This window comes from Buteo buteo, chromosome Z (genome assembly GCF_964188355.1).
Source record: "Buteo buteo chromosome Z, bButBut1.hap1.1, whole genome shotgun sequence".
NCBI lineage: Eukaryota > Metazoa > Chordata > Aves > Accipitriformes > Accipitridae > Buteo > Buteo buteo.
Window position 1 is genome coordinate 65309433 of NC_134204.1, and position 144179 is coordinate 65453611.

Sequence of the window (144179 nt, forward strand, 5' to 3'; positions counted from 1 at the left end):
CAGTAGCTTTCCCGAGGATTTGCCAGGGGCAACCGCGGAAGACTTGAACGGCCCCGAGGAGCACGGGCGAACGGGAGCGCGGCGTGGCAGCTGGCGCGGCAGTTCGGGCGGGCAGGATGCTGCCTTCCTCTTCCTCTTCCTCTTCCTCTTCCTCTTCCTCTTCCTCTTCCCCTTCCCCTTCCCCTTCCTCTTCCTCCTCTTCCCGGCTGGAGAAGGCCGCTCAAGCGGTGGGCGTGAGACCCAGGTAGAGTTGCCGCTCGGGGGAAAGCCGTTGTCGGGAAAAACGCGGCGACGCAGGCAGAGCTCCCGTGCGAACGTGCAGCTGTCCGGGTCTCTGGCTGCAGGGAGTGCCTGCGTCTGTCACCAACGATGGCGGTCGGCGGGGACGCCTCTTGGGTGAGGTGTGACCGGGTGAACCATCTGCTCAGCCGGGTGGCGGAGCTGAAGGAGGCAGCGGGAAGGTTGAGGAGTATCAGGGAGCGCGAGAGGGAGAGAGATTGGTGGGCCCACGCCCTACCAACCGTCCCTGGGGCAGAGGCAGCAGACGGCGGCTCCGCAAGAAGCGGAGGGCCCCCGGGCAGGAGGGGACCTGAGAGCTGGAGGGGGACGGATACAGGTCCCTGCTCGGGGAGGCAGGCGAATCCCCTCCCGGTCTCCCTCACCTTCCCAGTTGCCCCCTACGCAACAGGTATGGGGCTCTGGCACTTGCGGACCAGGCCCGTCAGGATCAGGCCGTAGAGGAAGGCCTACCTAGGGAGGTGCCTAGGCCCGGTCGGGCAGCCCCGCGCATCCTCACCACCTCCGAAAAAAGAAAAGGGAGGGTAATGGTCGTAGGCGACTCCCTTCTGAGGGGGACGGAGGGCCCAACAGGCAGACCTGACCCATCCCACAGGGAAGTCTGCTGCCTCCCTGGGGCCCGGGTAAAAGACATTACCGGGAAGCTCCCGGGTCTGGTTCGGGCCTCTGATGATTACCCGTTGCTGGTGGTGCAGGTTGGCAGCGATGAGACTGCGGAGAGAAATCCAAAGGGACTTCAGGGCACTGGGACGATTAGTGGAAGCATCGGGAGCACAGGTAGTGTTTTCCTCAATCCCTTCAGTGGCAGGGAGATACACTGAAAGGAACAGGAAAACACACCTGGTTAATACGTGGCTCAGAGGCTGGTGCCATCGGTGGAATTGGGGGTTTTTTGATCATGGGGAGGTTTACACAGCACGGGGCTTGCTAGCGACGGATGGTGTCCAGCTGTCTCAAAGGGGTAAGAGGATCCTTGCTCGTGAGACGGCAGGGCTCATAGAAAGGGCTTTAAACTAGGTTTGAAGGGGGTAAGGGATAAAACTAGGTGCACCAGAGGTGAGCCTGGGGGCAGCGTGCCAATGTTGGCGGTGGATTCGATAGCCCAGCTCAAATGCATCTATGCCAGGGCACACAGCACGGGCCATAAAGAGGAGGAGCTGGAAGCCATTGTGCAGCAGGGTAGATACGACTTAGTCGCCATCACAGAAACATGGTGGGACCACTCCCATGACTGGAGTGCTGCAATGGATGGCTACAAGCTCTTCAGAAGGTATAGGCAAGGTAGAAGCGGTGGTGGGGTGGCTCTCTATGTTAGGGAATGTTTTGCCTGTACAGAGCTACACGATTCTGATGACAAGGTGGAGTGCTTATGGGTGAGGATGAGGGAAAGCCAATAAGGCAGATATTGTGCTGGGAGTCTGTTATAGACCGCCCGACCAGGTTGAGGAGACGGATGAATCATTCTACAAGCAGCTGGCAGTAGTCTCAGAATCGTGTGCCCTTGTCCTCGTGGGGGACTTCAACTTTCCAGACATCTGCTGGAAATACAATGCAGCAGTGAGTGAACAATCTAGGAGGTTCCTGGAGTGTGTGGAAGATAACGTCCTGACACAGCTGGTGGGTGAGCCAACCAGGGGAGGAGCCTTGCTAGATCTGTTGTTTACGAACAGGGAAGGACTGGTGGGAGGCGTGATGGTTGGAGGCCGTCTTGGGCTTAGCGACCAGGAAATGATAGAATTTTCAATTCTTGGTGAGGCAAGGAAGGTGGTCAGCAAAACCACCACTATGGACTTCCGGAGGGCAAACTTTGGCCTCTTCGAGGCACTGGTTGAGAGAGTCCCTTGGGAGATGGTCCTGAAGGGCAAAGGGGTCCAGGAGGGATGGGCATTCTTTAAGAAGGAAATCTTAATGGCTCAGGACCAGGCTATTCCCATGTGCCGCAAGTTGAACTGCCAAGGAAAACGACCGGCCTGGCTGAACGGGGAGCTTTCCTGAGCTAGGACTCAAGAAAAAAAGGAGAGTTTGTCATCTCTGGAGGAAAGGGCGGGCAACTTGGGAGGAGTACAGGGATCTTGTTAGATCATACAGAGAGAAAATTAGAAAGGCAAAAGCTCAGCTAGAACTAAATCTGGCCGCTATGGTAAGGGACAACGAAAAATGTTTTTACAAATATGTTAACAGCAAAAAGAATCCCAAGGAGAATATCTTTCCTTTAATGGATACAAAAGGGAACGTAGCAACCAGTGATGAGGAAAAGGCCGAGGTACTTAATGCCTTCTTTGCCTCAGTCTTTAACAGTGAGTCCAGTTATCCCCAGGGTACTACACCCCTTGAGCTGGAAGGTAAGGATGAAGAGCATAACATACCCCCCTTAATCCAGGAGGAAATAGTTAGGGACCTACTATGCCATCTGGACACTCACAAATCTATGGGACCTGATAGGATCCATCCAAGAGTAGTGAGGGAACAGGCAGAGGTCCTTGCCAAGCCACTCTCTATCATCTATCAGCGTTCCGGGTCAACGGAGGAGGTCCCAGAGGACTGGAGGCTTGCCAATGTGACACCCATTTACGAGACGGGTCGGAGGGAGGATCCGGGGAACTACAGGCCTGTCAGCCTGACCTCGGTACCGGGGAAGATCATGGAATGGTTTGTCTTGAGAGCACTCGCATGGCAAGTCCAGGATAAGAAGGGGATCAGGCCCCGTCAGCATGGGTTTACGAAAGGCAGGTCCTGCTTGACCAACCTGATCTCCTTCTATGACCAGGTGACCCATGAGGGAAAGGCTGTGGATGTTATCTGCCTTGACTTCAGCAAGGCCTTTTACACTGTCTCTCATGGCATACTCCTTGAGAAGCTGGCGTCTCATGGCCTGGACAAGTGTACTCTTCACTGGGTGAAAAACTGGCTGGATGGCCGAGCCCAGAGGGTTGTGGTGAATGGGGTGAAATCCAGTTGGCGGCGGGTCACAAGTGGTGTTCCCCAGGGCTCGGTGTTGTGCCCCATTCTGTTTAATAACTTTACCGATGATTTGGATGAGGGGTTTGAGTGCACCCTCAGCAAGTTTGCAGACGACGCCAAGCTGGGAGGCAGGGTCGATCTGCTGGAGGGTAGGGAGGCTCTACAGAGGGATCTGGCCAGGCTGGATGGATGGGCTGAGGCCAGTCGTATGAAGCTCAACAAGGCCAAGTGCCGGGTCCTGCACTTGGGTCACGGCAACCCCACGCAGCGCTACAGGCTTGGAGAAGAGTGGCTGGAAAGCTGCCCGGCAGAGAAAGACCTGGGGGTGCTGGTCAACAGCCGGCTGAATATGAGCCAGCAGTGTGCCCAGGTGGCCAAGAAGGCCAACGTCATCCTGGCCTGCATCAGCAATAGTGTGGCCAGCAGGAGCAGGGCAGTGATCGCCCCCCTGTACTCGGCACTGGTGAGGCCGCACCTCGAGTGCTGTGTTCAGTTTTGGGCCCCTCACTACAAGAAGGACATTGAGGTGCTGGAACGTGTTCAGGGGAGGGCAACCAAGTTGGTGAGGGGCCTGGAGCACAAGTCTTACGAGGAGCGGCTGAGGGAACTGGGGCTGTTTAGCCTAGAAAAGAGGAGGCTGAGGGGAGACCTTATGGCTCTCTACAACTCCCTGAAAGGGGGTTGTAGTGAGGTGGGTGCTGGTCTCTTCTGTCAGGTGGCTGGAGATAGGACGAGAGGAAATGGCCTCAAGCTGAGGCCAGGGAGATTTAGGTTAGATATTAGGAAAACTTTTTTTACTGAGAGGGTGGTCAAACATTGGAATGGGCTGCCCAGGGAAGTGGTTGAGTCACCATCCCTGGAGATATTCAAAAAGCGAGTGGACAGGATACTTCAGGACATGGTGTCCTGGTTTCAGCTGGGATGGAGCTAACTGTCTTCCTAGTAGCTGGTACAGTGCTGTGTTTTGAGTTCAGTATGTGAAGAATGTTGATAACACTGACGTTTTCAGTTGTTGGTCAGTAGTGTTTGGTCTCAAGTCAAGGATTTTTCAGCTTCTCATGCCCAGCCAGCAAGAAAGTTGGAGGGGCACAAGAAGTTGGCACAGGACACAGCCAGGGCAGCTGACCCAAACTGGCCAACAGTATATTCCATACCATGTGATGTCACATCTACTATAGGACCTGGGGAGTGGGGGCGGGGAATCGCCGCTCGGGGACTAACTGGGTGTTGGTCGGCACGTGGTGAGCAATTGCCCTGCACATCATTTGTACATTCCAATCCTTTTATTACTACTGTTGTCATTTTATTAGTGTTATCATTATTAGTTTCTTCTTTTCTGTTCTATTAAACCGTTCTTATCTCAACCCGCAAGTTTTACCTTTTTTTTTCCCAATTTTCTCCCCCATCCCACTGGATGGGGGGGAGTGAGTGAGTGGCTGTGCGGTGCTTAGCTGCTGGCTGGGGTTAAACCACAACACATGGTTTAGTGGGCATGGCTGATGGTTGGACGCAATGATCTTGAAGGTCTTTTCCAACCTAAATGATTCTCTGTTTCTCTACCTCCCAGGTACAGTGCATGGAGGAGCAGAGGATACTGCTGCTGTCGTTGTTTCCAGGTCTGAGAAAAGAGCAGGAAATCCAGTAACTGCACCAAAGCAGAGCTGATATGGGTGTGATGGAGCAAAAGAGTGGCAGAATTTAATAAACAGGCAGGAAAAGATAAATTTTTGAGAGAAACACTTTCTGGTAGTGTTTGAGCCTCCCATTTCTCCCTTACATATGTCTTATGGGAGACAGAAGGCAGGAGGAATAAAAGGGTTAAGAACAAGGACTAAGCCTGTCAAACCAGGCAGGCTAGCTAAAACAAATGGATCCTTTCATGCCAAGTTGGATTTGCCCAGTGCAATGTTTATAGTTGGGCAATAAAGACACAAAAAGCCTTATTATTTTGCCAAGGAGCTAGAAATATCCTTCAGGCCAAGTCAAAGCCGCTTCTTTCTAATTTGAGACTCCAGCACAAACTGAAGCTCTCTCTCACACAGATGCACGGTTTGTTTTTCTGAACCTCAAAATAAGCTTTCAGAAAGTTGTTACTGAATAGGAGCCGAGCCAAAGACCACGCACCATCTCAGTCTTTCCCTGATGGCAAGCACCTCAGGAAGTGCCAGCCAGCTCTGCATTCATGTGCTGATGCGGCGCCAAGAATATTCTTCGGCCCGAGTCCTTTTCAAGTGCTTCCTCAGCCACCCTTCTGTCTCTACAGTGTCGGTTTTACTCGGATTCAAGCAATAAACAAACCTGGCATTTATACCTTTGAACAACATACTTGAGGATGGCAGCCAAATCAGAAAGTTGAGAGAATTCAGCAGAATACTGCACTTGGTTTCCATACTGCTGCTTTCCCAGGAGCATCAGCCCTTCTCGCCTAAAGTAACCAGATACATATATTGACTCTGTGGCTGATTTAACCACACTAGCACAGCTCACAGGACATCACTGTGAATACAGCCTCCAGCACTCACAGGTGCACACACAGCAGGCCTGAAGGCAGCAACCATCAGAAGCTGGAACTTAAAACATCCTGAAAGGAGCAGTGTCAACAAAGGTAAACACTGAATTTTCAAACAGATGCAGATTTAAGCAGTGGCACCCATTTTCAGAATTGCAGAGCAAGGTACATCCATCCAACTGACCTTAGCTCTCTCAGCTGGGCTGCTCTGGTTGGAGAGCTAAGCATCATCTGCTTCCTCCATTAAGGAATGAGTAGGTTCCCTTAAAAATCCCCAACAGCCAAGTTCCTTCTGGACACACATTTTCCTCCCCAGCCTGGAGAGGGAGCCTCAGGCAGCCAAGTTCCTAACATCAGCATCATAAGTAAAAGCCTACGTGGCAGTTAGTCCAAACTAGCCTCTTTATTCCTCCTAAAATGAGAGGTACGGGTATATGAGCGGACTTGAGAACCAAAAGCAGTGCTTTCTCCCTGCAAGTCACCTGCTGTCATTTATTCTAAGAAATACTATTTCAACCGGGGTAGTTCAGAGCTGGGATGTAATAATGTGAATGACCAAGCTACTGTATTTTCAGCTTTTATTAAAAAGAAAAAAGACATCACATTTACATTTCAGAATATTTTCAAACAAGGCCTTTTTGTTAAAGCTTTAGATATCTTGAAAGTGTCTACATGATTCACACCTGCATGGAGCTTTGCAAATCACACAGTACTCACCAAACAGCTATATTGCACAAAGATCCACACAATACCACACCATTCTTAGCTTAGTCTACATTGTAAAGTGCTGTTTCACAGGAAGAAACTTGTTCTGGAAAAATAAGTATCTGGATAGGCAAGTACTGCTGAACTGTATTTCTGAAAGGCGACAGTTCCATTGCAGTGGAAAAAATCTGACAGTGTTTTCAGTGCCTCTGACTGTGTTATTTAATAAGCTGGAGTAAGCACCATAGGGTACTGTAATGAATCCATCCTAAATATTCAAGTAACACCAAAAGCCAAATCATTTAAACTCGGAATGAGATAAATACAAACAGACATATCAAAAGGTAGATTAGATAAATGTTTAAGGTAGTGTCAGTCTCTGTCCAGTCGAATAAGTAATTGCATAGCAGAGCACATCTCAAACGAATGTAAGGTAAAGCTATAGTAGAAAAAAACCCCTAAATTTTTAATTTCTCACTTCTATGTTCTCAAATCAGTAAAATTTAATCTTTTTTTTTTAAATAAATGAGTCTGAGAGACTCTCTTCATTCTAAGATAGACTGTTCAGTTTATTAATATTTCCATGAAGTAATGAAAGGCCAAAGCCTGGTGATATTGGTCCAGATCCTTATAAAGAATCCAAACGTGGAACTGTGGAGTGCTAACCATGACAAAAACCTCTAACTTAGACCCATTTCTGAAACAGAGGAATCAAAAATGATACATTTGTCTGTGGAAGGAGATTTGGTCTAGCAAAAACAAAACCCAGAAAGTTCAACCCTGTAATCTATAGCTTTAAGCCATTACCAGGTTTGGTAGATGAACGGACAAATGGTGATTATACAATGGGAGAAATCACAGCTACTGAAGAGAGAATCCCATCTCCTGGGTTTATCTGACTACAGGGCTCACACACACAAGAACATGAGTCATCTACTCAACAGAGTGTACTAACATGTAAAAGTTTTCAGTGCTTCACTAGCTAATCATGATTTAGTAAATGACTCAGGGAAAAAAAGTGGAAGGAACAATAAATTTTAACAGCAGAAAGAGATTTGCTGCATCCCACTACAACTTAAGTTGCCCCAAGATCTGGAAAAGCAAGCAAAAAAATGATTACATTTGTGTTACCTATGAAGCTACCCAGGAACATTCAGCTCTAGCAGTGACTGAAGAGCTGCAGGAGGCCCTCAGGACTAAGTGACTAAGTAAACAAGCAGATGACATTCAACATTAACATGCAAAATAACACACAAGGTGGAGAAACCCTGTATGTTCACAACTTGTTTACAACTAACCATCAGGACTGTGTGGAAAACACTGCAGAAGAAACTTTGTAATGTTACCTTAACATTTGGTATCAACCAAAAAGGCAAATATGGTTTTAGAATTATGGAAAAAAGGAAAACCCAGAATTTTGTCATCCTTCACAGCAACAGAGTGTCTGTATGGAGGGCTCCTTCAGTCAGCCTCAGAAGGCAAGAGGGGGAAGGAGGGCAGCAGGATGCTCACCAGTACAGAATGGCTTCCCTCCAGCAAGAGGAAACATGAAGGGGAGGGCATAATGGGACAGAAAGGCTATGATAACCGTCTATTACAAAAAGAAATGGCCCAAAGAATAATTAGCGAGGGACAATGTGCCATTTCTCCTGCAGGATAAAGTTTCAGAAGATATCCACTCCTTCACACCTGCCACCTGGGACATCAAAGTGTTTCTCACACAAGCACACAATAAAGGCGTGGAACATACTTCCGTACAGCCTTACTGAGGCAGGAATATTTGCAGGTGAGGCCCAGACAAGAAGCTGCCCTTGCTGGGCCTTTCTAGCCCCAGAAGGGCTGTGAAGCACACCTTGGCGCAGATGACATTTCTGCCAATTACCATTTCTGCCAATTTCTTCTGACAGCGGCCACCAGACAGAGGCTTAGGAGAGAGGACACTGTGAGGGATGGACTCCAGGTCAGATCAGTACGACAGTTCAGACAGCAACGCACACAAAGGTTTTGCATTATGACCTACATTCATTAAAGTGTATTGTGATTTTCAGGTCCCGTTTCATAGTTCTACAGCTGTATACATGTACTTAGTAAGCATACTTCACACACATTCATCAAAATGCAACACTATCCCCAAATTAGAAAGCATATCCCCAAATTAGAAAGCACCAAGTATGTATTAGAAACATCCTTCACTTTAGATCCTTATTTTTCCACAACACAAGTTAACAGTGCAAGTACCCAAGTGTTTTTTTATGTAGATTTCTATAAACAGATGCAGTCCACCTCCGTGCCCAGTAAGATCATGTAACAGATCCTCCTGGAAGATACACTGAAACATATGGAAGACAGGGAGGTGATCAGAGACAGCCAACATGGGTTCACGAAGGGCAAATTGTGCCCGACTCAGTTAGTGGCCTTCTGTGATGGAGTGACTGCATCAACGGGCAAGGGAAGAGCTACAGATGTCATATACCTGGACTTCTGTAAGGCCTTTGATAAGATCCCCCACAACATTCTTACCTCTAAATTTGAGAGAGATGGGTTTGGTGCATGGACTGTTCAATGGAAAAGGAACTGGCTGGATGGCCATGTCCAAAGAGTTACAGTCAACAGCTCTATGCCCAAGTGGAAACCAGTAATGAGTGGTGTCCCTCAGGGGTCTGTACTGGCACTAGTATTATTTAGTATCTTCATTAACAACACAGTGGGATCCAGTACACCCTCAAGTTTGCAGATGACACCAAACTGAGCAGTCCACTTGCTAGAGGGAAGGGCTGCCATCCAGAGGGACCCTGACAGGTTTGAGGAATGGGCCCATATGAACCTCATGAGGTTCACTGAGGCCACATGCAAAGTCCTGCACTTGGGTCTGGGCAGTCCCCAGTGTCAGTACAGGCTGGGGGATGGAGAGCAGCCCTGCAGAGAAGGACTTGTGGATCCTGGTGGATGAAAAATTGGACATGAATCAGCAATGTGCTGAGAACCTAAACGTTCAGCTGCAGTTCTGATTTCTCCCTGCTTTACACTGTATTTTTGCAAATGTTACTTTGATCTGAAAGGCCCAGCCTCTGCTGCTCAGGGGTTAACTGGAAAACATTTGACCCTTCAGAGGTATTCAGGCAGATTTCTTAAAAGGAGAACAGCAATCACGTGCTATCAGCTTTGACTTCATTCAATGGAAAACTGACTATGTAGATTTAAGTTACATAAAAGGCAGATTTCTACCCCTGAAGAGTAATTTTGGTTGCTAGTCAAACTTCTTCCCTGCTTCCCCCTGGGAAGAAAGTCTGCAGATAACAGCATTGCACAGATCACAAGAAAGGCAGGAGAGTTCCTGGAAGAACATTTCCCACTGGTGTGGGAAGTGTCTGGACTGTTTGTTAAAAAAAAGCACGGCCTAGAGGCTTGTGAGCAACATGTAGGTAGAATGTAATTAATCAGGACTGAAAACTAAGGTAGAATTCTTCTGCTTTCATTTTCCATCTCAGAACAGCAATGGGAAGAGATTACTGCACTAGATGTCATCGTGGTACTCCCCATACCTTGCTGTGACCGCTTCCTCAAGATGAACCGCTGCGCCACCCATTAAGGCAAATGCTGGGTACATCATGCCAGAGCAGTCCACCTTGGATTCATAAAGGCATTTCATACGACCTGCGTCGTAAAACCCCACCTTGCCTTTGTCACAGTCAAGGCAGATGCCCAAGCACGACGGCAGGGGGAGGATTCTGCTTGCTGGATCCTTGGGGGAAGCAGGTGTCATGGGGATAAAGAACTTCTTCATGCCTAAAGTGACCAGTGTGACAGGCTGTGATGAGTCAAAGAAGGCATCTTCAGTCCCGCTGTCATGACCACTGTCTTGCTCGTATCTAGAACAGAAAAACAACCATTTGCTTTTGTCATATTCTGAAGCGTGATCAGTGACATGAACTGGAGAAAACATTTTTGTATGATAGATAACACCACGCTATCAACCACAAAAACTTGTGGGGTAAAAATATAGCTAAGCCAGGAGGGAAGATGAATTTAGTAGGTGGAGAACAGTTACTTGGGCCACCTCAAACAATTAATAACAGCTAAACACTACTACTGAGGACGAGGCCACAGAAGGCTTTACTAAGGAGTGGATGTATCTAAATGTACTCATGCTAGGCAATCATTAATGAACCCACAGGTAACTTAGTTAACTTGAGAAGTAATTTAGCAAATATGACTAATCATTACAGACAACATATGTTTAACTTTATTTACGTAATCTTAAACAGCACCAGTAAATACATTTAACGTTACTGTTGTCCTCTGAGTTTTCCATGACACTGCTGTATTACATTGTCTTCAAAAGTAAAGCCGTGGTTTAAGGTTTTGGTTGGGGGTTTTTTGTTTGTTTGTTTGTTTTTTAAAAGTGCTCTGCCTGGAGGCTTCCGTGAACCCCTGTTCCCCAGCTGGTTAGTGGGGAAAGTTTGTAGCTAGGTTTGTTCAGTTTACATGCTTTTCCCCCTACTCCTGTCCCCAGATGAAGACAGAGCTGAGAAGCACGCATTCTTCTGTGCGGACAATCCCTAGCTAGGTGTGCAGGTTTGGGGTGTTTGGGGGCAAGTTGGATGTGTGTCAGCTAAAGTTTTCCAGATATTTGTGTGGATAAGGAAAAAGAAATCAGGAAATCAGGATCTAATTTCTCACTTTGCAAAAAGGCTCCATCTGACTTTCAGCAGCTCAAGGCATTTGCATTTTTACACTTTCACTATGTTATACAGGAGGAAGCCAATACATTTGTTAGATTCCTGAAAAAGTTAGGAGTTCCCAGGAGATAGCCTCCCAGCCTGCAGTTCCTGCACACATCCAGGCTTACTACAACTGTAATTGAGAGCTGGAGATCTTTTTGCTGGTTTGTCCACTGTACTCTGGCTTGTGCTCAGTAGCACTCCAGTACTGTAAGCAAGCGTATAGCCTGGGATAAGCCAGTGACTTGAGTCCACCATGATGCAAACTACAGCAAAGTTACACAGATATGCACAGTGAACATTGTACCTCTGAATGGCTGCCAAACCTCGTATGCTAAGGGAATTAAGGCAGAGTCTTACTATTGATGATTAAGCATTGCTTCAATCTTGCAACTGACGGCTTTTTTTTACGTTCTTGCTTTACATCCCTATAGATGTATCTTGACATTTCTTTCCCAAAGATTTCGTTCCCAAAAAGAAAGAAAATAGGACTCTGGATAATTAGAATTTCTTTCTACTAGTAGTGGGGGGTGAACAGGACAAGCTGCTTACACCATACCCTTCAAGCACTTTCCACTGGTTAGGTTCTCCTTGCGTACTAACTGAGACCAGACTCACCCTTAATTTATTTTTTAAAAAGCCATCTCCTTATATAAAACATGTATTACGCAAGAGTCTGGAATTTACCTTGGGCTGGTCACATCATGGGTATTATGGAACAATTTCTGTATCTTGCTGCTAGAAACAACTCCCACTTTCACCAGGTAGGAATAGGCTTCCACATGAAAAGCCCAGAAGTGCTTCCCTTTGGCAATCCCAGTGTCACCAATGATGTAATCCAGGGTTGTGTAGCATCCGACTTGCATGTGCTCAGATCCCAGCAGTAGAGGAAATCCAGCCCTGCTTTCCACAGAGGTTCTTCTTGGGTTCAGCAGGAGATGTTCGCTGTTGTACCCACATTTGTCATCAAAAAGAAAACTGAAAACTGAAAAACAGTATCCCCAAAAATTTCCTCTTAGTTAAGTATTTGACCTTCTGTGCTTATAAACTACATTTTAAGTCACACGGGTGTTAGAATTTCTCACTTTTAAAGGCTACCAGGAATGTCATGCAAGTCTCAGTATGCTACCCATTTAACCTGTTTCTTAACAGTGTTTCTCAACATTTATGCAACCAGTAACAGCACAGTAGAAGTCCGGGAGCTACTGGAAACCACCTACAGCTCTGAACACTGACAGACATGGATTCAGCACCTGGTCGACATAAGAAAATCCAATACCTGGAGCTGGAGGCGTATGCAAAATAACTTCTCGGCTCCAAGGGCTACAGATGGACCCTTTATATCCTCGAACTCTAAAGGCATAGCTGCTGTTGTCATCAAGATCAGATATTACTTTGCTCTTGCTGCAAACTTTGATCTCCTGCCACGTTGCACTCTCCTCTTCTCTATTAAGCTTATGATACTCAAGAACATAGGTATCAGCTGAGTCTGTCTTCCCAGGGCATTCCCAACTGATCAGAGCTTTGTTGTAGACTCTGCTCTGCTCTTCATTGATTTCTGGTGTTTCTAGACCTGGAATGCCAGAGATTCAGGAGAAAAAAACCTCAAATTCAGATATATGTCGTTTCAGAGTTAACAATACAAGCCCCTTCTTGAGTGGCTATAGCACCGCGTGTGTGCGAGTGAAATCTGACTTGCCTAGTTGAAGAGTGCATACAAGGATGGTTCTGTTCATACACTTAAATAAATCCCCTGTTTTCTGTTTTTACTTTGAAATTTGTATTACTTATTTCTGCTGGCAGCTAAAAAAAAACATATAAAAATTATTCTTTTCTGTCATACAACAAAAAGCTTCTCGGAAGACCTAGTATTATTTAATTACGATATTTTGAAAGCCAGTGTAAACTGGTACTGAATGCAATGGCATCTTAGCTTCTTTATCAAAGCTGAAGTTAGCCTTGTACCAGGCAATGCCTTGTGGATCGCGGAGACAGAAGGGACAACACAAGTCACAACACCGAGTTCTGCAACTACAGCCCTGCATAAGTTTTGCCTCTTTCCAGAGAAGCCCTTAAAACCGTAACTCGAGAAAGACCTGATGCTCTCGCTATTTACCATTGGAATGGAAGGCCAAGTCACCAAGGATGTCTTCTTGCTTGGCTATGTCCACCACAAAGTCTTCAAAAGTAGTTTCAGCTGCTGGCCTGAAGTTCTTCAGAGATTCAGTAGCTGTTTGGATTCTGAAAGCACAGAAGCAGAAGTATGGCAGAAGAGAGAAAAGGGAATTCACATGTCTGCATTCCTTAAGGTAAAAATGCTAGGGTTTGCTTTAAAAAAAGTTCTGTTTTCATGTACTCACTGATGCCTCCCAGAAATTTCTGCCTCTCTAGACAGAATTCAAATGCAAAATTTAAAGGTTTTCTGTAGCTCAGTGTAAATATAAGGAACAGGTAATTGTTCAGCTGGCAAAGCATTGTAACAGTTTGGGGCATTATGTTCAAAAGAACAAAACAGGTGTGAAGCACTAACAGAGAACAACCATTAAGATCAAAGAGTTTAAAGCCAGAAGAGACCTGTTAGATTAACTTGCAAATACCCAATACAATCTCTGAGCAAAGGAATGTGTCAGTGAGCTGAATGGGCTACCCTTCCACTGCAGTCCTACTGAACAAGGCTAGGCGTTGTCGCAGGACAGAGCCCCTCCTGTGTGCTGTTCCTTAACGCACACTGTCATGTAGTAATTTCTACTGCATGGTACCACGACCATCTCCTGAGCATCTGCAATACAAGGTACTGCATTCAATACTTTGCTAGCAGGTGTCAAAAGAGTATGACTGACCAGACATCCTGGAACAGTGCCTGTACCTCAAACAGAAGATAATTAAGATACCTGACATGAAGTTGTTTTGCTGTTTGAACAAAGAAAGATGGATCAGTTTCTTTAAGCACTTCTTGAGCATATCCTACAAGGCCATTATTTTCCAGGAGCCCTTGATATTCTTCCGCTTGCGTCTGCAATTTTTCCAGCCTTAAATTCTTAGAGGCTTCAATTGCCTTAAGAGCTGCAGATTTCTTCTCTTCCAGGACATGAGATAATTTCTCAAAACTCCGAGATGCTTCTTCTTTAGCTCTTTCACTGTTGCACTAGGAGGGAACAAAAGACATTTTAGACAGAGCCCGCAGCACTGTGACTGTGTACAGAAACACACCTAAGGTTGCTGAAGGTATCATAGCAATCTAGTCATCCATTTGACAGACAAGACTAATGAGCTTTGTTATGCTCTTCAGCACTGAAAATGGAATCAGCACTGCACCCAAGCTAGTGAGCATTTACTATCTTAACACAGAGAACGAGGACCAGGAAAGTACTCCTCTGATTATGTCTTGAATTATGCACAGCATTTGTCTGAACAGCTCATCGAAAAGCACTGTAAAAGCAGGTCAGTCTCTGAAATCTTCATGCCCAAGAGCTAGGTGCTCTTCCACCTTCCCCAATCACCCTCAACTGGGTGTCCAGCCCAGTTGCTCACATATGCCCTCAGAACTGTAGTGCCACCTCTGCCCAGTGCCCTGGATAAAAGGAACTACGAAGTACGAAGACAACTCTATCAAGATAAAGGCAAGTGCCAGAACTCCTGCAATTTCTGCCACTGCGTTTTTCAGCTTGTATGTGAGCTCCCAGCTCTGGCTCCTCTGCAGGGAGATTTTGCCCTTAATTCTGACTTTACTGCAACATCCTCAAGGCAAACAGACAGTGTAAATTGTGCAGCACCATTAATACACAAGAGCTGTCAGTCTAACCCACCTCTCTTTGGTTAAGGTATCAAATAAGCTTTATTTCAATTAAACTTACAGCAGCACCCAAAACTTAACTTCCCCCTGTATCTGTATGTTGCCCAAATTTCCCATGCTGTCAGGACTAGGTCTTACCGTGTGTGATTCAGGACTAACACAAACTGTTCAGAAATTGTTTCACTGGCTAACTGAAAAAACCCAAAGGATTTGAAACACTTCACTAAAAACAGTTCAAGTCCCTGCTGTGTCCCTGCAAGGGCCATCCCCAGACAACCCACAAGCCACTCTTACCTCTGTTTCTTTCAGCAGCAGATCCAGCTGTGTGATGTGAGCTTTCACCTGGCTCTCCTTACTGATGAGGTACTCGATATCTTTTGAAAGCTTCTCCTGTTAAAAAAAACCAGCAAACTGGCAGAGTAAGGGTATCCCACCCAAACTGACCACCAGCGCAGGCAGAACATCCCACTCGTGCTCGGTTTATCTAGTGAAAAGGACAGCAGCCTGCCACCAGTCACGAGCAGCAACCCTGCGGAGAATTGCTCGGTGACCTCTGATGACTGCACAGGAATATGAGGCCACTGCTGTGAGCAGGACTGGGGGCACAGCCTCTAAGGACAAGAGGTAACAGCCTCAGCTGGCTCATTCTTCCCCAGCCACAGGAGTCACCCTCTCTTAGGCTGGGAACACGAGGCTTCAGGACACTACTAAAACTTACAGAAAAGCCTTGTTAGTTATTAACTCATTTGTAATAAGATTTGCTAGAAAAAATAGTGTTTCGAAGCATGAACTTGGGAGTGTCTCTGCACTCCCTTAGCTGCAAGAGGTAACAGTTGTACAGGAAAAGCCTTGCAAACAGTCAAGGAGGCCAAAGAGCACCAGGCTGGCTGGTTTGGTCTTCTTTTTTTTTTTTTTTCCCCCTGTGAGCAAGAAAGGAAGAAAAGGAAGAAGCGGAGGTAGCAGGAAATCATTCTTTAATAACAAAGCAACGTTTGCAAGTCTTCCCTGTTGTACTGTGCTTAGGGAATTAACAGCTATGCAACTTCAGAATTATACAAGGTCCCAACAGATACTTCAGATGCAAATTTTTCAGGAGGGCTTCTAAAGCATCAGCTAACCCAAGCCACAAGGACATTTATCTTAAAAAAGCTAGACTGTAAAGTATTAACTGCTTAAACCTTCGACATTGCTCAGTACTGCTGTACAGTCGGCTAAAATAAGGTGAAAGCACTTTTAAGGGGTTATGTTTCAAGCCTCATAGAAAATACAGTTTAGTTTCTCAGAGGTGCACTATGTCACACTAATATATACATTAACAGACGTTGCCCAACAGCATGCCTCATGACTAGTTCAGTGTCCTCTAAACACATGTCCTGGCTTCCTGCCAGAAGGAGTTTGCCCTTACACCAGAAGCTCAGTACTCTTCCCCTTCTTAAGGCCAGGTCCAACAGTATTTACTTTTACCTTAAGGGTTTTGTAGGCAGTGCTCATGGTTGTTACTCTATGGTTTGCATGACATCCACCCAGTTTACAAAGATGACAAACAGGCCTTCTGCAGAGTTCACAGTACATGTTTACCCTCTCCATTTCATGTTCTGGACACATCAAAATCTGAAAAAAAAAGAGCAGAGCGAATGCAGGGGTACTTCCAAAAACTGAGGGGCTCAACAAGCCATCAAACCACTCACTCATCCCATAGCAGTGTCTGATGTCATTAGTGAATTTTTTATATTCAGTTTATCTTCCACCTTTTATATGTGGCCATGCCAGTGACAGCCAGCAGATGAACACACTGTTTCACAAGGTTTACAGTCAGTAAACCTGTGGCAATGTCTGTGTACACATCATGTAGCCTCTATATTGCAATCAACCCTGTGGCTAATCCCTGAAGTTGTTTGCATGCCTCAGACTCCCTACACTCCTGTTCAGACCTGTAAATGCAACATACAACACACCCACCCTGTCAAATTTAACCGTGTCCGTGCCAGCATCTCTTGAAACAGCTATGAAGTGTTTCTTAAAGCAAGAGTTGCCATAATATGGTAATGATTTAAGTTTAAGCTAGACTCTGATCAGCCACATAACTATTGCTCTTGGAGCAACAAACGAAATGCAGCCACCACCACCACCAGTCACAGTCATTTTAAAGACAAAAGGCTCCAGTGTTTCAATTTTTCTGTCTGACTCCAATTACGAGTTGTTCATGCTGAACGCTAATTCCAGTATCAGCTTAAACACCATTGCAAAACATACACACACACATAGGGCTGTGCAGGCAGACATCTCCAAACACTGCGGTCATGCTCTTAGTCTGTAGAAGGAATTTTTCCACAGCAGTGCATAGTCACACCTAACAGAAACCCTGTATAAGCCAGAATTACAGCCTGCAAGCTGGAGACAGAAGAGGGTAGCAGATTACCTTGTCTAGTTCTCTCAAAATTCAAGAACAATCAGCCCAGTGTGTGCTTTTCCCATCCCCACCACACACGTTACAAAGTGCTTTCCAGCCTGGTTGTAAATTAAAGTGATGACTGGGAACATTGTTCAGGTGACCAGCAAATACTCCATGCATTCAGCTCAGGTCTTAACAATGCAGTGCAATGAAAATAATGCACTTTTCTTTCTTTATATTACGCTCAAACAGTCCTCAAAAAAGTCTCTATAAGAGCACAGTAAAGTTCAGTTGAACCACTTCTCCCCCTTTTGCTCTGCTTCAATAGAATACAACTCCTGACTTTTAAACCCAAATTCAGTCTGCATGTAGTATAACAACATGGTACCTTTATGACTACACAAGGATCACAAGATGCCTTTGGTGGTTTTAAGTAGCAACATTGCAGCAGTGAGGGTTTAGGTACCATAGAAGCAAAGTTTTTAAGGAGCTGTGCAGCATTTTAGATCAAGAGCTGGAAGACAGCATGCAAACTTTTACCTTACCCATTTATCCAATGAAGGGACATTTCACAACGACAGCTGTGTGCTAGTGCATTTTAAAGCACACCAAGCTCATGCTTGTTCTTAACTACAATGAATGTGTTAGACTCAAGAAAAACGGCACTAAGTGGACTTCTAGAAGTTCACTATCTGCCAGCTCGCTGACTTCTGAGGCTCTGATTTCTCCAGCCTCAGAAAGAAAGTACACCACCAGTCAAGAAGTTTCTTACGCATTGCCCATTAAATCAGATCTACTTAATTTAATCAAAATTAATCAGGACTCTTTGAACACCAGCGTTTCCAATACTTGTGGGACCTCCAGCAAGGTCACTGGCCACAGACACTGCCATGTTCTGCGCTACACTTAGCAGGAGAAACAAAGGTAACGGAACTTGCAATCACTCTGTTTTGTCTAAGTGCAGCAGCAGCAGCAGTATATAAAGTAGAAAACGTGCCATTATGTTTTTCTCTTCTGCTCTAGCTAAAAAAATAACAGGGTGTAATAACAACAGAGACCTGAACTCCACCTTTTGCTATTGCTAGATGCAAGGAAGAAGAGGAAGAAGATGCTTTGTGATGGATCCAGTTCAGACACAAAACATCCAAAGGCAACCTGCCTTAAGGGGACAGGGGGGAGGCCAGTTGTTTTGGGTTTTTTAAGTTTCCGCACACAGGCATTCTCCTTAACCTGACTTTCAGAGAAAAGCACTCCCATTCTAGATGTTCAAGATCATTAAGTGTTCCAAAAAAAGAAAAAATAAAGACCCAAATCACAAATAACACAATCCATTCCCCAAAGTAAAAAAATCCTTATTTTTAGAGTCCCCTTCAAATATGTTCTCAATGTCCTCTTGAACAACAACCACTTCATCACCAACAAAAACAAAAGCTTATGGTTCACTCAATAAATAACAGCAATAATCAGTAAAGCAATAACGGTCCAACCCAAATTCTGTGCCCAAACGGCACAACCCAAATTCTGTAAGATACGGTATCCTTACCTTGGGTCTGAAGTTGGTGGTTGGTCCTACATATTCATGCTGGGCTTTCACAGTTCCCCAAGGATGGTGTATTTTGAAACATTCATTGCAATAGCTTGCACTGCAGTCCATGCAGCTCTTTGTGGACTCTTGAGGTGGAGGTTTGCAGAAATCGCACATAATAGCAATGGCTGCCCTGGCTGCCTGTCTGTACCTTTCCACAATGGTTTCCAGAATAAAATTGCGAAATAAGCCATTGATGCCACGTTCTCCAAGATCAATATCCCGCTGGCAACCCGGACAAGGAAACAGACTCGATCGAGGAGTCAGTGAATTGCGTTTTCTGCCTGTGTAGACACCAAATCCTGATTTAGGAGGAGCATAAACAGAAGAGGTTTAGATTTTAAAGGGAGAAGCACCGGAATTTATGAACCAATTCCGAACTATTGTAGCACATCGTCCAAACCAGTACAATACCAATTCATATGCAGTCTGCCAAGCCAAAGAGAATACATTTGCCACCACAAGGCAGTGTAATGTCTGAGTCCAGGGGACATTGCAAACTACTGCTCTAAAACTTAAATCTATGTTAAGACGAATTTAGCTGTTCCAATCCTATCTGCTTCATCTAGTTTTGGATGCACTCAAGCTGCAGCCTTTCAAACCACTAAACACAAACCCTTCCAGAAACCAGCTGGTTTTAGGCTAACTGGGTGCCCATATAGAGAGCAACAGCTTCGTAACATATTGAAGTGAAAGATGCTTATTTCCACTGTGAGACTAGCTATTCCCAGACAAATATAGCCAACTCTGAGCTCCCTCAAGTTTGCTTTGGCTGAGTTGAGCTTATCTGGCTCATCCCAAGAGGCATCATCTAAAAATAAAGAGGAAAACAAAAGAACTAGATATTACCTGTATGAAATCCCAGACAAATCATTTAGTCAAAATACGCAGAGGCTGACTTGGCCCTTGCTGAATGGCCTTGTTAAAGGAGGGCTGCTAAGTAAGCCCCGCGCACCAAAGGCGATGCCGAGATGGTTATGCCTGAGAGATTCTTCTACCTTCAACTGGGGAATCATAGAATGGTTTGGGCTGGAAGGGACCTTGAAGGTCCTCTAGTTCCAACCCCCCCGCCATGGGCAGGGACACCTTCCACTAGACCAGCTTGCCCAAAGCCCCATCCAACCTGGCCTTGAACACTTCCAGGGATGGGGCATCCACAGCCTCTCTGGGCAACCCGTTCCAGTGCCTCACCACCCTCACAGTCAAGAACTTCTTCCTTACATCCAATCTAAATCTACCCTCTTTCAGTTTAAAGCCATTACCCCTTGTCCTATCGCTACATGTCCTTGTAAAAAGTCCCTCTTGGGCTTTCTTGTAGGCGCCCTTTAGGTACTGGAAGGCTGCTGTAAGGTCTCCCTGGAGCCTTCTCTTCTCCAGGCTGAACAACCCCAACTCTCTCAGCTTGCCTCCATAGGAGAGGTTCCCCAGCCCTCTGATCATCTTCATGGCCCTCCTCTGGAATCACAGATCTGCATGGTTACACAGGGTACGTCTATCTCTTTTCATTTCAAAAGGAGACAGCAGAGAAACTGCACTCCTACCAAACAGCTACGCACAAATTTCCCCTCCTCTCCAAAATAAAGGGATCAAAGGCTCAGGTAAAGCCACAAGCCTAAGAAGCCTGCTCAAGGGGATGGCTCACGCAGACCCAAAAGCTACTTACAAGGGTAACGTTCTTGAGGCTATCAAACAGGGAGTGCATCCCCGTGTCTCACTCATGAACCCACAGGACACAACTATCAAAAAGAGCCCTTTATGTATTTCTGAAGCAGGGCAAGCCAGTGTTTAGGCTTAACATGTATCCTCTCAGCTTCTCCTTACAAAGAAAAAAAAAACATTCTTTGTAGCTGGGGCGTGGTTTTAAGATCCCTTTGAGAGGACTGCACGCTGGTATAACTAACACATTTGTAAATGGAGGTACGACTTAAAGTTGAATTCTTAGTGTTGAAATAGGTTCTTCTTCAGAAGGGGACATTTGTTCTCATCTGTATTTAGTCTGTATTTAGATCTTCCCATCAGAAATGTCAAGGCTTCATTTCTTTTTGAAGTGTCCTTTGCTGCTATCTAAAAGACACTTGCCTTGTGCTGCTCTCCTGTGGCTGCTTCACCCAACAATCCAAAACCTCCCTTCCCATCACGGCCTTTCCAGTCTCTTCAAAAAACCCGAACCAACACTCCCACAAGGAACCAGTTCCTTTAAAAATCTTTGACATGTGTCCCATGGTAGTTATGCACGACTGCCAGCTAAGAACCCACAGAAAGAGCATGAGTAAGTGTGTACAAGGTGGCAGTCTCAAATTCAGCTGGTCTCATGCCTTTCTGTAGGTTCTGAGCAGAACAACTAGACTGCATTTACAGAACAGTATGGGTGACAAAAGCCACTGTACAGAACTCTCTGGCCCAGGGAAGCACAGATTAGGGTTTTTTTATTTTTTTTAGTACTTACTTGAAGTGAATTAATTACTCAAACTGTATGTCCTGCAGTACCTGCAACTTGGCATACACTGTGCAACACACACACATGCAATGCACAGCCACAGCAGTGAAACACAAACTGTATTTGCAATGTATGCTCCAAGCTAGCACTGCACACAGGAACACAGAGAGATCTTCTACACAGACTTCTACAATGGCCTGAACAAAAAGATGATTTTGCATGCAGTACCATGCAGTCAACAGCTACAGAAAGGCATCTGGAGTACTGACATTTGCTAAAACTAAGAAAATAATGATACAGTGTACAGGGACTGCCTACAAGCAGTACGCTGTAGCAGAGAGCAAGCAATGACAAAGCAACATAGTAAGAGGAAAAACCATGGTGCAGTGGTCAAGTTTAAAAATACTATCTGAAATTCGTATCCAGTAGCATGCTTTTGAAGTCTGGCCCAAGCGGCTCAAACGTGGAAGGGGTGTTTGTTTAACTCAAAGGCGAGTTCAGCTGCATCCCAATGGAGGCCTTTCATTCTGCCCGTGGTGGACTGACACAAGACCGTCATCACGAGCCATGCTCTCGAAGACTGGTGACACTCTGCTTATGGAAAGCAATCCAGTATCAAGGAAGTCCTGTGCACCTTCAGATGTCTCACCCCTTTTCTTTGACAGCATTCTAAGAGCCTAGGGTTGGTTCTTTTCCCCTATTTTAAACCCTGAAAGTTTACTTGCTAAACTTCTTGGCATGCTCTGCCACTTCAACATTTAAAGTATGGAAACATCCTCTTTTTGCCTGGCGAGTGTTGAAATATTAACATGCAGTAAGAATTAGTCTGCTTTCTGCTCATAGGATTTCTACGCTTGTATTTTAAAAAGCAAGCACTGATGAAGTGCTAAATTACTTCAAGACTACCTTTCCTATCGGCCTTCTGTCCAGCTTGCTAAAACTGAACTCTGCTTATATACCAAAAAACCCCCCAATCCACAAAAAATCAGAGCAGCAAAACCCATGGATTTTGTAGTCATATTAGACGTGCGGCTCAGAGATTAGGTCCTCCCCATATTCTCTTTTACACTTTGTCAATCTGATTTACAACAAACAAGTATGTATTTTGCGAAATATTAGGAATCATCACAAGAGATTTTCCACTGGGGTTTGTAAACAGACTGCTCCACTTGCAATGAATAGCTCAATGCTTAACTAAAAAATTAGCACAAAAATTAGCACAACATATGCTAATGCTCAGACTCCAAACTCACAAATATTAGGATATAGATTGCAAAGACTCAAGTCAAAGAGCTATCTTAAGTGTGTCTTTCAAAGGCAATGTTTAAATGTCCTCTTCCCAAGGAGAGGTACCAACACTTAAAATGTTGAAAAGCCCAACCTGCAGCTGATGGTTTGCAAAGGGCTAAGACATCTTAAAGATAAAATTGTGTTTTCCAAGTAAACAGTGTCACCAGAATTCTATGGTTATGGAAGACATGGAAGTTAAATGTGTGAGAGCTTAAAGAATAAAGATTTTAAAAGTCAACTGGATTCTCATAAAAAATTTTTAAAAAAATGTAAATGTATATTGCTACCCCCAACCCCTGACTCGGTTAATGCTTTTGAACAAATTTTTAGGAAGAAAGAAAAGAAAAAAAATGTGAGAGAAGTCAGTAGCTGCAAAATGTCATTTTCAGATACTTTAATCTTCCCCAAATCAAGGGTGCTTTCTGCAAAAAAAGCAGATAAGGACAGCTTTCCAAGAGCTCTGCTAGTGTCCTACGGTATCTTTGGTTTATGACACTTTCAGTCTTCAACTGAGCCAATTTAAACTTCCCCTTCTGATTAGCTGCTTTGTCCTCCACTGAGTGTGAAATTCAGATTTGTGTTTAGCTTAGTTCGTGTCTTTCTTGAAGGACACAGTATTTCTATGGATTGTTCATGTACCTGTCAATACTACGGCAAGATGGAGGTTTGGGCTTTTTTTTTTTCCTGTTTGTGACAAAGCATCACATTAAAAAAAAGGAAGTATTTATGTTAACAAGCCCACACAGTGGCTGAGATGCTCAGACTAGCTCAGTTGGAAATCAGATGTACTTAAAACAAAGAGACACTGGCTATCCTTCAACCCGACTGTGTCACTAAGCACACCAAACATTACAAGTGTATCAATTTGAAATATTTAGTTTTCCTCGCATATTGATGTGCTGTGCTTAATGGCCAGATCCAGAACTACCTACTCAGATTAACATGGTGTAAACTTCAACCTGCTTCTTTATCAAATTAAGCAAGCTCAGATAAAATGAAGAACCAGTATGACCTTCCATTTAAAACTGACTGCCGAGCACGACCTCTCAATGTTACAAAGAACAGTCTAATAATTACACTTCACTACCAATAAGACAGCAGTTTTACTGAAACTTGAGCATGTAAACTCTTAAAAATTAAAAAGTGTGGGGCGGGGGGGGGGGGGAACGGGACTGTTGGGTTTTTGCTTCAAAGGGAAGAGAGAACGTGCATTTTTGTACCCATCAATGTATATTCAGTCATGCATACAGACAAGAAAAAAAAAAAATACAATCCAACCCTTAACTGAATTCCAGTCCAGTTGACCTTTAAGTCAGTGTTAAACAGAATGAAAAGCTTTCCTTATAGAAGTCCTCTGCTGTACCTTTGCTCACTGCAAAAGCCATTTTGTGGACTTGACCACTGACAAAAGCTATATGCTAACCAACAATATTTCACTTGAGATCTAAATGCTAGACTATCTCTAGCCAATACAAGAAGTGAAGCATTTCTACCTCTCCACCCAAAAGACCTCCTCTGTGAGGCTGCAAACAATGAACAGAAAGCTGTTTAGAAATCAAAAAATGAGATATACCATTGGTTTACGAAATGATACTTTTCAAACGAAAACATCAACTGTTTTCTCTCCTGTGGCTGTTACACTACTGCAGGGCTGAAAGGCAAGAACGTTTAATTTCCTAGCATGTGAAACAACTGTAGTATTTAAGCAGAACAGAAAAAAGGACAAAGAAGAGATTGGGGGGGCCGGGGAGCGCATGGAGAGATATTTGAAACATTCAGTTTCTGCATTATCAGTCAGTGCTGCGCAAGTGTCAACACAACCACATTACATGCTTTACTCTAATTACACCAACATTGTAATTGCAGTAACATTACAGAAGATGGATTAGCAATAAGAAATATCCTTTATTTTCATTTTATATGCAACATTATCTTTTAATCGAAACTTATTTTATATAAAACATAAACAGTGGGGGTTTTTTAAACCAACACATTAGGTTTTCAGAAGCACACGCACTCCGTTTCAATTGAAAAATAAAGAGTTCTACCAGTTCCGGCCTTTTTACATTAAGATAAATTGTATCTGTAAATTGCAAGCTGCGTGTGCACAACAAATACGGAACACGGAGCAGTTCCTTCTGGCATCTCAAGAACTTAAATGCCAAAATCATTTTAAATAGATGATACTCCTTATGGAGATAGCAGGGATTCCTTAAGTGAAACAAAAAGAAAAAACCCACAGCGGGAGGAAGGTGTCGTATACATTTTCAAATATAACAATAATGTCTTGACAGTGACGTGCCCTCCATAAGCTTACCAGAAATTCTAGTGGTTTTTTGTTACACATATGAGGCCCCACTGTGGATGTTTTCTTGTATGTTTTCTCTCTTATGGAGCTGTTTTATTACAAATTCCCCTACGGATCACGAAATGAATTAAGAAAGGCAGTGCACAGCACGGGTACGTCAGATGCAAGACGAGAATTGTACAAATGCAAGCTGCAAGCGGGTTGAACATTACTGGTACCAAACATCTGAGAGCAAATCTCACACCCTACATAGCAATGGAGCTATAATGCCTGTAACATTAAAAACAAAGACAGTACAACCTGAATGTCCAAATGTGTCCTTTAAAGCTCCCATTTCCATATGCTTTTCATTTTGCAAATCTGAACTGTCTGAGAAGATAATTTTCCTGTGATGTGCATCTGCCCAACACTCTTTGGGGGGAAGGGGGGAAAGCCCATTATTTCCAAGTCTCAACCCTCTCTTGCTACTCATCAAACAGGTATGAAGTCTTTAGGAAAGCATTCATCTCCCTCTACTAGCAGGTCAGATGAGGAGATAACACACGTAACTTCCCATCGGTCTGCTGGGATGGTGGCGGACTACGGTGGCTTTAAAGATTACAACCCCTGCCACAACTTGTGTGCGGGTATGGGGGGTATGGGGGGGGCAGCGGGGGCAGGAGTGGCAGGAATGGGTCGGTCTTGCCCTCTCATTAAGGGCATAACAAGCAGTAATGCTGAGCCTTGCAAGAAGAGCAGCCAACAGCTATGGCAGCACTGCGAACTCAACTCCGCACATTTAGTAGTAATTAAACGTCAGGTTCCCAAGGGAGCTCTGCCTCCTCAGCGCACCGGGCAGACTGTGCCGCAGCACCGCGTGCGGGCCGAGCCATGCTACGTCGCTATTTCTACTGCCCGACGGGGAGGAAGCTGGAGGGCAGCTTTCGATGAGAGAGGAAGGATTTACCTCCTCGCTTACGCTGCTGAAGGCAGCGTGGGGGGGGCAGCTCCCCGCGTGAAGCCTGTCTGATACTCCCACGCTTCACCAGCCCCAGTTCTCACAGGGAGGTGGGGTCACCCGCGGTGCATCCACCGCTCCCGGGGAACCCAGCCTGGTGCTCCAAGGTCCGCCTTGTAAAAACGTAAATCGGACAGCTGCAGCAGAAACCGGTGACCGCTTCGGTCCGTGCGCACGATGCCGTCCCAGAACATTACGCTCGCTGGGGAAAAAAGGGAATAGACTCGGATTTGGGAGAAGGCAGTCACCCACGGGCTCTCTTCATTCAAACTGAACACTGCAGTCAGAGAGGGCTCAGAAAGCAGCTGAAATGTACGCAGAGCTAAACAGTGACTGTGGGGCTGTGCACCCCGCGTCTAGAAAATAGGACCGTAATGAAGATAACCAGCCACTTGGTTTGGGGATTCCCCCAAACCATGTAAGCCTCAACCAGCCAAGCTATAGCAAACACAGCACTCACTCACCAAACTGATCTGAAAGAGCACCAGTACTAGCAACTCGGGAGCTGTTTAAAAGAAGCGGGTGAAATGAAACATTTGAACTTTGAAAACTGGGAAGGGGAGGATGAATGTTAGTAACATATGAAATGCAAGATACAGCTTTAGGGTTTGTCTTGTGGGTGACTCTTCCAGAGCACTGTGGAGCGTGGCTTTAAAGTGGATAATTATGTCAGAAGGAAGCCTAAAAGCCAAGCCAAGGTTTCTTTCAAGAAGTACAGCATGCACAAAGTACTTGTGATGTATCTGCGTGAAAGCGGATCGACTCATCCGTGGATTACGCAGACAGCTGTAAGAATCTTTCTAGTGTGATGGCACAAAGAGCGTGAGCAGTCCTGCAGCTCCGCGCTCCTGAAAGCTTCGAGCAGAGCACACTGAAAGAGACTGTTGGTGCAGTCGTCTTTCTTACGGTCATCTGTCCTCCAATTCTGCAACCATGCAATGATCATCATCCATGGAAAATGACTTATTGGAAGCACAATGGAATGGGTAGGACAAAGCCGTGATCTGCAAAGTCTGCAGAGGCTCAGAAGGAAGTTGGAACTACTGAATTTAGGCTGGCCGAAACCTGAGAGAACCACCTCAACAGTACTTCTGACAGGCAATGAAACTGCTGAAATCTACATCTGGACGCTATGGAACACGATGCCATTGCATCTCGCTGTAACTGGAATAAACAAACACAATGGTTACACAGATTTACAGGATGCCACAAAGACAAGTCTATTATCTATGAAATACAGTGCACTCTCCTTAAAAATATTGCCATTGTTCTTGCCACAGAACGAACAAGACTTGCGCTATCCCCTTTAAGGACGTCAGGAGTACGGGGAAGACATTTTACCAACACAGACACCATTCAGCTCAAATCAGTCTAATGGATAAAATCCATCAGGAAAACACGCAAAAATTCCGGTACATACCTGATCTACTAATCCTGTCAATTCTGTCCATGCTAGAAGAAGAGATTTTAATTCGAGGGCTACTCTGATTAGAGGATTCAGAGCCTCCATCAGCAAAAGCGTCCTCCAACGCAAAGAGTATTTCTTTCACACATTTGTGACAGACGTTGTGCTGGCAAGGAAGGATCAGCGGATGGGTAAACAATTCCTTGCACGCCGGGCAGATGAGCTCTCTTTCGATCCCCTTAATGGTAACCTTCGTGACAGAAAGAGGGAGAAACCAGTGTAAGCGCAGAAAACGTGAGCCAGCAAGACTCGGGGCACAGCTGCATGTCGTCTGCATGCCACCAAAGCCCAGCTCTGTGGAATAACCGCTGCGCAGTTTTAGATGGTCTGAAGCACTCCTCTGGTCGACGCTGCAAACGAGTCTCAATTAACATTTCTGAAGGCGCCGACAACGCTCGTTTCGACGGAAACGAACGCTGCCACTAGGCAAACTCAGTGCACCTTCAGGTCATGTCTGCATTGCAGGGGAGGAAAGGAGAGGAGGGGAGCAGTCTGAATTCCACTCGAGGACCTAGGGAGGGGAAAGCAACCGTACTTCCCAACAAAAGGAGTCCACACGTGGAACTCGGCTTGCTCGCTGGCTTTTCCGGGGGGGGACGGGGGACGGGGAGAAAAAAAAGAGCTTAGGTGTCAGGCTGGTTACACGGCAGGCTTTCCCGCCGCGGAATTCACACTTGGGGACTGCAGCTGCCTCGGCTTCACCAGGCTGACAGTTCGAGTCGGGACCATCCTTCTTCTTCCCTTCTCTATTTCTCTGCCGCACAAAGAGCCGCCCGTGGATCTGCGCGGCTCCTCCGTAATTCCAGGACCCCACCGCCACCTGGCACCGCGCTCCCGGGCCGGCGTACCTGCCGGGAAAGCCGGCGGCAACCGAGCCCCGGCTTCGAAGCATCAAGTTGCGGGCGGGGGCGCCGGCCGCCCGCTCGCCCCGCTCGCCCCCCCCGCGTCCTCGCCGTTCGGCCCGCCACGGACTCGCGCCGGCTTTACTCTCGCCCCTGCGGGAGCGCCTCCCCGGCGCGCCCCCGGCCCCCGGCCCGAGCCCTCCGGGCGAGCCCAGCGCCGCGGGGCTGCCGCCGGCGCCGCTCCCACCCAGCCGGGCAGGGACCGGGCAGGGACCGGGCAGGGACCGGGCCGCCGCCGCCGCCGCCGCGCACCGAGGGGCGGCGGCGAGCGCCCCCGCCGCGGCACGAGGCGACCGACCCCGACCCGGCGGCCGCGTCCCCCGGCTCCTCACCGCGCTCTCCAGCCGATCGCCCTCCATCCCCGCGGCGGCGGCTGCCGGCCCGGCGGGGCGCCGTCAGCTCGGGCGGGAGGCGTCCCGCCGAGGGGCGGGGGGCGGGGGGGAGTGCCGGCCGCCGGGCGGGGCCAGCGGCGGCGCCCAGCGCACAATGGCGCGCGGGCGTGGCACCGGGCACCGGGCAACGGCGTGGCGCGGCGCGGGGGCGGCCCCGCCCGCCGCGGCCGCGCGGCCGGCAGGGGGCAGCGCGGTGCCGGTCCCGCCGGGGGCGGGGCCCGAGGGGCGGGGCCCGAGGGCGGGGGGCGCACGAGCGGCTTCTACGTGAACGCGGGGGTCCCCTTCGCCAGGCGGCACCCGAAGTGCCGCCCATCCCAGCGGCGGGGAGCGGCCAGCGCCTTCCCCGCTCGAGACCCCGCCGCCGGGGTACCGGCGTGCGTCGCCCCCGGGGAGAGGAGCGGCGCGGGGCGCGGGAAAGCGAGCGGGGCCGGCGCGTTCCGGAGGCGGCGCGGGCACGCACCGGGCGGCCGTCGCGGCAGCTGGGGCGGAGCGGGGGGCGTCACGGCGGCCCGCACCTCCTGCCCTCCCCGCGCAGCGCGGGGAAGAGGGGCCGCGAACGCCCCGTCGACCGCCGGCCGGAACGGACGAAAACATTCTGCATCTCCAGCCGCTTCTGCGGGTTTCGGCGAGGGCGCGGACGCCACCGCTGCGGACGCGCGCCGTAGCGTTAGGCTAAGGGGGGAAGCGGGTGGTCGGGAAACTGGGAGCGAGAGCCTGCGGTGTCCTTGCGTGACACGATGAAGGAGGCCGAGGGAACAGAAGCGGGGGAGCCTGGACGATCCCGTGAACGAGGGAGTGCTGTCGGTTTGGCAAACCCTGCGGTCGACCTCCTGGCCTACCCGAAAGACTCGCACCGGGACAAGAAGTTCCTTTTCCCCTCAGAGTTGCCCTCCCCGTGAGTCAATAAAACAAACGCGCTTGACGGGTCTCATTTGGGCTTTGGTCACAGTAGTGACCCCCACTAGTCACACCTGGGCTTCAGCGGCCTGGACGTGAAATGTGGATGGAAAAGTACGCTCGGGAATCGGGAGGACAGCGGGGAGGGTTTTGCACATCCGGCATCCAAAAAACCTCCTAGAGAACACACGTAAAGATGTTATTTCACGTTCACTTTAGAAACCACCCTCAGAAAGACACAGGCTACTCTGCTTGAAACGACTCCAGTAATGTCGGTAATGCACAGAATGCATATTCAAACTGAAACACGTCACTTGACTGGGGGGGGCGGGGAAGGGGGGGGAGCAGGGGATGGGGGGATGGGTTGGGAAGGACTTTTCTCAGCCTTCCAACTGTGTTTTGAGTAATGATTTGCAAGCATCGCAGTAACTATATTATCCCGTAACCACCTGGACTATCCCCAAATTTCCTGATGTTACAGGCAGGCCTTAAAGGACGTAGCTCTTACTAAGCCCCTGTTTACATTAGCACGCTACCCATCGCTGACACTGGATGCGGTTGATTTGGTGCCAAATAAACGATCAGCTGCGGAACAAAACAAAGCCCCTTGGGCTCTGCTGCCGCCTTTGAAACGGCATGAAGAAATTTCGTCTTTGGGGCACAGCAAGGCAAACTAGTCTGCACGTCACGCCAGAGGTGCAGGTGCCAGCAGAGGAGGGTGTTGCTAGCGTGGACAAACCTGGAGCACGCATTTTCCTCCTGGCCTCCCACAGCCTTCAGGCAGACCACAGTGCCAACTACTGTCACCACTGGGACTTGCGGCTGACTCTTTGAGCAATCCTTTAATAGATCGTTAAGGTATTAGCTTGTTTGTGTGCCTGTTTGCTCCGGCTTCAGGGTACTTCAGAGCGGGATTTGAATTACCACCTCCCCCTCCACCGCATTCCGGTGGTAGACGGATGAAAAGGTCCTTGAAGGCCTCCAAAGGGCAAAACTCCCCCTTCTGCACTCACACCTTTTCACTAGCCGTCTGATCCTCCCCCCAGCCTAGGACTGCTGCCGCGGCAGTGCCAAAATTCGCATTAGCTTTAAGGTACTGGGAGGAAACAACACCAGTTAGGAATCACTGGTACTTTAAAAAGGTAAGAGCACGAACCGCTGTCAGAAAAGACTCCTGTTGGCAGCCTCTGCAGAAGGGGTTAGTAAGACCAGCGTGGCCCCAGAAGTCGGAGCTACCCTTCTGCTTTGTTTCCACCACACGACTGGACACCTGTTCTGCTAAGGAGGGACTCACTCCTTTTACATGGAGTACTACCTGGAAAGTGTCAAGATAGTACAACACATCCCTCATAATTTGCTCCTGCCCCCTCAGCAGGCAGCGTCTGACCAGGCGTTGCTGGCATGCCTTGCATTCCCAAGACAGGAGCACAAAACAGAAACTGGGGGGGGACGGGGACGGGGACAGGACCGTCATCCTGTTTTCCCTCCTACCTCAGGTTAAATGTGCTTGTTAATTTAATCACTGATACGCAGCAGTCTCCCGAGCGCTCATTTGCATTAACTGTCAGTACAGTTCAAAGGAAGGATGCGGCACTGGTTTTCAACAAGCCATAGAAATCCTACACTTGTTACACAATGCAGTTGGGGTCCTACTGCGTGAAGCAACACAGCCCTGCCCCAAAGCGCTCGGGAGGTTCTGGCAACACCTCCCCTGCCTTCAGTAGTCCAGTCCTCAGACCAAAGCTTTCCTAGACATTTTTTTCCACGCTGCTTTTGCAACCGTGGCTCGACCCGGAGCCAGTTCCCTGTTGGTCTGCACCCATCTGACTGAACTGCTGCTACCTGCCTTGCACTAGGCTTGCATCAGAGCAGAGCCAGTGTGTCCACAGTGGAGATAACACGGGATGAATAGTGAGATTTGTTCCTGAGCTAAGATGACTGTCTTGTGGACCGAATTACCAGGGAGACACTTTTCTCCCTGTGCAATGGAAGTACTTTCTGCCAGGATGGATGCTGTGGCGTTTTAGCCCGCATCTCACTCTCTGTAAATTGTCAGCAATGCGATGTGCTTCTCTATGTAAAAAGTTGAACCTTGAAGATGACTCTTTTCCCCAGGATTTTCTCAGTCATGCAGGCTGAAAGGTAAAGTGTTCGCGCAGCAACAAGGCAGGAATTTATGCTGCCTGAGAGAAATGTGCCTGTTTTAGCTCAGGAATACAGGCTTATCTTTGTCGTCTTGATGGTTACCCTTCAACTGTGTCACCCTGAACAGCCAGCAAGGTCCTATAGACCTTGGATTTTTCAACATGAAAATAGCGATGACTTGAGGACCTCTTGTCATAAAACAAAAATATCAATCCCTAATCCTTTGACTCTAGTTTTTTATCTGCTCTGCAGAGATGTGCTGCAGGCCTATAACCCTCATGGCTGGATGGGTTTCCTAACGGATCCCATGACCTGATCGGCTGGACCGAACAAGTTTGGAAGGTCACGCGAGCCACTGCTATGCACAGAGCACTGAGCCAATAAAGACTACGCTCATCGAACTGCCAGAATATTGGGCTTGCCGTCAGCTTTGGGTAGCATCTGTAGCTAGCACATCTCAAAGTGTGCTAAGTCGGCTCAGTATATCTTTACTTTTTCACTTACTGCCACGGGTACAGTACTCTGCTTCATGCCCAGGACACCTGGAAAGCAGCAGTTGCAGGGGATCCAAAGAGCAGCTACAGACAGCAGTCCACACAGAGGACTCTGCAGTTTCCCTCCACATCGTAATCACTTGCCAAGCAAATGAAAGAATTATAATGAAAAAGCTTCCCCAAAATACATGGCGTTCAAGTCAAAATACCCCCCAGCTCTGAACTAGGAATCGTACCTGTAAACGAATCATTGCTGTTTAGCAGAAAGGAAACGTTATTTTTGAAAAGGATTTGGAATATAAAAGGTTTACATTTTAAAAAAATAAAATCAAATTTACAGGAAGCCCAGCCACAGGCTCAGTTTCTGACACCATAAAGATGTGGCATGAAAAATACGAACAATACACACGTAGCGCATAGGGAACTCGTATTCTGTCCTGCTGCCTTCTCTCCTTCACTTCAGATTGTAGCTACCCCTGTCACCGAGGGCAAGGCTGGCAGCTCGTCCTTTCCATGTCATATCCCACTGTCCTGGTTTCTTGTAGGTGCTTCAGAGAACCCACTACTGGAGCGATGAGGACATGGCTAAGCTGTGGAAACACACCTTTGCCACACAGGCTGACTAACTCCTCGAAGTAACTCAGATTAAAAGCTGTGAAGACAGGCAAATTGGATTTTAACTCCTCTTAGCTGCTAGATTTCAAACTCAGACTCCTCTGCAGTACTTAACTGAAGCTGTCACCTGAATTTGAACTCCAAGTTTTCTTTACATGCTCTTTTAACCCAGGTCACCTTTTTGTTCAAATACCCCTCATAATATAGACATAACCTGGCACATTTCTGGATACTCAGTAAATGGAAGAAAATTGCTGTTAAAAGAGCTATTCTCCTCATAGGACTCAAACAAGCACTTCCCTACGCATAAGCAAGAAATACGTAAAGCCTTATCTTCTGAAAGATGAGGAGGAGAACTCCAGTTCAGCTGAGTCAGGTAGCCCAGAGCCACCCGCCCGCCCCCGCAGCCACTAGTAAACCTTGCTGTATTCCCTCTCTTGAGTTCCTCATGTGATTTGGTTTTTGTACCCCTGTGCAGCTCCATGTCTTGCTCTAACCTGGAGAAAAGCTGAAATGCTACCACGAGAGGATTGTACATCAGCCACTATATGAAACCAGGCAGAAGGGAGGGACAGAAATCAGTGTCACCTGCAAGGTCCAGGTGGAGGGCATGCAGAATCTGAAATGCCCTTGAAATTATTTTTACACATTTCTCACGTTCACATCATATGGGCTTAGGGCTTGATTTTAGTTGTATCTATTTCTCTAAATGCTTTTTCTGGAGAAATGTTTTTAAAGCTGTTCCCTATGAATCACAAACTGTCAGTTTCTGCAAAGCATGCGGAGGGTAGGAATTGGTGGTAAAACAAAGCAAATGAGTGAGGGAAAAACAGAGAGGGCAAGGGGTTTGATTAAAAAATGGAGCATGCCAAGATCCTTATTTCAGTGAAGTCAACAGCTAGTGCACAAGGACAGTGTCAGTGTTGCTAGCCTCGCTCTGAAACTCACATTGGTTTTTATCGGTTTATTGATTTTACTCCACTTACAGGATAATGCCCAAAAATGGTTCTACAAAACGGATGGCAACTGTTGGTATCAGTTACCCCCATCGGACACAAATATTCCTTTACAGCATCTAAAAATTCTTTGACGTTAATACTACAAGAGAAGCAGATGCGTTCCAATGAAGAAAACACACATCTACGCAAGTAAGATGATGTTGAACGGAGTGAGGGTGAATAACTGTAGGGGCGTTCGTGTGTTTGACTTCTGCAAAAGGAAACCTGCAGACAGTGAAGAAGAGAGAGGAAAAAAAGAAGCCTGAAACCATTTCTGGAATACTGCGTCATATTGAGACAGTTGAGCGTCCCTCCTTGCTGTGATCTGAACTGGGATTTCAGAGTCCTGAAAGAAGGTCATACAATCTCTTTCTGCCTCAGTGCCTCTGCTACAAAGTGCAGTTAATTGTTAATCTATCTCACAGGGGCGTTTTGGAGTGCTCAGATGCTGCTGTGACGTTTGCGACAGGTGCCTCGGAGGCCCAGAATATCTCACAGAGTATCGTAGTGAGCCTAAACAGATGTTGTGGATATACAGATTACACAAGGACTCTCTTATTGGGGCTAAAAGTGTTACACGCATCTTTCTGTTCCAGGTACATGTGCAAGTTGCGTGTGTGAAACAGAGGCACAGAGGAATAATTAGTACAGATCATTAAAAGAGATAACAGGTTTTTGAAGTGACGTTCCCCCAGGGAAAAGCGATATACAATGATTTGCCCTGTTTGAGAAGCCTGACAGAGGCTGCAGGCTAAGTCGAAAACCAGCACGAGTGCCGACAGAGGTCACAGCGCCATGGGGCCTACGAGCTGACGTATCGTACCTGTCGGGGACCTTACGCAGCGAGAGGTGAGCGTAATGTACAGTTATCGCAGTTGTGGTCCTCTAGGAGTTCTTTGCTCAGCGAAAGCCTGATGCTTAGCCGCTAATTCAGAGCAGGTTAACACTCTCAGGCTTTGCTGCAAAAGCTTTACTGGTAAGGGAGAACGGGAAAGGGGAAGCTGGAGTGCTGGGACCTCTAAGCAGTTAATATCCTGCCCAGAAGCAAATACAGTTTACCATGCAGAACTGTCCTTTTGCTGGCATGATTTATGTCACCTGAGAAGGCTGCTTAATTATCCCAGCAGAATACCTCCAAGCTGCTGGACAGCATCAATAAATTACAAAAGGGCTGTAATCTAAAACCCCGGTCCAGAGGTAAGGAAATGCAAGAGGAAGATGTGGAGAGCGAGAGGTCTCGCAGCTGGCCCTTGGGGAGCCTCAAGCAGTGACCGCCACTACGGAAAGCGTTTGAAGGTCACACGACGGCTACTGCTCCTCTTCAGGTACATCAGCTGTCTCTGAGGATGGGGCTCGGCAATCCTCCATGTATAAACACCAGCGCCGTTTGTAATAAACATGCGTATTTCACGCTACTGTGCTAACTGGGCTCTCTAACGAACTGTAGGCTCTTGCAGAGGGTGTCCGATTCAAGCGGCCAGCACAGACTCATTCACTGTGAGATACGGAGCAGGCGCAGCACCCCTTAAAGGGAAGTCGCAGGCAAAAGGAGTTTCTTGCCCGAAACCCTCTGTGATTTTGTGTATTGCATAAAATGGGCAGGAATAAGGCTGGGCCACCCGAATTCTCCTTTGGAGCCCCAAGCCTGGTTACTCCCGGGCAAGAAGCCACAGAACATCACGCGGGAAGCTCCTCTCTCATCTGCTCTGAGGTTTCATCCACGACTTTTGGAAGAGGCAGTGGGGGGGAGGAAGGAGGAGGAAGGGTGGGCGCAAAAGACGGCGTGTGCAGGCAGCCTCTGGAGATGAGCTGGAAGGCCTTCAGGATGCGTTCAGGACAAACCGCCTTTCCAATAACACCCCTGTTTGCCACGCTTTTTTAAGTTTAAAGGTACCGTGACTGCAGCACCTTTTTCCAAACCCACCGCAGCAGAGTCTCTGGGGGGAGGGCGGAAGAAGCGCTCCCCGGTTTTTATACCTATCGGCAGCTCACAAGTACAAGCGCTTGGGTTCCCCCCTCCTTTTCCTACGGAACGCACGTGCTCGTTTCCCTCCCAACATGCGCCAACCCTGAGCCACTTCCCGGGGCGACGCTTTTCACGCCAGCGTCGCCCGCAGCCAGTCCGGCCGTGCAGGGGTGACAGACGAAGCACCCCTACACGGGAGGTGGGGGGCTGCACGGGCGCGGCCCGCGTTAGCCCGGCAGCTCCACAGCGGCGCAGGAGAAGCTGTCCCGCACCGAGCAGAAGGCTGCGGGACCGGCAGGCGCCTCGCTGTGCCGGGCTGAGCGACGCTTGGCACGTCAGCGGTTCTGAGCTTCCTCACCCGCCAGCCGCGGAGTATCGGGCGAGCCCCCAAAGTGCGTCAGCTCTAGAGACGAGCCAAGTTCCTTCCCCGCCGCCCTCCCCCCCCCAGAAGACCCGAACCCCCGACAACCCCTTGCGGAGGGAACGGACTCTCCCCTCCAGGCGCCCGCCGGCCCAGCGGCACGCCGCTCCGGCGCTGGGGGTGCCTGCCCGCACCCCTCCGGCGGCCCGTGGGTGCCTGCCCGCACCGACACCGGCGGCCCGGGGGTGCCTGCCCGCACCCCACCGGCGTCCCCGGGGGTGCCTGCCCGCACCCCTCCGGCGTCCCCGGGGGTGCCTGCCCGCACCCCACCGGCGTCCCCGGGGGTGCCTGCCCGCACGCCCACCGGCGGCCCGGGGGTGCCTGCCCGCACGCCCACCGGCGTCCCCGGGGGTGCCTGCCCGCACCCCACCGGCGGCCCGGGGGTGCCTGCCCGCACCCCACCGGCGGCCCGGGGGTGCCTGCCCGCACGCCCACCGGCGTCCCCGGGGGTGCCTGCCCGCACCCCACCGGCGGCCCGGGGGTGCCTGCCCGCACCCCCTCCGGCGGCCCGGGGGTGCCTGCCCGCACGCCCACCAGCGTCCCGGGGGTGCCTGCCCGCACCCCTCCGGCGTCTGGGGGTGCCTGCCCGCACCCCCACCGACACGCCGCCGCCGGGGACCCCCGGCAGTCCCGCCGTCCCCGCACACGGGCGGCTCCGCGGCCGCGCCGCTCCCACCTTGTCGCGCTTCAGCAGGTCCAAGATGTAGCCGAAGCGGCTGCTCTCGGCGCCCACCGCCATGGCCCCGCGCCCCACGCGGGTCAGCCGCGCCCCGGCAGAACGAAAGGAAAGGAAAAAAGCCGGCCGCCCCGGCAGAAGGCAGGCAGGCCGCCCCGCCGCTCCCCCCCTCCCTCCCTCCGCCCTCCGCCCCCCGCCGCGCCGCGCGTCCCCGGCCTCCCCCCCCGCGGCGCTCGCCGCGGGTGGGGCGGGGAGCCGTGGCGGCGCGAGAGATGCTCTCCGCGCCGCCGCTCCCCCCGCCGCGGCGGAGGATGCTCCCGGGAGCCAGGGCGCCGGCGGGAAGCTCTCCCCCCGCCGCGGCGGGGGCGGGCGGCGGGGCGCGCCGAGGGGCCCGGAGGCACCCCCGCTGCTGCGGTGCTGCGGGCCGCGTCGCGGCGGGCGAGGCCGGACCGGCGTGCGGTCTCGCCACGCCTGAGCGCTGCCGGGGGAGCCGCTCTCGGTCGCCGCTGCGCCCGTGGCGCGGGGCCGGCGCCACCGCCGTGCCGTGCCTGCCCGCCCGGGGCAGCGCCCGCGGGGGGCACGGCTCTTTTCGAAGAGGCTCGAAAGCGCGGCTTAACGCGGGACGCGGGACGCAGCGCAGCGCGGTGCCCGTGCCCCCTGCTCGCCCACCCGCTCCTCTTGAACGCCGCGCTTTTGTTCGGGGCAAAGCGGGCCGCACCGCACCTGCGGGCAGAGCGCCCGCGGGCGCAGCGCTCGCAGCCGCCTGTACGACCCGTCTGGTGCGTTCGCCCTCGGCGGTGGCGTGCCTCTGCCCGGGGTGGCTCCAGCAGGAAGAAAGCTCCCGCGCAGCCGCTTTTCTGCATCCCGGGCCTCCAGACGAGATGGGTGCAACGCGCCCGGGCGCAGCTGCGGCAGAGGAACTGCTCGCAGCAACTCAGGTACCCTGCAGGCCGTGGGGAAGGCGATCCTCAGGGCCGGCACCGGGCAAGGGGGCCGGCTACCGGGAGAGGCTCTGCGAGACGCCGCCCAGACGCGGAGAGCGAGGGGCCCCCGCGGGACAGCTGGGGAACGGTGTTTGAGGTGTGGCGGACGTCGCACCCCGGCTGCCTGCCCGGCTCCGCTCCGCGCCGCTGCGATAGCTCGCTGCTGGCGGAGGCACCGCGGGCCACTGCAGTCAGCAGCTGGCTCGTTTCTCCCTCCTCTGGTCTCAAACTGCCCCAAACCCGGCGGTCCCAGCCGCCCCCGAGACCTGAGGGAGAGGGACGCGCGAATGGCCAGTCCGCTGCTCTCTCAGCAGCTCTCTCCCAACCCGAGAGGTGGAAGGGGACAAGCCACCCTTACGCCGTGGCTGTCGGGTAGCCCGTGGAGCACATCACCCCTCCGTGGTGAAAGCATACCGAAGGGTGTTCTGTAACAGTATAGCGTATCTCTTCGGAGGCTGTCTTTCCCAGGCGTATTGGTACGGCAGTAGTGGTATCCCAGACTCTCTCTACAGGTTACTCGCTGAAACAATACACCCTTTCTTTCTCAGGAAAGAGGGATTCATGAATAGCTACCAGACTTTTCTGCTACTAGATACTGTACAATTATATATATCAGATGACTCATTAACCAAAGAGCCCGTTATTGGCATACAGACAGGCTTTCAGCGTCCCACGTATTGCTTTTGTGCGAACAGCCCGGGAATAAACGATGGGCAGCGGCGCAGGGAGCAGTCGGCTGTCGTCGCCCGCGCAGCTGAGAGGTCCTCGGTACGCCGTTTAACTCGACGCGAGATACCTTGCTTCTCTGATCTAATTCCGGCTCACCAAACGGCACTCATGTAGGAAGTTTTCGCTCCCGTAATTTCTTTGGGTCAGCCTTGAGCGCCGTCAGGGAGCCGGGCTGGCCGAGGCTGGGACAAGGGGCTGCCTGAAGGAGTGCCTCGCCTCTCTCAGGCTGCTCCAGTCCCGTAGTCACCTGCAGGACACCGTGCTGGCCGTGGCCTCAGCAGCAGCGGCACTCCCGCAGCAAGGAAGGTTTGGTGCTTGGCCAGCGCCAAGCACCAAACGTACCTTTGACCTGAATGCACAGGAATGACAGGCTGTGTGGAAAGCCGAGGGACTTGCAACCCTTTCTGCTCCCTCGTGCAAGAAGACGACATGCAGCAGTTTAGTCCCCTGGAACCCTTTCAGCTGGAGGTATGTCTGCACCTGAGTGTCACGGCAGCTTTGTTACGTTAGTGTTAAACGACCCCCAACAACCATCTCCCAAAGCCTGTGAGACAAGGGTCTCCCCTGGTGCACGCACCGCCTGGCTGCTCTGAGTCGGCGCTTTTGTCTTGCGTTCTCTGGCCATGAATCGCACCGGTATTTTGAACTATGTGCTCTGAATTTCTGGCTGCTCTCTCATGATTTTTTTGCTGCACCAGTGTGATTAAGTCGTGTCCGTGTCCCGTCCCCCGTCCCCGCCCCCCATTCTGCTACACACTGTGGGTTATGGCCAGCCTGGGCTGAAATTCAAGGACTTGGGACAGAAAGGATGATTCCTGGTTCCGCTCCCTTCACCTCCTCATGTCCTGCTTCCATACATTGATCAGCACCCCAGTCCCAGCTGAGTTGTGCTGTCCTCCAGAGCAGGGGAGCGCTGTGGTTCTCATTAGAGTGCTCCGTGAACGTAAAGAGATGTAAATGTAGCTCAAGTCGTGATGTCAGCCAGGGCAAGAAGAATTATGGGAGAAGACGGAAGAAGCTGATAGTTCTCTCATGCTCTTTTCCTGGAGCAGTTTAGCTGTTAGCTCTGTTAGCACTCCAGGTTCGGGTGGCTGCCAGTGATAGGCAAGCAGGAGGATGCTACAAACCACTTTTGCGTTGATTTCACAGCTTTGGCGATGGCATCCTCCCAAGTGGCTCTTGCTGGAATGGTCCTGGCCCCTGTATGACAGCGCTCTCTGCCATCAGCCCTGCAGAAGACTGTATTTCTGCAGAGTCCTGCAAGCCTAGGCAGAGCCTTGTGGAAGGTTCAGGGTCACCAACACGAGCTGTCTCCATAGGTCCAGACTAGTTAGGAATTTGGGACTATTCTCTGTAGCAGATATCAATTCCTGTAGCCATTCTGGGCGCTCCCATTTACCCCCCCCTCAGATGGAAGACAGTTTGTGCTAGTCTCTGTCCTGAGTGGCTGCAGGCTGACAGGGGAATGTGCACTTGGAAGGCCAGAGACAGATGGAGAAGCTTCGTGTTGCAGCTGGTGGCCCAGGGACTTTCACCCCTCTTAGTAACTGGTCGCTGTGTTTTATGCAACCTTTACTGCGGTAGGCTGTACGTCAGAAATAGCCGGGAGCTCCTCACCTGTTCCACCTAAATCGCAGACGTGCAATTGCTTTTCACGCTTTTCCTCCTTTTGTTTCATCTCTCAGGTTGGTTCCTTTCTGTGGAACCAGGATGTCTGAAAATTAATTCAAACCTTCCGTTGACTGGAACTTAGCGATCTCAGAGCATGTCATATTATGGTAAAATGAATCAGCAGAAGGATTTTATTTGCTTCCTATCACTTAAACGTGAAGTGGGTCTCCAAAAAAAGCAAGGATCCCAGGCCAGATTATCAACTGATGTAAACTCATTTGTATAATTTTATACCAGTGGAAAAACTCTGGCCCTGTATTGCAGTCCTGAAGTGTCATGCAGCACAGGGATCTGTCTTGGCACATTGGTATAGAAATTAAAATAGAAAGGAAGTTTGTGTTTCCCGACCTGTGAATTAAGTTGATTCTCCCAGGACAGCAGCGACAACTCTAGATTTTCTGGTTGATCTCCTTCTCCGTCTTAGTTTCTACTTCTGAACGAAATCTGAGCAGTGAAGCCTGCTCAGATGCTCTTTTCTTTCCGCTCCCCTAGGATGGTGAGGTATTTTCCCATTTCCACTACACAGCGACTCCACTCAAACATGCACCCTTGGCAGCCGTCTAGTGTCCTGAGGGGAGGTCTTCTCCCACCTGTACACCACGCTTGAACTTGTTGGCCATCATTGCCTGGGGAGATCTAGTTAAAACATGTTTGAAACCAGTTGCAGGTGGCAGTAGGGGAAGGGCTAACACAAATAATTGAGTACAGAGGACAGAAGGAGTGCTTCCATTTCATAGTATGCATGGGGGAAACAGATCTGTGTAGAGGTACTTCCATCTCGGGGGACTCTGATGGCGCTGCCAATTGCAATGCCAGAGCAATGGAGATGCGAGAAAGATGACGTTACAGGTGGTGGAAAACTGTGCCAGTATTCAGTATGAACTACTTCAGTGTTAAATTGTACATTTGAAATAATGAAAAAAACCACCACTTAAATGCATTTCCAACTGTGCCTGCCTCGGGTAAGGATTGTGACCTGCTTTTATTCTCTCAACAGTGTTCAGAGGCTTGCATCCAGCTTGAGCAATACTAAAGAGAATTTGTGTAAATAGTTTATGAATTTTATATAAACTGCTTCCTCCCACAGGGAGTGATGTAGATGGGAACTGTCACTAGCAGAAAAAAAAATTTAAAAAACTGCCATGAAACAGATGAGACCTTCTGATGGCTGGAAAAGTTTTACAAGCAGGACAAATGAGACCAAAGTGTATTTCAAACCTCACAGTACCTGCATGCAGACCTAAACCTCTCCCTGCAATAAACCCCATCCCCTCTAGTTCTTTTAGGCACCACGGGGGGATTCCTCCCCCACCCCCCATTCCTACCTGTGCTGCTCTAGGGAAGAAAAAGGAGCACAACTATCTAGTCTCTTGGTGAGTGGTCAGGGATCCGCCTGCTTCTGCGTCTCTTCAACATTCAGTTGAGGTCCCATCAAGGCCACTTCAAGCAGACAAACTCCTGCACCTTCTCCCTGATAGCCATGTTAATAAATCCCACCCAGGACTCAGATTTAGCCTGTGATTCCCTGGGATGCCCAGCTCTCTCTCTGTGATGCATCTGCCAATTCGCATCTTCATTTCCTGTTGGAGAATTTGATTTTTCTCTCCTCAATGAGTCTAGCCTTCCTTAGTGATCAAATTTTTACTTTCCAGCACCACAGACTGAAACAGGGTTTTACTTATTTTTCTATACTTTGTTCTAACAGATACTGGCAAAACCAAGGAGGTCACGAAACCGATAACACTAAATATGGCAAACAAACAGCAACAATCAACACGAGAAACTGAAGCAGTTCTGCTGCTGCTCTGTGGCTAAGTCAACATCATCCATTGCTAACGGCCAGAAGAAACAGTCCTGCCCTTAGCCCGTACCTCTCATTTCCCTTACTTCTGGCTGTAGGTCCTCCGGCAAAGGCAAATGTACTAAAGTTAAAAGGTGAGTTTCAAATCCACGATATTTTGGAGCCAGACTTTTTGTTCTGCTGTGCTCAGACCTTTCTGACACTGGAGATGCCTACCTCCAGGCTTTTTGTCTTGCTCCCACTTAAAGACCTCCATCCAAATACCGTAAACATGTTCCTTCAGTACTCGTGAGGCATAAACAAACCAAATAAAGTACAGAGCGAAAACTGCATCTGTACTATGTGAAAAACTACCGTTATATTTCTTCCTAGCCTGTCCCATGTGACACTAGCATAATACCACATGCCCCTGGGAACAAGCTCATTTAAGAAATGTGGGTTAAGTACGTAGACTACTATTAATATTTGATGTACTGAGTATGTTATTAGATATTTATAAGGAATCAGCTAAAGTACGTAATGATGCATACCACAAGTATATAGCGTAATTGCCATTTTTTGCTACAACTACACTTAATCAAGTTTGACAATATAAAGAGAATTCTGGATATCTAGAGTTTTAACAAATTTTAATTGAGAAAACACAGCAGGCTTGAGTCCGTTAATTTACTGATTCTATTCATTTGCTTAAAAGAATGTGTCTAATGAGGAAATCAGAGACATGCAAATCAGGGAAAGATAAGGGAAAGATGAGCGCTGCCGAGATCTGCATGCGACTGCGGCAACCTATGTTTTAGTGATTGTGTGTGTTTTCCAGAAGGGGCAGTTCTGTAACAGTGAAGGCTCTGAAGAAGGCGGCTTGGACACGAAAGCTTTTCAGACTCGTCTGGCCTTCAGAGAGAGTATCATGCCCCTCTACAAAGCATGTCCAGTTTATGCCTTCAAGGTTTCAATGCGTCAGCTGGGGTCCTGTGCTTTTGTTTCAGCTTAACTACCCCAGGATGAGGTTTGAGTTCACTTTCCCTTTTCAAAACGGCATGCCCTGTGTTCCTGCAATTAAATTCTTCCGCTGCGTTTACCCATGGGTTAATACAGTCTTTAATCCCCACTGAAAGTGGATTAAGGTCCCTGCGTATTGAATTTGCATAGAGCGAGGCCGGTGCAGACCCCGCTGTGGCCCAGTGCTGACCCTCCCGGCGTCCGCACTGCACCAGAACGAGCCTGCACCTTTACCTGGGTGTCCTCCGGGCGTCCGAGGCTCTGCAGACCCTTAACACCAACAACATGCTTTTAACACCAGTAGCCAGCTGGGATCAGCACTTAGGCAGATGTCCGCGCTGCTGGAGCACCTGCCTACAGCGCAGCGAGAACACTGTCACAGCCAGCCTCGGCCAGCAGCACCGCACCGATGGGGGTCCTGCATCTCCTTCCCCCCCTGAAGGCTGAAAAAGCGCTGGTGACCCCTCAGAGAACCACTGGCTTGAACAAAGTTGGCTTATGCGCATGAAGGGACGTGCAGCGCAGAGCAAAAGGCCAAAATTGTCACTTAGGGGAGTTTGTCCGAAGTCACGACAAAGCAGATTGCTCCTTGTAGCGTGGACAAAAAGCCGAGGGTGAAGCACTGTGACACTCCTGCTCCCTGGATCTCGGGCAGCAACTTGTCCTGGATGTGAGACGGATGCCAAGGCTGGCCAGCACTCTTTGGGGCCAAAAGCCCCAAATCACGATTCCCCGTGTGTGTCGTGGGGCAGGACGAGCCGAGCAGCGCAAGGCGCAGGGCCAGCCACAGGGTGTAGCGTAAGAGAGCTGCAGCCCCGAGTGCTCGGCTGTTGCTTTGGAAGGTGTCCCTGTCCCATACACCCTGCAGTGCCGAGGGAGCTAGTACAAACCTTGCTGCGTGAACTCGGTTGCTTTTCTCACACGGGTGATATGCAGAAGCACGGTCCCTGATGATGGGAGACTGGGCCCCACCATGGGCAGACAAGCACTTACGTGCTATTCTGGAGTGTCTAGAGAAGGAAGTTTCCCTGGTTTTCCATGCAAGTTTCTTTTCATTCCTTTGACTCCTGCAGGCCTCCTGGCGACTTCAGCAGTTCTCAGCATACTTAAAAAGGCATCCCTGATGCAGCAACCTGAGTGGAACAGATTTCCCTCCGATTCGGCTATCATGCACTCACTTCACGAGGGCACGCTCGCTTTGCCCTGCTGGGAAGGAAGGGAAAGTCAAATGCATGTTGGTCTGCCAAGGGTGGCTCCTCCCAGCATCCTCCCCAAATAACTTGCCAGCCAAGGATTTCAAACTGGCTGAAGACAAGAAAAATCCTTCTCCTACTAGCTAGGAGCATTGCATTATTTATTACCTTTTTACTGTTTTCATATAGAGCTGGGGTGGGTGAAATAAACTATGTTGGCAGAAGGACACTTTAGCCTGGTTTGGTTTTATTTTTTTTATTTCTTTTTTTGCCATTAGTTTAAAGCAATCAAGAATAATCTGTTCCTGACTGACACCAGTAGATGAGCAGAAGTGCGTAGGCTTGAGCCACCTCAGCCCGCAAGACAAAGAGCCTCCGAAGTATCCGAATCTTCCTTTGCCAGTGTTTGCAATGTACAGACCTTCACTGGAGTGACTGACGTCGGAGCGTTTGTTTTTGAAGGACAAAAACCCCAAACTTCCTTTATGTTCCTGTTCACTCCAAATCTGGCTAGCATCAAAAAGCACCAGAAGGCTCAGCTTGTTCTGATGGCAAGAGTTGTCCGTGGGTAGCTGGAGTCGGCTGGGCAGCCAGTAAGAGGGCGGGAGGGGGATCCCATCCAGACTGGCTATCAGATCAACAGCTGCTGCAGACTTTAATTTCCTTTTATAGAAGGGAGATCGTGGGAACTGTTGCTCTTCATAGCCTGCGGAGTCTTCGGCGGAAAATACTGCCCTCCCTGGGGACCAGACGCTACGTAACATCTCAAATGCGGGTCCGCGTGTTTCCTCAGGTTTCTGCTGCAGCCAAAAGCAGTGTGCTTGCCTTCGCTTCGTACAGGGACCTGCGAAGCCTCCCTCTTCTGTGGCTCCTGGACCATGACCTGGAGTCACAGGAGGTGAGAAAGCCTGCAGCAGTTCCGAGGGGTTACAGGCGGGTGGTAAAGGAGATGCAGAGTTAGGGCCACGCAGGAGCAGGAGAAGCAACGTGCTAGGAGCCTACCTGCTGCTATGCATGGGGCCCCGCAGGGCAGAGCGCAGGCTCTGGTGCCTGCCTGGGTCCTGTGCCGAGCGCTACTGAGCACCGGAGCGTGCCCATTACGGGGCTGGGGAACAGCTTTCCCAGCGATAGCTGCCATTCCCCACTCATCCTCAGAGTCGGGAACACCCCTCCGCGGGGAGGGCTGTGCATCTCAGGCAGAGCGGAGAACACGTGCCTCCGCTCTTCCCTTGTATCTGCGTCTAATAAAAACGAGGATAAGCCCGGGGTGGCAGAGGGGAAGGGGACAGGACTTGGCCTATGGCCAGGGAAGCTCACCTTGTTAACGCGGTTTACACCTTTTCTTTAGATACCCACCATCGCAGTCCTCACTCGTACCAGCAGCAGCTCATTTTGCAGAACGTTGCCTGGGACTGGAGTTTATTTACAGTGAAAACAAGTGTCAAGGCATGGAGCCTGCTGGTAGGAGCATTTTGCATGGTCTGCATAGGAAGCTATCTATAGCAACCGGGAAGCCACAGAGGGCACATGTCATCACCACTCCACAGGACGCACTCTGTCTGGCCATATACAGGGAGTTATATATAGAGCCGTATACAAAAAGAATATAGAAGAGCCCCATGGCTGTGTTGGAAAGCCTCATCCAGACAGATCTCTAGCAGAATCCTGTGCTTGACCCCACCAGAGGGCTGCGTACTTCAGAGGCTATTTCAGAAGGATGCTGGGCAGCCAGCACCACCCCAGGACAGCTGACCTGCAAAGTATGAGCGTACAGACCAGAGTGCAAATATGCCCAATCCTTCTAAGATTTCTGATTTCCTCTGAAGTATCTTTGTGCTATATATAGAAACACACCCCACCCCCCCCCATTCCATCTATGTACCTTGCAGATCAGCACTACCTTAAACAGTTCCACCAGCAAAACTCTCCTTAATTTAAGAATTTACTGGGGGGGAGGGGGGGGGGAAGGGGGGAATTACAAAAATTACAGCATTAAAGTAGAACTAAAGAACTGTAAAAAATAGCCCAGGAGGGTCCTTAAGACCTTAAGAGTCCACCAAACTGCCCCAAGGCGGGATCAGCTGTCCTTATGTCATTCACAAAAGTTGTTAGTGTAACCCGCTATGAAAGAGCACCCCTGACGAAAGCTCCTTGGGCAGTAGGTTTACACAGATGCCTTTCGGCACGGTGCTTCTCCAAAATGAGTCTGAAGTTAAAGGAGGCTTTAATGGTATAATAAGCAGTACGAAGGTTGGGTCCGAGGTTAAAATGTAATTTTGTAAAGTGAGCCTATTTTAGTAAGGAATGGTCATAATTTAAAGAAGGTTGCTAAATGAAGACTCCCGGGCAGCATAACAACAGCAAACAAATATAGCTCTGTGCTTAGGGAAACCTTTGGATTAGCCAAAGGCAGCATACAACTTCAACAGCAGTCCTGCATATTTAGCTCTCCAGGCAGCATAAACACCACTCTCGTCCCACAAGCGCTCAGGAAGGGTGACAAACAACAGGAAGCTGCACCTTGCCTTCTATTCTGTCATTTTCACATCAAATTGTCCTTCTGCAGACTTCCCATAAAAGGGTAAGGTGGGATTCTCCCTCCCAGGGTGAGGCAGAGCCTCTGTCCCACGTGCTGTAGCAAAGGGGACATTGGGAGAGATCTGGATGGAAACCCAGGGATGGTTCTTGCAGAAATAGCTTCGTGAAGGTCTCCGTGCTCTCTCAGACTGCGAGCATGCAAGGTGGTTGGTTTAACCGGTGCACAGGGTCCTCCTGGTCCTTGTACCAGAGCCTGGTCATCATCACTGTTAGGAGTTAACACGGAAGCCACCTTCACATGCATACATGACTAAAACTGTAAAAACACAGGCTTCCACATGTGTATCTCCCTGCTTTCATTTGTGAGTTTAACATAAACAACCTCATCTGTCAAGTTGAAAGCTCTTTCCTTAACACAAACATTTCCCCTCCCATGCGCATTTTGAAATTCTTGAAGTGAGAGGTTGCAGATTGTTCTCACACAGGTTTTTCTCTTCCTTCGTGAACTTCCCCTTTTTATTGAGAGGCAGGACTGTTTCCTTCCTCGGGATCCTGCTTGTTCTCCAGTGATAATGGCCACTTCTGTCCAGTCCCATTCCCAAGTACAGAGCCCGTACCTACAGATGAACATTTTAAAGGACGTCCTTGCAATGCAGTTATCAAAGCACTTTGCCAGTGCCTCCAAACCACAGCAGTGGCGTAGGGGTTTGCTGCCTTTGGTGGGTTCAGCTTGAAAACCTTTGGAGGTTATAATTTTCTGTGCCCTTGAGAAGATGGGTGTGTGAGCAATTCTTCACCCAGAACATCTGACTGGCTTGGCAAAAACACCCACCCCACAAGAGCTACAGCTCACAAGGAATAACAGAGTCTTCCCTGCTTCCCAAAGCAACACTTCATTGATTTTCATTAAATTCAGAAACTACTCAGGAAAATAGAGACCGGGAAGACAAAAGCTTTAAATTGGTGGGCTGGAAGTGTAAATCTGTGACATACTGTAACCACTCGGTGCAGTAATTTAATAATCATTTAGTATAAAGATGATGAGACTTTCTTCTCTTTCACCCAGTGCTTGTCTAAAGTGAGGAAAACTTTTAAAATAGTCTCTACTTGCAATAGCAAAACGAGAGCTTTTCAGAACAACCACAGTATCTAACACCAACCTAAACAGATGAATATTGTCATTTGACTGATGAATTCTGGAGAAGTTTCACATTTTAGTTGCAGCAATAGGTTCTGCTTACCTGGGGGTCTCTCTCCTCACATTCCGACGTGTCTTCTACCTCTGCAGGGGCACCAACAGCGGGGTTCTTCCAAGGAGATGGGCTGTCCAAGAAGGTTCCGACTTTGGAATCATTGTTCCTTCCCTTCTACACAAGATAACCCCAAAATGAAGGGCAGAGGACTTGCTACAAAGGTGAAATGCATTTTTCTGGGAACACTATTGTTTCTACAGGGTATTTAATTTTTGATACTGGCTTCCATGGAGAACTGCATATATGATGTAACTTCTTCAGCTCCTCTCAGGTTATCTTTTACTTTGTTACAGGGCATTAGAGCATGGATCAAGGTAGACTTACTATGTGCTTCAGCATACGTGCTCCAACACCCAATTTACTTGTTAGTTTTTTTCACAGCTGATGACTGTTCCATTGAGAAAAAAATTTCTCAAGGGGAAAAGTTCATAAATACAAACATATTTAGCAACAGTCTTCCAAAATGGTGTTACCATATCTGGCAGCAGCTACGTAGAAATCAAGTTGCTGTGAAAGCCCTAATGACAAGGGTTAAAACCTCAGTCCTCAGATCCCATTGAAAGGACACATTTAACTTCCTGTGTTCAACAAGCCAGTTCAAAGCTGTTTTTCCGGAAGATGAGGTAGAACCACAGACACAGTTTGTGAGCCCTTCAGGTAAGATAGGGGCAACCCAGCTGGCATATATTTGTCAGCCTGAGCCAACATCAGCAAGCTTTGAGTGCTGCTGAGGATTACATAAGGCATTAATTTTATAAATATATTCTTGATAAACAGGAAGAATGGGGAAGCGGGTCTATTGTACAGGTAAGGATGGGTAGCTACAATTACATCTCATCTTCATTGTAACTTTGCCATGTTCCAAAATCCCACCCCACTCTACCACGAGTCAACTTGCAGCCACCATCTGATGTCATGGACAAGCAAATACTGTGCTATTTTGAACAACTTTTACACCAAGTTTGGTGTTTTTTTTTTTAGTAGACTCTCAGCTAGGTAGATCCTCATGACCTGAGTCTTCTGCTCAGGGAAGCTACCTCAGCCTTTGCTGACCAACATCCCATTAAGCTCCTCCAGAAAAATGGACTCCCACAAAACTGCTGTAGTGTGCCCCCAGCCTGGTAGATCCTCTCTTTTAGGTATCTCTACTATTTGTTTTTATTTGCAGCTGATTTCAGGTCATCTCAGGACACGGGGAATAAAACAAATTCCCAAGCTCTATCTTCCTCACTTCACTCTCTCAGGTTGCTTGACTCAGTACCTCCCTCCTGCTCTTGCTCCCTGATCTATGCACTTACCCATGGCAGCTCAAATCCTTTCCACCGATTTGGTTCCACACTCTTACTCCACATTCCCTTCCCTTTTCTTCTCTTCTCTCCACCCTCTGTATCTCCCAGTTTTAATATTCTCTTACTCTGCACCAGTCCTACTCAAGCACCTCATTCACCCGTCCCAATACTAGCCCTACAGTCCTGTTGGTTACACCGCTCCAGATTTCGTAGTTCTTCCAGCTACGTAGCCTCTCCTCCCGCAAGGAAAGTGTCTACTGGGACATGCCTAGATCACACGTCTTACTTCCAAGCCCTGCCCCATGCTCTTCTGCTTTTCAAAGCAGACCACCACCACTGGTGATGCTCTCAATGCTGCCATGGAAATTAATCTGCTTACAGAAATAAAAACCATTTCTTTAAGTAGGAAGGCTGCTACAGGTTTGGACACTGGGATTGTTCTGTTAGCCTGCAGGTGCCCGTTGGATCTCTCCAACATGTCTAATAGGGGTACAACTCCTCTAGCCTTTTCACTTGCACTGCATTGCAAAATCAGAACCATGGTTATTCCTGAAGCTCTTTCTGCTGACTGAAAGGGTCTATATCCTTTTTGCTTGGGCTTAGCGGTGTCAAACAGTGTGCTTAATCCGGCTTGAGAGGTCTTCAGTTATCTGTGTTTGGGTGTCCTTTAGAAAAAAAAAAGTGCCTTAATGACTGGCAAGTAGAAAGACATCCTGGTGTCTACTGTATGCCTGAAATGCACAAACTGACCTGCCACAAACACAACAGCTGCAAAATTACATGCTTTGATTCTGAGCAGCATTTCAAGCATACGAAGTAAGGCACCACTGCTAAATAAGCTGAGAATGTTCATCATCTCTCTAACAGTAAACCATTGCCACTACTTTAAGCCCAATGTTTCATTCTTTACACAGAATGGTTAAGGAACTCCATAAGAGGGAAATACGTATAAAATAATAATCAGAGTGCAGTTGTACACTTTTAATGTATTGCAAAGGCTTGACTTTGGAAACAGGTTCTAATGCTGCTCTGCACACAACCACTCCTCCAAAAGACTGTGTTCAATATCTCTTACTGTCATACCTCAATCCACCACACTCTCATTGCATTCACACAAGGACAACATTTCAAATGAACACTCTTTGGCTAACGATCCACGGCATCTGTGTAGAAGCTACTCGAAGAATTATGAAATCCATTTAGTAAGGCCACACGACTTTAGAAGTCCAGTATACTGAATAAAATAATTTTATTTTTTTTTTTTAACAAAGTTTATGGAATCTGAAAGTAGACGATAAAAGGTAACCTTTAACCGAGACTTAAAATGGGAGATTCTCTACCAAAAATATGTCAAACATTAAGGTCATAAAGAACTCCAAGGTTCTGTGCTATACTGTACGATATGTAAACAGATTTTGAAAATACTTCCCCATTATATATTTTGACACAGTATGCACAAATTTAAAAAAATAAAATAAAAATGAAGTTTAAATGCCTCAAGGGATTTCTCAGAAGTAAAGCCATTTGAAGAGCCACTTACAGTCTGCGGTGACAAATTTCTATATAATCAAAATATTTCCTTTTTTCACAATGCAGAATAACCTGCTGAAGGCAACTCCCTATCAAAGTGATGCCACCAACACAGATCTGATTGTATGACTCCAGCACTTAAAAGAGCACATTGGTTATACATGGCTTTTAACCTTGGGCTACAATTATGCTACCAGAACTACATTCAAGTCTAAATCAGTCATGTAGAGACGTGTGTGTTGTCTGAACACTGTTTAGAGTCCTTGTTTTCCAGATCTGATGAAGGTGGTGAAGGCGCTCTGTGGTTCTTGTGCTTACATTCAGGGCGGGATGAACTTGGCAAATACCAGGTTCTCCAATTAACGACAAACCACAGATCCCAAAGTAGGCATGTAAAGCATCTGAAAGAAGGAAAGGAAAGGAAAAAGAAAATTAGCTCAGGCTGTAAGAGTCAAGTGTTCCTGGATTAACACCTCTGAATAATTACAGCCAAGGAAAACAAACAAACAGGAGCTACATTTTAAACTTGAGTTTTGACAGAAGAAATTGATTTCTACCCAAAGCCACCAGCATGAACTGATAGTCTGCAATCTCTAACACTAGAGTCCAGTTTTCTTGAGTGCTCAGGCCAAACAGCAAGAGAATTTGAGCATCTGGAGATAATTTCTGTCCACAAAGCCAATTTTTTTTTCCCCGAACATGAACGTTTTTTTGCCGACTATTTCATGAACAGCTGACTACTGAAATACCAAAATCAGTGCCAATAGCTGCCAAACAGTAAGATTTAGAAGTATGAAAAGGAGTCATACTCAAAGAGGAGTCCCTCAAATTCCTGGGAGAATACACTAAGGGTAAGAATTCATGAGGTGGCTTGATCAGTCGTAACAGATGACTGCCACAAAAAAGGGATGCTCCTATTCCTCTGTCCCACGCTGCTCCTGCTGCCTACCTTACGCCAGCTTGCCTACCTTACAGCTCGCTGAACACCCTCCATGACGTAAAGCAATTGAAAAAAGATGGAAGAAAATTAACCCAAGCAGGAGAAAATGGACAGTTTTCTGACATTTTAGTGAATTAAACTGGTCTGCAGGTTTTGATATACACCAAAGCTAATGCAAAAAGGAGAAAGGAGGACGTACAGCTGTACTTGGGAAAGCTGGGAGGAAGAGAAGTGAGCGTGCCTCCTCTGGGCAGCAGCAAGCCACTAGATTGGATTATCTGCCTGTGAAATCACAGGCTGAAGATGGAAAGAGGATGTGAACTTAAATGTGCCCCTTACAAATTCTCAACACTTAGGCATCTTTTGGAGGTGTCAGTAAATTCATATCTGACTAAAATGGTATTACAAGAAGGTATCTGGATAGAGAGGCTCTGAAAAAAGGCTTCTGCTTATCAGCATTAACATGCAGACAAAAGCATGCTCAGCAGATACAGCCCCTCCTGACCTTGCAGAAAGTACATCAGACAAGGACACCTCAACTTCAGGACATAAGAGTATATTAACCCCTGTGGACAGCTGCACTGATACGCACTAAAAACAACATACAAACCTAGTTACCTGTATATGGCTATTTGCTGGGTTTAACCACAAAGTTCAGCAGTTGTGCAAAACCCTGCTAACTTAATACTCAAGTTAGTTCTAGCCAAAATACATATATGTAGCCTGTGTAGTCCTGTTTCAAGCTATGAAATACACCAGGTTTTCAAGGTCAAAAAAATAGGTCCAAACATTTTGTTTCTTAAGTGACTCACAAATACAGAATGCAGCATGCAACCTCACAACTGCTCGGCTGCTGTCTTAAAAACTGGAACAAAGTAAGGTGTACTTACACTTCTATGAGAGCAAATGTCACTTCAGTGTTTTACATGTAGTAATTGCGCACGCTCATTTTCACCCTCTCTTTTATGTTAAACCTTTCGATCTGTATGTACTTCCAATTCTTTTATATTGTGTATAATTTAAAGATAACAAACGAGATACATCAGAGTCGTGGCACAACCTCCTGGGGCATGCAGCAGTACATCTAGTAATTTCAAATAGAAGTTTATTTATATCTAGTCATGACTTATGCACAAGTCTGAAAAAACCCAAATGGCTTAGGTATGTGTTGTAGCAAAGTGTTGTGGATTAACCCTGGTAGGCAGCTAAGCACCACGCAGCTGTTCACTCACTTCCCCCCTCCACCCCCAGTGGGAGAAGAGGAAAGGAAGAGTAGAAGTGAGAAAACCCGTAGGCCGAGATAACGACAGCTTGCGGGGAAAGCAAAAGCCACGAGTGCAAGCAAAACAAAGCAAGGAATTTGTTCACTATGTCCCATCGGCAGGCAGGTGCTCAGCTGCTTCCCAGAAAGCAGGGCTTCATCACCTCTAACAGTTACTCGGGAAGACACTGTGACTCCAAACGCCCCCCCCGCCTCCTCCTCCCAGCTTCTACTGCTGAGCAAAATGCGGTGTGGTATGGGGTACCCCTGTGGTCAGCGGGGTTCAGCTGTCCCGGCTGTGCCCAGTCTCAGCTTCTGGCGCACCCTCCTCTGCTCACTAGCAGGGCAGCGTGAGAAACAGAAAAAGCTCTGACACTGTGTAAGTGCTGCTCCACAACAGCTAAAACATCGGCGTGTCATGAACGCTGCTTTGGTCACAAATCCAAAACACAGCACCATACGGGCTCCTAGGAAGAAAATTAACTCCAGTAAACCACATTAATGTGGTTTAATGCTTTCAACAAGTAACATTAACACCGGGTAGCAGATCTAACTGCTTAACATGAAAGACTTAGAAAAAAAATACGTATCAGTTATTTGTAAACAAAGAACAGAACAAATAGAGCAGGTGTTCACTTCTGTTTTGAAGTATGACTCTCCTTAAGCCAGTGTCCATGCCTGCTTCATAGAACAGTAATACTACTACAATGATATTCAGAAGATATTTCAGATGAAAGCCTTTCCTATATTTGACAACCTGCCAATCACTATGAACAAAACAAGTCATGTCCTGATTCACTTTGTGAGGCTCATGTTTTCAGAGGATTACTAGCATTTAAGAGTCTTTTGACTTTTTAGATTTATTTTCAAAGGCAAGAAAGTCTTCTAAGCTCACTGCTCAATAAGCATGCTGGTCCAAACACTATTTTAAATCAAGAAAAAGTGTTAAATAATGCTACTGGCCTCCAGGCCAAGACTGTATTGATGTCTGTTAGCATGGGAATATCAGTGCTACAAAATAATATTTCCCTGAATCATCAGTTGTGAAAAGTAACTTGCAACTTTGGAAGTCCATGTAATACATATATTATCACAAGCTGTTGACTGTTTTCTGCAATTTCTTCCAGACTTCTTCCTAGAAACATTATTGAACTGCAAAGACAGGTTGACTATCCAAATTTAAACAGAGCTTTTATAAAGTAGGAGCTACAGAAGTTCAAATTCTGAATCTATCTTAGAAATCACCTTTGAAAAAATGCATGTTCTTACTTTGCACACTTTCCCTGGAATATTTTGTCACATCTGTGTTTTGCAACAAAGCCAAAGACAGCTTGCCTTTCAGATACTATACTGAGCTTGTAGGAAGCTCAGCTGTGTATGTATGACAATAAAATCACAGTTCCACAGAAACAATATTTGCAATGCTGCATTTATAGTCACTCTTCACACCAGAACTGCATTGACTTTTTACTCTGTCCTTCAAAACACACTTATGTCACCATCTGCCTGAGGAAAGAATAGTGCAATAAGCCCACCTATCACAACAAAACAAGAGACAGCAAAAGCTTGCTTTATAGGAAACAGTAGTGTGCAGGCTGTAAGAACACACAAATCAAAGGCAAACAGCTTTATTATTAGTCTTGACTTTCTCAAATCTTATCTCAAACAATCACAGCTATGCTAAAAGACAGGTTAAGGAACTTTGCACATTGCTGTGTTTTAAACAGATTTTTTAATCCCTAGCTCACTACGTAAATGGTTCATCAAGATAAATAGAAATATTTCCTCCAAGTGATACTGACTGATCTATATAACAGAAGAGTAAATACAGGTAAAGTTCTCAGGAATCCTAAGCTTATTTTCAGGGGAGTGGGGGAAGCAAATCTATCACAAGCACTGTGTTTTCAGTGTGAGTTTACCTTGAAAAATTATCAACTGTTGTTGAGAACGATGAAAGGATGAAATATCAGCACACAGATTCTGAACAGACTCATCCTTTATTACGTCAGTTTACAGACCGTTTATCTGCCCCGTACAAACTGTCACTAGGCAACACTACTGGCACAAGGTTTGTTTTCACAGTTTGCAATACCTTCATTGAACTCTAGCATCTTTTAAAATTATTTCAAATTAAAAGACTTTAGCATCTTTTCAAGTTTTTCTCTACTTCAAATTAGGCACTTCCAAAAGGACAGTAATTTACTTTCAGATATACTACGTATAATTGCTATGTGCAACTACAATCTGTAAACCGTAATATGTGACTACGTAAGTTTCGACTTTTTACATACATCAGTGACATCTGAATAAGCTTAAGGATTCTTTTATTAAGAAAACAAATGTTTTGAAATACTTTACTCAGAGGATTTACAAAGATACCCACTGCACAATATTCCCTTTAACTAGAACAGTTAAACACATACGGAGAGGCTTGCCCAGCTCTAAATAGACAGCGATACTCTTTTAGCAATAGTCTAAACAACAACAGCTCATTTGCTCTGTGACTGAGCAGGGAAAAACTACACCTCTCTCTTTCCACTTAAATAATGAAAATCTCATTATATTTTAAGCTGGTTTTTTTCCATTTTTTGAAGGAGACTGAGGAGAAAACTTCCTTTACACCTCTTGGATGTCTGACTGCTGGAATGTATTTTTAGCTTAGAACACACCCACCATGATTTTGACAAGTAAATTTACCTGGATGGCTATCTGGCCACTTGGCAAATCCACCAACAAGACGATCTTGAGTTGACAGGATGTAATTTCGGTTTTTCTCAAAATTTGTATATTCGAATATATTCAAGAGCTGAAAAGAAATAAATTACACCATTACAGCAACATACTAAATCTTAGTATATTTTTAATACTAAATAGGCACTATCTTTTATGATATAAGCAGTCACAGCAGAGATAGCACTAATCTGGTAAACCTCCATATCCTGCATTTTTTCAAGATGAAAGGCCTTTATAGTGATCTGTGCATATTCATATGCTTGTGCCAGATATGTAACTCTTTCAAGCAAAAAGATATGATGCTTAAAGAAATCAAAACAAGTCAGTAACTATCCTGTAGCTGTTCCATACACTACCTTCAATGTTGCTCCCACCCAAAAGGAATAGCAAGTGTCTACAGGTTTGTTGGGTCGTCCATGGTAGCCATTCTGTTGCCTCATTATACACCATCTTCTTATTCTGTTCAGTTCTTTTTCTGAAAAAACTTCCTCCAGTTTACCCATCAAACATAGCGATGCAATACCACAAAATGTAGAGCCACCTGTGAAGAGAGAGTTTTTGCAATGTTTTGATACCCAGATTTTCACTGAAGCCTGTATGACCTCACTCAGAACTTTAACTAGGTTAGTAACAACTAAATCAATGGATTTTTAGCAGTACAAAAGTGTTAATTTTAAGCCCAAAATCCAAATAAATAAAAACACTTCAGTTCATGTATGTCAAAGGGGAAAAAAACTTCAACCCAACTCTTGCACAGATAAACCTGAATTTGTTTTCTTAAAGCTGGATTGCCTCTCAATGCTGCGCAATTTACATTACACAGCAGTCCAGAAATAAGTAAACTGCAATGCAACAGAAAACATTTCTTCATATGTAACTTAAAAAAGAAAGCTATTGGGATACCAGCCATCAGACTGAAGCAAAGATGCCAAAGCCAGTCTCAGACTCAATCCCCCAGAGGATATAAAGACACAGAAGTGTCTGATGAGCAGAGCGCCAAAAAAAAAATTTAAGGAAAAAAAAAAAAAAGATGTGGTTAATACTATGAAAAGACTGCTGGACTCTCATGGTTGTAATAGATACAGATTATTACAAAATTCTAAGCAATTTTTTGTTGTCAAGGAAACTACACTATAAATTTTAAATTAGAAGAGAAACTCATGTTCTTTGTGTACTATGGCCAACACTTTTTAAAGACCATCAAAACTCATTCTGAGTTTATTACCTGATATGATAAAATTACAGCCTGGGAAAGACCGTGAGCAAGCTGTTGATGCAAGACTTGCGGCCCAAAGTTCCTTACACTATCCCAGTGCCAGAAGACCTCAGTAACTCTAAGGTTATTTTCATTCTGATGCTGAAGCGCAGGAGAGGAAGGATACTGAAGTAATGCTATCTGCTATCACTAGCATTCTACAGTAGCTTAGTTAACTAATTTTTTAAATACGTAGGGGTATAATTTAAGTTTTTCAACTTTATCCATCCTGCAGGAAGAAAACAGATGGAATCCTATCAAAGCTCAACACTAAGGATAAAGCTAGCAAACATTTGATAGAGTTAGTCTCAGTCACATAGAAGTCAATAGTTTCTCTGTCACAAGCAGACCAGACTTCATGGCACAGAAACATCTTGCTTAAAAATATTAGTCTCGGAAATTCCCATCTTCACAACTACAGTTTACAAAAATTAACTGCTGCTTCAAGATTTGAGCCCCTCGTGGATGCTGTAGTCTATCAGAGGAAATGTTTCTAGGTTTTACTAATAGCTGCTGAAACTGGAGATTATCAGGTGCGCTGCACAAAATCTCTTGCAGATAAATCCAGAGTAGCAATGGTACACATGGAAAAAGTTTGCTCTGTCAGCAAGAGATGAGAACTACAGGCAACACCTTTCAACAAAACATTCATGAGGTAAGATTAATGGAGTTGTTATATTAACAGCCCATCTGGTCTGATATTAAGCTGGAACTAAGGGAAGACGACAGATGATATTCTGAGGCACGTTTTGGATTTGCTCCTCATCATCCTACTTCCTTAAAATTAGAAAAGATGGAAAGGCATGACATACCCTGCATCTCTTACAGCATTTGCAATCCCAGTCTTTACAACAGACGTAGACCATTTTAACACTTACCATGAGATTCCAGTCCAGCTCCCTGTGCCAGGCCATTATCATAAGACTGAAGAAAAAAGCCCATAAACCAGTTACTTTAGAACCACATCACTTTCACAGACATTGCAATTTCTCAGTTTGCTAGCAAAATTATCATCAGCCCATAACCACCATTTAACCTGATTAAATTCTGAACCTACACCTCAAACACAGGTCTTGGCACAAAACACTTAACAAATCAGCCTTGTTTCAATGCAGGCAGCTTTTATGACTTTAATGGAGTGCATTTTAGTTGTTACCTACGTTAAAAGTCTGAAAATGGGTAAACATGTCTTTGCCAAAAAGGGAAAACGTGTGATGCAGATAACCATTAAAGAAAAAAAACAACCAAACCCAATTTTTCTGTCTTTCTAAAAAGAGAAAACGGATATGTAATTCCAAACAAAATTAAATGGATAAAATGATCTGTCTCTAACCCAAAAGCCGGTTAACGTACAAAAAGGCAAAACGCAAGGTACTACTGTGTGTGTAATACTCAAGTACAAGAAATGCTTTAGTAAGGAGCAAGAACATCAGGCTTTAAAAAAACATGAAGATGGGGTGGGGGCTGACGGAAACCAGAAGCAAAAACATAATAAAGCATACTATTGGACTAAACCTGCCCTATAAAATATTACTGTTAAAAAAATACCTTAGAAATGCTGAAAAATCACTTTGTTAAGTGAAAGAAAAAGGAGAAACTTGAGTCTGATGAACAAAGCACCAAGCATACTATAGTACAGGTCTGTTAAGAGCAATCCAGGACCAGATGATGCTGTATATGTAGGAATAACAATCTTTCTTCCCTAAAAATTCATTAAATCATTTTGCATCAGAAACAAGAGATCACAGTAAGTTATACGTAAAATGGAAAATGTTTATTTTACAAGAGTTCATAGAATACTTAATAAATTATCACTGGACAAATACCATACTGTTTAGTAGGAACAAAAATGAAGTTTAACTTTTGAAGTGAAATTGCACAGGTCCTATGTCTTCTATATTAACTGCTCAATTAATGATTGGTTCAATATCTGATCAGACAGAAAGCAATTTTAACTCCCCCTCCTGGGGTGCTGACTATGAACTTCTCATGCTTTCTCCAAAACATTTAACAGTGGCTAGTAGATAAAGGACACCTTGACAGACCACTAATGACTCCTATAGTCCTAACCAAAGAATGGCTACAGGAGCTAGCGTATCTTTAGGAACAACCTAAGGATTATTTTGTACATCTGTTTTTAAAGCTGACATTGAGAAGAAAAAAAGAAATAGAAGCAGACACAGAAGTGTGCTGGCTTTGGCTGGGATAGTTAATTCTCTTCATAGTAGCTGCTATGGGGCTACGTTTTGGGTTTGTGCTGAGAACAGTGTTGGTAACCCAGGGCTGTTGTCGTTACTGCTGAGCAGTGCTCACACAGAGTCCAGGTCTTTTCTGCTTCTCCCCCCACCCCACCAGCGAGCAGGCTGGGGGGGCACAAGAAGTTGGGAGGGGACACGGCCGGGACAGCTGACCCCAAATGACCACAGGGATATCCCACACCATATGGTGTCATGCTCAGCAAATAGAGCTGGGGAAAGAAGAAGGAAGTGGGGGACGTTCGGAATGATGGCGTTTGTCTTCCCAAGTAACTGTTATGCGTGATGGAGCCCTGCTGTCCTGGAGATGGCTGAACACCTGCCTGCCGGTGGGAAGTGGTGAATGAATTCCTTGTTTTGCTTTGCTTGTGTGCGTGGCTTTTGCTTTACCTATTAAACTTTGTCTTTATGTCAGCCCACGAGTTTCCTCACTTCTACCCTTCCGATTCTCTCCCCCATCCCAGCCACGGGGAGTGAGGGAGCAGCTGTGTGGTGCTTAGCTGCTGGCTGGCATTAAACCACAACAAGAAGCTATATTAAAACTATATTGCTCAGTTTTTGAGTTGTTGCTGCAGGCTGAGGCAACGAAAAAGACTATCATCTGATACATACACTTCAAGCTGCAGCTTGACCTTCTGAAGTTTGAACCAGTCAATTTTAAGTAACACCTAGGAACATCTGAAAGTTAAAACATACAGTGTAAACTCTTCGCACTGCCTTTTGAGAACGCAATGCAAAAGTGCTACCACACACCACAGACCCATTAATTGCTAAGCAAAGGCAAGATGATTCGCACAGCTATGCTGGCAAAGCTAATTAACTCTGCAAACAGTAATTGTAAAAGGAGATGGTTTGCTTATGTATGACAAAGTAATTAGCTCTGGAAAAAAGCTGTTAAGCGTGCATCCCAGACAGTGTAATATGTTGAGCTGTACAATTAGCTTGAAATTTTAATAGACAATAGTTGACCTTTGGCTTACTGGTACCTATTTATTTACAGACAGCAGCTGCTCTTTGGGGACTTGTATGCATTAAAGAACTAAGGAAATACTTTTGTTTCTTTGTCCTTTTGAAAAGACCCAGGAAATTATATATATGCAAAAGAGGCTCTAGGTTACTGCAACATGAAAACTGCATAATTAAATACTATCCTCAGGAAATGTGTAAATCCAGTGGAATACAATCTTTGCTTCACAGTCTAAAAGTTTTACAACCAGCTTAATTACATCAACAGACTCATATACCTGCATTTCAGGAGGACTCTACTATACTAGAAGTAGCAGATGCTATACTTAAAGCTTCTTTCGATAACTCTGCTTAAAAACCAAACCGGCAGTAAACCAAGCAATGTTGCAAAACCCAGTATTTTAGAGTCTGTGGAAGTCACTAAAAATTTCTGCATCTTAGTGTCTGTTGTTTTGATTAGTGATATATCTGTCTTTTGAATGTGAAAGCCAAAAATCAACCCATGCTGATAAAAACTGTGTGATTAGAACCTGACTATTTTACTGACAATAAAACTGATGCACAATTATTTGTGACTGGTATTGTATAAACACTTTCCAGTCAGATGATAACAAGAGGGCTATCTATTCTGTACGAAGATTCAATTCTTTTTAATATAGTTACTTTTCCGAATAAAGCAACAGCCTTGTTTCATATTCCAATCTTCTGTTGTTCTTGACATGCCTAACTACACAAACCTCCTCCCTCCTTCAGCTGTATTGAACTACGTCACAATTCTTATATTGCATGACTAAAGAGACAAATTCCAAAGAATAAGCTAAAATAATCCAGAAATTTATTACAAAGATTACAGTGTATTACCAGTCACTTTACTCTCCATCCAGATTAGCTGCACTGCACATGTATGCCAATTTGAGTAACTGAAAAAAGTTCGCTAACTATCACTTGTTTCATCTATGTGCAAATGACATATGATGGTACGACAAAACCACACCTTTGTCACACCAGTGTACTACTGACCAATGCAACCTCTTTTGTTTTATAATTAATGGAAGTACCAGAACGAAGTAACATTATACTAAAACAGGAATAAGCATTTGCAAAAAAGTCAGTAACAATATTCACTGTATAGTTGGTTACACAAGGACTAAGAGACGAAATAATCTCAAATAGAATTTACTTTGAATTGTAATATATATATAGGTTATTTTTAGCCCCACCTACAAAATCTTAACAGGAGATATCAAGCTAACATTCTTGGATACCACATTTCACATTCATTGTATTTATTTAAGAAACATGCTTTAAGAAATACTTGGTTCATGCGATAGGTAATTGAACTGGAATACATCTCAAGGAGGGTTGTGGAAAGAGATGAATGAGAGGAAGGAACAGCCACCACTGTGAAATGATTTTCACAAAGGTCTACTCCCCGAATGTTTGAGATTTCTTCAGAAACATCTTCAGCTCTACGATGTGACCAAGCAGGGTGTAAAGTTTTTGTGTATTTGCCTAGAAGTGCCAGACACTTTGGAACCGAGTTAGTGCATTGAAATACTGGTCTGACCAAGCAATGCACACTCGGAAAACCCAGACAAAACTAGTGTGCATGTGCATACCAACTCTGCAGTGAATTAACAATATACCAATGCTTTTAAAAAAGAAGTCCTACTGAACACAGTGTGTAGTCAATCTAACAATTCACAGTAAACCTGGACAAAAATACAGCATCTCTTGCTATATGTTAGCACATGCTAAGACAACTGCTTACAGGATCTCTTTAAGTTACTCTCTGAGCTAGCCGGGAAAAGACACAGTCTTTGTGATAAGCTGGACTTTGACCATGCCCAGACTCCAGCTTTATTTCACTGGTCAACTGAAGTATTACTACAAGCCCTTGTTCTGTTCAGGCTTCAATTTTTTTATTTTTTTTTTAAGAAATGGCGTCAATTTTCCCAGTAGGAACATAACAATTGGAATTTGCTGGTACAAGGATTAATACTAAGGCTCTAGAAGCAAACTATAAATCTGGTTCAAGATCACTGTAGACAGTAAATCTCCAGTGCCACTTCAAAGCTCCAAACTTCCAAAACGTCTCCATTTGCCTGCTCTACCAATGGCCTCATATGATGCTCTCTAGTTCTTGTCTTAGAAATAAATAATTGCTCCCTGCTCACTTCATCTTTTCCGTGCTACTTACTACTTTTCATACCTCTGTCACACTCCACTTAGTCATCTCATTTCCAGAACGAAGACTCCTAGTATATCAAATGGTCCATTTACAGAAGCTGGTTCATACCTCTGACAATTAACTCAACTTTCTTTGTACCCTTTCACTTCCATCATACACTTGGGACCAAAACTGCACTAAGTGTACAAAATGCTAACTAACAGTTGATGTGATGTATAGAACAACACGATAAGGATTTTGCTCTCTGGTTTAGTTCTCTATTCTTTCTTAATATTTGATTCTCCTATTGTATCTCTGCTAAGCTATCCGATTACAGGCTAATCTCAGCAAACACAAAGGTCCAGCAAGCGTCAGAGGATGAAGAACCCTCCTGACCTAATCAGTCAAAAGCAAGCACCCTGCGTTGGCTGCTCCCTCAGACTGTAAAAGGAGAACAGAAAAATCACTGTCCCCAGTTGAAACCCACCGAGAGGATTCAGCAGAGGGAAAAGGGATAGAAGGTGATAGTAGAGCATGAACAGACTGCTGGTCCGTATGCTTGTATGACTGAGCCCTGCCCTTGATCACCTCGGTTGGTCCAAGACTATGGTAGTGTGCCAGAAAGCTTCTTGTGATGTACAGTAAGAAATGCTTACACATCTAACTACTGCCTTAAAAAATAAAAACCAATTTGGTCTGAAGCAGGAGATTAAGTCTTTTTTAGACTTAAGAGTTTCTCCCTCAAATTTTACAATCTCACTGCTGGCAGCAACTACTAAAACATAGTGGTTTACAACAGAAGCTGTATGTAATCATAAATTTGGCTCTTTTTTGTGGACTGAGTTTACTATGTATGTCTACTCACATTCAGGGAACTGTAGTTTTCAAGCTTACTCAGCTTCTTTGAAAAGCACTATTTTAATCTTGGAAAATGAAACTCAATTGAACTAATGAAACATCATGAAAAAAAGCTGAAAACTCTTTTGCTACAACCAAATATGAAGACAGCTTGCACAGACACAGAAAAAAATGTGTATATACTAATATTTTCCTTCATTCCAAATATCTAATAAATAACAAAGTACATGACTGGAAACAGTTATTAAGCTTGAACTGACGTTAGTAATTAGTTTTTCCTTTGATTTCTTATATCGTTTAATAAGCAGGACTACAGCTCATTGAAATGTGAGAATTTTATGGATGCAGTGATTTATGCACTTTTTCTAAGTTATAGGAACATCAGGCCCCAGTTTTCAAAAACTTGCTTTCGATTTTAAATTGAGTTTTAAAGAAAAAAGATCAGATTTAATTTGCAGTGAACAAACACACCAAATAAAATTTTCTTGCTAGTGCGCACACATTACAATGAAAATACAAATGCAAAAAAAAAAAAGAAAGTAGTTTTGGACAGAGATTTTTAGTCATAGTTAAGAAATAAAGCTAGTAACTTTAAAATGTAGTAAGAAATAACACTTTGTGAATACTCACCATACTTCTTCTAATATAGTCTATCGCTTTTTTCATATCCATGCCTGACCAGTTATCGAGCATGTAGCAGATGCAGGAAGCACAGTACACAAACCTCATATCATTCTCACTTCCTTCGAGCACTGCACAGAAACTGAAAGAAACGTTTCTGTCATTATACACTATATAGCCAGTTATATCAGAAAATATGAAAAGCAGTTTAAGAAATTGTGTAATTTTTCCTTTAAAAATTAGTTACTTTTATTTACAGTATTCACATAAATATAACCCAAAGCTATGCTAGATTTTCTTTTTAGAAGATGTGATTCTAATTAAGGCAAGCAAAACAAATAGAACTATTAACATTTAGAGGCCTGGGAGACTTTATTTTCAGCAATGCAATGGCACTGGTCTTTACTCATTCAAAGATGCTAATGCTTACAGTCTTTCACCTATCACAGTATACACTGATGTATGCGTTACCATTTTAACATTTACTGTTTTGGACAGAATTCTTTGCCTTCCTAGAAATCTTAACAGCTCCCAAGGCTTCCTTTCCTGACTGCACCTTCAGGATCAGTTTCCCATGTATGTACAAATTTAATTATTATTACTACCATTTCCAATACAAATGGTGAAAATGACCTTCAATCCAGTTTTTGATTTATTATGGCTACAATCTCTCCAAACTCTATGAACATTTTAAAGTTGTTGTATCCGGGTTATCTAGTACAATCCTGTGCTCTCTCGGAAGCCCTTAAAATGAAGATGGATGCTGTAATTTGGATGCTTCTATCAGCAATAGTGTGGCCAGCAGGAGCAGGGCAGTGATCGTCGCCCTGTACTCGGCACTGGTGAGGCTGCACCTCGAGTGCTGTGTTTAGTTTTGGGCCCCTCACTACAGGAAAGACATGGAGGTGCTGGAACGTGTTCAGAGGGCAACCAAGTTGGTGAGGGGCCTGGAGCACAAGTCTTGTGAGGAGTGGCTGAGGGAACTGGGGCTGTTTAGTCTAGAAAAGAGGAGGCTGAGGGGAGACCTTATGGCTCTCTACAACTACCTGAAGGGGGTTGTAGTGAGGTGGGTGCTGGTCTCTTCTATCAAGTAACCAGTGATAGGATGAGAGGAAATGGCCTCAAGTTGCACCAGGGGAGCTTCAGATTGGATATTAGGAAAAATTTCTTCAGTAAAAGGGTTGTCAAGCACTGGAACAGGCTGCCTGGGGAAGTGGTGGAGTCACCATCCCCGGAGGTGTTTACAAGTTGTGTAGATGTGGTGCTGAGGGACATGGCTTAGCGGTGGACTTGGCAGTGTTAGGCTAAGGGTTGGACTCAATGATCTTAAAGGCCCTTTCCAACCTGAATGATTCTATCATGAACAGAAATAGGTAGCAAGTTTAATTACCTGTAACAATAAATAAACCTTTAACTGTTTGTTCTATGATTTGCTGCCTGACAAGCCTCCATTTGGTTCAAAGAGCTAGTTAGTATATTTTGATGACTTAACCATTTGCAAGAAGCCAGCACAACAGAATATTTTGATGAGTCCTCCCGACAAACCTCTTCTCAAACAAACAAAGAACAAAACCCAAAGGTACTTCTGACTTTAAAGACAGTCTTTTAAGCACAGCTATCACCACTAGGACACTCCCTCTTTGACCCTGCAGTTCAAGCGTGAACCGCATTATCTTCTTGCACAGAAAAGCCTCCAACATTTCCTGGGACATACTTCCAGCTCTCCTAACCACAACTGTGCCAGGCCCTGCTCTCTGCTGCACACACAGGCGTGAAGGCCACTGCTCTCCGGATATGGCACAGGACATTCTGGGAAACCAGGACACTTCTAACATGTGCCAGTACTGTGGTTTATAATCTCGCCCTATCCTCAGGTGACAACCACACCGTATGTTACCCAGACACTTCAAATCACGTTCAGCTAACGTAAGGTAGAAATTAAAATACACACACTTATTCATAATGTAAAAAAGACAATATAATTTAATTACATTTGTTTGTTTGTAGGTTTTAGTTTTTGTTTCTTCACACCTGTCTTTTGCTAACTAAGGCTTGCATACTTATACTAGGGTAACACAAGAAAAACGTCTCTTTCCCTCACTGAGCTCACTTGCTGTTTCCATCCAGACAAGATGTTGGCTCAAGTTCTGGCCTTCACACATCCTTCCCCTTTGGAGCAGTAAAAGTGGTTTTCATAGGTATGAGAATGTCTGTCAGAGTAGAAACTGACTCTTCTCAAAGTAACAATTCTATACCAGTGCAAAGCACTCTCCTTTTCCTATAGGGGCTTGATGGCACAGGATCATGTGTAGGAGTTATCAGTCTGCACATCAAAACCACACAGGACACAAACACGCAAAAGAGGTTAACTGCATGTAGCTTATTCCTGTAATTTGGCAAGATGACAGGTAACCACTTCAAGATGCTAGTGGCTTGGGAGCATCTCCTTCCTTTTGGATATACTTTAAAAACAAAAATGGTCTGACAAATAATATGAATGCTTGGAGCAATGGAACAGGCACCTCCACACGCCTGAAGGAACTGCAAACTATAGCAGATCAACAAATACATGTGTATGTATCTGCATCCATACATTAGGACTTGGCCCGTTAAGGTCAGCCTGCTGTTATAAATAACAGAAAACTGTGCATCATATACTTCATATTCACCAGTTACATTCTAAACATTCTGGAGTTTTGTGTTTGTTTTTTTTTTTTTTATAAACACACATGTAACACTGCATTTTTACAGTTGTGTTACAAAAAAAAAGTTTTAATTATAAAAGATGTCTAGGCAATACACAGCCATTTGACCAAAACAAAAGCTTTCTTAACTCATAAAGGGTGACAGCAATTTCATTGTGAAGTAAAAGATAATTCCTTCAGGAACTACATTTCTGTAATTCTGCATTTCTTAAAGTACTCTTTCAAAAATTACATTCATAAAACTTAACAACACAGACAGATCACGTGCACTAGCAGAAGTTTTCATTAGCTACCAGCTTCAGCTGCATTAAAAAAACCCCAAACCCCCACCAACGAAGTGGATCAAGGGGTATATACCATCTATTAAAAAAAAGCAGGCGAAAAGGACAGATTTCACAATGAAGTTTAGTAATGTTACACTCCTATTACAAGTAATATATAAGGTAATTCATCCTGTGTATTGATATCTTGAATCTCTCGAAACTCAATAAACCCCATCCTCCCACAAAGCACAGCAAACATCATCATAGTAGTGTTCCAAGGGCCCTGCAAAAAAACAGAGAATATAAACACAGAAAACCTCACTTACCTGAAGGACAGAGCAGAAAAACTATCCTCGAGACATAAACCAATCCATTATCTTTCCAGTAATATGCATCTACAGTTCTAAGCAAATACCATCATTCTCCAATACAAAAGCAAATCTATACACAAAGAGCTGTTTGGTCCTGTAAACTGGCATGTGTTCTATGACTGATACTGATTACCCATGAAGTATTTTCTAATATAAATAAAAGACTACATAGGTACTTCCATAAAAAACATGTTTCTTATGTTTCATTCTGCATCTGGGTTTTCTATTAACCTTCCAGGGAGTTGTAGAGCATAAAATATCTTTCACCTTCCATCCTCCAGCTGGAGAGCTCTCAGTCCTGCCAGTATGGCATCTTTGTTTACTCGACTTAAATCATCTCCAAGAATAACCAGACAGGACAGACCTGTGTAAGTCATTGCTATGTGCCCACTATCATAGGGATGAAATACACCTGGACCCTAGAAAAAAGGGGGGAAAATAAAAATATTAAAACATCATAAGACCTTAAATTACAGTCAAGCTTCTCCCTCCCCCTCCCCAAATTAAGAGGTAAACAAAGTTCTTTTCCCTTCGCTCGCTATGGTTAAACTGAAGGCATCCTACTCAGCTTTTCTAATCAAATTAAGCTACTGCACAGCTCTGCTACCCCTGTAAACAGTTGGTCAGCAGGAAGCTTTGGAAAAAAAGCTTTGCCAAGAGTGCAATTTATGCAAAGTTAAGCAAAAAGATGGGATGTGCTCAACTGTACCTAAGTTTATCCTGACACACCACTGGGCATTGGCTTCCTTGCAGCTGGGTAAGCACTGTTAAACAGTCAAACCTCTGGAGGTCCCTTCAACAAAGATTTTACTATCTAATGATCTACGAGTAGAAAGCAGTGTGAGGGATTACTAGTAATCTCTCTGTCTATTGAAGCAATACCAAATTAGCCTCTCATCTACTTTAATCTCTATTCTAAAACAATAATCAGAACTTAAACAAAGTATTTACATTGCAAATAATGTCAACTGAGAAGCTAAAATGAGTTAAACGCTGACTAGTCACATGATACAAATCGCAATAATGGTCAGGGATTGATACAGCTGTGCTAAAATTACTGGTTTTCCTTCTGATATTTCATAGGCACATCCTGGACTGTACTGCTTCATGAAAACAGAAAAAACGTGTAACAGGATGACTCAGGGGACTGTCATGGTTTAACCCCAGCTGGCAACTGAGTGCCACACAACCACTTGCCCAACGCCCCCCCCGCCCCAGAGGAAGTGAGCCCCATACTATGAAGAAAATGAACTCTATCCCAGCCAAAACCAGCACAGATAGTTAGGATGGTTCAATCTGGAGCGACTGCAAGACAACTGTTTCGAACAGGGTAAAAGGTATTTCAATACTGAGTAGTAGAGACAAGGAAGTTTACAGATCACATTTTACTAGCACTATTGCCCAGTCAGTTGCCATTTTTATTTTGCAGTTCATCCTAAAAACACAAGCAAAAAGCAGTATAAAACCAAGTTTAAGATTATGTTATATGGGTATTTTTCAGGCAAGTCACACTTACTCCCAAAGCCAAAAAGCTTTGCTTCTAAGTAAGAAACTGGGAGAGAAATACTTATTACACACTAGACAGCAAGGGACTGTTCTCACACTAGGGAATGAAACACAGTTGGGAAAGGGAGGCAGAAAACAAGGTGAAAGTGGCTGCAGCAGCACTGACAAAGCTCTAGCTATGCAACAGAGAAGGGGAACAAGGGGGTGAGCGCTGAGAGCTGTACCTCTTCTCCCTCATTTCCAGCCCTGGACTCTGTTGAGAAGGGGGCACAAATCTCCTACCCTGAGCTGCCCCCGCCCCCATCACTGTCTCCTGCCCTGCATATCCCCTAGTCGCACACACACAATCACAGAACGGTGGAGGCTGGCAGGGACCTCTGGAGGCCATCTGGTCCAAGCACCCTGCTCAAGTGGGGTCACCTAGAGCCAGGTACCCGGAACCATGTCCAGAGAGCTTCTGAATATCTCCAAGGATGGAGAACCCACCACCTCCCTGGGCAACCTGTGCCAGTGCTCGGTCACCCTGACAGTGAAAGGGTGTTTCCTGATGTTCAGAGGAACCTCCCGTGTTTCAGCCTGTGCCCACTGCCTCCGGTCCTGTCACTGGGCACCACTGACAGAGTGCACAAGAGCCTGGCTCTGTCCTCTTGGCACCCTCCCTGCAGGTATGTACATGCATTGGATGAGATCCCCGAGCCTTCTCTTCTCCAGGCTGAACAGTCCCAGCTCTCTCAGCCTGTCCTCGCAGGATAGGGGCACCAGTCCCAGACAGACTTCCCCACAGGGCACCCCACAGATGGAGGACAGCTGCGCCCTCAAACAGCTTAGAAAAAGCTACTGCAGTCATGAAACACGTTTTTCGAACTTAAGTGGATGACAGGCTCTAATCCCAGAAGGAACAACTTGGCCTGGCCTACCATACAAATTTTAGGGATTTTAAATCTAACAGAACCAGAACTCTTTCGTTTCAGAATACCTTCCCCTTCAAAAATTTATTATGCGCAGCTTAACCCTTGTGATGCATCAGCTTATTTCAAATGTAAAATTCCGCTCCAAAAATCCTTATTCATATAAGGTGATACAAATTTGCCCTGATAGAGAAGTATTCAGTTTAATGTAACTGATTAGTTTAATTTTAAGCAAAGCAAGTCTCTAGTCTAAAAAGCCAAATTTGAACCAGTTCTTGCCCTGAAAGAATTCTCAATGTCCCAGCTCTATAGCTAAAGCTTCTCACATATTTTGTCAAATGAAATACAAGACACACACTAGTCGATGAAAAATACCTCGAAAGGTTCTCTGATAGTAGGACCAACTGCTTACAAAATGTCGAGCAGTTCCCGCCAGCAACTATGAAGAAAACTAAGTTTCCAAACATCTATATAAATGACGTTAAACTGGAGTGAGAGGAACGCTTAATTTCTTCCTACTTGGAATAACCTAGAGCAGGGGAAGTGCAGAAGATGCCTCTGCTCATTTCACACAAATACCCTGAAAATGCTGGAGCCTGCAAATCAATGTTAACTGTTCACCACTGCTGTTTACACACTTTTACAGGTAGTTCATCTCCGAATCAATACTGACATCAGGACTAACTGAATAGTATAGATATAGTGAAGGAGTTCAACTTTACGAAGACTACGTTCACTAAGCAAGGAAGGTTTACTCTATGGATATTCAGACTTGCTTTTTAAAACTGTATTTATGAAAACTCTACCCAAATGTTCTAACTACTACAGATGTGCTTGGATATTCAGAAAATTTTTTAAGGCACCTATAGTTCTCAAACAACGTTCTCCTTGAAGTAACAATTTTTCACACAGTGTCTACATAAAGTAAGTGAAAATTCCCACAAGTTTTTTTTTTTTTTTTAAATTGTACTTGTCTATACGCAAGGTAATTCCATATTGCCTGTAAAACTTTGGTAACCTACAAAACACGTTTAAATAACGGGGCCTTTATTTTTTAGTGAATTCTGTATTTTAGTATTTTGGTTACACTATTACTTGCTGCAGTAAAAACAGGCTGCAGATGAAGTGTTATAAGCACACACACTGTATGCTCATGCAACTAAGTAATACCATCCTCCCCAAACAAATTGTATCAATCGCTAGTGTACCTGGACAATGGACAAATTCTATCTGTACTTCCTCTTCTATTTCAACATGTAGTGGTAGCACACTGCTTTTCCAAATTCAGGGTTTCAGGAACACCAGAGCTGTCCAAGTTTTTGCAAGTCTGGTAGTTTTAATAAAGAGCACAAACTACACTTGTATGATGCGTATAAAGCAAACAATAGTGTCTGCTGCCTGTACATACAATTATGAAGTTCACAGCTAAATTAGTACTGCCATCTGTTTCTGTCCCTGAGCATCAAACAAATATTTAGGCACAAGTAATGCAGAAAAAGACTATTAGGATACATGATTTTGAAACATCGTTACTTGGGGAATCTGGGAGATGGGCTCAGCATTCAAGAACAGCTGCTTGTAGGTCACACAACGACCGTTACTACTAATAGTTTTCTCTTATCACAGGATTATCATGTGCCTAGTAACTAAAATCTTTATATGGTAAGCTGATATACTGCTAGGTATCTTGACATGCAATTACCAAAAAAGCCAGTGGAAGTGACAGAGGGTCCAACACACTGGTATGCAGCCAATGTCCTCAGAACATTTGATTTAGGGCCAGAAATCCCAACAATTATGGCCAATATTTCAATAAAATTAAACACAGAAGGATAAGAATCAAATGTGAAGTCATATAGGAATTACTACAAGGCATACTCACAGAGGCCAAAGTCATGTTTCACATGCATAATTACTGTAGTATTTTGGAAGCTTTTGAGAGCCTAAAAGATCTTCATACACCACATATGGTTTAAAAAAAAATAAATAAAACAGATATACTTATTCACCAGAAGAATAATATATTCTGTAAGCTAACCATAATTGTTCAAATTTTAAGTGTACTGGAATTCACTTATCTTCTAGGTTCCCTGTAATTATTTCAAGCTCATTGTGATACTACTTAGAAATTTTATGTTGTATGTACTAACACCAATATATACTTCACACACTAATACAACAAAACACCTGAGCCCAAGTAACAGGATGGCTTTGAGGGGACAACAATCATAATTATTGCACATTTCAGACAAAAAAAAAAAAACACCCAAGAAAAGAATACTTTTTTGCAAAAAATTAAGAATTCATAAAAATTGTAGAAACCGGCCCTGTGACAATTTGACATCACAAAGTAGGACTGGAATGGCTTCTCCAAATGCAAAAGGTTACAACAGCAAGCCTCAAAGGTTTCACGAGACAATGGCTAATACCTCTAAAATTTGCATGGCTGGGAGGAAGTGTTGCTAGACTGTCTCTGCTATGAAGGGCAAAGTAATTCAACGTTGTGTAGAAATTTGTTCCGAATTTATCAAAGACACCGTAGTCAAAGCACCTAATTTTTAATTGGCATCTTCAAGCTTGGTAAAAAGAGTTCTGTTTGAAGTTCTGTATTATGACCAAAGCCTACTTTTAGTGAAATAGAACTGTTTCTGCCTCATAGGCACTGCAGGCTAAAGCAAACAACAGCAACTAAGCAAACTGTCAGCCTAAGCACAAAAACCCCACCACTGCCACCACCTCAAACTCTGAGCTTCATGGTCCAAGGACACAGAGATAAACAGAATGAAGTTATTTTAAGACTGGCAGAAGTTATATCTCAAAAACTAGGAACAAGCTCTTAAACTGTGGATGGATTCTAAACACTCAGACTAAGTAACCAGAAGATATACACTTAATCCATTCAGGTTATGCCTACATGAAGGAGGAATGCAACAGGAGTGTGTCTGCAGGGCACAACAGTAGGTGCTGCAGTACTGGTGCCCACGCTATATGCATTTCACAATTTGTGCCACTTGTAGTCTGACTACATGGACTAACAGCCCACTAATGAGGAAGTTCATTCAGAGTACACCTTCTGGTTCAGTTTCATTTGAAAGGAGCCCAGTTTGCGCAACTTGCTCTTTTGGAGTAAGCACATTAAACAGCTCTTATAAAGTGCTCTCTACTGATCTGAACTAATACACCGGAGCAGACATACTCTGAGAAGACAACAGTGGGCATATGGCCAGGTCCTGTTCTCTCTATACACTTTACCTTTTGTGATAATTAGAGTTTGTGGGTCATACAGGAAACAGATTAATTTGGATCTCATCGATGGAGTAAACCAGTTCTGCTCTATGGGTGTTACCATCACAGTCTCCACAACCTAAGCCTTCCTTAAAAGAATTAACATTAAAGATGCAAGGTAAGGGGAAGCTTTCAAGCATTTAAATCTGGTTCAGTGACGTGATAATGCTCCCTACCACATTATCCAGAACAGCTATTTAAACATAGCTCATGGTCACCAACAATTCCTGCTGACCACTGCAGGGCTAAGAAACTCTCTCTGCTGCAAAAGCATGGGCAAGATCTCTCCAAACACTAAAGAATGGTACTAAACATATTCCTACACAGGCAGAGTCCCACTTTCAAAAAACTTTCTTCTCTCACCTGGCATTAGTGTTACGAACATGGATTGTTTCAGCCTTAAGAAAATACAAAGTTGTGTCAGGAACACAAAACAGATCTTTTTTACCCAAGTGAAAGCATGTTATTTACTGCAATCTTACACAAAAGTTCCAGGTACTGGCTTTCAATCTACCTCCTAAAACTGATTCGTAACACTGTGAAGAGACTGAAAAGACCTAGGCCCATCTGAAACTCTAAGGAGACTCTTCAACCTTAAATTAAAAAGCTAAACTCCAGTAACACCAAATCAGAGAGACTGCAGAACCTGGAACAATTTCAGAAAATAATTATCTAATTTTCAATGATTCATGTTTAAATGCAGTGATAGAAGCGGCACTCTTAGCCTTCATTTACAGTTAAGATTGTTCAGGCTTGTTAAGGCTGTGTGTGGCGAGTTGGTCAAGTAGCTATCGTTTTGCTTCGCTTTTGGTATAGTTTGAAAGAGCTACATAGACACTACCATCAAACACTGAAAGGGTAACAGCTAAAAAAACCAAACCCCAAACCAAAACCAAATGAGCTATCCTAGTAACATTTAGTAAAGTTGGAATTTCTAACGTATCCCTTGCTTACTTCTATTATTTTTGAAGGGACCCTAGTGACAGAAATTTAGCTATCTCCAGTACGGCACTTTCTCAAGAGTTCAAGAATGAAATCACTGTTGTGGCATGTAATAAATAGCAACTGTCAATGCAAACTCAAAACACTTACAGGCTTTTTAAAAAAATATTTTTCAACAGATAGATTTAATAGAACATTTTTAAATGATGAATAAAGAAAAGTGACAAGACCTTAAACATAATTCAAAGTCATCGCTGTGGATTTCCAAGTCTCTCTTTTTCTGAGTTCTTTTTGAATATTTCAGGGCAACAGTGCTGGAAATACTTCAAACCTTTGCATGCTAATAAATCAAGCAGATCTGATCCCTCTGATGCAGATGCAATGAAAAAGTATTGCAATGCTTGAATAAAAAGCACACCCATCTGCAAATAGAGATGTCTTCTAGAGATAATGATCATGTAGCTAATTTCCACAGGTTACATGATTCTAGCCCTTTGTCCCTTCTGCAGATTGGCTAACACATTATGAGACACCCATGGGCCGCAACGTATTTCCTGAAAAGAGAATATTTAAGTATGAAGCATGTACTATTGGAAGTTGAGACTTAAATTAGAACACCAGAAAAGTGCTGGGAAAGGATAATGACGCTTTGCCAATCTTAGTGACTTTTTGTCTTCAGAGGCCTTTACAAGATCTCACAACTATATCCAGAATCACTCCTCAAGCTTTATATACTGGGGAGGATTTGAAAAAGGTTCCCAAAAGCATGCACTGATTCAATGTACTACACCATATGTTACTGAGCCAAGTCTTTAAGGAAACATGACTGATACATTTTTATTATCTCAGTTTGGTAAAATTATGTCTTTATTAATTTTTAAATGCTGTTATGCCACAATAATAGCATGACAACCTCAATTTCTTTAGGTAACTGTTATCAAATACAACCACCTTCCTTCTGAGTAAAACCAGTCTTTTTCTTATATAACTATAGTGAAATTATTGTCCACTATTTTGTCTTTTAAACTTCATTTTTAACAAAGCATCCCAGTAAGTCACCACTACTACAGATCCCAAATTGGTTTAGGTTTTAAGCAGAAGTTTTCCTTTTTTCCCTTCAAGCTCAGCGGGTGGTTGGATTGCCACTGAGGTTAATCCCAATTAAAACAGATGACGAATTCATCTTGCTACTACAGTGGGAGCTCACTGCAGACACCATCTGTAGTGTAAAACAGGATAAATGCCAAAGCAAACCAAGAGACAAATTACCTTGCCTGTCACATCCTGCTGTATCACCCGGTGTAGAGATGTAAAAAACCCTCTTCACAATTATTTTTCCCTTGTTAGAAAGTGCAACCTCTTAATATTACTGCTATGAGTAACTGGCCAACTTGCTATGCAGAGAGGTATACACAGTTATTACTCCAATGTAGATTAACAGTCCCACAGGTTATTCAGAAGCATAAAGTTATGCTGTTAAGAATAAATAAAAATAAGGCCAAAACAGGCTGCTGTACTACCTTCATACTCAAGTTAGTTCACTCAGTTTTACAGTTAGCTGCAGTCAACAGTATACCCCATGTCTATCCTTGCTTTCAATTTCAGATCCCAAGATTCATTCATTCATTTATATCTAATATCTTGCTATCTGTCCACTACAAAAATGAAATACTTTGTGATAACTTAATGCTCTTACAGATTTTTCATCTGCTCTTTAGTGAGATTTGAAGACTCACTCTCAAACACAAGGTAGAAATCCTGTACCTCTCTCACAGCCCTTCCTGCACACTGGCCTATACTGCCCTCTTCCAACTGTATCAGACCTTCTGTACCATCTTTAGCAGCCTCTAACCTTCCTTCCCTCTTGTATTAAGGGTACTTTCTTTTAGTATACAGATTTTAACGCTCTTGAACCTCAGTTCCATCAGCTTCAAAGCATCCTCTTACAGTCACAACAAACTGGGATGAGCAGAGCCTTGGCTATGTTTCAGCGGATACCAGATACAATCATATACGCGTGTTTCATCACAGGAAGAGGAATACTGAAGAACAGCATGTGCTGCACCACTTAATATGAAGCTGTTCTGCCCTTCTCTACCAGGTGATAATTCTTAAGTTAGAGAAGTTTCTCTACTTCAGTAACAGACCAGAGAAGGGGGAGAGTGCACTGAGACAAGCCACAATTCATATGTCAATTTCTTCACTGGGCTGGAAACTCAAGCAGTACCATTTTAGTATGTTTCATATGCACGTTTCTTAAAAGCTCTGCAAACATTTCAGTGTATTAACAGTGCAAAAATCCCTGCCTTCCAGATATTCCATAATTATGCAGTTAATATTATAAAAAAAGACACAAGATCATTTATTGCCTAATTGAAAATATTTCACACACACACAGACAGACACTTAACTGACCTTGGAGGGATTGAATGGCATCCCTAAATACGAAGAGCCTCTGAATCCACAGCGATTCAAGTTTGAGCCTGGAAAAGATAAAAAAATAAAGACTCAACTAACTTGCTTTGCTGAAACACTCATTATAAACTATAATTCTTTAGTCAAGACCAAGACCTGTTAGTTCAACACTATTCACAGTACTACTAGAGTTTGCATGTATCTTTCAGTATGTTCCCGACCTCAGTTTGTTATCACTCTGATTAACAGAAGAAAAAAAACCAAAGACAACCACAAGCAAACTTGATCCTGCTATAATGACAAAGCAACAGATTTTTTTGATTTGGCAGAAATAGAGAGTTTGTATCAGCACAGAATTGTCTTCCATGCTCACCAAAAAAAACCCAACCAAAAAAACAAAAAAAACCCCCCCCAAACCCCAAAAAAGATTGCTACCCTGGAAAAATGCCCAGAGTTAACAGATTTTTCTTCCTCTCTGGATTCCTGCCTGGTAATACCATCTGTTTTCAAGCAGAATTGTTTTAAGTTACTTTGCAACATGTACAAGGACAAACAAACTGTTGGCAGTTTTAAGCTAGCACCGATCTAATGCAATACTGTCAGAGTGAAAGATTTAAAACTATGTAAAAGGCAAATTTTTAATTGAAGCCATTTTTCTCTCACCCAAAACGCAGGTACAAGAACATTGTAGCTAGCAAAGATTTCTGTTAGTGATTCAGTATAATTTGTTTTAAATGTGTCACAGCACCAGAGCATGCAGCATAAAGAAGCATGCAACACACACTGTCTAGAGCTAAGTACGGGTTTGCAGGGCCCAAATCTGTTTCTGCATGGCAAAAATTCAATTACTTTACTCCCTAGCCTCTGAAAGTAAAAGCCTAATGAGTGCCATAGTTCAACAGCACTTGTTCTGTTCTCTTCCCCCGTTTGTTTGTTGGGTTTTTTTTCCAGCTCTTCAGACTTTAATCTAAAAATCCTCAAGGAGATTAGGGAAAATTGCACCAGACTAACCAAATAATAATAGTTATAAAGCTGAAAGTCCTGAAAAACATCACTATGCAATGTGGTCTACCATTTCTGGTGTTGTTTATCAGCACATTAGCTTCTACTTTTAAATACCTTCTGCATGTATGCAACATTTAAACAAGAAGCTTTTATCAGTCTAAGTACTTCAATGTGGTTAAAGTATGCAAGTTTTTCTCCCAGACAAGTCTTTGGATCTAACTTACATGGAGTGAACCACCTGCAATTCTCCACTTTTCCACCTTTCAATCAAAAGTATGTTTTAATGATTCTACATGTGTAATGAAAGTCATTTCAGCCTGCACTAAAAACTGGTATGCTGTAGACATACCCACAAAGAGGAAACAGAAAGAGTATCTGTATTTGTAGACAAAAAATGCGTAACTTATAATTTGTTATAATCTAAATCTTCTCAGCAAAGAACATTTGTCTGTTATTTCCTGGAGTCAAGGACTTGCATTTTATGTTGCAACAGGTTCTGGAAAGCTCAATAAATATTAGTTTTAAGGACTACACTAAGGTCCTGAAGGACACTGCCCCAAAACTATCACAATTTGAAGAATGACACGATGTGAATGATCAGTAAAAGGAGCACTAGAATTCCTACTTCTTAAATACCAGATTTCCTAGGTGACAGTGTGGAAAAAAATCACCATTCACTTAGCCCATTTGACTCTGTGTCTTAAGTGCTTAAGTAAACTACGATATTCACTTTGAAATGGCACTAATGTGGAAACTCTTCATCCAGAAAACAGTTGCTAGCCTACCAGCACACAGCTGTTCTGGCCTGCTGCAAATGAAAACATGCTACAATTAGGACAGCTCTGCAGTCAAACAGAACTCAGCTGCTAGTTGCTAGATGGAAGGATTCATACCAGAAAGACTCATACCCATCATCGGCCTTTTAGACCGTAGCTTATAATTCATTATCAAGGTAGAAATGGCAGTATGAAACCCAAGTGCAGTGTGCTGTTAGTGGGTCACTCTGATTGGCTTCTGACTTGACAGCTGCTATGAAAAAGAGAGATTAAAAATAAAGTACATGAATGAAATCAAGATCTATTATTCCCTTTATCTGTTCATTTTTCATGTAGTATTTTAAAACTTTTCTTGTACTACTAAACTGCTACCAACTAAAAACCAGCACTGCTATTTTTAAAATGCTAGATTTTTAACTGTATTGCTATCATCGATTTAAAATCTATTTTGACTCTATGTCAGTGACTTCTTATCTCCCATCCTAGGCTTTACACACTGGCTCCTAGGAGAAATAGAAGAACAGCATAGCTCTTCAATGCCCTTACTACTGCATAATCTTTAAAGGGAATTTTATCCCCTCCTTTAAACAAAAAAACTTTGTAATTAATGTAATGCTGAAGGTCTAGGAAGCATGCACAAGTGAATTGCTAAATTTCTAGTTACAATTCTTGAACTAAAAAATAGAAAGCTGAGCTAATAAAGGAAGTGTTAAAACAGGAAGTGAAAACAGCTCATTTCTAACCAGATGACTCTGGCATATTGACATCATGTCTCAAATTTTTTTTTTTAGCTTCCTGTGAACATACAAGTTCAAAACCAAATGGGAACGAAAAGGGAATTGGGGAAAAAACCACTGTCTTTCAGTTTATGCACATCACCTTATCCTCTGTGAAGTTGGTTTTACTATTTTATTGCAAAGTACTTGTACTTCTTATCTTACCTAATAGCTTAGTAGTGCTAATCAAATTCTTGCCTACTTTCCTGAATCACAAACAGTCTGTCAGAATCAGAAACAGAATTAGAAATTAAACATAACCTAATTAAAAGTATATGACTATAGTTTATGACCCTCGCAAAAAATTGTTGGAGTGACCAGTTCAGCTCCAGCACAGTATGCTGAAGCATCAAGTATAAGTGCAGTTATGAAATGGTACCACCTAGTGTTCACTTTTAGAGTTAAGCATATTTACCCACTTCCTTAAAAAGCTTAGGACAGAGTAAAAAGTAATAAACGTTTCATCAACCACTGCATGACTATGGCAAATTGAACAAAACACACCTGGAAAAAACTTTTCACGTTTGACAACAAAACTAAAGAAAACTGACCCTTTTCCAAACCAAAAGACTCCACACAAATCAAGAGCTGAGACTTTCCAGTGTAGAAAACCATGTTACTTATGTGTGCATAGGCCAGAAAGTCCTTAAGCCATGTCATGGAGCTTCAAGTGATGACCACAGACAGCTTATTCTGGGAGCTATTTTTTTTAAGGACAGGACATTTTTGTTATTTATCTTTTATGATTTGTCTTCTGTGGGAAGAGTGCTAACTTTTACCACTACTTCTTCCAATCAGGTTCCTCTCATTCCAGGGCTTTTCCCTTTTTGCTAAGTACAGAAGCAAGCTTACACACATCATTAGTATCATAATAAAAAACAAAACAAAACAAAAAAACCATAGTTTTAACATAGGCTGACACCATCAGTACATCCAGATAAAAGTAAGCATAAGCAATTCTTACTGAACTAGGGCTAAAACATAAATATTCTTATAAATCAAAGCACTAGAATATGTCATAAAATGCAAAGTTGCATTCTCTAAAACAGAAGTCCATTATACATCCAGATAAATACCTCAAATGTAGCCGTTGAAGAAGGTTCTGTTAGGAGGAAAATTCATATTGCTGCTCAAGAAACTCATAATCAGAAAGCTCACATGTAACAATGATCTCAAAAACAGTCAATGACATTTTAGCTGTTCTTTTCAGTACTGACACACAAGTAAAGAAGAAGGAGTCATTATCACAAATCTAAATTTAGACTTTGGCAGAAGAAAGTTTTAGGTCCCTGATGTAGTGTAATGGTTTTCAGCCTGCTATGCATGGGTCCTGGGGGTTCAGACCCACAAATGAAGTATGTCTCAGCTCTCCTTTTGGTGCCATTTCTTAGTACTGCAAAGTCAGTGAAGCATCCAGCTGTCAAAAAGTAGAATCTTCTTCCCTCTCCCTTACTGGGCTGGCACTAGCACTCCCAGCCAACAGTTCACCAAAGCAACACAAAGCTAACCTTCTGTTAGGTAAATAAATGCATGCTTTTCTACCACTTCAACAAGCTAAACCAGCTCTCAAGCACAGTCAAACAAGTGCCAGTGTTGCTATGGGGTAGGATGGTGGATGAATATGGCCAAGGAGTGTGCCTCCACTGTCTGTCTACAATTAGATAACTTGAGTACAGAGCTCTGGATTCACTCTCTTTCAAAAGTGCTGAACTGGATTTATATATGACCTACAAGAAACTGGGATAGCTCCTTCTCACATTGCTAAGAGTTGCACTTTAACATAGTTAGAGTAAATTTGAAATTCTGCCTGGGAGCAGTTTTATGAGAGGAGAGACAGTAAAGCTCTGTGTGGTGGGTGACCCTGGCTGGACACCAGGTGCCCACCAATCACTATCCTCAGCTGGACAGGGGAAAGACATATAACAAAGGGCTCAGGGGTTAAGATAAGGACAGGGAGAGATCACTCAACCAATTACTGTCACGGGCAAAACAGACTCAACTTGGGGAAAATTAACTTAATTTATTGCCAATCAACCAGAGTAGGGTAATGAGAAATAAAACCAAATCTCAAAACACCTTCCCTCCACCCCTCCCTTCTTCCCGGGCACAGCTTCACTCCCGGATTCTCTACCTACGCCCTCCCAGCAGCACAGGGGGACGGGGAACAGGGGTTGGGGTCAGTTCATCACACGTTGTCTCTACCGCTCCTTCCTCCTCAGGGGCAGGACTCCTCACACTCTTTCCCTGCTCCAGCATGGGATCCCTCCCACCGGAGACAGCCCTCCACGGATTTCTCCAATGTGGGTCCTTCCCACAGGCTGCAGTTGTCACAAACTGCTCCAGCATGGGTCCCATCCACGGGCTGCAGTCCTTCAGGAGCACACGGCTCCATCACAGGTCCCTTCCATGGGGTCACAAGTCCTGCCAGAAAACCTGCTCCATGGGCTCCTCTCTCCATGGGGCCACAGGTCCTGCCGGGAGCCTGCTCCAGCGCGGGGTTCCCACAGGGTCACAGCCTCCTTTGTGCATCTACCTGCTCCGGCGTGGGGTCCTCCCCGGGCTACAGGCGGATATCTGCTCCACTGTGGACCTCCACGGGCTGCAGGGGGACAGCCTGCCTCACCATGGTCTTCACCACGGGCTGCAGGGGAATCTCCGCTCTGGTGCCTGGTGCACCTCCTGCCCCTCCTTCTTCATTGACCTGGGGGTCTGCAGGGCTGTTTCTCTTACATGTTCTCACTCCTCTCTCTGGCTGATGTTTCTGTGCCTGACGCAACTTTTTTCCTTCTTAAATCTGTTACCCCAGAGATACTACCACTGTCACTGATGGGCTCAGCCTTGGTTGGCGGTGGGTTTGTCTTGGAGCTGGCTGGCATTGGCTCTGTCAGACATGGGGGAAGCTTCTGGCATCTTCTCACAGAAGCCACCCCTGTAACCACCCCCCCCTCCACTACCAAAACCTTGCCACGCAGACCCAATAATAACTCTGACATGACAAGAGTCTTAAGAACAAGCAGTTCAAAGAGGGTCTTCTGCCAACCCTTTTCCAATTTCACTAACACGTTAAAAATACATGTAATTGCTGATAAGGCTTGGAAAAGAGCACCATACTCCTCAAAATGAAAAAAGGAAAAAAAATTTTTTTTTCAAAGATTTCAACTTCTTTCTAACAGGAAACACAGTGAGGTCTTGCAGTAGTGAACACACAAACAAAACAGAACCACATATTAGCCATGCACCTAAACAGACCATTTACTAAAACTAAAGGAACAATATAAATATAAAGCCAAACTATTCTGCAAGAGTTATAGAAGACAGTGGCCCTTCAAATAAGCAGAAAACAGCAACGAGACCAAGCATTCAGCTAAGGATGGTAGGTTTCTGTGTGAGGGTCAGCTTGCATGGGTGACATGCCATTCCCTCCTAATTAGAATTGGTATTGAGTCAGCCTCTAAAACACTTGAGCTGAAATTATGGTAACTAAAGGACATTATTTGTTTGAATCACAGTTACAATAAATGCACAAAGCAATACAGTCTATCCTGACAGACCTTAATCTTTACCTTCCTTTAGTGCATTTCAATTAGGTTCACAGAGTATATATATGCTTTCTTACTCGGCAAGATCAAGATCTCATCACTTTGAATTCATGACTTTTAGTTTCACATAAAAAATTCAAAGGCTACAAACCTCTGAACTGAAGCTTTCATTAGCCATCAGACATATTGTGTACCAGTAAATACAAACCTGTTACCTAAAACTATCACAGTAGCTTGTAAGACTCTAAAAAGTATTCTAAACCACCAAATTCTGAATTTTCTACCAGGTTCTATAACACGCTGCTGTGGCAGGTTGACCCTGACCAGCAGCTAAACACCCACAGAGCCACCCAGTCACTTCCCCCTCCCATGCAAGGGTGAGAAAACAGACAGAAGGGGAGAAGCCTCATGGATTGAGACACAGCTTAATAGGTGAAGCAAAAGCTGTGCACACAAGGAAAGCAGAGGAAAAATTCATTCACTGCTTCCCATCAGCCACCCGTCAGGCATGTGTTTGGCCACTTCCCAGAAAGCAGGGCCTCAGCACGTGTAAGGGTTACTCAGGAAGACAAATGCCACAGCCACAAACATCACCCCCTCTCTTCTCCCTTCCCCAAGCTTTTACTCCTGAACATGTCACAGATGGCACAGAGTATGTCTTGGGGTAGTCGGGGTCAGCTGTTCTGGCTGTGTCTCCTGGCCAGGAAGGGGTGCAGAGGAGGGAAAAAAAGAGACAGCCTTGATGCTGTGCAGGCACTGCTCTGCAATAGCCGAAACACTGGTGTGCTACCAACACTGTTTCAGTCATAAACCAGAACACAGCAGCATACACACTACTATGGAAAAAATGAATTCCATCACAGCCAGTACATCTACTATAATAGTTATTGATAAAAACAGACATTAAGTTTGCAGAGCATCAACTGTTCTGTCTCCCATAGATTGGAAAAATGACTGTAAAGTAGCTGTAATTCTCAAAATAATTTGAATTTGCCATCTTAAAAAAAGTGCTTTAAATAAAAATCAACCATAGTGCTATGGATATGGAACCTTTGGAGGGACAAACATGAACAGCAGAGAAATTTATTTTTCTGGTAAGATTTACATGAATAATCTTTTTGCTCATTTTAGGAATTCAACCCAGTGATGTGATCAAAAACAAATCCCAAGACTCTGTAAAAATATATTCCAATTTAAAAATGTAAGTTTTAAATAGGTTTTCAGTCCCAGAGCCAAAATTAATGAAGACTTATAGGAAATACAATACAGTTACTTAAGGCAAGATTACTAGAATTCATCATTCCAGGAACTACATCATAAAACAGTGTTATAATTTAGATGTTTAAAAATCAGTTTTCCACAGAAAGAGAGATTTATCAGCATGCATGTAAAAAAAAGCTGCAATAGAATGTTTCTTTAAAAGCACAGTAAAGTCTTGGTTTTGTTTTTGGTTTTTTTATCTGTGAGGATTCTGATGCATCAAGCTAGCAACCATTCTCTTTCACCAGAGATGCACAAGCATTTTGAAACCAAAAACTTCACTGCTGCAGTCTACCAGAGTTTAGCTACTTCTTCAAATAGGCCAAAAGAGGGAGTCAGAGCTCTACTGCTGGGAGGCTGCCAATTAACAAACATTGCACACACCCACGGTTGAAAAACAGAAAGTCAATACATTTTATTGAAAGTAGACATTACGGTAGGGTATACGTTCCCTTCTGCACATTTAGTCATCCAATATCCAACTTGCTGTCGTTGGTATCATTTACATTTTGCATCATCTATTGTCCATTAGATGAAGTAAAAATGGAATAAAAATAATGTTGAAGTATTAGGGGTCAAGCAAGCAGATAGAGTAGTGTTATTACCAAAAGCATACAAGCGTTAAGAAGAACAGAGTTTTCACAATGTGATGCAAAAATACAGGATTGGAGGGAAGTTTGTTCTTCTGGTGTGTCCTGGTTTCAGCTGGGATAGTTAATTGTCTTCCCAGCAGCTGGTATACTGCTATGTTTTGAGTTTGGTATGAGAAGAATGTTGGTAACACTGATGTTTTCAGCTGTTGCTAAGCAGCGTTCAGTCTAAAGTCAAGTACTTTTCAGCTTCTGATGCCCAGCCAGCAAGAAGGCTGGAGGGGCATAAGAAGTTGAGAGGGAGCACAGCCAGGGCAGCTGACCCAAACTGGCCATATCTAATATATAAACTGGGGGGAGTGGGGGAAATCACCACTCAGGAACTAACTGGGCATTGGTCCGTGGATGGTGGTGAGCAATTGCATTGTGCATCACTTCTATGCTCCAATCCTTTTATTACTGTCATTTTATTAGTGTTATCATTATCATTATTAGTTTATTCTTTTCTGTTCTATTAAACTGTTCTTATCTCAACCCATGAGCTTTACTCCAATTTTCTTTCCCCATCCCACTGGGTGCAGGGGGAAGTGAGCGAGTGGCTGCATGGTGCTTAGTTGCTGGCTGGGGTTAAACCATGACATGGTGAAAAGGTGATTTATTACTTAAAAGCACAGAACGCACTGCCAAAAGCACCCTCCCCAAAACTACTCTGCTGTAGTTTTATGACAGGATGATAGCTAAAAAAAGAAGGAGCACTTCTCAGCTGTGCCCTGGACTGTTAGCCTACACATCTGCCTGCTGAGATTTATACTGCCCTCCCTAGAAGGCTCTTGACAATGGGACTATTCCAGAGATAGGCGAGGTAGAACGTCCCCCCTGCAAGAATTACTGCATACTATCGAAGACAAACAAACAAAAAATGCCTATTCTAATCTCTCTTCTTGTAAGCTTCACTGTTCTTTCAGAACACACTCCTGAAGACTGGGGTAAAGATCAGAAAGTGAGCAGCTTGTAAAAACAAAGCAGGTACACCCTGGAAAATTTTTTTAATGCTATGGGACAGGAACCTTCTCATGATTAAAAACACTGCGGGAATAACTATGTGATCCAAACCCCTAATATTCTATAATTTGTCCTGGAATACAACACAAGAAAAACCAAATCTATTAGAACTAAAGCCTGGGCTGGATATGATGGTTTGTAAGTCTCCAGAATAAGAAAAGGTATCTTTTTATCTGTAAAGATCAAGCATCAGCAATCTTGACTTCCATATGCTTACTTCATAAAAATGCTTTTATTTCATAAAACTGCTTTTAGGGAAGAGACCCTAATTTGTCGTATATAATTAGACTAGATATTGTAAGGAAACACACAATTTTCTTTCTACAACCATCCAACATACAAAGTACATGTTCATGATTTTACAGACAGACACCTGGAATCACCTTTTCTCTAGAAACTAGCCTGGAGCTATTCCCACACCAGCACTTAACATGCCAGCACCTTCTGTCATAAAGCAGCAGTGCCTTGTCCACATCCCCCTCCCTTCCACCCCCTCTGCTGCTATTAGCCATTCACCTGTGCTGCCACAGAAAAAATTACTAATATCAACCACTCCACAGAAATAGCACCTCCCTGACTTCTGTCAAGTCACCAGGAAAGGGACACTTCCTGTGTGCTCCCTCTCCAGCCTGGATTTGCTATGCACCTTCCAAGATGAGGACAGTCAGCATGCTGTGACAGCTAACCTTCACAGATCTAAGGAACAGATTTTTCATTTTAAAGCAGGAAGTGTGTTTATCATTTTTGCTTCTTAACCTTACACCTCCCATTTTCCAAAAGCTGTTCCAAATAACCACACCTGTGCTCAGAGCTCCTAGTATAGCTACAATTAGCAGAAGTCAATATGATCACTATTAGACTTGTAATACTTATGTGCATTTCTTTTAGAACCAGGTGAAACATTCCTCTGAGATGCTTAAAGGTGCAACTTCATTATACTATTTTATGCTGTCTTACCTTCAAATTAATAAACTCATTGCTTCACCTTGTACACATAAAAAAAGCTAAACTAATTGTTTCTTCTAGCTTTATTACTTTAGAGGGATGTATTTCTAGGATTTGCTTGACACACTATCTGAAATAAATCAGGACAGCACTTCAGGAAGGTCAACCTTGTATCTTATAAAAACTAAGAGCCATCCACTATTCCCCAGGTGAAAAACAAAAGTAAAGATGTTAATATCAATAAAAAAAACTAAAAACTCACTCACTGTCTTCTGTGGGAAGGACCTGCAGGGAATAAATCCATTCTATTATATCATCTTTGTTCACCACATCTAAGGAATCCAACATATCCAGACCAGAGAGCGCGAAAAATGCAATTGTCAACCTAAAAGAAAAAGATAAGACTTACACTTCCCACCATAAATATCATGGGGAAATTAACAAATGGTTGCAGAAACAGAAATATCTACAGATTCTCAGCCTTTGACAGTGGTGCAACACATAGAGCCTAGCTCAGAAAGCATGAAATTTATCTATGGGACCAAATTTTGTTCTTTGTACTGTAAACATTACTCTGTTTCAACAAGGCTTTTCATATAAGCCACCCCTTCTTTTATATAGTAATGATATGCCAATTCAGACATTAACCTACGGGCCTGCTTACCTGAAAAAAACACTACAAAGTAAACTAGGTTATTAACATACAGAGCACTAGTTCTCCGTGATGAATTCTTACATGAACAATCCCCTAATTATGCAGTAAGTGCAAGATAACCCTGAACTACCATAAGCTGTCTCTCATTGTGTCCAAAATCCTATTTCAGATGCTTAGAAGTTAAGTGTCAAACAATAAGGCTCCCTTTGCAACCAACTGATGTATAAATAGGCACACAGGATGAATTACCATCTAGAGGTACTTATTCCTCATCCTTTGGTATAAAGGAGCCTAGATGACTAACTTGTTTAAACATCTAAAATTAAGCACATCAAATCCAAGTATCCCATACAGGAGTGGAACAGCTAGCATGTTGAATGTCTTTCTTGCCCACAGCTCATTTCCTTCCATAAATGTATGTTACCATACCATCTTTAAAGTTTTCGTTTTTACCTTAAAGCACTGCAGCCACCTAGCTTACAGCATGACTCCTCAAACAGCTGCATTACTTGCTCTGACAGAGCACCAAAGCAACAGCACTGGGTTAGGCACTTGAGAGCTTGCTATGAGAGAAAATGTTCATGTAATTGTAAATTCTGACTGAGATTAAAATTAGCTGGATGTATATTTTGCCACCCACACTTACATCTGCGTATCCTTCTAGAAATTCTTGCTCTCCTTTCACCAGATAAGATGATGGATTGTGAAACAGCTGCTACACAGGCAGAAACTACAGTTTAGTATGCCAAGGAAAACCAAAGGTTAATGCCAGCTTTCCTTAGAAGACTAAGTTATAAGTTGCAGCTACCTCACAAGCTGGTGAGCCACCTTGGCCATCAGTAGTGGGCACTCCTGAAGTTGAGGAGACAGACGTGGACAGAAGCCTCTACAGCCACGTAATTTCTGCATGTGGTTCTGCATCAGAGCCACAGTCAGACCAAAGAAAAAATGGTGATGTGAGTCAGCCCAAAACACACCTCCAGAAAAATTCTTCTAATTAAAACACAGAAGCCAAATGATGATGCAGTAGACACTGATCTCAATACAGTGGCACAACCTCATAGGGTGACATTCCTACCAGTGGGCTGACTGGTTGCTATAGTCATCATATGGCCATTCACAAGCAGAATTTAAGTCAACAACTTCTGCTTCAAAACTGTTATAATCTAGGATTACATAGCACAAGCAGGGTCCACAACTCAGTTGAATAATGTGACTTGTTAAGCTGAGGTTACTTGATTTTACACCATCTTTTATTTTAACCCTCAGCTTTTGCATTGCTTTTCACACGGCTCTTACAAACAAAAGGTTTTAATCTATAAACTGCTTGGATATTGAACACTAACATTCCCTCTTCAAAAAACCCCTCCATGCAACTCTAAGGTCCTTGCAAAAAAACCCAACCAAACAAAAAAAACCCCCCTCAAACACAGAATAGCATACAGCTCCATTACTGCAAGTATTCATGACAGAAAGAAAGTGTATACTTACTCTGTTGTTATTGCATTCTAAAATATGTCTCTTCACTATTATTATTATAAATAAAGATTCTGAGTATAGAAAGCCAAAAAATGTGTGTTGCACACAAAGATATTTCTATGTGGAACAGAAGTATTTTAAGCCCCCTGATGACTAAGAAGTTGTCATTCAAAGTAAAAAATTAACACTTCAAGGCTTGTATCAACTTTTGCCATTGATCAGATCTGTGTAACCCAAGATCTGACTCTGGATAACAACCCACTATTTGAAGCAAAACCACTACTTTTATAAAAAACCAAGGAATTTATTATTCTGCTACAGTAAATTATTTGTTTGAAACCTTGTGTGTATTTTCTGATTTTCACAAACACTAAGTTTGACAATCTTTTACTGAAACTACTTGAAGACATTTTTAGACTATGTTACCCAGCTAAGCTACTTCCAATGAGGCACAAACACCACACCAACTTCAGCACTAGAAACTGCTGCAAACTAGGTCCAAAACTGCAAGGCTGTACATACAAGACAGACAATAAATCTCATCTGTACTTAAAAACATGTATATCAGATAAATGAATGTAAAAAGTGGGTTTACATATAGTTAGGTTTCAGTTTACTTATTCAGAGGTGATTCTCTGAGTTAATAGTACCAGCATGACTAAAGAACAGCCCGTACAGTGTGTTGGAATGCACACGTGACAGGCCAGAACATCTGGCACCACCGGACACAGACAAGTCCTGACACAGCCGCCTAGATACTGCATCCTTACTTCCACCTCACAGAAACTTAACAGACACATGTTCTAACACTAACAATGATAATTTTTAGCAGTACCTTAGCTGACACATATCATGAAGTATAAAAACTGTATACACAGCAATTTCCACAGAGGGCTGCCCTTTGTCAGACAACCCCCAAGTCTGGCATCACTTTTGCTCTCTCTTTTCTTCATGCCTTCTACCACTTTATTTATGGCATATGTATTAATTTAGGAAGTCAAGCATCAAAGCTTGACAGCTGAAATTTGTTAACTGACCTACAGAAAACTTACAAAACAGGCATCATTTGTCCTGAAGTTCCCCTCAAAGACAAGCAAGTAAAGACACGTCTGATAAATTCAGAGCGCTTCATCTTCAGGCATGGACAAAGAATACAGTTTCTCAGCATAATTCAGAAAGCATCTGAAGTGACTGATTTGAGAAACTGAATAAGCATGCTACAAAAAGCACCACGCAGTACCACAATGTGAAAGACTTCAGAGACTAGGAGAGTTGGATTCTGCAAAGCCTCACAGTACTGACAATCAGTGCGTATGGAACACTATCAATCAGATTACTTAAAAACTACTGTTACTGATGCTTCATGCAATATCCACAGACAAAAATAATTATGAAGGCTCTGAGGCAATAAGTTGAGTAAAGAACGTGAAATCGATTTTCTTTATTGTACCTACCCCCTTATTGTTTGACAAACTACAGGTTAAGTTAGAATGGACTGGCACTGTGTGGCAAATTTCATCCTCTACCACCCTGCCTGGTGACTAGAAGTGCAGTTGTTTCTTGCTGCAGTGCAGTGAACCAAAACCAACTCACTGACAAATGAAAGATTTTTTTTTTTTAACAAGTCTCGCTTTAATTTAGTTGAGTTTCTGCATCTAATTCACCACAGAACCACACAAATGCAGGAACAAGGGATGCAAGAATAATAAAAAGGTAACAGCATTTCTTTCTGCAGCAGTACCAACTCAGGAAGCTTGCTGAACTCAGTAACCTTTAAGTTGTCAAAAAGGCAAACTCAGTACCCTCAAGGTCAAACTGTGCGTGATGCATTTATGATTCAATCCCCTGCTCAGAATATGTTAACAGACATGTACACACATCTGCAGAACACTGATCTAAAAATTAGTATAAGTGAACTCAACCTCCGGCTGAGTAAAAACTTCACAACTTCAAAAAATGCATGAATTTAGATGCCTTCGACTTTTATTCTAATTGAAGGCTTAGACTGTGGTGATTAGACAAAAATTAAGGCATCCTGAAATAGTTTCAAATTGACAGTTCTGATTTTCAGAAAACAGTGTTCTTCCAGTGCTGCACAGCCATTAGGTACAATGCACTGGGCCCTGGTTATTTAGTGTATTGTGGCTACTATGACCACACATTAAATTTAAGCTCAGGCAGCTCATTAGCTTCTCAAGAGTTCTTAAAACAATTAGTGTTATTATTAGCATTATTCAGTAAGATTAGGGAAGACCCCATGTAAACTTGAGCCTCCGTTTCAGCTCAGGGGCAAACTGCAAGAGCTTAGCAATGTAAGCCATAGAACAGAAAGGTCTAGGTTGTCAAGGGCCTCTGGAGATCACGGGTCCCACCTTCTGCAAAACACAGGGCCTTAGATGAGATGACCCAGGACCCTGACAAGTCACGTCTTCAAGGGAGACTTCACTACTTCACTGGGCAACCTATCTGTGGTTAACTGCTCTAAAGGTGAAGGGCATTTTTCCTACATCCACACAATTTTCCCCAAAGCAACTCATTCTCATAGCCTCCTGCCCCATCACTGTGGTCCCTTGTGAAGGGTGCACCTCCATCTTTCTCTGTAACTAGCTTCCCGGTAATGGAAGACTGTGACCAGATCCTTTCTCCTCTAGGCTGAACAAACCCCTTTTCTTCAGTCTTCCTTCACATGTCAGTGCAGCTAAGGTTAGCCCTTTGCATTATGATTCTAATACATCTGTGTGTTACTGTAACTTTAATGCCTAGAAAAAGTTAAAGAGTATCACATGCCTAGACTTCCTCTTGCTGTCATTTAAAATAACTGACAGAGCGTGCTGAAACATCTGCTAATTCTTAATGGATAAATGATTTACAACTCTGAAACCAAAATTTCTAACCTTCCTTTTGAATATGAAGTTACCTGTTACTTCACACGCAGTTTGGGGCTATCCATACCAGTCCCTGCATGTTTTTGCCAAGTGTTCCTACTCTCAACTGAAATAAAGCTTGATTTAGGAGAAAGAATTGATCAAAGCCATTAAGCATTCTTCACAGCATGACTTGCAGGAGATTACAAAGTGAAAAGCATCTGATGATTTTATTGGTTGAATAAGATGCTGAACCTTCGACACATCTCCAAGTTTTTATCAAGCGCAGCTTGACAATCAAATTATTGATCCTCTTGTGCCGCAGATGTAACAACTACCTTACGTGTAAGAATCAGAAATAAATGCATTCCGAAGACATTACAGGCACGAGCGTCCCTCTAATTCAAAGTGAGGAACATAGTTCACTAGTATTTTAACTCCTACGCTAGCTAATGAAGATTTTAATTACTTCTGTTACATAAACAAGAGTCTTCTGTATGCTGACTTCGAGCTACGAAAGGATTAAGTCACTTACTTTAGAATCAGCTTCTGGGGTGGATTAAAAGAGCAAAGCACAAGAACGAAAACAGATCAGAAGGATCAGCAAGTCTTCCCTCGCCGATCGGGGGCTGCGGCAGACACAGCTTAAGCAAGCACAGACCAAACCCCTACGCCGACTCCCGTTTCTTGGGTCCCGTCTGCCGGTGGGCAGATTTTCAGGGAGCGCCTTCCTTTCGGCACGGCCAGCACGGCGCGGTGCTGCACCACCCTGCCCACCGCCGCGGGAGGCGAGGCGGGGCCCGGCCGGGCAGGCAGCTCTCCAGCAGGGATCTCCCGTCCACGGGGCTGCCCACCGGAGAGGGAAGAGCCGCCACCGCCTCCCCGAGACGACGGGGGCGTGGGGGGGGTGCGCCGGGCGAAAGGCAAGTGGGTCCGTCCCGCCTTCCCACCGCGCGGCCCGAGGGCGACGGGGGCGCGCCGAGACCGGCGGCCCCGCAGGCCGGCACGGCGGCCACCGCCGACCCCGGGGCGGGCAGGCGGCCGGCCCGCCCGCCCGCAGCCCGAGGAGCCCGGCCCGCTACCTGCTGGTCTCCAGCGAGGAGTAGCGCTCGGGCAGGAGCTGCAGGCAGCGCTGGAAGAAGCGCACATGCCGCTCCCGCAGGAAGTCCAGCCGCTCCGCCTCCCCCGAGGACGACAGCTCCTCCGCCGCCGCCGCCTCCATCTTGCCGCTGCCCACGCCCGGCGCGCCCGGACTGCGTCACGCGCGGCGGCCGCCCCGCCCCGCCCCCTCCGCGGCGACGTCAGCGGGAGCCGCCGCGCCCGGGCCCCGCCAGAGGGTCGGTGGCCGCGCGTTGCTGCGCTGCCGCCGGGGAAACGCGCTTTTAATGCGAACGGGAACGCACGCCGCCAGTCCGACGGACGACGCTTCAAACCCGACACTCACGAAAGCAAAAGGTAACACACGTCACTGCGTCAAACACATTTTGTGACAGCCCCGCAGGACTGCCGGCCGCCAAGTCATCATCCTGCGACAGGGACAGGCGGCTGCTCGGCCTTACAGCCCTTGTCTCCAGACCGGGGTAGCTCTAAAAACAAGGGCAAAAAAACAAGGCGTAAGGAGCTCACACATGAACTGCATTTTTGTCACGCCCTCCCTCCGTCGTTCTCCTCCTTACCGACGAGGAACACGTAAAAGCGGTTCTGAGGCTGCCGCTGCGACCGCTCTTGTGCGTTCCTCCCAGCAGCCCTCGGTAGGTCTGCACAGCCTGGTCAGCTCTCTGGTTACCCGAGTCTCGACCTCGGAGGCAAACAGACAAACGAACACATTGGTCGTTTTCACTGACCGCAGAGCGAGTTACATACACTCATTAGGTCTCCATCATGTGGATGGGTGCAGAGTGAAAAAAAACCAAAAACCACCACCCACAAAAAACCCCCAACAAACCAACACAAAAACAACACACAGCTGGTAGCCCAAAAGAGACTTTTCCCTCCCCACCATCACAGAAAATGGGAGAAACATGAAATCAGTAAGAGGGGCAACAACTGCTTGCTCTCATTAAATTTTAGTAATTTAAAATGTTAGAGACTCCAAGAACCCAGACAGCGTTCCCCAAACTCTTCTGAAAGCCAGCCTGCTTATTTAGCTAATGGTAGAAAACAATTTAAAAAATAAAACACACCACCCGTATCACAGCTCATTTGTATGAGCTGTAGGCTTTACCCACAATAAGTACTGCTGGGAGTTAAATAAATTCTCTTGTGTCCCCTAGCCCCCCCCCCCCCTTTTTTTTTAAACACAAGAACAACTATGCCTGCTACATTTTTGTCTCCTGATAACAAGCAGGACTTAATTATTTTTCCTTTATCAAACATTTACATAAGTAAAAATAATTGCTTTTTAGATCAATGAGGAGAAAGGTCGTTTGAACAACCAAGCTGCACACACCTCAGATTAAAACAAAGGTAAGTTACCTTCTCTCTTAACTTTGCTAGCCTTTTTTCTTTTTCTCGTTTCTCTACTTCCTTAGCTTGTTTTTGTAGACTCCTTAGCTTCAGTTTATGTAGATCCTGAAACACACGATGAAGGAAAAGCAAACTTTTCTTTGGAAGTAACACATATGGTATCAAAACATATATGCAGCCTTTTCACAGTTTTTGTTTTGATATTATTTCATCATAGTACAGAATAAAGTTATACTAGGTAGCTTCTTGCTATAGCTTGTCCTGCACAAACAAATTATAATTACACAGTTTTGAAAAAACATGGATTGTAATAGTTTAATCTCTGTTTATAGAAGTGAACTCTAGTGTGAATGCTGACAATAATAGCAGTTCTCCAGTAATCAGATTTACACTGATATGGGATCTAACTTGATCTTACACATACTGAAACCTGCAGGATATTCAAACATTGCTTTATTTCATATCTGCATACAACAATCAGGTCTTCTGACGTTTTCTATAGCATGGAGAGCAAGGGAGCCCAAGCCGGTTTTCCCCAAACATTTTCACATTGAAGTAAATAAAACCACTTCTATATGTAGAAAGAAATATGGGCTTGAATCTTCCTCTAGAACTTAGATAGTGAGGAAAAGGAACATCTTTGTCTAAAAGTTTCATACTGTTTCTTGTATGTAACAGATGCTGTTATTCATAGTGAATCAAAAATAGATTTAAATTAATGAAACTTGGATTTTAAAAGTGTTTAACAGATTCTATTGTAGGAGGAAGTAGGCGAATTTAAAACAACATGCATAAATGGAGATATAATTACGCACATCCTCTTGAAACTTAGTAATTTCTTCTGAAGCAATTATCTTCCTTTCCTCCTTTTCAGCTTCCTCCCTCTTTTCAAGCTTTTCAAGTTCCTCCTTTTCTTTCTTCTGCAAGGTATACCTTTCCAACAGTAACTTCATGTGGCATTGATGCTGGCGTTCTTTTTGCCTTTTCACCTTCTCTTTTTCTAGTTTTAGTTGTGATGCTTTTTCCATTGCAAATGCTATTGCTTTCTGTTTCTTCCATGCTTCAATTGCTGCTTGTTGTCTTTTTCTTTCCTCTGCTTTTTGCTTCTGAGCGTCTTCATGCTGTAGCCATTCTTCCTTGAGCATTTTTCCTGATTTCTCTTTCTCCTTCAAATTTCCTTCTTTTTCTTGCTGCTGCTTTTCTTTCCACTTCTTAATTGACTGCAAGAGAACAGCACGGGAAAGAAAATAAGGTTTTCATGAAAGTTTTCCACATTCCCATTGATTCAGTCTGATGAAAACATATATTCCAAGGATACAAAATGCAGATAGGAGTTAAAAGTCTACTAAAGGTGGAACCTGTGGCCAAGAAGCAACTATGTCTGCTTTCTCACAGGTTTTGTTTTGGTGGTTTTTTTTTTGTTTTTGTTTTGGTTCCCACCCCCTCATTTTATGGATCACACATAGCAGGTTAATACATGCTTGCTAAGATTATTTACGTTATGCCATTCATATTAACTTTGGGTAGTTATGAATGTTTGTGTAATACACTTTTTTAATGCGAACATATTTCAGGTCTTAATTTTTTTTTTCTCCAAACTAAAAATTCCACCTACTATTTTATAATTCAGTTTTTATGTCAATGTATCTTTTATTATTCAGAGGGATAGTTTTTGAAGTAATCTTAATTCTCTGTGTCAGTATGGCATAGGTATATTGCCTATACAGTGGAATAGACTTTCTTAGGGACAGATATAACAAGCACTGCAGTTTCAGATAGGATCACTTACTGATCTGGCATTGGCATCTAACTTGCTGGACCACTGCCATCAAAGGCATTTATTATATACTTTGGCAATACACAGCCCACTTCAGTGCATTGTTAGGTCTATGCTTACGGGTAATTCTTCAAGACAAAGTATTTCTGGCAAGTTGAGGATGCTGAAGAGTTCAGTTATATATCGTCACCTCTATCAGAAATCCACCTAGCACTACCACCAAAGGGACAAATACAAAAATAAGAAGTGCATGCATTTTAAAAATAAGTACTTTTTCTTAAAGCTACAAAAGCCCTAGAGGGGTTATTTTACCTCTTTCTTTCTTTTCTGTAAAATTAGAAATTCTTGATACCATTTGTCATGCTGTTCAATATCTTCTTTTGTTCTTCCACAGAGATACTCAAGGGCTTCATCCACATAAGGTAGCCTTCCTTTGTGTTTTGTCCATACTTTCAGAAAATTTTGATGATCATAATCATCCCAGCCTCCTTGCCGCCCTCCTGTTCGCTGAAGAAATCTTTCAAACTCTACTACTTCTTCAGGTAGATGATTTTCTAGTGTTTTATCAACTGAGACTCTGGCTGACGGTAATTTCGAAACTTTTTCTGTTATTGAACTGCCTAATGCCCACAGTTCCACTTTTCTCTCAAAGACACTGAGCTCATTGATGGCAGTTTTTTCCTCCTTCAAAAGCTGTTCATAACTGGAAAGAGAATAAACACTGAAATGTAAGAAAAAAAAATCCAGTATTCATTGTTCATTCACCGAAAATGAATTTTGGAATTGTTCAATGCCACAAAAAAGCTATTCTTCAAAGATTAAGAACTGAAATGGTAACACAGATGACAGCATGGTTGTAATGATCCCATAATAAAGCACTACACAGTCAGAATTAAGTTACCCTTTTAGTGAAAGCACACATTTGTGGCACTCGAACAATTAACTCAATCCCCTCCCAACACCAGTAGAGAGAAAGGGAAAAAAACCCCACCCACTTAAAAAAACAGTAACAAGACTCCCACAATCACATCTCTTCTGCAGCCTTTCTCCAAAAAGCCTTTTCATAGGCAAATCATTGTTACATTGCATCACTGTAATAGCTATATAAACAGCCTCTTTAAAAGGCTGTTTATGAAGATTCTAACATTGATAGCTTGAGTTTTGATTTACATACCACAGGAATCACAAGCAAAAGAGTAAATTAAAAGAATAGTTTACTTGATTAATGCAAAGTTTTCATTGTGTTTTATGAAAGCACTTTTTTTTTGTAGCTGAAGCATGTATAAACATACATTTGCCTCTGTTCCTCTTTAAAAGCATTGATTGCATTTTCAACTTCTTCCATCATTTCCTTGAGCTTGTCAACAACTAAAGGAAAAGAAGAAAAGAGCATATCTCACTTAAGAAGTCTACAGTATTTACCAGTAATTCAGCACTATCCAGAAACGTAGGCACTTGTAGAGACTTCTGGAACACTTTTATTTCAGCATACAAAAAAAGCATGCATTTCCATCTCAAACAGCCTTAAAAGACAGACTCTCATTTATTCAAAAGGTGTGATTTCACAGTGATTTAGCTAACTGGAAGCAGATCCCAGTATAAATGTTTATTTCCATTAAACAAGTCTCAAAGTAACCTTCAACTGATTCACAGAATAAGACGGCCTTGTCCTAAAGAGTTTCCACTTTTGATTTTTGTAACAATGCAGTTAGAAACTTAAGAAAGATTTGAGTGTGCTTCATTTATACCAGGCTTTAGCAACCCTATTTAACCTACAGGTCACTATTACAAAGCTGACAAAGAAACATCAAAGTAAGATTTTATGCTGTACTGTCAGCATGCTGTAGTCCTGATGTGGAGGAAGACAGTTAAGACAGCTGTCTAGAGAAGATCTATTTTGCAATGGTAGAAAAAAGTTTTCGAATCTGTTTTAAACCAGCACACCATCTCTATGGACACATATTGAACACATAGTTTAACTAACCTGTCTTTAAAAAATAATAAACTAAATTGGTACAGTTGTATCATCTAAAACTCGTAGTTCAGCTTTCATGCCTTGTTAGTTCCTGGTATCTTTGCTGACAGCTTAAGAAGATAATGCATTTTTATAGACTAGACACTGAATAAATGAAGGAGATGCATTTTATCTAGCATCAGAGAGCCGTCAGCTAGTAGGAGGGCTTCAACCTGAACTCCACACGAGCTGGTAGAGTATCACACAAGAAAAGCACTAAAAGAACCAACTTCCCAAAAGTTTCAAAACATCCAAACTCAATGAGTTGTTTCAGCATCTTCTATAGAATATTCTGCCTTACACTTCAAGCCATGTGGACGGCTAGAAATTAGTCCCTATAGACCCTACTCTGTGACCTCTTACCAGATGAAAGGGAGCTACATCTAAATGGCACTACAATACTAACTTTCTTTTACATAAGGCAAGGAGGTACATACAGAAAATACCTGGCTTTTAACAGCCTGAAGAAACAAACCCACACCACTTATAAGACAGGGCAAGTTTCTCTGTTTCCACACAGAACTGCACAATCTTTCAACATTTCTTACATTTCTGTATTCTTCCCTATCCAGATTCCTGGAAAAGCAGACAGACTGGAGGAGTATCCAAAGTCTGAAGGAGAATCACAAGCCCAACTACGCAAGAAACCTGTCTACAGACAAAACAGTTTTTAAATCTGTCATCACAACTTACATTCTGGTGTAGGCTTCACATCTTTTAATTGCTGCTGAAGTCTCTTCACATTATTCTGTATTTTTGATAGCTGCTGCAGGATTTTTGCTTCTGTTAAACAAAATAAGGTGCTCATAGTTCCAACAGTTTCTTTGTGCTTAAACTCAATACAATAACAAGAGCAATGAAGTGTCCAAAATAAACTGTGGATTTCGTCTAAGCAGGAACACAAATTCTGTTTGATCATAAGAAACTGCCATAATACTGAGCACGACTGTAACTGCATGTAGCTGACTGCATGGGCCATGTATCTCCCCACAGCGTCAACAGATTTTAAATTAGTAGCTCCTATTTCTAAAGGGGTCAACAGGATAGTCATATCTAGATTAAATCAGTTGTTTGTTTGTTTCCCTCTCAAACCTTTTATCAGGTAACTGGAGTTTGGAGAATATTGCCTATGCAGATGACACCTGCTCCAGAATTTTGAGGGAGACTCTGACCTAGGCCTCAAAACACTCAGCAGTTAAGAGAAAACAAACATGGAAAGCATATGTGAATGTACTACTTCAGTGTAGTTAACTGAAGTAGAATAAGTGGTTTTGTGTACTCCAAGCACGCATACACTTATTTGCTTTATTACCACTTGGCTCCTCATGAGTCCATAAATACAATACTGATGAGGATGAAGTTCTGGATACATCTTAGATACTAAGGAGCTATATCTTCTATACTAAAAGATTTGGTTTAAGGAATGGATAACAGAGTCCAAAACCTAAATGTAACAAAAAGTAGCTAAGACATGACCCTAGTGATTCCTGCTGAGACCACAGAAAATGTAAAAGCACACGCATATGCTGAAAGACCTGAACATAGTAAGTGGGAGGTCTGGGGGTTCTCATACACACCCTAAATGATCTTACTCCAAGACTCCTTCACATCTCACATGTAGTGCCTTACACCTCTCATCTTTGTCCTCTTTATTATCTCACAACAGTATCTCCACCCATACTTCCATGCTCCCTTCTTACCCTGGAAAATTTTCTGAACTTTTTAGCTTAGTCGTTCCTCGGAAATATTTACATTTCTTAAGGATTGCAAGATGTAAAGGATATGATAAATTTCCTTAATTAAAACACAGACATTAAAACACATCCAAATTTGTAAGGTAAGTGTATTTTTAGTTGTCTCTACATGCCCTTTCCCTTCTTCAACTTACTGATCTTCTGTATCAGAAGGCATAGCATGATTTATTTGATTACTTTTGAAAGAATCTAGGTACTGTGACCAGGGAGTCACTTTTCCCCTCTGAAGTAATTAATTAGTCCATAAGTGGAACAGATATTGTAGGACAGACTGTGTACCATCTCACACCACTATTTAGACTATGAAAATTCATTACCCACAAATTTAAAAAAATGCAAACACAGAACTCTTTACAAGTATATTTAAAGGCAGCAATCAGTCTGAGAAAACTTATGTTGCAGTTAAGTATATATTTATTGTACCTTAGCTAGACTACATTAGATTTTGCAATACACACACAAAATTGATTCCAAGTTTCTAGAACAGTAACTTTCGCCTGAAGTTGTTGCGGGTGGTATCTGATACATTCAGGATTAAAAGAAAACAGTTAATAACACAGAAGGCCCCAAATATTTATGCTTCTGAATTTTGCAAGTGAATTGTGGAAGTCTTTACAAACAGTAGACATGGTGAAATACCACACTTTTATCAGCATCTACCTTCCACCTGAACTAATCTCTCTGTACTACTGATTATTAAAGCATTTAAACAAACAGTAGAGTAAAAAAAACCAAAGCAAACAAAAAAAAACCCCAAAACCACCACTTACTTTCAGTTTTCCTGCTGACAGTCATGCTACGTTCCAGTTCCTCTAGTGTGCTGTATTCTACCCTGAAATCACTCCTCCTATTGTAAAGATGTCCAATTTTTTCTTTTTCTATATTTGCAAGCCTGCAAAAAAAAGGTTATCACACTGAGTAAGACATGAATACTTCACAAAGCCCTAAGGTTTTCCAAGGGTAGTATCCAGCTGAGGCTGTGTCACCAGGACTGTCTTAGATTTTATACAAATCACTAGTTTGTTCCTACAGCTGTTTTCAAGGTAAATCTTTCTGCAGTTGTAAGACTACACACCAAAGTAACCCAAGAACTTGAACAAGAGAAAGAAGTTAACATGGAAATTACCTCGCTGACAGGCAGTGGCTCACACCTGAAATTTTATCTGTATGCTCACTATCAGGAAGCCTCATGCGAATTTTCATTGGAAAGCGCACAGACAGGCACAGGCTGCATTAACGCAGCTGCACACATAGATGGAGCCCCAGCACAGACAAAACGAGTACATTCCCTCAGCCTTAACACCAGTAACAGTACTACTGCAACTGAAGATTCAAATTCATTAGCATTTAAATAACTTAAGATACTAAAGCTGCTACCTTACTTACTATGTATAGTACAGAGAGCTATAGGTGACTTCTGCTTTCCTAATAAGGTCAGAAGCTTTAGAGTACAAGTCAGAGTGGGATGTGCTTTGCCTTATTACAACCAGGCAGTATACTAGGGTCTGACCTAGAGAAAAAGCACATGCAAAAGGACTGCAGATACGGCAGTCCTGAGCATATCGGTGAGGTTTGGTGCCAGCAGATTAGAGATCAGAACAGCAGGACACTGGTGCCACAGAGTACAGAAATATCTGGTAGGATTCCCAACATTAAGCAACACTACCAACAACCCCAGAAACTCTTGTCAGTAGCAGCTTTGTTCTTCAGCAGACTATTGCTGCTATGTGGTTCAAACCCCTACATGGTACAGTTTATGGTCCACAGTTTAAATGTTTTGCTGTCCACTGGTGTTCCCAGATCAGACCCAAGTACTAAATCTCCCCATACAGTGCACTAGAAGCTTTCAGAGCACAACTACAGAAGGATAATGTGCCATAGTTAAATGGCATGCCTTGTTTGAAGTTACTTGGGAACATTTACATTACCCAGTAGTCAATTTTTGAGCCATAACCCAGGATCCAGGATAACCAAGGAAGAGCTGATTCAGTCAGTCAGCGCAGAACACTGCTGTGACACTTAAGTGTCACTGTTTTTTCAGGATTCACAACTACAAACCCTTCCTTCAGCCAGGTGGCTATGTCAGCTCTTCCTCATAAAGGCGATCCATTCAAGAACAAAAGTCCCTGTTCTTTCAGCTGCCAGCGTAGTTGTTACAGGACTTACTCAAGATGTGGTGAAACAGATTTAAATCACTTCTGTGCCTGAGCTGTCTTGAACCCCCATTTTCCAAAGCAGTGGCCTAGATACTCTAGATGAAGTGCTTTCAGTCTTCTCTGAGTAAGCTGTTGTAATGCTGCTGCAACTCCCCTTTTGTTGGTAAGTCTTAAGGGCTTTAGGTCCTTAGAAGGGTAAGAACAGCTGAGTAGGAAAACTGAGAACTCAATTATGCCACGTGCACTTTCTTTTTTGTGCGTCTAGCACAGCAATAGCTTACTAAAGAAAATGACTGACTGAAGTCCAAATGGTAATTAGAACAACAGGGCATTTTGGAGCTCATGAGCCTATCCTGAACTACTGTAACAGCCACAATAATCTGCCTGAGCTCCTAAAAAGGAAACCTTAGCCTAAAGGTTTTTTTACCATAAATTCTCACCTTGAGTTACGTTACCTCCAGAACAGCACGAAAATATACTTATGAAGAAGCGTTTAACTTACTGAGTTTTGAGCTTTTCTGCAGTCCTTACGAATTCAACTTTCTTAGCTTGTTCAGCTCTCATCTTCCAGTTCTGAAATTGTTGACCAGCACCTGCAGTACTGGAACAGCTGTCATTCTGTACATAACGAAACCAAATATTATTCAAAACCAATTGTTTTTTAAATGTTTATTGGTTATTTTTAAGCTGACAACACCACAGTGCAGAGTAACAGCATTACTTCAGTTTTATAGTAGTGCAATTCAACTAATTTTAAGTCACACAGGTATAAAACTGGAGCGATGGCAAGCCGATGACTGTATACAAACCCACATTCTTCAGCGGAAAAACGGGAAGACTGCAACACCAGCTTGCTTTAAGAGAGGCTGCTCACCACACTGCAACACTCAATCCAGGCAACTGCCTTGCCTCTCATGGCGGTAAGTCTCTGATGAGTCCGAGTAACTACCCACCTGACTATAAGCATGTAGTCTACACTAGGCAGATTACCCCCATTTCATCTTGTTCAAGAAAAGCACTAGCTTAATGTCTCTAACCTGCTTAATAACGCTCGCAAATTGCCAACTCCTATTCATAGCAACCCTGGGCATCCTCAACACAACCACTGCTAGGAATGCAGTTAATGAAACCGCCTGCTCAGGTCATGAAGCTACAATGTTGAGGCCAGCCCGCCAAACCCGCACTGCTTCCTCCAGGTTTCTTTTTAACGTCTGTCCCTGCACCTTCGACGAGGCTGGAACTCCTCAGCCGCCGCCGCCTCCCGGTGGGCCCGCACAGAGGGGCTCCCCCCGGCCGGCGGGAAAGAAAGGCCGGCGGGCTGGGCGGCGGCCCCGCGGCGCGGCAAGACGAGACGAGCCCTTTACCTGTTCCTGCCCGGCGGCGGCCGCCGCAGCGACTGCCATCGCTAGAGCAGCCATTTTGACGGCGGCCGCGGCTGCCGTGCCGCCCCGCCGGCGGCGCTGAGGGACGGCCCGCGCCCGCCCCGCCCCGCCCCGCCGCGCCGCGCCGCGCCCCGGCGGCTTGAGGCGCCCGCAGCCGCTGGGATTTCGGCAGAGCGCGGGCGGGGGTCGGGGGTCGGGGGTCATGCCCCGCGTTGTCCGAACCGAACGGTGCGTGCGAGAGACGTGCCGCCGCCTTGAGGGGGAGGGCGCCCTCCAGAGTGCCCGCAGCCGCGCGGTCGAGGTGGTGAGCGTTTGGAGAAGACGGCGGCCTCGAAGGCCCCGATCTCTTCTCCGGTGCTGTGGGAGCCCCCTGAGTTGTCTCGAAGAGCTGGGGCCACGGGCTGGGCGTCGCAAGGTGGTGTCCTGTCGGAGCAGCGTGCTGAAGACCCGCTGGACAGCCCTGGCCTGGCCTGTGGGGCTGTTCAGGAATCCTGTACCTGGAGTTCCATCGAATGGCATGGCAGCCAGTGGTGCTTGCTGTCGGGTAGCACTGTGTTGGGCTCTTCTCTCAGTGGCTGGTGTCAACTGGGGAGAGCCATGCGTGGTTGTGGTTTGACTATGACTGATTAACTGTCTTGCATCTACGACTGAACACTTTTTTCTCCTTCCTTAACTCATGGAGGGCGCTTGTTACTGGCTCCGGTTTCATTTATGTTAGGACACAAGGTTTTGTATTGATTGCTTCCTTCAGGAAGACCAGAATATATTCTCATTACCCTGACAGAAAATTAAAAGAGTTTTGCATTACTCAATACATTTTTGGGACTCTCAAGATCTTGTTTTTCACTCATTTATACCAATCAAAGTTTTAATGAGTTGCCAATTAACATTTCTGCAGAATAGAAATAATCTATTCATGTAGTGGCTTTGCTAGCTAAAGAGATTTTACAAACTGGTGTTTTCCCAGCTGCAGAACACAAAAGCATTCACAGATGCTAACCAAATGGCCTAAGCTGAAGACATTTTATTGCCTAATTGATGTTTTTAAGAGCACTTTCCTGATATATTTTTCCTCTTCATGCTTTATGGCTGCACTTACATTTGATTTCTTTGTACTTGCTGAATAAGAGTTAACAAGTAAAGGAGAACATTGCAAAACCTGAAAACAGTCATCAGCATAAATTAAGGAGGATTGTTCTCACAGATTGCTACCTGAAATGGCTTGTAAAAGTATTCTCTCCATAGCAGCGTTTCAAAGTCTTCTTTGTCTTGTCCTTCACTATCAGATGTAAGAGAAAAAAGTGTGTCTTCTAAAACTTGTTTGTATTTGCTTTCTTTTGGTGACTGTCAGCCCTTCCAAGGTTTCTGTTACAAGGATCAGCAAACTGATAACTGATCAGGGATTGCTCCACAGCAAGCACCTGTTTTCAGCAAGCATTTTAACCAGGTGGCTCCGGTCATGGTGTAATTCAGATACTGTTCAGTAGTTTACCAAATTCTGGATGGTCAATCTGTATTATTGTCTGCTACACATTTTACTCATGAGTTACTCAGAATCCTGAGGACTTTAGAAAGATGCCATAGAAACCATGTGCAGAGATATTTCAGGTATTGGAGCAGAGCTCGGCTTTGCTAGTTCTTTGCTAGCACCATGGAGGGTCAGGCATCAAGGTGTGATGCTGATATAAAGATGAACCCTGGCTTTCAGCTGGACCAGGACATTATTTCATTCCTTCTAAGAAGCACGATGCATCTAAGGCAGGATATGCCTGTGGTGGGTTGGCCTTGGCTGGCCACCAGGTGCCTGCCAAGCTGCTCTATCACTCTCCCTCCTCCAAAGGACAGGGGGAGAAAATAAGATGAAAAACTCATGGGTCAGTAAAGGCAATTTAATGAGTAAAAGCAAAGGCTGCGTTCGGAAGCAAAGGAAAGCAAAATTAATTATTCTCTACTTCCCATTAGCAGATGATGTCCAGCCACTTCCTGGGAAGTACAGCCCCAGTACACATAGCGGTTGCTGTAGAAGACAAACACCTTAATAACAAATGCCCTACCCCCACCCCCCGGCCTTTTCTCTTGGCTATTATTGCTGAGCACGACATTGTATGGTATGGAATATGCCTTTGGTCAGTTTGGGTCAGCTGTCCTGGCTGTGTCCCCTCCCAGCCTCTTGCCCACCCCTAGCCCACTGGGCCTTCGGGGAGGATGCTGGAGAGACAGCCCTGATGTTGTGTGAGCACTGATCAGCAGTAGCCCAAACGCTGGCCTGTTGTCAACACCTTTCTAGCTACAAACACAAAGCACAGCTCTATGTGGGCTGCAGTGGGGAAAGTTAACTCCATCCCAGCCAGACCCAATACAATGCCACAACTCTTGGGTGGCCTCTGTGTCCTTTTTGTAAACAGGTAATCTAGATCCAGAAGAAATGAGCTAGATAATTACATAAGGTAAATACATCCTGACCTCTCTCACACTCTCTCAGCTTAGTTTGGTGTTTGAGGTTAGCAAATCCCTGACTTCTGTGTGTGTTTTGCTTCATAAAAGCTTTCAAGATTTTGCACAGAAATAAAGCATGGAAATAACACCGAGAAAAAAATCAAGCTGTTAAAATTTAAAGGAACTGGGTATACACAGAACAAAAAAGCCCAAGTAACAGAAAAAAAACCCGTTAGCTTGGAAGATACGATGCTGGCAATCAAAGATTTGATCACAGCCACTTACCTTTATGGAAGAGGCCTCATGTGTCACAGTATCGGTTCACCATTTTCCTGAAATCCTTCAAGCCAAATAGAGAAAAAAGTCTGCACGGTAATGTTGCATTCCCATCCCTGAGATCCTTGAGGGAAATGCCTATCTTACAAGGATGCATAAATATCCACTCACTGGATGCAGATCCCCGGAAGAAAGACTTTCCTAAGTCAATATTTCTCTTCAAAGTGTTGGGGTTTTGTTTGTTTGTTTGTTTTTAACTGGTGCCTTATCTCTGAGTCCTCAACAAGAATGCATTAGGGCAATTGTAAAGTATCAAGCAGAAAAGATAGCCTGTGTTACAGAAGCAAACTGGAAGCAGTTTAAAAGAGAAAGAATAAACTAATGATCAGAAAACCAAAGCCTTTAACCCTATGGGTACAACTATCCACTTGTGAAGGTATTCATAAAAAATTGTCTAGTTATCCTAGACTATAAAAGCACCCAGCTGCTGCTAATAACATGGGCTTTCCCTGTATTTTCATTTCTGAAAAAAATGTCTCCACTCTACTCTATGCTCAGACTCACAGGTCAGAATTAAACCAACTCAGGGCATCAGCCAGAATATGAAAAAAACCATGGATGCAGGTGCAAAAAAAGCTATTACAGGTAGATGGATGGTATGTGCTTATTCTGGGGTGCTGTAGTAACACACTCTGGGGGGCGATAAGCAGAGTAGGGAGAGTACCTGATAAGTACACCAGCAGTAAGTGCAATAGTGCAGATGTGGGCAGGGGTGGTACAGTTCTGCACTGTGAAGGCAGGCTGCTTTTATCTCTAGTTTTTGTCCACCAGGTGTCATCTGAGAAGCACCTGATAGCTACTACACGCATAGCTTTTGTATTTTTTTCTTTCTAGAAACCAACAGCAAGCTTTTACTGTCTATAAGCAACACATCCTGCATTCAGTCTTTTGGCTGTCTCTATCCCTCTTTACAGGATGATCTGATCTGGCCCCGTACTGGCACCATCAGCTCCCCTGCATTTGATGAGGACAGAGTGATTAGTACCCATGGGAAACACAGGAGAGAGTGGTCATCACTTCTTCCTGTGAGCCCTGTCCTGGAGTGCTAGCAGACCTGACAGCCTGGACACACAAAGGTTTGTTGTTCTGCAGCCACAGCCCAGTGTTGGTGTCCCCCAGTACCTTTTCCTGCCAGTGCCTAACTTGCCCCAGAAGTTGAGGAGCTCCAGACTAGACAGTGGCAGTATAGTAGATCCCTTTTCTGTTCGCCAGATGAGTGCCTATTGTGCTCATCCTAACTCATTTTTGCATAAAGCTTTGCTTTAAGTAGAAGGAACTTTGCATGGTGTTGTGATGGCAAGGAACGGTGGCTTGGCTTTCATGTTTTGTTCTGTGTAGAAGGCATCTCCAAAGAAGCTAAAAGCACAAGATACAGAAAGAGGCCTGGAGTCAGTAGCTTAGTTTTAGTAAATGTTTGTAGGAGAATATAGATGGTAGGAATAAAAAAAACTGTATTCATAATGTCCACAGAAATATCTGCTCATCTAAACTACCACTTCCTTTCCTTTCTGTAAAACACAGTCTGTATCTTTCAAGAAAATAGACCTTTATTTGAACCCTGATTGAAGTCTAGATTTCACGCTAAAACTGAAGTGGAAGACCAAAAGGGAAATGAAAAAACCTGAACAAATCCACATGACAAATCCAAGGGTCCCAAATGAACAGGAGCACATCATTTTACTGTTCTTCACTCTCTCCTGATTTATAACTGTGTAAATGACAACTGAATCTGATCTCTTAATAAGACATCCTATTCCTTCCTTTTTTCCTCCAATTCGTTCCTTCTTTTTTTCCACTCTCTAGGATTTCCTCATCGTTGCCAATTCTTGGCTCTTCTGTAATTCTCTCCTTCTTCATCTCCCTTTCCTGTTACAAAAGGAAGAAGAAAATGTTCCTGCAACTATACTTGAAACACACAAAAAGAGATAGCAGGCGTGCCAGTAGAACACAGAGTGATAGTCCTAAGTTCAAGTCCCAATCTTGCAAAATACCTTCCTTCTTAGATCCTGCAAGCAGAGGACAGAAATGTGCTCTGGCAAAATTACAGGAAGTTTTAGGCTTGGCCAAACCTCAACATAGCAAAAAGTTGGATGCTCTCCCCAGTACACATTTGTATATTCAATCAACAACCTTAGCAGCTGCTTGTGTTTGAAACTGGCACACTGCATAGGTCACGCTATTGACAGCATCAGTCATGCTGGGGCTTCAAGACCTTACTCGGCAGCTGTCTCTGCCACTTCGTTTTCATGGTGAGTTTTTAATTTATCAGCTCCTAAGCTACTTTTCTGCAACTGGTTATTAATTCAGTCAAGTGTGATGAACTTTCTTAGGGCCTTTCATTGGCCTTTTCTGTGGCTTCTGCAAAAAATTGGCTGCCTACTTCAGGCTGTCGAGAGCTTTTCTTCCTCCTGTCACATAAAGGCCAAGAGTCTACTAATTCAAGTCACAGCAGGACTCCCAAAAACCTCAAGTAAGTCAGAGGCAGATAAATGAGAATGCATTACCAACATAATGAAGTTTGTCTAGGGAAGTGTGCCCTGCAGAAAAGAGAGGGTTTCCTAGGTCATGAGGAGAAAAGCTGACCTGTACTAGGAGCAAGTGCAAGGATATTTGTGTGCAAACGCGAAGCTGCCATGCACAGATGAACAGAATCACTTGGTCTGTCACAAGTGTATGGCCTGGTGTTGCTACAGCTGGAAGTGTTTAAGAGTTTTGGCACTGATTTCATAATGGGCACATTAAAGCTCTAAATTTTTATGATTACTTCTATTTTTCTCAGTTCTAGTCTCTACAGCTCTCTATGGTAGCTATGAGAGTTACATGATTAAATTAGTAATCAGAATTAAATTTTTAATCAGAATTTAAAAGCTACATTTTAGAATGTTGTACTTCTACATTTTTGATTTGTAGTTACTGTAAGTCCTTACGCTTAGGCAGCTAACTGACCGTGTGTGTGACTTGGGACTGTAACTGTATAACCAGTACAGCAACACACATATGTCAATCACAGTCACAGTTTTCGCCTCCTTTATTCTGGATATGTGGCTGAAAGATGCAAGACACCCTCACTGCTAGTTAACATGGAAGCAAATCTTTGTAGTTTTAAAAGAGAAAACATTAACAAAAAGTCCATTTACAGCAAAAAAAGTCGTATTGTCCAAATTCAGATTAAAAAATAAATTTGAAATGGTGACAACAACTACTATTTTCATGGCCACCATAAAGCTACTCCAATTTCACAGATTATTCCAGATTTCAGTAGCACAAAGTTAAACATTGGGGGTTTCACAGATCTGCTCTTTTAACGAAAAGAAGCAGTTGGCTAGCAGGTTTTATTCACATTCACTGAGTGTTCTTTGACCAACACCCATTTGTCAAAGAGAAGCACCTTCCAGACCATATTAAACATTGCCTCTAATTTCACACCTGGCCTCAGAACAGTTTACTGTAAAACATGACATTATCTGTGCAAGAATATACCTGTCTGTGCCCATATTAGGTCAAATAAGTGTTTTGGCAAAAGAGACAGTAAATTTTTGTGGGTGTAAGATAGGATCTTGGTACTATTTTAGAGGAAAGGATGTGGTGAAGACCCTCAACACATTGTCCCCTTCCCTTGATCTTCCATGCAATCTCTCATGTGGAGCATGCAGTCTCAAAGTTGCGTGACACTGGGATAAGTACTCCTGGTTTCTGCCCTGACCGAACATTTGCCCCAGTGAAGCCAGTAGGAATGTTGCCATGTGAACAAGTTGACACGAACACCATTTGTGTCTAACTTAATGCTTTTTGCTAAGGTTTTGGACAAGTTTTCCAGGCTTGTAACACTGCCTTCTGGTTTTAGGACTTCTTGTGTCCAGGTCTCAACCACAAATACTATTGAAGCAGCATTCACAAGCAGTGTGAAAGGAAACAGAGAGCTCAGGAGGCTTTAAAGCCCTTGGTTTACATTATTGCCTTGATTTTTCATCTTCCTGGATTTTAAAACAATATTTAGAGCCAGAAGAGCCCCAGTGGAAAAACTTAAGAAGCAGAAACAGATGAGACAACAGGGCAAGGAGAAACTACCTGTTACATATGTGACGACTGATCTGGTAGCCTGCATATTGTTCCTACAAAACTCTGCCTCTCTATGTTACTAGTCTTGTGGTTCTCAGCATAGCTGCAGGAAGCTGAGGCTGTAATGGGAACCTGAAAAATACTCTGTGTAGATGATTTGCAGATGTGTTTGAAGACAATGATTTCTTATATATTTGGCCAGCAAGAAGCATAAAGTGGCAAGGATTTTTTTTGTTGTTGTTTCCCTGGATTGGTACTACTGCATAACTACCTTAGAAGGATCAGCATGGCCATTACTGATTTCTGTCTGCAGTAGATAGGAATTAGAAAAGGTTTGAAATGAGCCAAAGGAGAAAATTAATCCAAGGAACATTAGTAGTACTCTTCTGTTGGAAACCTTCAATGTCAGACAGGTGGTGTGCTAACAGGGGTTAAAAATGCTATAATCAGTAAGTATTCCAGGGCCAAACTGTGATCAGTAATTAGCTTATGTCCTTATATTTTTTATTCTTTCTTATTTGTTTTTTTTTTGCTTTTCATGGGATATCAGATTTTTGTCCCTTTCAAAGTAGAAAATGAAAGCAGAGCACTTTTGATTAGTCCCTGCCTGTTGGCAGAATGGCAAAATATTAAGCTGTTATTTTCAGTGGAAATGAATGGGCTATCAAGACGGATGAAACACTGTCATCTGCATGTAGGTAAAAAATTATTTTTACATGTATAATGTGATATCAAATGTGCAAGGCACTGGAGATGGCTGGAGTGGAATAACTCGCGGTGGAGGCACATCGATGCAGTGGGCCTGGAATGGTGACAGGGCTTCAGAGGTTGTCACTCCTGCCTCCAGCACAGCTGCCTGGGGGACCTGAGGGAAGTTGTAAAGGCACCACCCGTCCCTACACTGGATCATGCAAGCCAGTGTGTAGTGCTTGAGGAGCTTGTGTGGATAGCGCTGCAGCATTGCCATGCACCATAGGAATGAATGACAGTGTTGAGAATTGCACGTCAGCATTCGGTTAACCGTTCACTTTGCAGCACACAAGATCAAATTAATAGTCACATCTGCATTTGTACTTGTGCTGCTGTTAGCCACACCTCTAAAAAACCCATGCAAACATATGTAGAGTGTGTATAGTATCCTATCCTTGGTAAGTAACATGGATTGCAAGCCCGCAGGTCACAGCAGCTCTTAGATAATCCACAGAAGTATGTTTGGCTGTGAAAAACAACATTGTGGGGCACAACAGAGAAGTGAGGTATTCTTGCTTTCCCCTCACAAACAAGCTCTTGTACTGCGCTGATCCATGCTTCAGACAGTTGATAAGGAAATGCAGGATATCATGAAACAAGCTTTGTCCCTTAGTGAAGTGTGTAAGTAAGGGTAATGCTGCTAATTACACCTGTGAGACAAAATAGCCTGCCATACATACTTTTGGAGGATGAGAGGTGTAAGGAAGGTGAGAGGCCTGGCTATATGTTACAGAGCTCTCTGACAGGTCAGGGAAAAATATGTAGCGCAGTATATTGCATAGTTCCAGAATAATACAAACAGGCAGGACTGTTAGTGGGGGAATTTGCAAGGATAATTCATCAGCAGACAGCCCCGTATAATTACATGGGTTTAGCTGTGTATGAGCATGGACCAAAATCTAAAGGTCAAGGTGACATTGCAAGTGGTTCAAATGCTGGTGACAGTAGTGTGCTCACAAAGCCAGCTGCCAAACAGGTGTGTGATGGTGTAGGCTGCTCTGTAGCACTCCTGATAATAACATCCACAGGTTTCCACTTTTTCCTGTGTTTCCCATGGGTACTAGTCACAGGCACCATCCACTTTCCACGTAAATATTCACAGCACCCTTCCAGACTCCGCTCAGTTGGGTAGTACCCAGAGCTGAGGCAGCACAAGAGATTGCGTAAAGCCACTTTTGCCCCTACCACTCTCGTCCTTGCCTTCTGGCTGAGTGGCACTTCAGTACCCACAGGAGAGGGAACCCGCAATAAGCTGTAGGATGCCAGGGCTTTTCTCTTGTCAAAAGGCACATGTCTAAAGTGATGAACACACACTGTCAGTGCCCTATAAATAAACAAATGGTAGTTACTATCCAAGCAAAACAAAATACCCTTTTGTTGGCACCCTTTGCAGATATTTAGCTGAATTTGTGTTGAGAGAGGTATTAAACCTCTAAGTATACAATAGTCCATTTGGTAGCATATTCTAGATTGGTACATGATAAAGCTGGAAAACATCCCTCAAGCTCAACATTCTCCATGGAAACAATTTCACTGCACAACCACGCTATTAAGCAAACTGTTATATGCTCTAACAGAACTCCTCAGGCAGTTTTCTCTATTTCCAAGCTAAGTTCATTTTTCCCCCCCTCCCCGGTGTCATTTTTTTTTTGTTTTATTGGAGAACTCCAGCAGGACTGGTGTGCTCTTTCTCTTCCATCCTTCCCCTTCTGACACCTGTCAAAAGCTACTCCCATTAATTATGTTTTCTTTTAGGGAGAGCAAATCTGGATCCTGACCATTCCTGCAAGTCAGATTACGCTATCAGGACATACCATCCTGTTGAGAACCTTTAGTATCCCAACTGTATCCTGCAGTGCTGAGGATAATTAATGTTTATGACAGGGTACTATGAGTTGTTTGATCCCTGCTCTGCATAAGAGGAACTGTCCTTTTTTTTGGACTAGACCTCTGCTGACCTTTTTGGGTTTTTGTTTGTTTGTTAACTGGTGTTTTTCTGTCATAGCAATATACTGAGCACTCAAAGGAGTGCACTGTTTGCTAGGACCCAGGGATACTCATGTGGCAAATGAGCATGCGATTAGGCACACTGACTCTCTGACAGTGCTGATATAAAGTGATTTGAAAAGTTCCCCCAGCTGGAGAACTCTGCTGCAGAAAGATGCATGGCTTGCTTTAACGTGATCTTTGTGTTGGAAGTATCTATTAACAATTCAGTGTGTACATATTAGCATTTCAGTACCTCTTCAAAACAAAAGAAATCCTTCTAATACTGTATTTCTGTGCCAATGGCATTAGATCCTTCCATGCATTAAGGTCACTTTGTGTCTTTTCCTGAAGCCAGCTAAAATGACCCAGAAGGATTTTCCCAATACACCCATGTCCCAGATGGCAAAGAGCTGACATTGTGTCTCTTCCATTCCCCAGCTGTGGGCTCAGGGCACATGGGTGAGGGAGAAGCTTGTCTGGAAGTGTAGGAAGCCACATAACCTGGAAACAGCTGAGTTTGATGGGGAACTGGCTTGCTGAGTTACCCCCATGCGGCGCATGGTTTACCTACATACCAGCATCTCCAGTTCTCCTTCCATCCTGCCCTCAGTCTCCTTCTGGGTGCAATCAATGTAATGTAAGCGTTTGACTGCCAGGTTATTTTTCACATCACAATTGCTCCTGTCATGTTTGCAATAATACAGTTTCCTGCAAGGGTAAAGGAGCAGGCACAGTAGTGTGTCCACAGCCATGAAATCAAAAGGAAATGCTGTGCCTTTCAAATCTGGCTCCAAGTGTAATGTCACAACTTAGTCTCAGAAATTTGAGAAGTGATCAAAATGTATTTTAATCCTTTCATTTCATAGAGCTTTTACATAGCTTTGCTTTTGTCAGATGAAATTTTACTTGGGTGGATGAAGCAGCAGATGCTGCCAGTGCCATACCACTGCTGACGGACTACCTGTGGGAAATAGGAGCTTCTTGATGGCCATGGAGACACCCATTCAGACTGGGCCTGTGCCTGTCTGCTGTGTCATGCCACATGCAGGTCCAGCAGTATTAAATCCTAGTCCAAGTGCCAAATTCCATAACCAGGTACATACATCGATAACTTGACATGGTTGAGTAGGTCCCCCGTAAAACAAATACTTGTGGGTGTAGATTCCAAGGTACTGAGGAATATATTACACAATCCCCACCCAGCGCTGATTGCTAGCCTCAAGACACATTCTTGTGGGAGCCTACTGATACATATGTATGTTCTGGTTTTAAACACTCTTGAAAATAAGCTTAGCTGTCATTCCTTATCTAATGGCTCTATCTTGTCTTTCTTTATTGTACAATATCAAGGTGCTTTCTCTGTATTGCTATGTCTGGTGTGCCAGAAAGATTGAAATTCTCTCTGTAAAGATCCTGGAGGAGCAAGGGGAGAAAAAGAAAGGTAATTGCTTGGGTCATGATCAGCAAATAGAGGAAAGAACAGCAGCAAGGGAATCTACAGATGCTTGTGTACTTCCAGCGTAACTCCTGAGACTTAATGCACAGGAATTAATATTAATCTAAACCACAAACATCAAGTTCTTCCAAATGCTTTTTATTCATAACACCAATATTTTGAAGGTTTCAATCATAGTGTGCTTTAGTGTGCTTGTTAGTGAATCAGGCCATACTTCTCAATATGCACTTCTGAGTTAGCCCCCAGCTGACCAGAAAGATACTGCATAAAAGACAGTGGCTGCAAGTAAATGCGATAACAAAATTGTACTGAATGGCTAAACCCCAGACCTATGTTGTAGCTACCTTACATGATACTCGCAGCACAGAGTGGTCTAAGCTTTCATCCTCATGTGTGGAAAGCCTTCTGTGGGAAGCACCTGAGATGGCAGCTGCTGTCAGAGCTCACCAAAAAGCATCAAACCTACCTGTTAGTAAATGCCATTTTCTGTCATGCTCCAGTCCTGAGGACATTTTCATTCTAGCCATTGCTGCACTAAAGGGTAAAGGAATTTGGCAGAAAATAAAGCCCCTTGCGTTCCAGCTTATCCTCAGATGTCAGAGGGGCTGGGGGCGGCTAGGTTTAGTTTCTGAGTAATGTCCAGTTCAGCGCTGTAAGTCTGGCCACGTAACTATCACGATGACGGATGCACTTATAGCACACTGCACTCTTGGCTTAGCCACATTCAATGCACGAGAATTACCAGACTTATGGAGTTTGGTTGTGTTAACAAACTATCACGACTAGATTAATGAGCAGCGCAGTTTATTAAAGCAACGGTACAGGTTCTTTTGGATTGCCGGTGATAAGTACACTGTCTGCAAAGCACACGCAAATGATAATACAGTCAACTACAAGGACATAAAATTAGGAAAGAAAAGAGCTCTAAAGGATCCTAAGTTTCCCGGGGAAGCACTCGGTACAGCCGAGTGTTCGCATCTCACCCAATAGTTGTCCCTACGAGGGGCGAGAAAGGTTCATCCCATCGACTCATCCCAGAAGTCAGTGATGTCCTCCTGATGTGTCTGTGATGGTATCTTCCCTAATAGTCTTCCTCTTTGGGGGTCTTTTAATGCTATTTTTCTTTTAGGTGGAGCTTGAGTGACTCTAGTCATACATACCTTTACTTTGATTGGTATAAAGTTCTCTCGCTTTGCTTTTAAAGGTATATGCTAGAAAAAATTCAGAGCGCATGCTCTGGGGGCGGGTGGTTGCACCTTGGAGGTGGGTAGCTTTAGGGATGGAGGTGTGTTTTGGTATTATAATGATATTATAATGAGCAAAGTTCACCCAAAGGACATGGTGTTACATGTCAGTACCTCAGAACTGGGCACGTGTGATATAAATCAGAAGTAGGGCATTAGGTCAACAGAACCCCCGTTATTTTACCTCCTTGCTTCAGTGGATTCAATGCAGGGACCAACCGTTCTTGTTCCTATCATTCCAGTTCCCTATCCCTGTGATCACAGAGCCTGGCTGTGGCGCCTCCGCTCCGCTCCACCCTCCGTGTTACTTTTCAGAGCCAGCACACCAAGCTCCCCTGGTGTTGCTACCATCTAAAGTTGCAGGCTATGTTGCTTAGGGAACTACCATGGAACTGATTCTTTATGTGTCCATTGTATTCCACCCTGGAGGTTCACCTTCCCTTGATGGGGGGGGGTAGGGGGGCTGGTGTCATATCAGTAAGTCACCTCCAGCAAATATCCCACACCCATTTGCACATGAGTATTGACTGGGAGGCATGAACACGATCTATGCTATTCCCCTCCTGCTGTCCTGGCTTGGGGCAACCCTGCACACAGCTGATGTGGTGATGTGACGTCTGGGTGCCCAAGGATGGATGCCCTGAATATTCAGACATACTTCCTGTACCAGATTGTAAGAGTAGGCACAAAGCACTGAAAAATGGACAGACTGTAAACTGCCCTTTTTGTCAAGTGTTTGCACCAAACTCTCAGTATTTATCTAGAGTTTTAGAATGTGCCCTTCCCCACAGTATCTGTGCATGCACCTATATAATGGAAGTAATGTCTGTCTTTACAAACCTATATGTGCATGATACTTATATACATTTCAGTGTGTTACATTATTTTATAGAACTGGCCTGCTACTGGAAGTAAGACTTAATTAAGTTATAGTGATTAAGAGCTATTGGGAACTAAAATTTTGGACTTTACTTGAAAAAGAATTATTCACTGTTTACTTGCAAAATAGACACAACGCCCACTGAGTCTCAGATATGCCGTGCCATGGTAAGAACGTATGAGGATCAAAATTCTTTTTCTTAAACAATTGATATCCATATCAAGTACAGAAATACAGCTTTTAAGTGGGTTTGGGCACACTGTCATGCACAAGTCTTTTGAAAGGCTATGTTAATCTGGGGCTAAATTATAGATGACATCTCTACCCAAACCTGCACTGTGGAAGGTACAACCAGCTTAGGCCCTTTTGTTCCAAAGCCAAATGCTCCCTGTTTAAACTAAAGTATTTGTTGCCCTGATTATAAAGACTAGTAATAGCAGGACTGATGAATTTCCCTACATTTGCACCAGCACTTGTAGTGGATATAATTGAAAAGCTGGTTTAAAGTGGTTAATGTTACAGTTTCATTTGAAATGGCTGGGCAAAAGCCAGTTGTCTAAAAGCCAGAGATGGATCAGTACAACAGATTTTATGCATTGCTTGCAGAACTGCTCCAGAACACTGTGCACTCAAAAAATATTAGTGACATACATAGCCATAAACCAGACAGTAAACACTTCTGGTGCATATGGAATTAGAGGGCTTAACTGTTGTTATATCCATAGTTGGCTAAATTATTAGCAGACTAGAGCATAGTGGTGTTTATGTTTTGAATAAAATACAATCCAACATAATAATTAATATAAAAAAATAAAGCTGAAAAAAGTCTTGGCTCTTTTTTTGAAAATAAAACTGAGAAGCAATCTAATATTGATAGAGAAATTAATCAAATAATCTAATGTGGAATTGGACCAATAGATTGCATTTTCACCTTACAAAAGTTTTATGCAAAATCCAGAAATGTACAGGTCTCTAACTCTTGCTGATATCGGCAAAAGTTTGATTCTAAATACATTTTAAAGTTCTGTCTGCATAAAATTAAGAATATAACACCTGGACTAGTATGATGTGAATCAGAAAGAACATTAAATTCTGCTGTCCAAGGTGTCTGCTTCGTTAGTCTTGGGGCCATTATAATTTTCTTGGCTTTTGTCAATATATTAAAAGTCTTCCAGAAACTTTTCTTAAAGAAGAATATTAGCACGCTTAGTAGTTCTTCCATGGTATCTAGAAAAAATCGATGTGGCGCTATAATCTCTGCTCTAAAATACATCAAATATCACAGTGCTTGAGCAGCAGCTCAAATTATCTAAATAAATACACAGACCTCTGTTTCCTAGTTTCTATTTGTTTTTACTGTTGCAGTTTAAAAATACACTAAAATAAATTTAGATATACACTAAAATGTTAAATGCATTACATGAGTCAACAACAGAAGTTCTTGTCCCAGCAGAACGATGATATTAGGGTCACATGAGGCAGTTCATAGGAAAAGACAAGACTTGACTTCTGCTCTTGCATGTGGCAAATCCTGCAGTGGTAATGAATGAGCTTCTGAGGGGCTAGCTAGGAGGGAAATAAGAAAGGGAATGGCTGCTGGTAAAAGCCAAAGTTCATGGGGGAATGACCACCATGCAGCAGAGTGCCCACTGTCGCCTGGAAGCTCACACTGGGACAAGTGGAGAAGTTGCCCTCAGAGGCTGCTGAAAGACTGCAATGTTGGGGTTGTGGTGGGAATCTGTTCTTGGGATGGTGACCACCTGGAGACACACGGCTGCTCCCCTGCAAGGCCCAAAATAGCTGCCAAAGCTGATGAATGGACTGCAGATACTCTAAGTACACGTACTTGCCAGGTATCCCCTTACAGGCCAATGCATCTAACAGATGTTTGCAGAAAAGGGCTCCATTGTTGTCCTCTGCATCATGTAACTTCTGCTATGAATGGCATCTTTTTAATTTAGCTTGTTGATCTCTTTAACAGAAAAAGATTTAGCTTTTATTTTACCATCTGGTGCTTTTTAAGCTTTGTTATTCTGGGAAATACTGTTCTCCAAATGGGTAAACTTGTCAAAGCCCTCATATACTTCCAATACTTCGTTTTGTGGGCACAAAATAATAAAAATAGTCAAATGTGTAGTTATAGTAGGAATTCTTAGACCCTGTTCAAATTATCCTTGATTGTTCAGAGGATTTTTGCTGATGAGACTTTGTCAGATCTCTTCAGCTGGGCAAACGAGAAAGACAAATGCCAGCAGTTTTAGCTCCATGCTCTTCCTCTTGCTTTTGTCTGCACTGCAGACTGAGCAGAGACACTAGCAAAGATGAGGTCTCTGTTTGTTAGAGCTGGTCTACATGGCAAGTCTTGCCAGGAAGAGGATGCTTTTTCTGGCTTGGGCTTTTTCTGGCTGGGGCTTGTAGTCCAGCAAACATTTGCAGGGTAAAACTTCCTGAGAGAGACAAGGCACAAGTATTGGTCAAGTGAAAGCCCATTTTCAGCCTTCGGAACTTAGATCAAACATGAAATAACCTAAAAATTAGGTCTGAACAGGGCATGAAGGCCTGTCCAAGGGCTGTCCATGGGAAACCCAGGGAAACATTCAGGCTGTTCTCACCCGACTCCAACCCAGGTGCCTGGATCCTGTATGTCTTCTAAAGTTAGTAGTAAAGCCTGTAACTTCAGCAAGAGTTGGGCTGAATTTGTAGATAAAGTGTGCAGGTACTTTACCAAAGGGTTATTTTATCTGCAAAACTAACAATTTTCTCAAGGGAAACTGGAGCTCTGAAATTTGAAAAAGAGCACATCTTCCCAGAACAAACCCTTTGCACTTTGAAGAATGTTTCTTTCACCAGTGCTTCTGTGGGAAAAGATTTTGAAAAAAAATATTTCTCTTTTTTACTCCATTCCAAACAGCAAAGAATTTTTTACTCTTACTTTCTGCAAGGGCTTGGCTAACCACCTAACAAGTGACTTGTTGCACCACCACAGTAACAAAAGGCCTGATGTATTTCAGTTGTAATGGAACAATGAGAATTCTTGTTTCTCTTGTTCCTATGCAACTTCCAGCATTTCCAAAGGAATGATGAAAGCCTGAATTTGTAGAAACTACTAAGCTTTTTCAAACATCTGGAATAAAAGGAAAAGGGTGGGCAGGTTTCCTGCCTTATTTCTCAGAAAGAACAAGATAAGAAGTTAAATCAAAAAACAATTCAATTTATGAAAAGAAATGGCAGGAAAAAATGGATTTCTGTATCAAGGGGAACTTCTACACAGAGCGTCTGTCCACTGCTGCAGGGAACAGCCCAGGCCGTCTCTTTAAGCTCAGAGCCTGAGTGCCAGCAGAGCAAGAAGTTAGAGGCCAAACCTAACATTCCTAAGTAAAATATAAAATACTTATGGCAAATAAAAGAGGGCATTAGTTTAGTATGAGTTATTTTTATTTCCTTGGATTGAGTGCGGTTCGCAGCAGACATATAATGATTTCCTTCAGCTCAATTTTTCTACTGGCCTAGGAAGCTGCAAAAGGGCCGAGTATCTTCCTCCAGTTTGAACAGACAATATGAGAGTTTTAACTTTTGGGTATATATTCCACTTCTCTGGTCTGCCAGCATTTCCTGCATGCAGTGGTCTAACTCTGATTTAATCAACACCTTTTTTTGGCTGGTGTTCTCCTGTCAACTTCTGCACGGTTGGTCTGGTAGCAACCAGCTAGCAACCATACAATCAAGTGCTCTGCTACCTACAGCTGTGCAGCTGCGGCAGGATGCGTCTCAGGCAAGCACAGATCTGCCAGAAATCCTATTTAAAGACTCAGCTGCTGAAGCCTGAGGTGTTACACTAATTTCTGTCTGATTAGTCTAGAGCTAGTTTAATGTTAGCTAAGGAATGGATAGACTGCAGCCACAAAGAGAGCTGACGATTTTGTAGGTGGATGCAGTGTCAAGGAAACAAAAAAAAAAATGCGCCAGGGCTATTCAAGTGCTGCCTCAAATGTTGTGGCACAGGAGAACATATCAGGAAGGCCTGATCCAACACCCTCTGGACTCAGTGATGGTCATTTCATGGCTTTACTGCAACAGATCCTTAGACACAAGTAATAGCAGGGAAGTGTTTGAGAAACATTAATACTACTACCACTACTACCACTACTACCACTCCTCCTCCTCCTCCACCTCCTCCTCCCTACCTTTTCATAGCAAGATTCCCCTTACACAGTTGTGATTTCAGTGCTTACTAAAGATACCTGGGATTTTGTATCCCATGTGCAAATAAATTCATGGGACCTTATTGGAAATATGTGCATGCGCTTTAGACATGCTCATACAAAGACTAAGCCTGAGCAAAAGCTAGGATTTGTAAAGCAATTTGAAATGAAAGATATTTGCAAGTGCAAATGTATATTGTTATGGTAATTTCTTTCCTCATTTTACATATTACTTTTTCTCATTAGAAAATTTCACTTTCTTCTTCACAAAAAGTCTGTAGATACCCCATTTCTTAGAAGAGAAGACAACATAAAAATAAATGAAGTTTTCCTTCAGATACCTGGACCTAAATGCCAAGCAACATACTGGTCTGTCCTGTTCCAATGTGAAGACACTTTAAAGTGAATCTGAAAATACTTGCCAATTAATTTGTGATTGCTAAGAGCATAACTGCTTGGGGACTTTAGTCTGGCAACATTTCTAAGGGCTGAATGTTAACAACTCTTTAGAAAGGCATTTTCATGATGTACCTTTGAAACAACACACAGCCAAGCCTACAGTGCTACAGACGCAACCTCACCTGTTAGAGCTGCCTGTACAGCTCCAGGCTTTGGTGAAATGTCTTTTTGATGACAGAAGAGTGATCAGCTTATGACTTAAAAAAGAAGACGTACAGGTTGTGTTTCCCATATATCTTTAATACCCTTTGCAGTGTAAATACTGGAAAATTACTGTCCACCTGGGGAAAAAGTCACAGATGTAGGAAGAAGTCATCAGTTCTGAAATTTCACGGTAGTAAAGCTGCAAATGCTTGCTGCCTGTTTGCTGTGCCCAGCAGTTTGGACTGTGCAGCTGGCAGAGGTCTAGCAGTGCACATCTTACTGCTGAGAGCCCCATGAGAGCAAGTTGATAGGTACTGCCCTGCAGTCTAGCCTGTAGATGTTCTGAAGAGGCTTACAGCTCCATAAAGAACATTTCACGGGCCTACCCAAGTTGGCTACTTGTTTACTTATCACTAGATGTGTTTATTTTGTATAGACAAAGGAATTAAAAACTAATTTTCCATCAAAGAAAGAGAAACATCCTCAGGTAATGGAGAAACCATGAAGACTTGCCACAAGAGAAAATCTTAAGCGTGTATTTAATGCTTAGTTTTAAGTATGTGTTTTCCTACATTTCCATCCAGAAAAGGACTTTTTCTAAAACAGTGTAGAAGTTGCTGAGTATGTCTTGGGCCACACTGGAAAGCTGATGGTCTTAGCTGGCAAAAAAAAAAAAAAAAAGAAGTATGATTTAGGAGACTCACAGAAAGGGTCTTGCAGTAACCTGTGCACCACAGAGCTGTTGACTTTGACAGTAAAAAAACATATGTTCTATGTGCTAAAGCAGGCCAGCCAGGCAATGTCAGTTCCTTCTTCATGGGGGGCCAGTTTTGTATTGAGTTTTTCCAGCATTTGTTATTTATGTGACATTACTATCATTATGTGGTATTATTATTATTATTAATGTGCTATCACTGTTATTAATGTAGTATCATTATTATTAATGTGGTAGAATTATTATTATTATTATCATTATTATTATTATTCCAACATCTGGTATTTAGTAAACCATAGATGCATGTATGGTTTAAGATGGGCACACATGCAGCTAATCCTTCCCAGAAATTGGCTCCAGAGTAAGCTGGGCTGCTGGTGTGCTCCCTGCAGACCTGCTACTCTAAGTTTCCTATTCAAAAGCCAAAACAGGGGTCACCATTTGGTCCAAATGAAGATGCTCTTGACTTGATTCCTGATTTTGTTTACATCACATATGCATCCCTTATTTAGACATATAAAAGGCAGGACAGAAGAAAGTCCTGTGCCTGTGAGATGGGAGAATGAAGTACCATTAGGCTACGAAGCTCAGCTTTGCAGAAGATGAGCATTGCACAAGTACAAATACATGTTTATCAGATAGAATGTGAATCAATAAAGCACCATTGCCCAATTATTTACCTTACTTTGATCATATCACATCGTTTGCCAAGCTTATCTAGTGCATGAAGCAAGAGGTTGACATAAAGTGTTGCCTGAGCAGAAAATGAACTTTGGTCAAGTATCAGAGAACCCAAGCAAGTTACAGGACTTGTTCATATCAGCTTGAAGAAAAATAAATTATCTAGCTTTTATTTCTTCTGTGGGGACCTGACACAGTCCACATCAAACTCAAATTAAGAGGTAGGATTCTTTTTTAAACCCACCAATCATTGAAAACATTGACATAAATCAAGAAAAAAACAAACTTCAGAAACACATACTGCAGTGACTAAGCAATCTAGATTATGCCTTTTCTCTATCTGAAAATTCAATGAAAGTGGATATTGAAAAGAAGGGTAGCAGTGTGAATGAAATAGGCATGTATGGGGTTTTTTGAGCAGTCAAAAGTTACAGGTGAGTTTGACTTTGAACCGGCAATAGCACTATCTTACTGCATTTGATTCCATTTGATATAGTTGGCTATGATTTACTCTTCAGCTGTTCTCCCATTCATAGAAGTCAATATATGACTTGGATGACCCGTTACAACATGTAAATTTTTTTTTAATTTAGCTCAGTTGAGTGATTGCTTGCTTTATTTTTAAAGATTTAGAGATTTAAAAGTCATCAGAAGAGGAGATGAAAACCACCTGAACTTCTCCAGGGTTGGGGTGATGTCCAGCCAGACTGCTACAGAGGTTAGAAAGGAACCCCAGCTCCTTATATGCCATGTCAGTCAGAACTTAGACAGTCAATATCTTGACTTTCCCAAGGTTATGAGGCTCCTGGGTTTTCTGTGCTCTCCCAAGAAAGCCATAAGGTTTGATATCCAGGATACATGCTGCAAAACTCAGGGATCAAAGTTATGCTGGGCCAATTTTGCTTTCTGCTCACTATGGGGTAGGTCTCACCCCACTGAAATGTAGATCAGACTCAGGGTCTCTGTGTATTATGACTGGTAACAGGGCCATCCTGGGACAATTTCAGCAGCTTGAAGATTTCTGGGAAAAGGGTGCCTCAGTTCTGGCCTGTCTCTGTGAAATGGTCTCTGCGGGAGCAAGAATGATGAGGCAAAGGTGATGGCGGGGCTCTCTGCACACTGCTGCTGTGAGCTGGGTGACACTGCTGAACCAGGGTGGAGCAGACAGCTTACAGCGGAGAGTAATCCCCTACATGTATTTACATTTTTCATACCAGATTTCTTATTGTGCATGAATCACTTTTCAATGATCTGGCCATGTATTGTTGAAAAAACAAAGGTCCTCATTTTCCACCGGGCAGGATGCCTGTTAGCATTAGTACTGCTATCATAGACTCCTGTTTGATTTATATGACAAGCTGGTCTCTTAAATGTTCAGAGGATGGAAATTTTAGTAGATTCAAGAAGACCCCAGCAAAAAAACTTCCTTCCTTGTTCCTCAGTGTATACTCAAGAAATAAACAGGACACAGATTTGTTAAGAGAACTAATGTTACAGCCCCCTGGCTTCTTTGGTGTGTCCACCACCATACTCAGCAGTCCAGGTTAGTGCAGTTTGCCCCCCTATACACCCCCTCTGAAGCACTGCATTTCACTCTAGTGTCAGTCCTGTGAATATAAACAGATTATCTGCCTCTCATTTCATTTAACACGAGGTTTGTGCGAATGGAAACTGATGACTCACAAGGATTGTTCTGGCACTGGCTCATTAAACTCAGGAGAAAATATTACAATGGCTTTTCCAGAGAGAGCAAATGTGGTTCCCTGAATAAACACACCGTACTAACTGGTAAGCCCCCCTGGCGTGGCTGGGCTTTATTGCTCTGTGTGCTCTATTTTTCTGCCTGTCTCTGAACCAAGCTTATTTATGTAAAGGCTACTTGTGCAAATGAAAATGCTGTTGTTCCAAAGGACACATGCCAAGCAGTCAAAAAGTGTATTGAGTTTCTATCTGGCATAAAACCAAGGCCTCAGTGCTTTGCACAAAGCGTCCCCAACGCATGAGTAGTATGCACAATATGATGGAAAATAGTGGCAGAGCCTGGCATCAAAAACCTTTTGCATAGTTTGGAGTCTCAATTGCAAGAAACCCTCAAAATAGTGTATACACAGGTATATCTATCTTTGTATTATGAATTTCTAGTATCATTACTGTAAATAACTAACATTTGAAGACAAAGGTAAAAAGGACGGTGCAGCAATGATAAACAGAGCAAAGAGGTGCCCTGCAGTGTCGCGAAGTAAAAGAGTGGGAAACATATGCAATGAAACATCTATAATGCTTGAAAACACCATATGTTGCTTTGCCAAGAGCTCTAGCTGTGCCACTTAACTGTGCTGAGCATTAGTCATGAAACAAGACACCCTCCTGGGAGGGAATTGGAGTTAATGATCCTGCCTTTAAACAGGCTTCCCAATGCAGGAACCCTCTCCAACCACAAGCCTGCAGTCTTCTATTGCAGCAGGGGCCATCATCCTTATTCAGTCTTCTTCTGTGGTATAAAGGATAAAAATAAAGTTTGCAAGCCTAGTTACAAAGTGATTTCTGATGTATATTCTAGGATATTACTACCCCATGAGTGTTGGCGTAGTGATATCCCTTGATGCCTTTTGGAAACAGGAGACCTGCCCTAATGAGTGGTAGGTCCCTCCCAGCCCACCTTCCTACATCATGGGCAAGAACATGTCTGGGAATCCAGCTAGGAAGCTTTGCTAGGGCCTTTTGCTATGATGGCTTAATTCAGACTGACCTTTGCCTCCATTAGGCAGATGTTCCCATTGCAAAGGGGCTCCAAATCTGCCAGATTGCTTCCCAGTGAGTATCTCCCAACGTCAGTGAAATCATCATGTGGCTTAAGGGACATGCAGGTGTCAGTGGTGGACTCTCAGTAAAAATGTTGACACCAAGCATCAACCATCACTGATGTGAAAAAGGAGATGAGATATACCTCAGCACTTTAGTGAAATCCTGTGTCACCTGTAAGGGCATATTGCTTTCCCCATTCGGTGACCAGTGCAGAGCCTTGGCACCCCGCAGCTCACACTCGTTCCCACCCTTCTGAAGGAAGCTGGAAATTGAAAGAGGTGGAGAGAAATGTTTGTGTATCTGAACTAGCAGTTGGAAAAGAAAACAAAAGTGTTCAGAGAACAGCACAAAATAGTCAGTGCCTTCCCAGGATTTGAAAGTAAGTAATGACATTCTGCTATATACTGCCTAAAATTCTCTTTACAGTTTCTCTCAGACAAGGTTTAAACATCTAATTCATTACATTAATTTAGAGACTGAAGTGAGGCAGTTAAATTAGGAACTGTATCTCCTCTCTTTTGGCAACAGGAAAAGGAATGGACTTACAGAACTTGAGGTCCATCCAGAGAAAACAACAACTTAGTTCTCAGCAATGGTCAGAAAACTGAAGGAAGATCTGAGTTGTTCAGAAAACAGTAAAGGACTAAACAGGGAATTCCATTATGCCACTGTATGTATATCTATGATATACCTGCATCTTGGATACTGCATTTGGTTTGAAACAGCTCAGATAAGTCAAAGAATTAAGAAGTTAAGAGAAGAATGGCAAGATTTATGAAGCTAGAGAACAGCTTTCCTAAGATAAAAATTCAAACATTTTAAGACACTTCAGTCTGGAAAGGAGCAGGACTCAAGGGTGTCTAAAATCTTGAGTGACTTGAAGGAGTTGACCATTTTTCATGGGCTCTTCTAACACAAAACCTTGGGGACATTGACTGAAATATACATAGGGAGGTTCCAGACGAGCACAAGGGTGGCTCTTCACAAAACACGCAATTAACTTGTATCACTCTTTGCTGCAAGACATTGTAAATGATAAAAGTTGCCTGGGTTTTCAGCATAACTCAACAAATTCATGGGAAAAGTTGGTCTAGGTTTACTAAACAGAAAGAAACCACCACCTAAAGATGGAAGTACTCTTTGGAAAGTACTCACTGGGTTTTTCTAGGTCTTCCCTGCCCTTTCATCCAGACTAAACAAGTCTCATGAAAATTTATCTGGTGAAATTTTGTAAGACTTTTAAACCAGCTTTGTTGTTATTATTATCAACTAACTTGGAACTAGTCAGTGATCTTTCCATTTGGGGAAAATATTCATGACTTGCAAAAGACTTAGAAAACACAAGGCAAATATTCAGAGATTGAATAATTGTGCGGGTGAATGGAAAGACTGAATTTGTCTGTGTACTGGTTGGTAAGATTAGTGAATCAATCTGCACACCTAAGTGTAACTTTGAGGATGGAGCTTCTGATTTTTATCACACAATATGATTATGCAATGGCTTTTGAAAACTTGTTTGAAAATGCACTGGATTGGCCTTTTGTCCAAACTAAGCCCATGGTCTAATTCATTATACTTTGAGCTGTCAGTCAGGTGGATGCCAAAAGCAAAAACAACTGCAGCTTCGGAATAGTGAAGGAAAGAGAATATTCCCATGCAAGTCTTACCTGCTTAGAAAAGCAAGAGAGAGCACCACTGAGAAGCCTATGCAGATGATGCACTCTCTGCTTTCCCTGTCCAATTCTATCTGATCCTGTCTAGGAGGTTCCTGCTTGAGGTTACACCTGCAGTCTTGTTCATGTTTTAACAATTTCTGAGGAATTTTCATTGATATTCCAGGTGCTGTAATGGAATAGAAAATGTATGTGTGGCTGAACTATGGCATGAAATCTCTAGTATCCAAGGAAACAGAGAACACATAGACAACTCATCCTGTAAAAAGCTAAACCAAATTATCCGTATTGTTTTACTTGTCCAAGAGACTTATTTTCTCACTCAGATAAACCACTGTAAGAATATTTAAAATGTCAAAATGGAACCCACACTGCAAAATATAGATCCTAGCCTCAAGCACCCTAGTTCTTAACAGTGTTTTCATTTGCAGGTGTAATTTTGGCCTATTAAAATCACAAGGATGAATCACAGACCCATTATTTGTCTCCAAAAACATGGATCACCTCTCAAGATGAGATATTTTCTTGCAGGTTGCTAGTTCATGCCTGCCAGTAATAAGAAGAAAATTGTAATTAGTTGGTTAGGCAAAAAAATGAGATGTACTGGAGTGAAAATATTTAAATACTATCCAGTAATCTCAAAAGAACCACAAAAGGAAAATGTCCCCTTACGTTTTCACTACAGTTTACCTGCTGCCACCCAGAAGTGAGAACTGCTGCAGTGCTAGGAAAAAATGTTTCCGTCAGAGCTTTCCATTGCAGCAGGGTGCTCACGTTATGAGTAAAAATGGGAAGAAACCTGCAGACAAATGGTATGGATAAGTGGCTCCTTTTTATCTGTTTTGTATAGCCAAGCAAAGCCTGTGTAATGCTTTTTGTTCCGTTCCTTGCTTTTTTAAAATATACATATAGATGTATATACATAATATATATATATATATAAAGCCAGTATCATTATCCAGAGTTGCTATTTCAATGAATAATCAGGTGCAGACAAACCCTTAGGCATAGTGGAAAGGGGCCAAAATGGGGCCAAGAAGCTGTGTGTTAGTTTCTATGGCTTATTTTTGAAGTTAGGGAAAAAAGGAAACAAGAACAAATGTAAAATCTTAGTGAAAACCAGTGTAAGAGAGAGGTGTATTCCTTGTTTTAAAGTGTGGTGGTTTGGTATTACCCCACAGCATGCACTCGCTGTACATGCAGGACTGCATACACACACTCATGAGCTCCGTGGGGTGCCTGAGGTTGGCCTAGGCATTTCAAATATGCCATGGATAGATTTTTGAGGTCCAGGGGTCTACTGAGAGTCCAGGTTGCCCAAGTACATCAAGGCTTTTTGTGCTGTCACCTATTGGGTGAGAAGTGGACAGGGCTAGAGCTGCCCAGCTTTGGGTCTAGGCAGCCCCAGCAAGTTTAAATGCATACATATACTTCGCATATGCACATATACACATACACTGCTCTCATGCAGAGAGCAGAAGACAAGGCTAAACAGATCTGAATATAAATGTAGTACCTGTATAGGCACAAAAATTGCACTGGCTTCAGTGGGAGGAGGGTGAATACCCCTTAACACTGGCACTGGAGCAGCATACCTCTGTGCACAGTCCATCCAGACTGTGAGGGGTCATGCAGACCCCTAGGAAGGCTGCAGCCTTACAGACAAATCATGCCCGGAGACAAGGTGTCATCCTGATTCTCCGCTTGCAAGCTAAGGCCTTTAATTGCAAGACCTCCCCAGTGTGAGGGAAACCTGGGCATGTATTGAGGCACCTTACAAGGAGATAGAATAAACCTTTCTAATTTTAATGACTTTAAAATGAATCCCATTATTCTGGGAGGTGGACATGTCTAATCAATGATTTTTGCTGATCAGGGCTAGGTTCTACTTTATTTGCAAAAAAATAAAACAGAGGTCCACGCTGCGCAGCCAGGACTTCTTGGTCAGTACTCGGTCCAGCAACTAGCTCCAGCAGCTGCGGTGGACACTGACACCTAAGAGCTGCACCAAAATTAAACTAATGCATTGCTTATGCAAGAAGCAGTAAAGTCAAACAAAAACAATCGATAGTTACCCCAGGGAATTTGCTTGGCTTGGCCACTGCATGACTTAAGAGTCAAAAAAATGACCTGTTGTGAAGATCCATTTTGACAGCCTGTGCTGGGACCAAATCTGCTCCTGGGTGCATAGTGCTCAGTAACAGAAGTTGGCAAGCTCTACTTTTAAAACAATAATACCTAAGCAATGGTATGACTGAGAAACTCCTGTTAATGTTTACTGTGTTGCAGAGAAGAGATCATTTGTTTCTGAGAAGAACACGAGGTTCAACCGGAGGTGGCCAACAAGAGTTCATGTGAGACCAGATCATTCTGGCACTCGTCTCCAGGTGAGTGGTTTCAAGACCTGGGGGATGCCTTTCTGTGTCCCAGAACACTTTTAATAAATATGGCAGGAGGCCTTACCTCTACTGAAGATTATTTCCCTCATTTTCAGGCTGTTTCCAACCATTTCTTGTCATCGTTCAGCCCTTTCTCTCACTTCTGCAGCCAGGAGAAAGGACAAATGGTCCTAAGTTAAGGGTGGTCTCAACTATGTCATCATTTATCCATTTTTACAGTCCACCACATCTGACAGTATAGTCTGAGGTGTGCGGTGAGACCCTGGTATGAAGTGCAGCCCCTGAAGTACTTGTCTGTTAGCCATCAGCCATAGGAACCCAGAAGAAAACCAGGCAGAAACATCTCTGAGGATACTGGCAGGAACCACAGTACCTTTGCACTGTGAAAAGGCAAAGCCTCAGTACTGCTTCAAGGCACCATTCCTGTGGCAGCAGGAGAGATGAAGCCAGGGACCAAGACTCCTTCTGTGCCATCTTTCTTGCCACATCTCTCCTCACCTGGTGCCCCAAGAGGTGTGAGCAGAGCCAGAGGCTGCATGTGAACTGGGTTGCCTCGCTTTCCACTCTGACGTGAGCATCTTCGCAGGAGCTGACCCCTGAGCAAAGCTCAAAGGAGAGGGATGAGCAGTAGCATAGCCTTGTGACTGGTGCAAATGAGCACTGCTGATCCCAGATGTTTAAAAATTGCAGGACCCAGCAGAATAATATAATTAGCTAGAAAAAGTATCAGGAGATTAAAAGAAAGCTTGGGCTCTTTTTAGTTGCTGTCTCATTTTTTGACCTTTAAAGCAACATTCAAGTTGTATTTTCTAGCTTTTCTTCACATCTGTGACAAGTAGAAATATACTCTTATTTTCTCTTTTTTTAAAAAAAATAAAGATGACTACACTGCCATTATTTAATCCCCTGCCTCATCGTGAATAAGGCGAGATTCAGGATCAAATTCTGAGAGGTAGGAAATGCCCTTCTCACTTGTCATGCCTGCAGACCACCCTTGCAGCACAGCACTGTCACCTCTGCTCTCACTCTTCTTAGAATTTCTCACCTTTCCAAGTAAAAAGCCAAGTACCTGCACTGTGGTCTTATGAACTGAGATGATGGGCAACCCCACATAACGCAAAAGAAACATTCCCCGTCTCATGTTTTATGATGCAGAGGTTTATTCCTTCCTCTCTCCCACCTCCTCACTGACCACTCCTTTGAAAGTCTGCAGCATCCAGCTGGGCTTTCACAGCTGGAAAAGGGTGTGGGCTGCAGACAAAACCACCATGCTGTCCAAAATGATTTTACTGCTTCTTGTACAAGCAATGCATTGGTTTTGTTCAAAGGTTTCTTTCTAATAAAATTAATGTCAATATCTATAAGCTCCCTGACAAAATGTGACATACTCAACATCACAGGAGCCAAGCTCAATTAAGCAAGAGGGAGACTGTTTTGCTCTTATTTGAGAACAGCAGGAAGAGAACAGGAGGTGGAGAGCTGTGATCTGCTCCTGTCTGGGAACAAACAGTGCACAGCATGGAGAAGAGGGAAGCTGAAGGACTGGGATTATGATGTGTGAATTTTCTGAGCTGTGCAGTTATTGGCTGACCTTTTCCACCAAAGCTTCACTGTCATTAAAGGACACCCAGTTAGCATCTGTAGTGAGGCAAATGTAGTCTCAGACTCAGAGGACTGTACTTGCTTATGAGCATCATCCTTATATGCTGCATAATATATTTAAAGCAGTGGTGATTAAAGCCACCAAAAATAAAGCTACCACACATTCCACTCTATGATGTTACCTCTCCTAAGTCTGGGGGCCATACTTAGACATTTCAAGCACACCAGACATTATATGTATAGGGAAGTCCTATAGGATTTCACTGAAATCCATGCTTTTGTAGGCTTTTGAACCACTCTGTAATATTTAGTAGGGACCCTCCTCTGCAGAACAGGGCATTGGAGATGGCACTGACGTGACATACTGCAGCTCCCCCAGGGAGGGAAATGCTGGCTTTACTGGCATTACTGGCATTGTAACCTGGCGTTACTGAATCTGCCAGAGATGTTCCTGGACCCAAGAAAAATGTATGTGTCCTCTTTCTGCTTGACAGCACGCTGTGCTGAAAGTTTCAGGACAGGGATGGTTGCAACTGAAAGTGTCACAGAATGGGGGCTTACAAAGATGCTCAGCTGGAGGCAGCGTTTGGTGCAGATGGGAGCTAGCTCAGTGAGAGGGGCTCCCAAAGCTGCGGTAACATCTGGCATTGTGGGTACAGGAACAGCTATTTTCCGATGACAAGAAAACTTGTTAAGGCAGCTTCAGCAACAGAGGATTTACAGGGTGGGGGAGGTCTTGGCAGTCCTGAGGACCAGGCTGTACCTGCACCAAGGGCAGGAGGAGGATGTTTTCAGCATGATGGAAACAAAAAGGAACGGGCCGTTGCTTACACGTGCTTGTTTTGTCCCAGGCAGGCGTGCCAGCTGAGCAACACTGGGTGCTGGCTCAGCTTGTAGCCTGCAGAGCAGGGTAGAGCTTCAGGGGATGTGCCTGGGGCCAGTGCCAGAGACCCTCTGTGGGGTGGACAATGTGCTGTCTTCATCTCCAGGTCCAGGTCTAAACCCAGAGAGCAGTCCAGCCCTGGCTAAGCGCTGTAAAGAAGGCAGTACAACTCCTCCATTGTAGCATGATTTGGGCAAACAGAAAAAGCTTCACTTTTTCTTTGGCTCTGGAGAGCAGGCTGCCCATGTGAAAGGAGACTGAGGCTGGGATCTCACTTAGGCTCTCTCCTGTGGGCACACAGCACCGTCAGGGAGCAGGTAGTCCCGAGTATGTGAGCTCAGTGGCACTGGGGAAAGAAGTATACAGTGGGAAGCAACAAAAGCGATCATGAAGAGCAATAATTCTTGATTTTGCTACAAGAGGATGCTGCTTGTCAGCCAACTTTCCCTCATTCAGTGAAACAGCCTGCATTACCTTACTGAGCATAAAAAATATTGAGTACACAGTGGCTGCCTGCTTTTTGCCTTTAGAGCCATTGCAGTGAACTTACTCATTATCATTTTGTAAAGAGTGTGAAAGAAAAGTACTGCATAAAGCTGAAATCCATTCCTCTTAGTACAGCAGATGCAAAAAGGTCTGTACTGGCAAGACATGGGTGGTCCTTCATTTTTTCCATAGGCCAAGTGAAAATAAGTCCCACTACTCTGCATAGGACTGTGGGAAAATAAAGGGTAACAATTAAATGGCTAGCTCCTGATCCTGCCACATATCCATCAAACATCTGGAAGCTTCATCCTCAGTGGAAAAACAAGTAGCCAAAGAGGCAGCAACCCAGTGACACAGCCCTGATCACCCTTACTGAACTGGGTGCTTTTTGCCCAGGCAAATAAATGTTGCTGGAGTCAGCGTGACACCTTGCAAGAATAAACTTTACCCTCATACAGGAAGATACTGGCAGGTAAGTTAAAATTTAGATAGTCTTTTGCTATCTCCCATTTAATAAAACAATTTTTGTACACTGAAGGGAGTGGGAGATGAGATGTGGTATTGCATGCTCATGAAATATATGAAACAGGCTCCTATTTGTTATACTGAATTGCAGTAACTTATTACACTGAATGCCTTTGACAAAACTTTGAAATCTAAAGGATTTAAAACTTTCTGACAGCTGCTGCTATGAGTAATGGCTGAGTCAGCCAATAGCAGTGTGTGGTGCTTTTGGGGGAAGATAAGTTTAACCTGCACAGAAAAACAAATCTCCAGAATGGAGAGGAAAAAAAGCCCTTATTGATTTTTCACTCTACCACAGCATGTGAATAACTGTCGTGAATAAAACTAATAGATGCCGTGGGAAAGAGTTCATACCTGCTGCAGAAACAAACAGAAGTTGATACCCAGTGCTCAGCTTATCCAAAGTGCTGAGTGAGTTTAAATCATTGATAATTACCACTATGCACCAAGGAAATAATTGCCCCCGTTAGCATATGGTTTAGGATGCTTTTCATTTTTATACCAATGTGAAAATTACTTTTTAGTCAGAACTTTGATGAAGGCTTGGCAGAATACTGAAGCACCCCCAAAATAACAGGAGGACTAGAAGGCTGGAGGAGAGGGGAAGGAGCGGAGTGTTTTCAGACCCGCTGCAGCTCTCTGGCAATGTGCTCTGCTCCAGTCCACAATTATGCACAGTAGTGCAAGTTTGTCACCCACCACTTTCCCATTACCCAGCACGTACAGCATACCAATTACCTGTTATGGTGACAGCCATAATAAATTTACTGTTACTTTTAAAAAAAAGGTACTTTAAAAGGTTGTCAGTAAAAGTCTGTGAAAAAGGCAGAAGAATTTGAAGCCTGGGAGGTTTTGTTAAGTCTTCTTTCTTTTCCACCCTTTCCCCAAAATATACACACATATTTAAAAACACACACATTTTTTCTGTCTTTTATCAGATATTTCAACAACACTGCTAACAATGTCAGCCCTGCAGGGTTAAACTGGATGAGGCAGTGGGAGAATCAGTCTACTGGTACAAACTGGCGCAGTTCTGTTGAAATCAATGGACCTGTTTCAATTCACACCTGCTGAGCCTTTCTTTCCTCTAGAACTGACCCTCTCATTTCGTACCTCCCAAAGCAAGTGAAAGTGAGCAGGGGTTTTCTGGCCTGTCCTGGGACACCCTGCAAGCAGAGGCACAACAAAAGAGATAGCTCCCACTGTTAATGATTAACTGCTGAATGCATCGCTTTTGGTGTTGGTGTTGCTGCCTGCTTGTACAGTGCCCTTGTGCAATGGGGGCTCCAAGGCTGTTGCTCCTGGGGGGCTCATGCAGCTTAATGACTTCATATTTGCATTTTGGTGGCAGTAACAAACCTTAACCCAGGAGGGCTCAGTCCCCTAGGCGCTGCACAAACACGGTCTGGGGACTCAAGTTGCAAAACACCTTCTCCGTCATACCCACAGTTCTGCAAAAATTATCCAGTCTACACTGACAAGCAATCCTCTTAGCTGTCAAACTCTGCCTCACATGTTCAGCACTCAAAATTAAAAATCTTAAATAAAAGGGGTATTTTAGGAAGCTAAATGTATTCCAGAGATGAGAAAAGATATTTTTACATATCTAATTAGTCACACTTGATAGTAATAATAGCATTACTTGGATTATGCTATGTTATTAATATTATGTAAAATACTAGATATCAGTTGTGACATTATCTTTTCTTTTTTATTACTAGACCAGAATGTCACCAAACAATAATTTGTCATGTAAACTCTTTTTTTTCAATTTTCTTTTTTTTTAATTTTACCTCTCTTATGTAAAGGCCTAAGTGTACCCGTATTAGACGAGCAGGAAGGAGCAGAAATCCTGGCAGGAATCAAAGTGCCGGGTGAGGACCCCACGCTGGCTGGAGAACACTGAGCATGGTGGCTGATGTTTTCTTGAAGATGTTAACTTGCAAGTACCATTGCTCAGCAGTGACCCTCCAAAAAGGGCAGTGCATGCACTAGCCGTCACTTTCATTGTTAAGGATTCAACCAGCTTAGCTGTAGAGAGGGTGGTTGTGGAAACTTTCTGCACTGGGAGAAGGGTGTCAGCCGACACAGCAGGCGGCTCCTGAGGCACGCTGGCTTGCTTGGCGTGCGCAAGCCACCGCGCTGCTGCAGTGTGCTGGACGTGCCACAGGTGCCAGCATGTCCTTGGGTGGGCTGGGTGCCAGCGCCCCTTGTCGAAAGGCAAAGCGGCTGTTTGGAGCTGTCACACAAGGAGAGGGTTTATTCCTTGCCTGTCAAGATGCCTTAGGCTAAGGGCTGAGGCTGTCAGACCAGGTGCTACCCTGCAAACGTACCTCACGGTGGGTACATTCATCTATCTGGTCCTGTCTTTTTGGGGCAAGTTGGAAGCCCTCGGTGCAAGATCTAAGCAATGGAGGAGAAGGACACAGAGACAAACTCTGGTTTGGCACCTGTTTCTCAGGTGGTGAGATGTCTTACGTCTGGGGAGAAGCTGCCTGCCCCAGGCAAGGGTCCCCCCATCCTGCGGGCACCCACCAGGGGCGGTGCCAGGGGCTGCATGTACAAACATCTGAATGGGAGCCTGGGACATTTCCTTTGATCCTTAAGCTCCAGCCTTTGAAACATCAGATCACGTTGATCCTCCATGACACACCACAGCATATATAGAATCATAGAATCATTTAGGTTGGAAAAGACCTTCAAGATCACAGAGTCCAACCATCAACCATGCCCACTAAACCATGTCCTGAAGTGCCTTGTCTATGCACTTTTTGAATATCTCCAGGGATGGTGACTCAAGCACTTCCCTGGGCAGCCTGTTCCAGTAGCTGACAACCCTTTCAGTACAGAAATTTTTCCTAATATCCAACTTAAACCTCCTCTCCTGCAACCTGAAGCCATTTCCTCTCATCCTATCTCCAGCCACCTGATAGAAGAGGCCAGCACCCACCTCACTACAACTCCCTTTCAGGCAGTTGTAGAGAGCAATAATGGGCCAGTGCTGTCTGCGGACCTTCCACCAGATTTAATAACAATGGACTTTGGTTTTCATGGTGTTTAGTTTACCATTCAGCCCTCTGTTCTGCAAAAAAAAAATATCTCTTCTTTCTCAGAAATAATATTTGCTAGTTTAAACAGATATTTATGCCTTTGACCAAAGATTTTAGTTGTATTTTCTTATCCTTACTAAGGCAGCCATCCTCCTGGCAAAGATGCATTTGCCCCACTTAGTGGGGTGGATCCCATCTCTCCCAAGCTGATGCTGATCTCCAAACAGAGAGGGGTCCCATGGTCCAAAAACCAAAATCCTGTTGCCGACACCAGCTCCACAACCAATTCCTGACATGCATTATCAGTGACCTCCTCCTCTCTCCATGCTGGCAGGGTTGAGTAGAACATCACCCGGGTCCCTATGCCCCTGACTGTCACCCCCAGAGCTCTGTAGTCACCTTTGATACTCTCCAGGTTTCCCCAGCAGTATCACTGGTGCCCACATGTAAGAACATCAGGGGGTACTAGTCAGAGGGTCAGACAAGCCTTGGCAGTCTCCCCACAACACCCCTGATCCAGGCCCCCAGCTAGCAGCAAATGGGTCAGGTTGGCAGGTGGGTGCTTCTGTCCCCCACAGCAGGGAGTCACCCACGACTGTCACTCACTGCTTCACTTCCTCATGGTGGTCTTGCATGGTTCAAGGTCCGTTGGCCCAGATACTTCTTTTGAAAGCATACTCAGCTCCATCTCAGCCTTGAGGGCAGTGAACCTATGTTGTAGTTACAGGCCTTCAGATAGAGCAGGAGCCTTCCTCTTGGTGCCAGAAGTCACCAGCTTCCATCCTTTGCTTTCCCCAGAGGTTGCATTTGCCATTCTGCTGGGGACAGACTCTGCTTGCATCTTCACTGCAGCTGGGGTCTGGGGATCTTGAAGCTGTTGCATGTCTGAGAAGATCCTTTCTATCTCTCTTAGTTCTACTACATATTAATTTTCTTTAGATTTTTTTTTAATATGTGGGAGATGTTCCTGTCTTCTGCTGTGATTTCTTTATTACAAAGAGAGTGACAAGGCAATTACCTTTGGTTCCTGCACAGTAGGAGAGCTTGCATAAGCAGAAATCCCTTATTCAGCATAATCTTCTATCAACCTGAGCAAAAAGCACTGGAAGCATATTGGAATAAAGTTGTCTTTGTCTAGCTAGCATGTGGTTTTAGGGAAAATTTATTTCCCTACAGGGAAAACAAAAGGTCAAAATAGCATTTAAAACTGGTTGAAACCATGTTTAAGCTCAAGATAGGGCTGGAAGTTTCAACGCAAAAAAAATGTAGCTGAAGAAAGCTTGAAGAAAGCTTCATTAGACAAACCAAATTCTTCCATTTGGCCTAAGTGTCCTTTTGATGTGAAGCAGAGGAAAGGAGAGGAGAGGTGGTACATGATAGGAGATACAGTTTTACTAGGACTTTGTAAACTATGTCAGGATGGGAGGATGAAGGACAAAAAACACATTTTCTGTAAAGTATTTGGGAGTACTCCTAATATGAGATGTTCAACTCTCTGCCAAAAAAATGTTATTTGCATGACTGTTGAAGCCAAATATTTTCTGACCAGCATTAATGCCCAACCCTGTGCTGTCGGCAGAAAGCGTACCCCAAACATGCACAGGAGACTATCCCTGGCTCTCTTACCACAGCTGAAAGACAGATCTTGATAACCTGTGCCTCAACATGGGTCACAGGGAACATGGAAGCACAGCATGGTTGTATTATTTTCTTTACTTGACAGCATAGGGACCCCATCAGATTTTTGGCTCTTTGAAAACAGGACCTAGAACAAATTTGTGAACTGATTGAAATTACAGTTTGGGTAGGGTGAAAGAGACACAAGGACGCAAGTTAGGAGCAGAGTTGTCAGACCTTGTATCCGTGCTGCTCTGAGTGGATGAAGTATGTTGGGTATGTTTGTTAGTTGCACAAGGTCATAGCTTTGCTCCTTTTCAAAAGACAAGGGATGATTGCAAGAGCTGACATACTTAACTCTGTGGGTCTGTTCAACCAGTTTTGCCTAAGATTTAACTGAACAAAATCAGATGAACTGGAAAGCATGCAAATGCTTTATAGTAAAGGGAGAAAAGTATCTGGACTCACTTGGCTATCATCTTAGGCACTGCCTATTCAGAAATACATCACAAGCTATCTGCTTGGCAAGCAAAATAGCTGGGTAGCCTCAGATAAGCCTGCAGGCCATGCAAGCCTGTGGTTGGAAGAGAGCTCAACCCAGCTTAGAGGTCTGTAGGGTCCTTGTTGTCTCAGGTTTTGCCCAGGCGGCTAACGAAGTTCTGCACATCCTGTGGCTGTGAACATGCAGGGCTCCGGTGTGGTCGCACCCCCGGTGCCCTGCAACCAGGGAATGGGACGTTCATGCCTGTGCTGCCTCGCTGGCAGTATGTCTCTGGCTTCATTCAGAGTTATTTGTTTGTGCCATTTGATGTTTGTGTGACCAGCAGTATTATATGCACTATGACTGGCCTATGAGGGTGGAGCTGGCAGTTCTGTATGAGTCTGATCCACCAGGTGAGAAAAGACACCTTGTAGTACCCCTGCAATACGTGCAGTTTTCCTCTGTTTCTCCTGGATGTTGAAAATGGACCATTGTACCTGAACATTGATGCAAGGCGTACAACACTTTCAACATCTAAAATGTTTCCTTTCATCATGTCCAGACTTACTTTGCCGGCAAGTCCAGCCAGTAGTATTCATGTAAAGGTTCACCACCTGTGATGGATACACTTGAACCCTAGCCGTACTTTGGTTCCAGCTATCTAAGAGAGCAAGAGGCCTCATGCCCTGTGGTGAACCTGTGAGCTGGAAAGCTCTTGGCTCATGTACAAGGGAGTGAAGGTGCTTCGGAAAAATATTTCAAAAGGTGGTTTCAAAGCCCCAAAATGCAAGATAACCAAAGCACAGAACAAGATACCAGAGCTAAAATGAAGACATCTATGTTGTCTATACTACTGACTAGCAGCCAACTACTTCATTCTATAGATATTACCATCAGGATGGGCCCAATGTGAGCTCTCCCAAAATTGCAGCTGGACCGCAGGCCAGGTGACTCTCCCCTTGAGCAGGGATGCCTCTCAAGGTTTGAGATTTCTTACCTGAGACTAAGAGATCCTTCCTTGCCCAAGGTGGAGAGATCCCTTACTCGCAACAGAACCTTAGTAAGTGACTGATAGCATGCTGAATTAATACTAATTAAATATTACTAATACATGTAGCTACTCAATATTAATTATTATAAGCTTTGTATAGATAATTCCATCAGACATAAACTGTTGTCCAAGTCTGAGACCAAAACTGGACCTAGCCACACTTAGGCTCCATAAAGAGTTTAGAAAGCAAGGGGGTCCACTCTGAATCTCGTGACTCAATGGGAGAGTCTTCCTTACCCTTTGTGTCTCTGGTCTCTATATGAATCTTTCTAACTCGATGCTAGCTCAATTTTCCTGTGTATGTTTCTTCCATACAGTAATTAAAAAGGTGAACCTTGCCATCAAGCTTATTGAACCTTGGTAAACCAGTGTTAAACTTTGTTGAATTCCATCAAATTTATTGAACTCTGTCAAATTATTATTTTACCTCAATAAAACATATTGCTGCTTCTCTCTTTTGAGGTGCATTCCACTCCTCTGTGACACCACCTCCTTACTAGTCTTGCACAGCAATAGTCCTGCGTCCTGCCAGTGTGAGGGACTAGTTTGGAGCAGCAAGGGATCAAACCATGGCATGTATTTTCCCCACGGCATTGCTGGAGTCTCACAACAGACCCCACGCCTCTGCCTTGGGATGCCTTGCATGTGGAACATGGGCTTTGGGCAGTGGTTTGAGTTGGAGCCCCCTTGTTTTGGGGACAGAACTGGAGAGCTACATGGTTAAAGGAATATTTGTTAAGAGTCTGTAACCCCCAAGTGATCACAAAGGGCTGTCAACAGAAAGACAATGTCTTTGTCCTCCACAACCTAATCCCAAGGCGTCACCGCAGACTACACAGGCCCTTTCCTTTTCCTCTTGGTTCTAGGCAGAGAGCTCACAGGTGCATAAAATGCTGCAGAGTCAAGATCCTTCGGTGACAACTTTACCTGGAATTCACATGAGGATAGACTATAAAAGAAGTATTTCAGAGACTTTACCTGCATAAGGTGCTAAGGGACCTTGACAGAATTAGTGAGGCCCACATGACTTCTCTGTCTACCTTGGCAAGGATTTTAGAAGACCCTTAGCACCAATTTTGTCCATCCAAAGTTGGCATATCATTCAAAAATCACACATCCTTGTGAAGACACAATGTGTCCATAAGAAGGAGGAGGTCTGTTCAAGGAAGAAACCGCTGAGCTCCATTCCACAGCCTCCCAGGACACAGTGACAACTGAGAATGAAAAAATAACCAATTACAAAAAGTAATTTTGTAATCCTCTCACCCTTGAGACTGCTATTACTTTATGTTTCCTCATTTTGGTCTTCCCTTACCAACTTTCAAACATGCTGCCACCTATCACCTTCTTACTACATCTGTACGGGCAGTACCTGCTTTGCAAAGCTGGCACAAAGGGTTCAAGATTGCTACCCAGCCACCCTGACATCTAAGTTTGCCATTTTGCCTGACCAGCACAGCAAGCACCCGCTGCCATCCCACTGATGGTTATGATGACCTGAGCTTTTATCACTCCAGGGACAGAGAACTGCACATCTTAAAACAATCAATTTGCAGCAAGCTGCTCTGCCTGCCACTGCAAGGAGCAATGTGCCTCGGAGGGCAGGAATCGTGCGAATCCGCACCTGTCATGGTGTTATCTCTGTTCCTCTTCATCGATCTTTTACAGTCACTTCTGGCTTGCAATAGCTGGAAATTTGATCTCCTGTTATTTTTAAGACAGGTTCTCTTGCTCTTTTACTAGTATTGTGGTTTAACCCCAGCTGGCAACTAAACACCAGACAGCCTTTCAGTCACCTTCCTCCCAGTAGGATGCGGGAGAGAATCGGAAGGGTAAAAGTGAGAAAACTCATGGGCTGACATAAAGACAGTTTAGTAGGAAAAGCAAAAGCCACGCAAGCAAGCAAAGCAAACCAAGGAATTCATTCACCACTTCCCACCGGCAGGCAGGTGTTCAGCCATCTCCAGGACAGCAGGGCTCCATCACACATAACAGTTACTTGGGAAGACAAACACCATCATTCCGAACGTCCCCCACTTCCTTCTTCTTCCCCCAGCTCTATTTGCTGAGCATGACACCATATGGTGTGGAATATCCCTGTGGTCATTTGGGGCCAGCTGTCCCGGCCGTGTCCCCTCCCAACTTCTTGTGCCCCCCCAGCCTGCTTGCTGGTGGGGTGGGGGGAGAAGCAGAAAAGGCCTGGACTCTGTGTGAGCACTGCTCAGCAGTAACGACAACAGCCCTGGGTTACCAACACCGTTCTCAGCACAAACCCAAAACATAGCCCCGTAGCAGCTACTATGAAGAGAATTAACTCTATCCCAGCCAAAGCCAGCACAACTAGAGAATCAAAGAGAGAACATCTCAGATAAAGGGCATGGGATCACCCTAATAAACCGGTGCCAGCATTGGGTAACAACTTGGAAATGAGACATTTCCTTTCAGCTGCAATAATGTGTGAGGGTGTGTTTTTGTCCACAATGATTACCTTACAGAAGATACTACGTGAAGCACAATTCACTGAGTGGGTTCTTTTTATTTTGCTCAACAGTACCTCTCTTATTTTGTTAAAATTATAGGATATATTCTCTGCTCCTCCTCCACTTCAAATGCCACAATGTAACATTTTTTATTATCATCCTAGTGACTAAAATACTTGGTAATCCCTTGCCACTGCTCAGAAGAGTATGCTGGAGTGTGCTGGTATTGGCTGGGTGTTTTGGGTCTGCATGGCAAGGTTTTGGTAATGGGGGGGTTACAGGGGTGGCTTCTGTGAGAAGCTGCCAGAAGCTCCCCCCATGTCCGACAGAGCCAATACCAGCCGGCTCTAAGATGCACCTGCCGCTGGCCAAGGCTGAGCCCATCAGTGACAGTGGTAGTGCCTCTGGGATAACAGATTTAAGAAGGGAAAAAAGTTGCGGTGGGCACAGAAACGGCAGCCAGAGAGACGAGTGAGAACATGTAAAAGAAAGAACCGTGCAGACCCCCAGGTCAGTGAAGAAGGAGGGGGAGGAGGTGCGCCAGGCACCAGAGCAGAGATTCCCCTGCAGCCCGTGGTGAAGACCATGGTGAGGCAGGCTGTCCCCCTGCAGCCCAGGGAGGTCCACGGTGGAGCAGATCTCCACCTGCAGCCTGTGGAGGACCCCATGCTGGAGCAGGTGGGTGCCTGAAGGAGGCTGTGACCCTGTGGGAAGCCCACGCTGGAGCAGGCTCCTGGCAGGACCTGTGGCCCCATGGAGAGAGGAGCCCAGGCTGGAGCAGGTTTTCTGGCAGGACTTGTGACCCCGTGGGGGACCCACACTGGAGCAGTGTGTGCCTGAAGGACTGCAGCCCATGGAAAGGACCCACGCTGGAGCAGTTTGTGACAACTGCAGCCTGTGGAAAGGACCCACACTGGAGAAGTCCATGGAGGACTGTCTCCCATGGGAGGGACCCCACGCTGGAGCAGGGGAAGAGTGTGAGGAGTCCTCCCCCTGAGGAGGAAGGAGCAGCAGAGACAACGTGTGATGAACTGACCCCAACCCCTGTTCCCTGTCCCCCTGAGCTGCTGGGGGGGCAGGTGGAGAATCCGGGAGTGAAGCTGTGCCTGGGAAGAAGGGAGGGGTGGAGAGAAGGTGTTTTGAGATTTGGTTTTATTTCTCATTACCCTGCTCGGGTTGATTGGCAATAAATTAAACTAATTTTCTCCAAGTTGAGTCTGTTTTGCCCATGATGGTAATTGGTGAATGATCTCTCCCTGTCCTTATCTCGACCCACAAGCCTTTTTTGTTATATTTTCTCTCCCCTGTCCAGCTGAGTTGGGGGGAGTGATAGAATGGCTTTGGTGGGCATCTGGTGTCCAGCCAGGGTCAACCCACCACAGTTTCAAAGCATAGGAGTACACCAATGCCAGGTAATCAAAATGCTGGTAAGATTATAATTTTGTTCCCTGATTGCCAAAGGTTTTGAGTCCCTGTAGCATCAGTAGGATATGGAGGTTCTTTGAAACTTGTTCACAGAGTATGCTCTTAAATTTGATTAAAAACACAACACTCTTATAGTAATGGCTGGAGTCATTGTAGTAATTGTACGCTTCTGGAGGCCCTTCAAATTTGTTAAACATGCCTTTTAAATAGATTTGTGGAAAACTCTCTAAGAGAGACCTGTCTTGATGCCTGTCTGGATTGACAATCTCACTTGGCATGTGCCATCCAAAGTCAGGACTGTGTTTGCATTGTTAAGCACCTGTGCTTACACAGTTCTGGAGGTGTGCCAGATTGTGTATTTCCCTTCCATCCAGTCCTGGCTCTGCACCCACCACATAACTCTGTAGCATGGGCTTTCACCTGAGGGGTGGTACAGGAGATATCACTATCCCTTGAGACTTTCCACGAAGATGGAGAATAAATCATCACTTTTATCTGTAACCCCAGACTGAAGGATTATATTCTGCCTGCCTAAATCCTGTCCTCCACAGCTTTAATTAGATGTTATATTCATCTTCCTGTCCCAGTAGTTAAGCTAGGTTCACTGTCCACAGAGATGCAGTTGCAGCATTTCACACCAGAGGTGATCACAGGTACTGTGGCAGGCACAGCAGCTCCCCCGAGGTACTGACTTCCACATGTGTGTATGCTTGCTGCCCACTTAAGTGTACAGCATCATGGTATGCTCATGTGCTTACAGAGGCAGAGCTTCACCTCCGTTCTGGTTGTGAGCTTCTGCTACAGGTGAGTAATATATATGCCTAGCTGAATTCTGGAGGCTGTCTTTTATCCTAGTCAGGTCTCATAAATTTAACATAATTTCAGTGCTGGCATCACATGGGTGTCTATTTTCCCGGGCCTTCAACATGATGGACTTTGTATTTGCATTCCCAATATTATAATTAACACACCTATAGTCACACACTTGCTGTACGTGGCATCTTGCACCTCACAGCTGCTAAGAGCTATTTCCTTTATGGTAGCATGGCTTTTTATGAGGTTATGTTGGTTCTTAGCTAGGAAATTAACATGGGGCTGCCTAAATTTGTACTGATATTGAGACAGTCTGTTCCTGACTTCGAGCATCTTCAGACACACTTTTTAACTTACTTGTAAATGCAGCGGTTGCTTTTGCCATTATGCCGTGAGGAACGTGGGGGTTTTGGGAGCTGGAGAATGGCAAAGACTGCAAGGAGGAGGTTCTAAGGGTGTTGGCATTTTTGTTAAATGCAGCTTGCTGTTGGGATGATACAGGTGAGGAGTTACTGACAGAGTCTTCCATTTTTGTGTTTCACCTACCATCCAAAGAGCAGTGGTTTCATGCAACTATTTACTACACCAGAGAACCAAGTAGATTAAATCAACGCCTTACATCAACAAAAGAC

The 144179-nt window shown here is 44.0% G+C and overlaps 3 protein-coding genes and 4 long non-coding RNA genes across 10 annotated transcripts; 3 read left to right on the forward strand and 4 right to left on the reverse strand.

Moving 5' to 3' along the window:
• Positions 1 to 9539: 9539 nt before the first annotated feature.
• On the reverse strand, positions 9540 to 37047 carry LOC142027005 (E3 ubiquitin-protein ligase TRIM36-like). Of its 3 annotated transcripts, none has more exons than XM_075020565.1 (10): positions 36967 to 37047; positions 27416 to 27650; positions 18922 to 19247; positions 16451 to 16597; positions 15281 to 15376; positions 14085 to 14338; positions 13310 to 13434; positions 12473 to 12766; positions 11881 to 12178; positions 9540 to 10341 (listed from the first exon to the last, which is right to left on the reverse strand). In XM_075020565.1, exons 1-10 carry the CDS (start codon positions 37027 to 37029, stop codon positions 9987 to 9989), a joined length of 2193 nt encoding a protein of 730 aa, XP_074876666.1. In that variant the 5' UTR covers positions 37030 to 37047; the 3' UTR covers positions 9540 to 9986. The 3 variants fall into 3 exon arrangements, with proteins under 3 accessions (XP_074876666.1, XP_074876665.1, XP_074876667.1); XM_075020564.1 differs by having other exon boundaries at positions 18922 to 19265; XM_075020566.1 differs by lacking the exon at positions 36967 to 37047 and adding an exon at positions 28695 to 28807.
• A 525-nt stretch (positions 37048 to 37572) lies between these two features.
• LOC142026471 (uncharacterized) lies at positions 37573 to 43104 on the forward strand. The gene is made up of 3 exons (XR_012648827.1): positions 37573 to 37904; positions 42055 to 42284; positions 42968 to 43104. It is a non-coding gene; the product is annotated as an uncharacterized LOC142026471 (long non-coding RNA).
• Positions 43105 to 45090: 1986 nt separating this feature from the next.
• LOC142026470 (uncharacterized) lies at positions 45091 to 45782 on the reverse strand. 2 transcript variants are annotated; one of them, XR_012648825.1, is made up of 3 exons: positions 45660 to 45781; positions 45345 to 45583; positions 45091 to 45225 (listed from the first exon to the last, which is right to left on the reverse strand). It is a non-coding gene; the product is annotated as an uncharacterized LOC142026470 (long non-coding RNA). The 2 variants fall into 2 exon arrangements; XR_012648826.1 differs by having other exon boundaries at positions 45118 to 45250; positions 45660 to 45782.
• On the forward strand, positions 45101 to 48294 carry LOC142026472 (uncharacterized). Its single transcript, XR_012648828.1, has 3 exons — positions 45101 to 45240; positions 45691 to 45803; positions 48169 to 48294. It is a non-coding gene; the product is annotated as an uncharacterized LOC142026472 (long non-coding RNA).
• A 2358-nt stretch (positions 48295 to 50652) lies between these two features.
• On the reverse strand, positions 50653 to 92592 carry PGGT1B (protein geranylgeranyltransferase type I subunit beta). Its single transcript, XM_075019639.1, is given in 10 exon segments — positions 50653 to 51219; positions 51222 to 51353; positions 55851 to 55959; positions 56243 to 56427; positions 58020 to 58065; positions 64021 to 64153; positions 67618 to 67769; positions 76407 to 76474; positions 86626 to 86744; positions 92440 to 92592. Coding segments are annotated over 10 exon segments (1131 nt in total). The 5' UTR covers positions 92580 to 92592; the 3' UTR covers positions 50653 to 51172.
• Positions 86637 to 103392, reverse strand: CCDC112 (coiled-coil domain containing 112). Its single transcript, XM_075019632.1, has 11 exons — positions 102889 to 103392; positions 102027 to 102142; positions 100139 to 100260; positions 98308 to 98397; positions 96893 to 96968; positions 95913 to 96303; positions 94639 to 95043; positions 93833 to 93928; positions 93034 to 93155; positions 92802 to 92943; positions 86637 to 86744 (listed from the first exon to the last, which is right to left on the reverse strand). The coding sequence occupies exons 1-10, from the start codon at positions 103108 to 103110 to the stop codon at positions 92913 to 92915; spliced, it is 1671 nt and encodes a 556-aa protein (XP_074875733.1). The 5' UTR covers positions 103111 to 103392; the 3' UTR covers positions 86637 to 86744; positions 92802 to 92912.
• LOC142026523 (uncharacterized) lies at positions 92667 to 99450 on the forward strand. The gene is made up of 4 exons (XR_012648846.1): positions 92667 to 92812; positions 93763 to 93823; positions 95995 to 96142; positions 98187 to 99450. It is a non-coding gene; the product is annotated as an uncharacterized LOC142026523 (long non-coding RNA).
• Positions 103393 to 144179: the final 40787 nt, after the last annotated feature.

Coding starts and splice junctions, on each gene's coding strand:
- LOC142027005 (XM_075020564.1), bottom strand. CDS start 37,029: ATGGCGGTGGGCGCCGAGAGCAGCCGCTTCGGCTACATCTTGGACCTG. Junction 12,767..13,309: donor CTTGGCCTTCCATTCCAATG/GTAAATAGCGAG, acceptor CTGGCATTCCAG/GTCTAGAAACACCAGAAATC. Junction 10,342..11,880: donor CATGATGTGACCAGCCCAAG/GTAAATTCCAGA, acceptor TTTCTGTTCTAG/ATACGAGCAAGACAGTGGTC.
- CCDC112 (XM_075019632.1), bottom strand. CDS start 103,110: ATGACCCCCGACCCCCGACCCCCGCCCGCGCTCTGCCGAAATCCCAGC. Junction 100,261..102,026: donor GCAGAAAAGCTCAAAACTCA/GTAAGTTAAACG, acceptor TTTTTTTTGCAG/GCTTGCAAATATAGAAAAAG. Junction 95,044..95,912: donor TACAGAAAAGAAAGAAAGAG/GTAAAATAACCC, acceptor GTTCTCTTGCAG/TCAATTAAGAAGTGGAAAGA.